This window comes from Jatropha curcas, chromosome 11 (assembly GCF_041381405.1).
Source record: "Jatropha curcas cultivar XTBG-Jc1 chromosome 11, XTBG_Jcur_1.0, whole genome shotgun sequence".
NCBI lineage: Eukaryota > Viridiplantae > Streptophyta > Magnoliopsida > Malpighiales > Euphorbiaceae > Jatropha > Jatropha curcas.
Window position 1 is genome coordinate 2,123,153 of NC_143161.1, and position 116,170 is coordinate 2,239,322.

The 116,170-nt window shown below is 34.5% G+C and overlaps 23 protein-coding genes, 1 non-coding gene and 3 pseudogenes across 42 annotated transcripts; 11 read left to right on the forward strand and 16 right to left on the reverse strand.

Moving 5' to 3' along the window:
- Nucleotides 1-2,848: 2,848 nt before the first annotated feature.
- Nucleotides 2,849-4,613, reverse strand: LOC105650154 (phospholipase A1-IIgamma). Its single transcript, XM_089716406.1, is given in 4 exon segments — nt 2,849-3,688; nt 3,779-4,171; nt 4,173-4,322; nt 4,602-4,613. Coding segments are annotated over 4 exon segments (1,170 nt in total). The 3' UTR covers nt 2,849-3,073.
- LOC105649644 (phospholipase A1-II 1) lies at nt 4,499-6,094 on the reverse strand. The gene is made up of 2 exons (XM_012236353.4): nt 5,482-6,094; nt 4,499-5,374 (listed from the first exon to the last, which is right to left on the reverse strand). Exons 1-2 carry the CDS (start codon nt 6,031-6,033, stop codon nt 4,703-4,705), a joined length of 1,224 nt encoding a protein of 407 aa, XP_012091743.2. The 5' UTR covers nt 6,034-6,094; the 3' UTR covers nt 4,499-4,702.
- Nucleotides 6,095-9,603: 3,509 nt separating this feature from the next.
- On the reverse strand, nt 9,604-11,460 carry LOC149492330 (phospholipase A1-IIgamma-like). The gene is made up of 2 exons (XM_089716040.1): nt 10,541-11,460; nt 9,604-10,450 (listed from the first exon to the last, which is right to left on the reverse strand). The coding sequence occupies exons 1-2, from the start codon at nt 11,195-11,197 to the stop codon at nt 9,836-9,838; spliced, it is 1,272 nt and encodes a 423-aa protein (XP_089572166.1). The 5' UTR covers nt 11,198-11,460; the 3' UTR covers nt 9,604-9,835.
- Nucleotides 11,461-20,476: 9,016 nt separating this feature from the next.
- Nucleotides 20,477-24,264, forward strand: LOC105649646 (Tetratricopeptide repeat (TPR)-like superfamily protein). The gene is made up of 6 exons (XM_012236355.3): nt 20,477-21,893; nt 22,308-22,439; nt 22,548-22,729; nt 22,825-22,936; nt 23,792-23,926; nt 24,017-24,264. The coding sequence occupies exons 1-6, from the start codon at nt 20,763-20,765 to the stop codon at nt 24,140-24,142; spliced, it is 1,818 nt and encodes a 605-aa protein (XP_012091745.1). The 5' UTR covers nt 20,477-20,762; the 3' UTR covers nt 24,143-24,264.
- Nucleotides 24,265-24,858: 594 nt separating this feature from the next.
- Nucleotides 24,859-27,850, forward strand: LOC105649649 (50S ribosomal protein L34). Its single transcript, XM_089716131.1, has 5 exons — nt 24,859-25,201; nt 25,349-25,425; nt 25,944-26,055; nt 26,859-27,024; nt 27,636-27,850. The coding sequence occupies exons 1-4, from the start codon at nt 24,939-24,941 to the stop codon at nt 26,986-26,988; spliced, it is 582 nt and encodes a 193-aa protein (XP_089572257.1). The 5' UTR covers nt 24,859-24,938; the 3' UTR covers nt 26,989-27,024; nt 27,636-27,850.
- A 110-nt stretch (nt 27,851-27,960) lies between these two features.
- TBL38 (TRICHOME BIREFRINGENCE-LIKE 38) lies at nt 27,961-31,273 on the reverse strand. The gene is made up of 5 exons (XM_089716130.1): nt 30,748-31,273; nt 30,406-30,577; nt 28,996-29,171; nt 28,706-28,864; nt 27,961-28,621 (listed from the first exon to the last, which is right to left on the reverse strand). Exons 1-5 carry the CDS (start codon nt 31,050-31,052, stop codon nt 28,330-28,332), a joined length of 1,104 nt encoding a protein of 367 aa, XP_089572256.1. The 5' UTR covers nt 31,053-31,273; the 3' UTR covers nt 27,961-28,329.
- A 5,764-nt stretch (nt 31,274-37,037) lies between these two features.
- On the forward strand, nt 37,038-38,640 carry LOC105649650 (Ribosomal protein L34). Its single transcript, XM_012236358.4, has 2 exons — nt 37,038-37,344; nt 38,167-38,640. The coding sequence occupies exons 1-2, from the start codon at nt 37,122-37,124 to the stop codon at nt 38,415-38,417; spliced, it is 474 nt and encodes a 157-aa protein (XP_012091748.1). The 5' UTR covers nt 37,038-37,121; the 3' UTR covers nt 38,418-38,640.
- Nucleotides 38,641-38,761: 121 nt separating this feature from the next.
- On the reverse strand, nt 38,762-40,489 carry LOC149492332 (senescence-specific cysteine protease SAG39-like). The gene is made up of 2 exons (XM_089716132.1): nt 40,048-40,489; nt 38,762-39,899 (listed from the first exon to the last, which is right to left on the reverse strand). The coding sequence occupies exons 1-2, from the start codon at nt 40,487-40,489 to the stop codon at nt 39,307-39,309; spliced, it is 1,035 nt and encodes a 344-aa protein (XP_089572258.1). The 3' UTR covers nt 38,762-39,306.
- An 892-nt stretch (nt 40,490-41,381) lies between these two features.
- Nucleotides 41,382-43,738, reverse strand: LOC110011074 (senescence-specific cysteine protease SAG39). The gene is made up of 2 exons (XM_089716325.1): nt 42,434-43,738; nt 41,382-42,334 (listed from the first exon to the last, which is right to left on the reverse strand). The coding sequence occupies exons 1-2, from the start codon at nt 42,867-42,869 to the stop codon at nt 41,742-41,744; spliced, it is 1,029 nt and encodes a 342-aa protein (XP_089572451.1). The 5' UTR covers nt 42,870-43,738; the 3' UTR covers nt 41,382-41,741.
- Nucleotides 43,739-43,912: 174 nt separating this feature from the next.
- MEE18 (maternal effect embryo arrest 18) lies at nt 43,913-50,883 on the reverse strand. 6 transcript variants are annotated; one of them, XM_037638902.2, is made up of 14 exons: nt 50,584-50,878; nt 50,361-50,477; nt 50,045-50,177; nt 49,475-49,571; nt 48,943-48,986; nt 47,907-48,063; nt 47,534-47,605; nt 46,937-47,020; nt 46,234-46,335; nt 45,387-45,434; nt 45,075-45,200; nt 44,756-44,848; nt 44,236-44,424; nt 43,913-44,108 (listed from the first exon to the last, which is right to left on the reverse strand). In XM_037638902.2, the coding sequence occupies exons 1-13, from the start codon at nt 50,792-50,794 to the stop codon at nt 44,305-44,307; spliced, it is 1,404 nt and encodes a 467-aa protein (XP_037494830.1). In that variant the 5' UTR covers nt 50,795-50,878; the 3' UTR covers nt 43,913-44,108; nt 44,236-44,304. The 6 variants fall into 6 exon arrangements, with proteins under 6 accessions (XP_037494830.1, XP_037494831.1, XP_037494829.1 ...); XM_037638903.2 differs by having other exon boundaries at nt 43,913-44,099; nt 44,221-44,424; XM_037638901.2 differs by having other exon boundaries at nt 44,221-44,424; nt 50,584-50,877.
- A 473-nt stretch (nt 50,884-51,356) lies between these two features.
- LOC105649657 (uncharacterized) lies at nt 51,357-54,708 on the reverse strand. 2 transcript variants are annotated; one of them, XM_012236368.4, is made up of 5 exons: nt 54,320-54,708; nt 53,487-53,626; nt 52,693-53,134; nt 51,951-52,090; nt 51,357-51,763 (listed from the first exon to the last, which is right to left on the reverse strand). In XM_012236368.4, the coding sequence occupies exons 2-5, from the start codon at nt 53,583-53,585 to the stop codon at nt 51,587-51,589; spliced, it is 858 nt and encodes a 285-aa protein (XP_012091758.1). In that variant the 5' UTR covers nt 53,586-53,626; nt 54,320-54,708; the 3' UTR covers nt 51,357-51,586. The 2 variants fall into 2 exon arrangements, with proteins under 2 accessions (XP_012091758.1, XP_020541191.1); XM_020685532.3 differs by lacking the exon at nt 54,320-54,708 and adding an exon at nt 53,717-54,256.
- A 1,262-nt stretch (nt 54,709-55,970) lies between these two features.
- Nucleotides 55,971-60,600, reverse strand: LOC105649656 (RNA-binding (RRM/RBD/RNP motifs) family protein). 3 transcript variants are annotated; one of them, XM_037638820.2, is made up of 3 exons: nt 59,312-60,600; nt 59,193-59,216; nt 55,971-56,263 (listed from the first exon to the last, which is right to left on the reverse strand). In XM_037638820.2, exon 1 carries the CDS (start codon nt 60,525-60,527, stop codon nt 59,313-59,315), a length of 1,215 nt encoding a protein of 404 aa, XP_037494748.1. In that variant the 5' UTR covers nt 60,528-60,600; the 3' UTR covers nt 55,971-56,263; nt 59,193-59,216; nt 59,312. The 3 variants fall into 3 exon arrangements, with proteins under 3 accessions (XP_037494748.1, XP_012091755.1, XP_012091756.1); XM_012236365.4 differs by having other exon boundaries at nt 55,971-58,438; nt 59,312-60,599; XM_012236366.4 differs by lacking the exon at nt 59,193-59,216 and having other exon boundaries at nt 55,971-58,438.
- Nucleotides 60,601-61,734: 1,134 nt separating this feature from the next.
- On the reverse strand, nt 61,735-64,649 carry LOC105649655 (ARM repeat superfamily protein). Its single transcript, XM_012236364.4, has 2 exons — nt 64,004-64,649; nt 61,735-62,782 (listed from the first exon to the last, which is right to left on the reverse strand). The coding sequence occupies exons 1-2, from the start codon at nt 64,486-64,488 to the stop codon at nt 61,933-61,935; spliced, it is 1,335 nt and encodes a 444-aa protein (XP_012091754.1). The 5' UTR covers nt 64,489-64,649; the 3' UTR covers nt 61,735-61,932.
- Nucleotides 64,650-67,952: 3,303 nt separating this feature from the next.
- On the reverse strand, nt 67,953-68,023 carry TRNAG-GCC (transfer RNA glycine (anticodon GCC)). Its single transcript has one exon. It is a non-coding gene; the product is annotated as a tRNA-Gly (tRNA).
- A 405-nt stretch (nt 68,024-68,428) lies between these two features.
- Nucleotides 68,429-72,739, reverse strand: APG7 (ThiF family protein). Of its 2 annotated transcripts, none has more exons than XM_012236363.4 (14): nt 72,394-72,739; nt 71,980-72,197; nt 71,664-71,855; nt 71,519-71,573; nt 71,322-71,416; nt 70,972-71,161; nt 70,767-70,857; nt 70,539-70,683; nt 70,305-70,463; nt 70,007-70,195; nt 69,702-69,878; nt 69,500-69,615; nt 69,238-69,397; nt 68,429-68,739 (listed from the first exon to the last, which is right to left on the reverse strand). In XM_012236363.4, exons 1-14 carry the CDS (start codon nt 72,533-72,535, stop codon nt 68,569-68,571), a joined length of 2,100 nt encoding a protein of 699 aa, XP_012091753.1. In that variant the 5' UTR covers nt 72,536-72,739; the 3' UTR covers nt 68,429-68,568. The 2 variants fall into 2 exon arrangements, with proteins under 2 accessions (XP_012091753.1, XP_020541184.1); XM_020685525.3 differs by having other exon boundaries at nt 70,767-70,868; nt 70,953-71,161.
- Nucleotides 72,740-73,294: 555 nt separating this feature from the next.
- Nucleotides 73,295-75,151, reverse strand: LOC105649653 (transcription factor bHLH30). Its single transcript, XM_012236362.4, is given in 2 exon segments — nt 73,295-73,960; nt 74,205-75,151. Coding segments are annotated over 2 exon segments (810 nt in total). The 5' UTR covers nt 74,550-75,151; the 3' UTR covers nt 73,295-73,495.
- A 4,591-nt stretch (nt 75,152-79,742) lies between these two features.
- On the forward strand, nt 79,743-83,383 carry LOC105649652 (ketol-acid reductoisomerase, chloroplastic). Its single transcript, XM_089716519.1, has 10 exons — nt 79,743-80,110; nt 80,271-80,363; nt 80,590-80,655; nt 80,949-81,089; nt 81,426-81,653; nt 81,736-81,853; nt 81,943-82,082; nt 82,206-82,373; nt 82,486-82,641; nt 82,778-83,383. Exons 1-10 carry the CDS (start codon nt 79,808-79,810, stop codon nt 83,144-83,146), a joined length of 1,782 nt encoding a protein of 593 aa, XP_089572645.1. The 5' UTR covers nt 79,743-79,807; the 3' UTR covers nt 83,147-83,383.
- A 429-nt stretch (nt 83,384-83,812) lies between these two features.
- On the forward strand, nt 83,813-92,711 carry LOC105649651 (putative disease resistance RPP13-like protein 1). The gene is made up of 5 exons (XM_089716436.1): nt 83,813-88,573; nt 88,676-89,169; nt 89,689-89,824; nt 89,959-90,039; nt 92,460-92,711. The coding sequence occupies exon 1, from the start codon at nt 84,526-84,528 to the stop codon at nt 88,528-88,530; it is 4,005 nt and encodes a 1,334-aa protein (XP_089572562.1). The 5' UTR covers nt 83,813-84,525; the 3' UTR covers nt 88,531-88,573; nt 88,676-89,169; nt 89,689-89,824; nt 89,959-90,039; nt 92,460-92,711.
- On the forward strand, nt 88,776-89,166 carry LOC149492333 (uncharacterized; annotated as a pseudogene).
- On the reverse strand, nt 90,518-92,003 carry LOC119370554 (senescence-specific cysteine protease SAG12-like). The gene is made up of 2 exons (XM_089716437.1): nt 91,525-92,003; nt 90,518-91,288 (listed from the first exon to the last, which is right to left on the reverse strand). The coding sequence occupies exons 1-2, from the start codon at nt 91,967-91,969 to the stop codon at nt 90,696-90,698; spliced, it is 1,038 nt and encodes a 345-aa protein (XP_089572563.1). The 5' UTR covers nt 91,970-92,003; the 3' UTR covers nt 90,518-90,695.
- Nucleotides 92,712-95,297: 2,586 nt separating the features above from the next.
- On the forward strand, nt 95,298-97,070 carry LOC105649660 (putative inactive dual specificity protein phosphatase-like At4g18593). 5 transcript variants are annotated; one of them, XM_089716442.1, is made up of 4 exons: nt 95,298-95,437; nt 95,668-95,739; nt 96,020-96,675; nt 96,767-97,070. In XM_089716442.1, exons 3-4 carry the CDS (start codon nt 96,414-96,416, stop codon nt 96,934-96,936), a joined length of 432 nt encoding a protein of 143 aa, XP_089572568.1. In that variant the 5' UTR covers nt 95,298-95,437; nt 95,668-95,739; nt 96,020-96,413; the 3' UTR covers nt 96,937-97,070. The 5 variants fall into 5 exon arrangements, with proteins under 5 accessions (XP_089572568.1, XP_089572570.1, XP_089572572.1 ...); XM_089716444.1 differs by having other exon boundaries at nt 96,147-96,675; XM_089716446.1 differs by lacking the exon at nt 95,668-95,739 and having other exon boundaries at nt 95,301-95,437; nt 96,334-96,675.
- A 409-nt stretch (nt 97,071-97,479) lies between these two features.
- On the forward strand, nt 97,480-97,857 carry LOC149492334 (uncharacterized; annotated as a pseudogene).
- On the forward strand, nt 97,720-104,646 carry LOC105649659 (plant-specific TFIIB-related protein PTF2). Of its 3 annotated transcripts, none has more exons than XR_016318853.1 (5): nt 97,720-97,860; nt 98,376-98,511; nt 98,631-98,726; nt 100,656-102,398; nt 103,172-104,646. XR_016318853.1 is itself a non-coding variant. In XM_089716438.1 (4 exons), the coding sequence occupies exon 4, from the start codon at nt 100,709-100,711 to the stop codon at nt 102,308-102,310; it is 1,602 nt and encodes a 533-aa protein (XP_089572564.1). In that variant the 5' UTR covers nt 97,720-97,860; nt 98,376-98,511; nt 98,631-98,726; nt 100,656-100,708; the 3' UTR covers nt 102,311-102,586. The 3 variants fall into 3 exon arrangements, 1 of the variants encoding a protein (XP_089572564.1); XR_016318854.1 differs by having other exon boundaries at nt 104,234-104,646; XM_089716438.1 differs by lacking the exon at nt 103,172-104,646 and having other exon boundaries at nt 100,656-102,586.
- On the reverse strand, nt 99,383-100,207 carry LOC119370548 (senescence-specific cysteine protease SAG12-like). Its single transcript, XM_037638885.2, is given in 3 exon segments — nt 99,383-99,774; nt 99,777-99,971; nt 100,195-100,207. Coding segments are annotated over 3 exon segments (600 nt in total).
- On the reverse strand, nt 103,212-103,621 carry LOC149492335 (uncharacterized; annotated as a pseudogene).
- On the forward strand, nt 104,240-107,540 carry LOC105649661 (heavy metal-associated isoprenylated plant protein 28). Of its 3 annotated transcripts, none has more exons than XM_089716441.1 (3): nt 104,240-104,347; nt 106,740-106,815; nt 106,917-107,540. In XM_089716441.1, exons 2-3 carry the CDS (start codon nt 106,749-106,751, stop codon nt 107,282-107,284), a joined length of 435 nt encoding a protein of 144 aa, XP_089572567.1. In that variant the 5' UTR covers nt 104,240-104,347; nt 106,740-106,748; the 3' UTR covers nt 107,285-107,540. The 3 variants fall into 3 exon arrangements, with proteins under 3 accessions (XP_089572567.1, XP_089572566.1, XP_089572565.1); XM_089716440.1 differs by lacking the exon at nt 104,240-104,347 and adding an exon at nt 106,483-106,629; XM_089716439.1 differs by lacking the exon at nt 104,240-104,347 and having other exon boundaries at nt 106,636-106,815.
- Nucleotides 107,541-108,174: 634 nt separating this feature from the next.
- LOC105649662 (Hydrolase-like protein family) lies at nt 108,175-115,510 on the forward strand. 2 transcript variants are annotated; one of them, XR_016318900.1, is made up of 11 exons: nt 108,175-108,822; nt 109,917-110,064; nt 110,601-110,668; nt 111,053-111,123; nt 111,267-111,533; nt 112,794-112,957; nt 113,052-113,107; nt 113,217-113,269; nt 114,874-115,042; nt 115,114-115,222; nt 115,305-115,323. XR_016318900.1 is itself a non-coding variant. In XM_089716564.1 (11 exons), exons 1-11 carry the CDS (start codon nt 108,660-108,662, stop codon nt 115,407-115,409), a joined length of 1,362 nt encoding a protein of 453 aa, XP_089572690.1. In that variant the 5' UTR covers nt 108,177-108,659; the 3' UTR covers nt 115,410-115,510. The 2 variants fall into 2 exon arrangements, 1 of the variants encoding a protein (XP_089572690.1); XM_089716564.1 differs by having other exon boundaries at nt 108,177-108,822; nt 115,125-115,222; nt 115,305-115,510.
- Nucleotides 115,511-116,170: the final 660 nt, after the last annotated feature.

Sequence of the window (116,170 nt, forward strand, 5' to 3'; positions counted from 1 at the left end):
CATAAGCGTGGCTATGGACGCGGTCTAGACAAATAATTTCTTTATTTTTTTCATTTTTTTTTACTTATTTTCTACGTGGCACCATTAATTTGTGTCTAATAAGCAATTATCATAATGTATTATAGATTTGTGTTGTTATTTCCACGAGTCATGTTGTTACAAAATAATAGATCGAAAAATTTGTAGTGGTTCTGACACTAATTTTAAAAAAAATTCCATTCAAACACTAAAATATAAAGATTTTGAACAATTGAGATACTAAATTTATAATTATCCAAATTTTTTTATGTTAAAAAAGAAACTCTTAAGGTACAGCGTGGGAAATTATGTTGCAATTTGTGAAGCTAAGTCTTGAGACCTATGGTTACATTTAACTCAAATTCATAAATGGGTTTCTTATTTACCAAAAAAAAATATATATATATATACTAAATGAGTTTCCTTATTAACCTGAATAATCGAACAAAAAATTATTTGGTCAAAAAATAATATCGATGAAATCAACTAAGTATGGTATAATTAGTCTTCTCAATAATGTGAAGACCAAAAGATTTTTAATTCGAATTGGATCACGGGAATTTTCATCAATTTAATAAATTAAAGTGGATAACTACCTCGTAATTGTGGCCATTTATTATATGCATTGGGCTCATTTTTGAATTTGGCATAAATGAAATAAAATTTGTAGTTTAATCTCCAATAAGTGCCAAGCGTTTGATTAAAATATTTATTCCCACCATTTCTAGATATAAACGTGATTATACACAATAAATAATAAAAAGATTTATTTAGTCATTAAGAATAATCAACTTTTAAAATTCGCCTTCTATACCCAAAAAAAAAAAAAAAAGTAATTAACGTTAAATCTCATTGATAACTTCAGCTTTGTTTTCAATGGTTAAGGAACTCTTTTTTTTCTGGGACGATACACTTGTAAGTTTGAATTTTAATTAAATTACTTTCTCCCTTCCATAATTTTTATCTTGCATATAAATTTAAAAAATTTAACTAATATAGTTAAATTATATTATAATTTTTATTTTATTTTATTTTTAATATCTCTTTGTGGTAATGTTATATTAATATTAAATTATCCATATTAAATTTTTTAAAAATTAATCAAATATTTGATTAAATACAGTTTTCTTGAAAGATTAAAAGTTATAATTTGATTTTGTTTGTTTCGATATTTAATTAATGATTTAATTAAAGGAGTAGTTATATTTCTCAATAAAAGAAGCATATTAAATAAGGAGAATAGTAAACTTTAAATATTAATTATTTTTAAAAAGGAAACAAAAGTGAATAAAAAAAGTATGACAAGAATTATGGTCCGGAGGGGGCATTTTTTTTTTATGCATTAAACAGTGAAAAATTATTCTAGTAGATTATAAAAGATAAAGTATATTTGGATCTCCAAATTATTATAATATTTTTAACGTTAGCTTAAAGTGACTATTAGATCCTTTCATTTAAAAAATCATTATTTTGTGTTTAAAAAATCAGCATATTTAAGGAAAAAAAAGAGCATATTGCACAAAAAAAATATTTTTAGCTAATGATAAAATACTGACTCTTAAGATGAAATAATAACCAAATTGTTCATTATGATATAGTTTAGCAATTATTTTACTCTTAATTGAAAAAAAAAAGAAAAAGAGCTGAGGGTGACTTGACTTTGGTACGTCACAAACAGGCTTCCAAAGAAGTAAAGGTTCTTTAATACATTATTGTTGGTGGAATGGAAAGGAAAAAGATACTGAAGCAGAAATTTTCACCATTGGTCCATTTTCATGAGCCACAAACCCAAACAATAAGAGAGGGAAAAGATAAGATAAGGGCAAAAATTGGTATACCTTGGAGAGATTATTTGAGTAGAAACAAATTTAAATATTTTATGTAATTGATATATTCCTTTATTTATTTAAAAACCAGAAGCAAAACCCCGCATTTCTTCTAGAAAATCTCTCAAAATTTTATAATTTTTGGAATTAATAAATTTTATTATAATCTCAATTTTCATATTTTGATGGAATTTTTCAATTTTTTTTATTTTTTTAATGATAAAAATTAACTATTTAATTTCATTCAGAAATACGACAAAATAATAGAATAATTGAACAAAAAATATAAGGATAAAGCAATTAATTTTTATATAATATAAAAATACATTTACAATTTTTCTATATATATATATATATATATATATTAAAAAAAGAGATTTTATTCCGAAACTATTATCAAATCATACCTTTCATTTTATCTTGCATACCAACTTTTCTTTTCACAAAGTGTCGTGCAATTAAACATTTGCTGTCAAATCAGCATTCACGGTGTTCCATCTCCAAACAAAAATAGTCTTCGTGTTTGTAAAATCGAATTGTGCTCTTTAAGAAATATGATACAATAAACAGGCATTTCCATGTAAAATATTCTACATAAAACGGTAAATCAACAGGATATAAATAAATATGCACGTGGATCCCATAATTTTTTTATTTTTTTTTTTTTATTTTTTTGTCATCTAGAGTTACTTCTCTTGAATTTTAAAAACTGTATTTATATATTTATTTGGTAAATATATTTAAAGTTGGTCTTACAATTATTTAACTATTATTAATTTGCTCTTCCACGTAAACATCCTACGTGAAATTACCGTTTTCCCATATCCTTGACGTTACTAAAAAAGTTTATTGATATTCAAAGCTTAGTGGATACAATGAGAAAAAAAAGAGAAATGAAGAAATATTTAAGGATCTAGAATAAATAATTTGGATTAGAGAGAAATGTTCTCTAAATTGGTGAACTAGTTTCATCCATCGTTCATCAACTTTCATTAACACACGTATTAAAAGCAATAATTATTTAATTAACATGTAAAAATTAAAAACACTTACATAGGCAGGGTAGATCTCCACATACTTACATATTTTAACATAACTACAATTTATTATTTTAATTAATATTTTAATACTAACATCATATAAAGAAAAATAATTAGTTAATTAATATTCAAATTCCCTTTTTTTTTTTTCACTCAACTAAATCAGCTTAACCGAATGAAATTAATTAATTATATATCTTCTGCAACATCTTCTTCATGATCCATCAATTTCCAGGAACCATCTGATTGCTGCACCATACCCTTGTTCTTTTGAATCCACCATGAAGGTGGTACAAGATACTCATCCTTTAAACCATCTAAAGATTTGTTTACTAAAGCAATATCACGATTAATTTCTAACTTAAATCCTCCTTTAGAGCCTTGCGTTCCTGCTACTCCATGCAAGTAACCTTCCAAGTTATGCCAACTGGAAACGTTTCCTGGACTCTTTAGGTAATTCGATTTTGTAGTATCAATTACAAGTTCTTCTCCAACTTCTGCGTATCCTATCAATGGATAATTAGGAACAATGTCAAGATTGTTGTGAATCCTTAATGCCCGAAGCTCTTTATACCCTGAAAACACTTTCTTGAACCCTGAGTCACCGACTCTAGGGCTAGCAAAGACTATTGCTGTGACTGGACAAGCTTTGTTTGGAAACGTTTTTGACTTGTTAAACCCATTTGCAATTATATCAACTGCATTTAATGTTGCTAGTGCAGCTCCTAAACTGTGCCCACATACTGTAATGCTTATTTCTTCGTTCTTGTATTTCTCGACTAGTCTTCTTACCTCATTAAGAACCTAAATCATAAAAATTATTAATTAACATGCTGGAAAGTAATACTAATTAACCAACTCTAATTCAATAATACAGGAAAACTAATTAATTACCTGATCTCTTGCGCTGCTCTTATTAAAAGGCGAAAGGGGATCATCAGAAGTATAAACGGAATGCCAACCTTGATGTACCTTAGGATCATTACCGGACTCGCCCAGTAAATCTGAAGCTGAGACTAAAACAAATTCAAGACCATCAACCCATTCTAATGTCCGCACTGTACCTCTCCAAGCAATTACAATATCTCTCCTTCCTAAAACAGCAGTCCCTTCATCGGTGGCCACTGCTATATACCCCATCCAATTGGACTCCTTACTCCAAGCTTCTCTTGACAAAGACTTAACAATAAATGCCTCAGGAAGCTGAATTTGTGATGTTGCATAAAAAAACTTGGTTACTGTGTACTTGTAGGGATTGCCTTTATCTAAACCAACTTTGGAGAAAAAAACCATTCTTTGCATATAAGCTGCTTCCTGCAAATTTTGATGCTTTCTGGGAATTGAAAGCACCATAGGTAGCTTGAGCCATTTCACCATAATGAATAATAAATCGCCGGAGATCAATGTCAAGAGGGTCTAATAAGTTCGTAATGTGAAACTGCAAAAGAACCAACAAAGCCTTAAAGAAACTGAAGCCCAGCTCAGCGAAGGGTAATTTTTGTTTATCACTAATATCATAATTAATTATGTTTATATGGAGCTAGCATATATATGATTCAATAAATTAATTTTTATTGAATTTTTGGTGCTGGAAAGGGATGAATTTAGAGCAAGTAGATGAACTGATCATCTTTTATTAGAAACACAAAACGAGATACAATACATATATATTGCAAGCACAAGCAAATCAGACTAGATCAACAAGCACAAGACCAACCATCCACCGCATAGCAGATCATGCAGATAGGAGGAGTTTATTTCTCACACACTTCTTATTTATTAGCCACTGTCACATTACAATGACATATGATTCATATATTAGTTGGTTCCATTCTCTGTAGCAGCAGTAGCAGCATCGTCATCAGTTGGAGGATCAGGCACATAGTCATTAAGCTTCCAGGTTCCATCATCCAATTGAATCATACCTTGTCTAAACACATTACTCCACCATTTAGGAGGCACACCACAGCTATCTTGCAAAAGATCGTTATATTTGTTCAAAAGGGCAAAATCAAGATTAATAACCAACTTGAAATCCTCGTTCCCTTGATAACCTGCAACTCCATGCATGTAAAGGTTCAGATCATGTGCTTCTGGAATACTCTCGCCTTTTATGTTCGGTGACTTGGTTGTGTCAAGGTAAAGCTCCACACCAACGTCTTCATAGATAAAGTCAAAAATTTTTGGCGGAAGCTCAGGAACAATATCCTTATGGTTTCTAATCCGTAAGAGATGAAGAGTACCAGCATCTTGCAGTCCGTTGAACACATCTTGAAACTCCTTGTTTCCAACTCGCGGACTCGCAAAAACAAAGGCGGTAACTGGGTATCCAGTGTCGGATCCGCTTGGCTTATTGTACCCATTGAAAGCTATGTCCATTGCGTTTAGGGTTGCTAGGGCTGAACCCAAACTGTGTCCAGTTATGGTGATGCTCACATCCTCCTTCAGTGCTGCATACTTGTCCACATTTCTCCTGACTGCTGCTAGAACCTGGATTTGGGAATATTAACATCAATTGCAGCAGCATTTATTAGAGCCCTAAAGGTTTAAAACTAATAAATATAAATAGTACAATGCTAGCTTAAATCAAGATTCACCTGCTCTCTAGCACTCCTCTTATTGTAAGTTGAATCTGATTTAGAGGTAGTGTAGACACTGTGGAAACCCTTGTGCACTTTAGCATCGGTGTCAGGAAACAAATCTGAACCAGAGGTGAAAGTAGCGTCAAAATCCTCAAACCATTCGATCGTAAAGGTGGTTCCTCTCCAACAAACCACAATGTCTCTTCTCCCTGTAACGATCTTCCCTTCATCTGTGGTAACAGCAACGAACCCAAAATAAGCAGATTGGCCTGCTATCATCCAATCTCGAAAGTCAATTTCTGATCTCCCGTAAAAGAAGTCAGTCACTTGGTATTTGAAAGGATTGCCTTTTTCTATACCAACTTCAGAAAAGTAATTCTCAGGTGGATATCGAGACAATGCATATCCAGGGGATTTCTTGACGCCATTTAAAGCAGCCGGAGCAGCTGCAGTCAAAAAACCATAGTTAATAAGATAATGACGAAGATTATCATCAATGGGATCTAAAAGACCATCCCAATTGTTCTCGCCGCTAAGAACCTTCCAGTTTGATGCTATGCCCGCCATTATCTCTTTGTTTTTCTATCTCACAAGGTTTTTAGTGTTTTTGAGTAGTGTGAGTTCCAAAGCATGGCTTGCATGGTTTATATAGAGTGTCTGCTCCTTCTTCTTCACCATTTTCAATATCACTAACCCTAATCGCCATGTGCATTGCGTGAATCTTTCTTTTAGCTAAAGCACTTTTTTATTTTGGTTGGCTAATGAGTCAGTGACCACCTTACTTTTACCCCCACACTTTTCAAGTTTGAAGCTTCAAATGATGGAGAGCTTTCATACATGGACGTTGATAAAAAATGGCTTCCATATTTCAGAACTTTAACTTACATATTGCAGAATTATATCTTTAATTTGGAATGCTGTACGCAAATTAATTCGTGACTGAAGAAATTATATATCTTCAGCACTTTTACAAATGATAGAATATATATTACTCAAGAGTTCTGAAAATGGAAAGGTTTTACTGTCTCATTTATGCTTATTTAATGATTTTGATATCAATTAACAAAAACAAAAACGGACAACCATCCATGCTCGGTTTAAAGAATTTGCAAATAAAAAAAAAAATCTTATTTATACTCTAACTTCAAAAATTGATTGTTTTTATAATAGCACAAGAGACAGTGGATTTGTGTTCTAGCAATTAGCAATCTCTTCTCCTTCAAAAATTTTAGATTCATTATTCTAAAAAAAATGATTCATAAAATGATCACTAAAATATTAATAAGATTAGCGATTCAAAATCTAAAATGGGCTCGTGTTAGTATTAAAAAAGCTTTTGTGAATATTACCAAGCCTAAATGAAAAAACACAAGTGCAAACAACTTACAGATTGAATCAATTGGCAACGCAGACTAGGCGTATGGAAAGAGCTCTCCGGTGCGATCCCTACTAAACGTAACTGCAGGGAGAGATGAAGAATCTTAATTGTGACTAAACTCTAAGCCGGATTAAACAGTTCCTAATGACAGGTTCGGATGCCAGTGGTTTACAAAAAAACACATGTGCAAACAACTTACGGATTGAATCAATTGGCAACGCAGACTAGGCGTATGGAAAGAGCTCTCCGGTGCGATCTCTACTAAACGTAACTGCAGTGAGGGATGAAGAATCTTAATTATGACTAAACTCTAAGCCAGATTAAACAGTTCCTAATGACAGGTTCGGATGACAGTGGTTTACAAAAAAACACATGTGCAAAAAAAAAAAAAAAAAGCATAATAAGATCGTAATATAAATGAAGATAAAAGATATTAATTTTCAGGAAATAAAATGGACATTTCCTTTTCTCTCCCTTATCTTTTGCTCTTTTATGTATTATAATTTGTCAAGGGACTGTTCAATTCAACATGAGAGGAGTCTACTGCAGTACGTAAACGGGAACATGTGAAATTAATCGAATAATACAATAGGCAAGACATTATGATCAATCTCCTACATCTCGTGTATCAAAATAATGTTCTTTTCCTTAACTCCTCGTCATCTCTGATTCATCCAAAAATATCTCTGCAGCGATTTAGGGATCAGAACCTCGAACAAAATGTCAGTATTTTAGAAATTCGAAATTTAATGGTGTTCCTCAAATACTAGTAAGTACAAATAATCATTTCAATTAACTTGGAGTGAGGAAATTCAAAAGGGAAAAAAGTGGAGACAAAAGGAGTACAAATATCACCAAACATATAGAAGTTTTTATAAGGTTTCTTATTAAAATGAGAGTATTTTTGACTATACACCGAGTAAAAAAGATAAAGTTGAAACACTTTTTAAAAAATTTTTATTGGTGTTGGCTTGGTCCATAAGCGTGGCTATGAATCCGGTTTAGGCAAGTAATTTCTTTATTTTTTTCATTTTTTTTACTTATTTCCTACATGGCACCATTAATTTGTGTCTGATAATTAAGCAATTATCATAATGTATTATAGATTTATGTTGTTATTTCCGCGAGTCATGTAGTTACGAAACAATAGATTGAAATTTTTTAGTGGTTCTGACACTAAAATGTAAAGATTTTGAAATTTTTGAGATGTTAAATTTATAATTATTCTTCTAATAATGTGGAGGTCAAGAGATTTTTAATTCAAATTAGACCACGAAAATTTTCACCAATTTAATAAATTAAGTGGATAATTACCTGGTAATTGCAGCCATTTATTATATGCATTGTGCTCATTTTTTAATTTTGCATAAATGAAATAAAATTTATAGTTTAATCTCCAATAAGTGCCAAGCCGTTGGATTAAAAAATTTATTCCCACCATTTCTAGATGTAAACGTGATTATACACAATAAATAATAAAAAATGTATTTAGTCATTAAGAATAATCAATCTTTAAATTCGCCTTCTATACCAAAATAATAATAATAATAATAATAATGAACTTTAAATCTCATCGATAAACTTCAGCTTTGTTTTCAATGGTTAAGGAACTTCTATTTTTTCTGGGACGATACACTTGTGAGTTTGAATTTTAATTAAATTACTTTCTCCCTTCCATAATTTTTATCTTGCATATAAATTAAAAAATTTTAATTAATATAATTAAATTATAATTTTTATTTTATTTTATTTTTAATATATCTTTGTGATAATCTTATATTAATATTAAATGATCCATATTAAATTTTTTTAAATTAATCAAATATTTGATTTAATACAGTTTTCTGAAAGATTAAAATTTGTATTCTGATTTTGTTTGTATCAATATTTAATTAATAAATTTAATTAAAGGAGTAGTTATATTTCTTAACAAAAGCAGCATATTAAATAAGGAGAATAGTAAATATTATTTATTTCTAAAAAGGAAACAAAAGTGAATAAAAAAAAGTATGACAAGAATTATTATGATATTTTATGCATTAAAAACTGAAAAATTATTCTAGTAAATTAAAAAAGATAAAATACATTTGGATCTCTAAATTATTATGATATTTTTAACATTTGCTTAAAGTGAGTATTAGGTCATTTCATCTAAAAAATTATTACTTTCCATTTAAAAAATTAGCATATTTAAAAAAAAAAAAAAAAGAGCATATAGCTCATGAAAAAATACTGACTTTTAAGATGAAATAATAAATTTAAGCAAAATTTAGGGATGTTATAATAATTTTTTAAAAAATAATGAACCAAAATGTTCATTATGATATAGTTTAGCAATTATTTTACTCTTTATTAAAAAAAAAAAAGAGCTGACGGTGACCTGACTTTGGCACGTCACAAACGGGCTTCTAAAGAAGTAAAGGTTCTTTAATACATTATTGTTGGTGGAAAGAGGAAAGAGACTGGAGCAGAAATTTGCACCATTGGTCTATGTTCATGAGCCACAAGCCCAGACAGTATGAGAGGGAAAAGATAAGATAAGGGCAAAAATTGGTATACTTTTTGGAGAGATTATTTGAGTAGAAACAAATTTAAATATTTTATGTAATTGATATATTCCTTTATTTATTTGAAAAACCAGAAGCAAAACCCAGCATTTCTTCTAGAAAATCTCTCAAAATTTTATAATTTTCGGAATTAATAAATTTTATTATAACACACATTCATCCATCGTTCATCAACTTTCATTAACACTCGTATTAAAAGCAATAATTATTTAATTAACATGTAAAAATTAAAAACACTTACATAGGCAGGGTAGATCTCCACATACTTACATATTTTAACATAACTACAATTTATTATTTTAATTAATATTTTAATACTAACATCATACAAAGAAAAATAATTAGTTAATTAATATTCAAATTCCCTTTTTTTTTTTTTTTTTTTTACTCAACTAAATCAGCTTAACCGAATGAAATTAATTAATTATATATCTTCTGCAACATCTTCTTCATGATCCATCAATTTCCAGGAACCATCTGATTGCTGCACCATACCCTTGTTCTTTTGAATCCGCCATGAAGGTGGTACAAGATACTCATCCTTTAAACCATCTAAAGATTTGTTTACTAAAGCAATATCACGATTAATTTCTAACTTAAACCCTCCTTTAGAGCCTTGCGTTCCTGCTACTCCATGCAAGTAACCTTCCAAGTTATGCCAACTGGAAACGTTTCCTGGACTCTTTAGGTAATTCGATTTTGTAGTATCAATTACCAGTTCTTCTCCAACATCTGCGTATCCTATCAATGGATAATTAGGAACAATGTCAAGATTGTTGTGAATCCTTAATGCCCGAAGCTCTTTATACCCTGAAAACACTTTCTTGAACCCTGAGTCACCGACTCTAGGGCTAGCAAAGACTATTGCTGTGACTGGACAAGCTTTGTTTGGAAACGTTTTTGACTTGTTAAACCCATTTGCAATTATATCAACTGCATTTAATGTTGCTAGTGCAGCTCCTAAACTGTGCCCACATACTGTAATGCTTATTTCTTCGTTCTTGTATTTCTCGACTAGTCTTCTTACCTCATTAAGAACCTAAATCATAAAAATTATTAATTAACATGCTGGAAAGTAATACTAATTAACCAACTCTAATTCAATAATACAGGAAAACTAATTAATTACCTGATCTCTTGCGCTGCTCTTATTAAAAGGCGAAAGGGGATCATCAGAAGTATAAACGGAATGCCAACCTTGATGTACCTTAGGATCATTACCGGACTCGCCCAGTAAATCTGAAGCTGAGACTAAGACAAATTCAAGATCATCAACCCATTCTAATGTCCGCACTGTACCTCTCCAAGCAATTACAATATCTCTCCTTCCTAAAACAGCAGTCCCTTCATCGGTCGCCACTGCTATATACCCCATCCAATTGGACTCCTTACTCCAAGCTTCTCTTGACAAAGACTTAACAATAAATGCCTCAGGAAGCTGAATTTGTGATGTTGCATAAAAAAATTTGGTTACTGTGTACTTGTAGGGATTGCCTTTATCTAAACCAACTTTGGAGAAAAAACCATTCTTTGCATATAAGCTGCTTCCTGCAAATTTTGATGCTTTCTGGGAATTGAAAGCATCATAGGTAGCTTGAGCCATTTCACCATAATGAATAATAAATCGCCGGAGATCAATGTCAAGAGGCTCTAATAAGTTCTTCCAATTATTTTCACCACTTAAATGTTTCCATCGTTTTGCTATGCTTCCTGCTACCATTTTGATCTTCTTCTTCTTAATCCCACACCACCTTCTAATGATAGCTTGTTTCTGCATGGTTTTCATGTTTTTTACGCTTGAGAAATCTTTGAATTTATAGACATCATCAGTTTTTGGATTGACTTAAATTTTTACCCATTTGAGAAATACAAATCTTTACTTAGATAAGTAGTATGTTGTTTTTGGACTTACTGTAGCTATTTGAAAACTTCAAGAAATTGATAAGTCCATATTGTATGATTTATTTCACTCAACATTCCTCAGATTTATTATCTTACCTAAAAGAGTTGGCGAAATGACGTACTACTCGATCCAATCAAATTCAAATGGTAATGAGTATAACAAAAGTTCATGCTTGCAAATAATTAATCAACATCTCTGCTAAACTACAGTTATATTTTAATAATTTAATCAGTATTTAATTATATATGACTGATCGTTTGTCAATACAGATAGAATTAATACAGCTCACGCAAAGAGATTTGCGAATATTTATGTTAATGCTTATAAGGATCATTTATGTTTCATTTTTTTTATTATTAAATTTAATCATTTGGAGGTCAGTGTTCAGATTTCCCGTATGGTTCTTTCCTTGAGATAAGGATCTTTCTCATGTGTTTTTACCTCTTTTAGAACAAAGTAAAGAAATAAACTAAATACATAACCATTCAATTTGCTTTTTCTTCTTCAGGAATTACTAATTGACCTATTTATATAGCTGCATTTTTAATTTACAGTTGAGGACGGTAATTTTGTTTTTCTTTTAAATTTATGGTTGTAAGTAGTAAGTCTTTGCTTTAAAGTAATGTAAGAGAAATGGAATGGGGAGTGGTTGAAGATGCTTTCAAATTCAAGAAGGCAAGTCTTGCAAATTAGATACTTTGCCGATGCTTTCAATTTGGATGTTGTTTTGGGAAAAATCAGCAGACTGTGTATATATATATTCCTTACCTCTTATTCTTAGCTTTTCACTGAGAAAATTGAAAAGGAAACCATTAATGCTTTTGTTGAAGAGTCCTTTTTGTCTGGAGAAGATACGTGCATGAAAAGAGTTTTCACAAAGGAGATGTCTTTGAGCCTCCGCCTTCTCATGGCCCAAATCCAAAACATCAGTGGGCCGATCAAAACCCACGGTCAGTTTATCTCCAAATTAAACTTAGCTTGAAAATGGGCAGGTTTATATATAACATAAGAAGAACCCATTTGCAAGAAGCAGCAAACTTTATGGGTTTGGGCAAATTGTTTTCAGACAGAAAGTTAGAAAGCTACTGTGGAAGTTTTACCCATTGAAATGACCCCATATTATCAGTTTCCATGTCAAGCCAAATTGTATTATATTAAAATTAAAAGAAGAAATATATATATATATATATATATATATATACGCACCTAAATGACAGTGCATGTGAGATTGTATGTCGTATCTCATAGTCCAATCAAGCACTGTAACCACCGTATGGTTCAAGCAGATCAAATTAAGACTGGTTGGGAGAAAAATTAAGAATTGGTCACGGTCTTAACTAAGACAATAACATCACAAGATTGCCTGAAACATCCGTTGCCATCCTCCACAAAACCATCGACCCCATTTATAACTCTTGTCTCTAATTGCCAATTAAGTAATTATTCATATATACATATTTCGAAACAGTAAAACTTCTGTATATATATATAAAAAAAAACTTAATACAACCAATAGCTAGAAATTAATAATATATGATCTTATTAATGACCTCCTTGATGGGTTTGCTGTTCATCTTGGAAAAGTCGCAGAGCTCGAATCTAGTATTTTTATGCAAAGATTTGCGATGTCCCCTGGAAGAGATATTGTTGCAGCGAGCAAAGATTTCCATGGCCCTATATAAACAAGGCACGTCAAATGTACAGAATAGGGACAAACTTACTAGATTCGAGAAAAAGTAGAGTGGCCTATTTGTGATGTCTTGTTGTTTTTCTTCAGGTTGCCTTATTCTTTTCATTTAAATATTCAGCATCATCTTGGATTCTCTATTTTCGAATCAATCAATCAATCCTCGAGCATTTCATTTATAAGAAATTTATTATTGATCATCGTGCGTTTTCCTCAACTGTATGTAAGTCTGTAACTAAGTATTTAGCTTTTTTTTGAATAATAAGTATTTAGCTTTAAATTTTTTTTTTTTTTTTTTTGAAAGAGAGGAAATATCATATATTATCTCAAGGAAAAATAATCCATCAAACAGTCAGGCACTGAGTTCCAAACATGAACACGAGTAAAACGATAGGACGCTCTAGCTAGACAATGAGCACCTATATTATCGTGTCTTCTAATCCAACGAACTTTGACTAGTGGAATGGAGGCTAATAACAAAATACAATCAGAAATAACAATACCCAACTCACTCATATCTCTAGTCTTAGAAAAAAGAGCATGAAAAATACTTTGAGAATCTATGAGGATAGTACCCGCACTCTGAATATGCCGAGTTATAAACTGTAAGGTGAAACGCAGAGCCAAACCTTCTGCCATAAGTGGAGAGGGTTGACCTTCATAGAAGCTGGAAAGAGCACGCAAAAAATGTCCTTCATTGTCTTCAAAAACAGCTCCTAGACCCGCCGATCGTATATTAGAAAAAATAGCTGCATCCACATGGCAAGTCCACTCTCCCAGATCGGTAATAGCAGGTGTTACGTGCAAAATTTGTACCTGGGGTATTTGCGGCTTCACCAAGGCATTCTTGAAGTCTTGAAAAAGAATAGAAGCAGTAGCACTAACATTCAAGGGAGTCCAATTCATGTGTTGCCAAAGAAATTTATTCCGAGCATCCCACACACTCCATGCGACATAAGAGATAAAAGCTAACTTTTCGTTATTGTTTTGCTTCAAGACCTGCAAATAAAGAGATTTAAAAGAAAGGTTAGTAAAAGCTTCCTCCACCCTACACTCCCTCCAAACCTCCAACACCTTTGTGCACAATAATAATGCATGATTAATATCCTCCTCCAAATCACAATAAGGGCATGTAGTGTCCACATTCACACCCCGACTGCTCAATCTCCGTCGAGTAGGCAATAAGTTACGCAAGGTTCTCCAAATGAAATCTCTAACTTTTGGGGCAACATTCAACTTCCAGATACTCCCCCACCCCTCACCTTCAATGCTCTCACCACCCCTTCCCAACACCCTCAAGGCAAGATAATAACAAGATTTAACACTAAAATTACCCTTCTTATCGTAATGCCAAATCAGCTCATCCTCCAAATCTCTTACACTAAGGGGAATGTCAAGAATAGTGTGGATATCCCGCAGAGAAAAAAGATTAATAATCTTTGCCACATCCCATTGCCTCTCCCCCTCCACCAAAAGATCTTTCACCAGGAGATTATTATCAATAAAGAGACTATCATCCTCCACATAAAAAGCTCCATCAATGGGTAACCAAGGGTCCTTCACAACAGAAATACGCCTACCATTGCCTACCCTCCACCTAACTCCATGTTTCAAGACCATGTTAGAAGACATTATACCCCTCCAAACAAAACTAGGGTGATGACCCGTTTTTGCATCAAGCAACCTCCCATCACGGAAATATTTAGATTTGAAGACTCTATAAAGGAGAGTATTAGGCGAAGTCAGAAGACGCCACCCCTGTTTCGCTAACATAGCCATATTGAAACAATGAAGATCCCTAAAACCCATGCCCCCATCCTTTTTACTCCCACACATTCTATTCCAAGCTAACCAATGGAGTTTCTTCTCACAGCCCTTCGAACCCCACCAAAAACTATTCATCATTTTTTCCAACTCATCACAAAGGCATAGAGGCAATTCAAAGACACTCATGCAATAAGCCGGCAATGCTTGAATCACGGACTTAATAAGAATCTCTCGCCCTGCTTTGGAAAGAAATCTGTTAGACCAGCTATTTATATGCTTCCACATTCTGTCTTTGAGAAAACCAAGAACTTGTCTTTTATTCCTGCCAATCAGAGAAGGTAGCCCCAGGTAAGAACCACCCTCAAAGGGGTTAAACACGCCCAGAATTTGGCTGATGTCGGCTTTCACAGTCATGCTAGTATTCGGACTGAACGTAATGCCAGACTTCTGAAAATTAATCGATTGACCAGAAGCTCTCTCATAAGTAGCCAAGATCCCTTTAACAGTAGTGGCTTCAGTATTGGATGCTTTGAAGAAGAAAAGTGAGTCATCTGCAAAAAATAAATGAGAGATTTTGGGACACCCTCGACCAGCTTTACCACCATGAATCTTACCACACCTTTCCGCTTCTGAGAAGAGAAGTGACAAGCCTTCTGCACATACCAAAAATAAGTAGGGCGATATAGGATCCCCTTGCCGTAAACCTCGTCCGGGTACAATAGATCCAACAGTATTCCCATTAACAATAACTGAATATTTTACAGAAGTCATACACATCTTCATCCAATTTACCCACATAGCACAGAACCCCATTTTCTCAAGCATGGCACAAACATACGCCCAACAAACTTTGTCATATGCTTTACTGATGTCAATTTTCAGTGCACAATTTCCACATCTACTTTTACTTGGCTTTTTAAGATGATGCATCATTTCAAAGGAGATTAAAATATTATCAGTGATGAGCCGGCCAGGTATAAAAGCAGACTGATAGCAAGAGATAATATTTGGTAACACAAATTTTAATCGGTTCGCTAGGATTTTAGACACAATCTTGTAGAGCACGTTACACAATGAAATAGGTCTAAAATCAGTTACCAATTCTGGTCTATCTTTCTTAGGGATCAAAACAATTAAGGTATCATTTAGAGAGTCCGGGAAAATACCTTGTTGTAGCCAATGGTTACAGGCAGTTACCACATCCCCACCAATTAAAGGCCAAAATTTCTGATAGAAAGCAGGGTTCAAACCATCCGGGCCGGGTGCTTTATCAGGACCCATTTGAAAAACTGCTGCTTTTGCTTCGTCAAGTGAGATGGGAGCTGTCAACATGCAGTTATCATCATCACTGATTGTACTGCGAACCAATCTCAAAAGGGGTTGAAAATTCGTGTCATTATGCGCAAAGAGATGAGTGAAATAGTCAACAAACAACTGCTGCTTCTCACCTTCCTTTTCAATCCACTGCCCCGCAGCGTTTTGTAGATTATTAATAGAATTCCTGCGTGTTCTTGCGTTGATTTTAGCATGAAAATATTTACTGTTTCTATCACCATGCTGCAGCCAGAATTGTTTACTGAGTTGTCTACGTCTAGCATCCTCCTGCGCTAGAATATTGCCCCACTCTCTAATTAAACCTGTGGTATCGGCAAAAGGATCAATCTCTCGAGCAAAATCTATAGCACGCTTCAAGCTGTTCTTTTTCTTCCAAAATCTCGAATTCCTGTCCATACCCCAACTGTGCAGTGCGGCTATACAAGATTTTTTACGGAGCATTATATCAGACCCCATGGAGGAGGACCAACTGTCTCGAACTATCCCAACCAGATCTTCATCATGAAGCCAAGCATTATCAAAACGAAACCTCCTCTCCTTCCTACAAGGTACCGCACCCTCAACCGTCGAAACTAACAATGGGTCATGGTCCGATGTTGGTGAAACCAATGTAGTCGTAGAAGCTTCCTGGAATAAACAGGACCAGCAATTATTAGCCATAGCCCGGTCAAGTTTCTCACGGGTGATAATTCGGCCAAATCTTTTTAATAACCAAGTAAATTTATAGCCTTTAGCAGGAATATCACATAAATCACTCTCCACTGCCGCCTCCTTAAAACCATTCAACAAGTATCTAGGATATTGGTTTCCACCAATCTTCTCTGAATCAGTCAATAGATTATTAAAATCCCCAACACACAACCAAGGACCAATATGTCTACGGGATAAAGTTCTAATCAAGTCCCAAGACTCCTGCCTTCTACATCTTTCTGGAAACCCATAAAAACCAGTTAGGCGCCAAGAAATACCAGAAGAAAGAACCATAGCATCAATAAAATTATTTGAGTAACAAGATATGGAAACATCAACTTCACTCTTCCAAAACAAACCAAGACCACCACTTCTCCCAATACAATCCACAGAAAAGCAAGAATCAAAACGCAACAAAGAACAAAGGTCATCAAGCTTCATTTTATGAACTAAAGTTTCACAAAGGAACAAAATAACAGGGCGGTAAATTGCAACAAAATCACATAGAGCTTGTACTGTCCGAGGGTTGCCAAGTCCTCGACAGTTCCACGAGAGGAGCTTCATTTCTTCCGGCCATCCTGCTTCACAGGATCGACCGATGTATATTTCTCCGACTGATTGATGGTCGAAGTGGTACCAGATGCAGAATCATTTGGATTAGAAACTACAGCGGTGCTATGAGTTGTAGGAAAAAGTCGTTGTCGTTTTTTAGTCTCATCACTGATACATAAAGCCACATCTTCAACTCCGCCCTCTTCAAAAAAATCAGCTTCCATTTTATCGGAGTTATTGCCTTCGTCAAGATTTGAAGATGTACCATAAAAGGAGTTACGAAAATTTCTCACCACAGTGTTATCTCCTTCCAAAACGGGTGTTGAGTTACTAAGTGTCCAATTTGCTGAAATGTCAGCGACACCAAAGGATCGGATCCAGGAACTCTGTCGTCTCGCTCCACGCCGCACCGGAGCACGAATACTATCATCCCAGGCCAAAATCAGTTCCTCTCTTGGTTTAGATAACCGAAGATCACAGAATGACTCTGTATGACCAATGCGGCCACAGAGAAAGCAAATCGTGAAAACCTTCTCATATTGAAAACGAACATAAGAAACCTCTCCAGACAGAGCAATTAATTTCTTTTTACGTTTGAGAGGCTTCCTAATATCCAGTTTCACTTTGATGCGAAGGTATTCAAAAACAACCTCCATAGATGTCTTAAAATCATATTCCAGATAAGATCCGAGGAAATCACCCAATGCTCTAGCTGTTCCTTCACCCACAATTCCCTTCGGAACATCTCTAATTTGGACCCAAATGTCAGCAAACAATAAAGGGATCTCCAATGGGTTTTCACCACTTTGGATCTGTTGCCAAACGAGAAGATGTTTATTAAAGAACCAAGGACCACCGGAGATAGCCCTGTCCATATCAATCACATTGTAAAAACGGAAGATAAAACGTTTGGCTCCCACTTCCTGAATATCCATTCCGCCTAAAGGATGCCAGAGATCTGCTAGCGTGTGTTTCATAGCCTCAAAGTTGACTCTGCTATAAGTGAGAAACATACCAACCAAACAGAAATTATACGGGTCAACTGGAGGGTGATGAGTTGGAGTAGGAAGGGAAAGCCCAGTCTCCTCCTCCTCAGCGATAGAAAGGTGAGCAAAATTATCTTCCATGGCTGAAACGGGAACAAAGTCAGGCAAGAGGAAAGAGTGATGGTTTCGCTGGGTTGATGGAATAAACAAGATGTGGAAAAGATGGAAGATGGTGATGGTTTCATTGCGACAAAGAACAAGACGTGCACATAGTGGACAGTATCCAAGGCTTGTGAGTGGAAGACAAAGATTCAATGTTTCAAGGCGTGCACATGGCAGACAAGACGTGCACATGGCAGAGAGAAAACTCAGCTTGCGTCTTGGTGGTGAAATCATTTAGCTTTAAATTTTGATCTAGATTACTATCACATTTTATTTTATTTTATTTGATAAAATCATTAATTTAATTCTATTAAAATCATTAAATTTGATCCAGATTAAATAATATTATTAGATAAAATGAAAACAATAAAATATCACAAAGCATTTAATGGGAAAAAAAAAAAGAAAAACAAGAGTCATTATCTTATCCTGTGTGACAAGTTGGCTCTTATGTGCATGGAAAGCAGAAGGTAGCCAAAGCCAATCCTTCGATGACCCCAACCCATATATAGACTGGGTAGAGACAATTGGCAATGCTGATGGTTACTGTTATCGATAAGAAAAAGGAGAGGGAAGTTAAGTTCCATCTCCTGCATTAACCGATGCTTCGTTGGCCATTACAGCCTCCTACATGAAACCAGTAAATTATCCTCTGATTTAAGGGATACATGATCAGTCAAAGGACCACATCTTTTTTTTGTATTGAATTCCTAATTTCTTCCCACTTATTGTAGTATTGTTACATTCCTTTCACACCCACCTAGGTGGCTCCTTTGCTCAACAAAATGTAATTAATCTTAATTAACTCATTCATTCTGCATTAATTACACGACTGCAAAATTAAATACAAGTGAGCAAAAGAGAGGGTCGTTATCGTTCCTGGTCTGCTAATTGTTGATGGGTCACCGTTAGCTGCCCTTGGCAACTTGCAATGAAAGTGTTGTATCATAGAATCATTTAATTGTAACTTCTCAATCTAGTAAAGGACAAATTTGTAAAACTGCCTTTGTGTAATTTATATCTCTTATATTTTGAGACTGAGGAGTACTAAATTTATATAGATTATTTTTAAAAATTTATATTCTTATTTTTATAATCTTATTTATTTGCGCCACAAAATGAATAAATATCGAAGAAAGAGAAAATTACAATATGATTATTTATTTTTTCTGATTTTTTTCCTATATTTAATTTTTTTTTATCTTTTCTATTGAGTGAATAAGAAAAACAAATATTAAAAGAAAGATTAAAATAGTTGTATTTCCCAAACACTCAATTTTATCTTTTTTTTCAAAAGAAAATTGATGTTAGAAAAAAATTTAATAAAACATTTCTGATAAAAGATGAAAAGAAAATAATGCGTGGTCAAAGACCTATTTGACTGGGGTTGGCCTCTTTGAGTCTTGAGAACCCAGGTCAAACATAGTCAATTTCTCGAGAAACTGCCGATAAAATGGCGATTTTAGGAGTTAACGAATTAATTGAGCCGACCGTTAGGAAGGCCTTTCTTATTTCCAAATTTCCCACCGTTTGCATGTTGATTTCAATGCACTCACATTATTTACATCGACTCACCCCAAATCCAGTCCGCTACACCATTCCAACGCGCCCGGATTCACGTGTTCTTCACCGCACATTCCTTTTCTCTTATTTTTCGTTTTTTTTATTTTTATTTTCCCTCTCTTTCAAATAGAAAAGCAAAACAAATGCTAACGATTTATAACAGTTATAAGTTATTGGTTTAACTCTTTTCAATAAAAAAAATTGAATTGTCAAATTATTTTAACTCAGTTAATAATTATTTAATGCACATGTTAACATCTTTATCATTAACGAGAGTCTTCACTGATCACCAGTGTCTTTTTGTGATACAGGCTCGTTAATGCAGACAGTGTTCATTATTTATGCATTTAATACTTAATAATGAGAGTTTACTATTACTATTAGTACTAATCTTCCTGTATTTATTTCATTCTCGTGTCAAAAAATTTTCAAACTGGATCCAATAGATGATGAAGAAGAAGACCGTTCCTCGATGTCCGTGCACAACCCTTTGTGTCCAGTTTAGTTCACAGTAGACTTTTTAACTTGGCTTCCTTCCTTCTCTTACTTTCAAACTCAAAATTTTCTCTCTCTTTCTAGAGTCTTCAGCCCTCACAAATTCCAAGCTTACACCACGGAGACAGCGACATTTTCGTATATGCTTCCCTCTTCCGGATCATAAACAAGAGGAACGTAAAAATTAAACACAACCCCAATATTCACTAAAATGGTTGCTGGGAAAGTGAGGGTGGCAATGGGATTGCAGAAGTCTCCGGCCAATCCTAAAACTGATACGCCGCCAAAACCGCCTGTTCCTTCGCCTAGCTCAGGTAAAAGTTCCTCTCAGAAGGCCGTCTTCTCGCGTTCTTTTGGCGTTTACTTCCCACGATCCTCTGCTCAGGTTCAGCCCCGTCCGCCTGACGTTACTGAACTTTTACGACTGGTGGAAGAGCTCCGGGACAGAGAATCTCGGCTTAAAACTGAGCTTCTCGAGTTTAAGCTTTTGAAAGAGAGCGTTGCAATAGTTCCTGTATTGGAGAATGAGATTTCGACGAAAAATGCGGAGCTTGAAAAGGCAGCGAAAAGGATAGAGTGCTTGGAGAGTGACAACGAGGGACTGAGAACAGAGTTGAGTGAAGCAAAGGTGAAGTTTGAGGAAGAAAAACGGGAAAGTGAAAAGAAAGTTGAGGCATTGGAGGCTGAGATTGTGGAGTTGAAGAAAATGGTGTCGGATAGAGAAGCTGAAGAGCTTTCGTCTTCGCAGAGGTTTCAAGGGTTAATGGACTTCTCAACGAAGTCGAATCTGATCAGGAATTTGAAAAAAGGGGTGAAATGTACAGACATTTTAACTGCAAACCATGACTGTCAAAACCAAAAGTCCGAAATGTTAGATTTGAAGAGGGAAGAGGTAGAAATTGAAAGACCGAGGCACTCGAGGTGCAACTCGGAGGAACTCGCTGAGTCGACTCTTTCTAATCTGAGATCTCGTGTTCCCAGGATTCCTAAACCACCACCAAAACGGTCATCATCGGCTAACTCATTAACATCTTCAACATTATCTAACAGCTCTGATCAATCCGTTTCAGCACCACCGGCACCTCCACCTCCGCCTCCACCCCCTCCACCAGCCGCAGTAAAGCCAGCTGCCCCTCCGCCACCTCCGCCACTTCCTAAAGGGATGAGAATGGGACCAGCAAAGGTCAGGAGAGTGCCAGAGGTGGTGGAGTTCTATCACTCTCTGATGCGGAGGGATTCGCGGAGAGAGTCTGGTGCCGGAACGGCGGATTCATTACCAGCTACGACCAATGCTCGTGACATGATTGGGGAAATCGAAAATAGGTCGGCGCATTTGCTGGCGGTAAGTGCTGTTTTTCCGGTTAGGTACTTTTAAGTTACGTGATATTTACGGAAATTGCCACTGTGATTGTTTTGCAGTGACAACTGACAGGTCTAGTGACTTTATTGCTGCCCCTACTTTCTTTTAGTTCTGGATTTTATTGTTTCTTGTGAGATAAGACAGTGTTTAGATTCGAAATTGGTGTTTCAAATTAAAAAACGCAAAAGGTGTAAACTTTGATGGCAAACTGGACAATTTGCATCCAATATTTGAATAATGTTTTAGTTCATGGCTCGAGGTCAATTAGTCTAACAATTAGCAATTAGGAGCTAATTATATGTTTAATTTTCTTAATTTTTTAAGTTTTGCTTCAATTATATTGTTACATTAATTAAGACATATCATGCTTTCTTAGCATATTTCATCATTTTACAGATAAAAACCGATGTAGAAACTCAGGGTGAGTTTATAAGGTTTTTGATCAAAGAAGTAGAAACTGCTGCATTCACAGACATTGAAGATGTGGTGCCTTTTGTTAAATGGCTCGACGATGAGCTATCTTATCTGGTAAATCTTTGAGTTCCCTTGAAAAACCACAACTTTACAGTAATAATTCAGCAAAATTTTGTGCTACTCTGTTGTTTAGAGGCTAAATCATGTTGCTTTACTGATTAGGTTGATGAAAGAGCTGTGCTTAAGCACTTTGACTGGCCAGAGCAGAAGGCAGATGCGTTGCGTGAGGCTGCATTTGGTTATTGTGATCTCAAGAAGTTAGAATCTGAGGCCTCATCATTTCGTGATGATGCTCGCCAGCCATGCAGTCATGCTCTCAAGAAAATGCAGGCTTTGCTTGAAAAGTAATAACTTTTTTTGCAACCCAATTTGTATTTTCAACTTGATATCATAGGCATTACAGTTAACATTGGTCGTTTTCTTGTGTTTTGTTTCACAGATTAGAGCACGGTGTTTATAATCTATCGAGAATGAGAGAATCAGCAACAAAAAGATACAAAGGGTTTCAAATACCAATGGATTGGATGCTTGAGACAGGAATTGTAAGCCAGGTAATTGGATGCTTGTAATTACCTTTGTTGTCTTTAGCATAAAAGAGACGATACCTGGCCAGCTCTCCACGGAGTCGGACAATAATTGTTCACTCTAGCAATTGACATTTCATGGACATGTAATTACAATAACACCCATCCAAGCAAGCAAATCCCACTTCTTGAAAATCTAGAATTGGCTCAAGTAAGATGGTCCCCTTCAGATGAATCATGGTTCTACATATTGGAGAGGCCAACTAAACTTGCTTTTTACACAATCCACTATGTATTACTATACAAAGAATAGTGGGTTACTATATGACAAAAGAAAGGTTAGATATTGCCTTATTTTTATCTGCCCAAGCCTGCATGCGCACATGTGAATTCCCAGATCTGTAAAATGCGTTTGCTTGTCTGCTTCTTTTTAACTTTGGATTTATTAATAAAGATTCTCCATTTTTGACCCTATAGGCATGCTTTTTCTTGTAATGCTAGGATATGTTGCTAAACCGCATCTGGATTTTAATAAATTAGGATTAACGAAGAACTAAAATTTCTTGTCACTAAATAAAGAAAGATCTAAATGAGGATACAAAACAATTTTCCTGTTTTCACCGGTCAAACAATGCATCTGTCTTATATATTTTTGTTCTATAATAATGTCTTTTTTTTCCTGATTAGTCTCAATGCATGTCTTTTTGAAGCTTAATAATGCCTGATTAATTTCCTAAATGAGGATAGGAACAAATTTCCTGTTTAAGCTGAATTATGCCTGATTATTTGTGATGACCTTAATTTACTGTACCTTGGTTGGCTGATTTAATTTACTGTACCTTGGTTGGCTGCTAGCTAACTAATTACCACATGTAATCGCAGATCAAGTTAGCTTCGGTAAAACTAGCAATGAAGTATATGAAAAGAGTATCTGCAGAGCTTGAAAGTGTTGGTGGTGGACCTGATGAAGAAGAGCTGATAGTTCAAGGCGTTAGATTTGCTTTCCGGGTACATCAGGTAAAAAATCACCGTTAATCATTTATGTTTAACAGCTGTGTTTAATGCATTGTAATGAGAGGTTAATGAATGTGCTTGATATGTTGCCAGTTTGCTGGAGGTTTTGACGTGGAAACAATGAGGGCATTCCAAGAGCTAAGAGATAAAGCAAGATCCTGTCATGTACAATGCCAAAACCAACAACAGAAATTACTATCCAGGTCTACACCTTGCTAATCTGTAGCAAACTCAGCTTCAGAATTTCTGCCATTTTTTTTTGATTGTTGTAAAGATAGAACATCATGTATGTTAATACAATGGCTGCGGCCATCTCGGAATGAAGATTTATCATTCATCAATCCATTCTTTTCTTTTCTCTTCTATAAAACTTGTTTCTTATATTTCTCTTGGAACACTGATTTTGCTGTTGCCATTGGTCTAAACCAAGCAAAATATTTACTTAGACCGGATTTATAATCGATCAAACTAATGAAAATAAAATAATATAATTTGGCTAACAAATCAATTGTGAAAAAAAATAAAAAATTTTACTGATCAAACTAGTTTTTCTTTCCGGAGTCTCGAATTATTTATTAAATTTTATCAAGTGACTGACTTCAACGGTTTACCTGTGTAAAGAGATAAAGTGATATGAGGCGAAGACTTCATTAATTTTGGGTTCAGTGGTTTCAGCCATATTCAAGTTATCTTTGTCTTTTTTGTCCGGTTCGATTCAGTCTTTCAAATTTTATCGATCTTTCTGATAAAAAAAGTATATATTTCTGTCAAATGTATTAAATTTTTCTAAAATATTATATATTTAATTTGTAATTAATCCATGAATAATTTCATTTCGGATCAATTAAGTTGTGAATCGGCAATATTTTTGTCTTTTGTCTATCTTACCGTTGGGCGTTAACGTTGGTTAATTAATAAAAAAAAAAAAATGGGGAAAAAGACGAAGAGCTGACTAGCATGATCTGATGGTACTAACTGCTAACTGCTAATTAATAGAGTAGTGTTGACAGAGAAGATGACGACGTACTCAATCTTAAATTTGCCACTTCCCTTTAACTTCACCGACTATCGATCTCTGAATCGCCATACTTCTATCATTTACCCATTAAATTCGACAAAACCATCTCTCTCCCCCCAAGCTCTTCGAGTTTCGCGCCTTTGCAACTGCAAAGCCACAGCAACGCCCATGGAAGTTACTGCAGTCGATAGCACCGGTAGCGGAAACCCACCCATGAAGCTATTGTTTGTGGAGATGGGCGTTGGCTATGATCAACATGGGTATGATATTTGTTATGTGCCTTTTCTTGATAACTCTATATTGTCGTTCTACCATCAAAGAATTCTTTGTTTGGTTACTCAAATTGGTCCAATTATATGAGAAACTGTGAGTTCATTCTTTTTATTGGTGTAAAATTGTTGTTTTAGGCAAGATATTACAGCAGCAGCTATGCGAGCATGCAGGGATGCCATTTCTTCCAATTCGATTCCTGCATTTCGCAGAGGTATTTCACTTCATCAATTCATTATATACCCGTTCAGTTTGTTTGAATGTGACTGTAATGCTTACTGCAAGAGATTACAAACATTTTTTTGTGATGTGCATAGAGCTCGGATTTGATAAATTGGGCCGATAAGTTACTTTTTTTTTTTTTTTCTTAGCAACTTAAATGCCATATATTCAGGACGCAGAATCGTTCCTAATAAATTCAAGCATAATGTCGTCTAAAAATTTCAGCATTAAATTAATCGACTTTTTGCTACTATACCATACGTTTCCATACTCTTCCGTTATCTTTTTAGTATTTGGTCCTAAAACTTCGTACAAATGTGTAGGTCCAATTATTGAAGGAAAGGCATAGATTTTCACTTTTGAGTGTTTATTAGATATCAAGGGTTGTGCTGCCGTGGTCTTATGAGCCCTATCACAGGGCAGAACCTTGCCAGTTTCTCTGTAGGTTCATCTGATGCACTCTCATAACAGTTGTTTCACTTTCTATAACAAGGATGAAAATTGATGCAGGGTCCATACCCGGGGTTTCATTTGAACAAATGAAGCTGCAAATCAAACTAGGAGTTCCACATTCTCTCCAGCAATCCTTGGATATTGAAAGGGTCAAGTCTGTCTTTCCTTAGTAAGCACCGAACCTAAATGGATGCAAAACTTTATGTTGTTGCCTCTTTGATGTTTAGCATTGCTGGTTTCTGCTCTCTGAGATGAGAATGTTTTCTTTTCGAGGAAAAGAACAAAGTTTTATTATAATTTAACTGCATAGCTTGTAAACATTGTGATCACAAATCAAGTCAATTATTTTGACTGTTAAGATTACTATCATGCCAGCAATAGTAAACTGTGCAGTAGAGTATCCAGGGTGTTTGAAATGAAACTCCTTACTGATGTGATGTCCATTGTTACAAATTTATGGAAAGCATGAAGAGATTTACCATATTTTTGGTGCATCTTGTGATTGATTGAAATCAACCCTTTCTTAGCTTCTAATTACTGATTATTACAATCCCCACTGCAGGGAAAAGGAATTATATAGCAGAATGCGCTAGGGTAACTAAAATGTCTTGTTTTATTAGTGTGATTAGACTTATTTGGAGCAAATACACTTGTGGAGATTGAAATAAGGGGAAATTATTCTTTCTGAAGTCAAGTGTGTCTCTTTTTCATAAGGATGGTATTATGTCCATGTTTGCACAAGACGTAGTTATATCTCCTGCTAGAATTGCTGTCTGAAACAGATCCATGTGAAATTTAAACATTGATATTGATGTTTTCTTGTCTCTGTTAAGACATGCTGCTTTTGCTGCACACAGATATGAGGAAGTGAGAAGTCTTTTTTGATATCTGTGCATGATTTCTATTGCTACATGAGCTTTTAGAATAGTGATTGTGTTCTTATTTTTGTTTTTGCTTCTTTTAACACTGCAGTGGGAAGATTCTAAATGTTGAAGTTGTGGATGGCGGATTAATATGCTCAAGTGGTGTGTGTGTTGAGGAAATGGGAGATAAGAATGAAGATTGTTACATAGTGAATGCTGCAGTATATGTTGGCTACTAGTTTTGTACCCATGTTCTCTTTCCAGTGCTTTGTGAGGTTGGTTTCGGTTCTTACCATGGACTCGCTATTTTTTATTTAATTCATTGAACCCTTCAAATTTAGTGGATGGTCATATACAGTCCATTCAATGATTTTGTTTCTTGTCATATGCCAAAATTTATTTTCCCTTTGATTTTCTACTTGTTTTTTCTGCCCTTGATTTGATAATGTTTTTCAAAAGAATAAAAAATCATATCATAACTCAAGAAATAAAAGGACTAAGACAGACTTTAGTGGCAGAGTATTGGGAAAATTGAAATTGAGAAAATTTTTTGGAATTATATGTGGAGTATAAAGATATCATGTCTTGGTTGACTTTTTGGGGGAACATATACACCAAATCTTAGCTTAGTTGGTTTTTTGGTATATAGTGCTATTGAATTGGGGTACATGACATGTCGGTCTGCTTTTGTTTCTATGGAGTGCTACTCACCAGTATAGTACCGTGCAAAAACTGTGTTGGATCTCCGCATCTTGGCGCAGAAATATTTAGTCAGATGATAAATTCTACAAAAGACAAGTTAGCCATTGTCTAGATTAATGATTCAAATGATTGCACTTACTCTATGAGAAACCGTGACCTGTGGTGCTTGTTCACCTCTTTGCAGATAGCAAAAACTGGTGCTTTTGGCTGAAATGAGGATGGAGTTTGGTGTATTGCAACAGGTGCTATCCTTTACTCCTGCTGCTTTTTGGACAAATGATGTTTTTGATGATACTAATATCTCTATGACTTATCTTGTTTTCTTAAACTAAAATCATAATATCACTTTGGAAGATATTTTTTCCAGAATAACATTGCTATGATATCCGTGTTTTGGCATGTTAAAGACCCTATAATTTTTTTTGGAACCCATTTGTTCAAGTTTCTTTCAGTTTTCTTATGTAGAAACCACTTCAAATAATGAGAGAACATGATGTTACAATGGAAGATTTAAGAATCAGAACGCTTGAGAAATGTCCACTAAGCTGGAATGTGAAAGTATTACAATTGAAAACATATGTAAAGTTTAATGAAACACCAGTACAAATCCAATGATAATTGAATAGACTTAAGTTTAGGCCACAATGAGTATTTACTTCCCCTACATAAATCACTAATTCACAAGAAACCCTTTGAATCCTATCAATTCTTCACTTTTAGAGCAATTATTGTGATCGAGAAAATCAATCACTTTGCAATTGATTTCTGCCGCCTTATTAAACCACCCTACAAGACTATATGAGAAATTCTTTCACCTTCCTAAATATACAATCATGTGAAAAGGTAAAAACTAAACTGTAAGTTTTTAGTCTTGACCTTCACATGATAAGAGCTGCATATAGGAGTTGGTTCCAAATATCAGGTAATCCAGGAAGGCACCAGTGGCTGCAGTCTGTGCCAGAGCCTTCACCACTATAAGTGGAAGGGTGAGCATCTTTTCTTAATTGTGAGAGTGTTGTTATATCTAGTAGATAAATTGGTTTCTTCATTGTACTTATAACCTGGTTTACCACTGCAACTGCCGGTGGTGCACCACCGGGATATGTAGAGCCTGATAATGGCTGTGCTTCTCCATAACAATTCTTCCTTGGTTGATTCCAATCCCTGCCCCTGTTTTTTAGTAGAGAACAGTTAGTTTTATATTTGTTAGTTCTTTTTTCTGTAACATTGCAAGAGTTCATGTCCTTCACTTACTCATAATGGGTGGGAGAAATCCCTTGGAAAAATACTTTGGTTTTGGAAGGATCAACATTGAGATCAACCCATTTAGCCCATGTTGATAACCCTTTATAAAATGCCTCTAGTCGGTTCATATCTTTATACAGCGCAGGTCCATCCCTCATATAGTCCCATCTGCATTTCCCAACCATTAAAAACAGAGGAACAGGAAGTCTTAGAGTATGTTTTGTTATTTTTAAAGTTAATTTGACATGTTTGATCGTAGTAGAAGTTGCAAGTAGAGAGCTGAGCTTAGAAGAACATACGGTTGAGATTTTCCGGTGTGAGTCCACCAGTGCCAGGAGTTGAAGATGAGCATATCCATCCCTTTCCAAGCTTTACCAGCTTCTATAGAGTCAAGCAGTAGTACTCTTCCAGCACTCTCCTTCACTATGTCAACTAAATATGGGGTCCTATACATGAACAGAGTTACTCCATAGTCCTGCACGCAACAAATACACTTACTAATTAAGCCTCCAAGATTTCGATTATTGAGTGCTTAATTGTCTCATAATCACTCACAAGCTTCATAGTAGCCATTCACTTTTCTTAGTAGTGGGGACTTCAGTATTTAAGTACTCACGTGAAAATAAAATATACAAGAGCCTAATTAAATTGATTAAGCTTTTTCCTTTTTTAGGAAGAATAATACATAAATTGAAGATTGAAGAAGGCAACCAAAATCTATCTAGGGCTTAGGGCTGTATTATCATTGTTTTTGAACTAGGTATTGTCCGTGGGTTTGGCATGCTAATGCTATATCTAATTATGAGATTCGATTAAAATAAAAAATTAATAACATTAATGGGAATTAATTAATTAATTAAGTAATTATGCACAGCCGCATATCCAAAATCACAGGCTGGCAGCCTTTTATCACAGTTGTCAATTCGCATTGTTGATGGGTTGACTCATTTTGTCTTGGGACCTAGGTGGCAGGTGAGGTGCCACCTAAACTTTTTTTTTTAAAAAAAAAAATACACAATATTGTATATTTGCCTGCTTTAAAAATTGATTTTTTTATAGTCAATAATATATAGTTGCATCCATCTCAATAATTTTGACTTGTTTGATCCCTTATTAATAAAAATAAAAATAAAAATAAAAACTTATCTTCTTAATGCAAACTCCTATTTTTCTCTCTCTTTTTTTTTTTTTTTGTAATTTTTTGGATATGGAATTAGAAGAAAGGAACAGCACTATTTGAATCTCCTGCCTCCTTTTACTTTGCTTTTTTTTTTTTTATTATTATTTTTTTTATCTTTTTGGCTTTTTCTTTTTTGTTACTGGAATAAAACAGTGAACTTTTTCAGCCTCTAAACTGCGGTCAATTATTTTACCTGAGTTAAGCTCTCTCCATGCAGAAAATATGTTCTAAAAATGCTATCATACTTAAAAAAGAAAAAGAAATTCTAATGTTAAAATTCTCTCATTGCCATAATTATAAAAGTGTTATATAATAATGCGTAAAAGCAAAAATATTTGAAAATATGAATACATCTTTTCTCAAAAGTATAACAAACGAATAATTGAACAATAAAAATATTAAATGAAATTAAAATTTAAAAAAAAAAAGTAAAGTAAAAGACAAAAGATGCAAACTTAATTATTGTGTAAAATAAAAACCAATAAAACAAGAAGAGCCAAAAATAAAGATAAAGATCTGATAAACTCACCTCAAAGGTTACAGAATGGAGTGAATCTTGGTTCACTCTACTGGTCTTGGCATTTGGCACCGACGCATGAATCATGCAGGATAGCGATTCCCACATATTCAGACTCAGTGAGTCACCCACGAACATTATCTGCTTCCCACTCCACCTCCTCAAAAAATCCACACCGTCGAACCTATTTAATTAAAAACACACCCAAATTTCTGTAAAGAAAGCAAATCAACAAATAGGAAAAATTTTGTCTTTTTTTCTTTTTCTTATTTCTTTATAACCAAATAAAGAAAAAAGAGTCATATGAATACAATAAATGCTGGGGAAATTAAAAAGAAAAAGAAAAGAAAATACCTGGGTAAGTTGCAAGAATCGGGTTGCCAAGAGTACTTAAGATATTGAGTATCGGGTCTGCCATATTTTTGGCAATCGAACTCAGCGTCAATGAAAGGACAAGCTGAAGAATCATAAAAAGGATAAGATGAATCAACTACCCATTTCCCTTGGAACAAATTGCAACCACTCACTTGCTTTCTCCCTCTCAGTAATCTGGTCACATTGTACACTTGCTGCTCTGTTCTTGCTTCTTTAAAAAATGCAGCTAAAACCAGAATTACTTGAAACAGAACAGAACTCAGAACCTTGCACCTATAACCCATTTCTTGGAATTGAGAGAAGTTCACTGTGAATTGGGTTTATATATAAGTAGGAGGAGAGAGAGAGGTGGGGACTATGGCTAGGGTGGGTTCACATGATTGTGTGAAAGAGAAGCGCTGGTTTTTTTTTAAAGAAAAAAAAATTATATTTTGTGGTTTTTGATTTTTCAGAAATTATCTGACATGAGTCGGGGAACTCCTGGAAGTATTACTGAGAAAGAGTAACGTGGAAGGTGTTGGCGTTGAAATTCTAACAAGAAATGTTCTTTTGAAATCCACTGGTCTGCATGTCACGGGCATACTAATCATCTACTCGTGAAACTGCACATGGTTAAACCCATGTGTTTGTGTTTTAATATTATTTTAATTTAAAATAATACCACCATTATTTAATCTTAATTTTAATTTTCTTCTTTTTTTTTCTTTCTAAAAAAAAAAAAAAAAAAAACATATATGGCCAAGCCAACCATATTTTGCTAGCTTTACACATGATTGGATTTAATGTATTTCTATTGCCAACATGCTTTACTCTCCCTTATTGATAATAAAATCCTATTTTATTTACTTGCAATAAATATATTTATATGTAAGGAATATATCAAAATTTTGCCTTAATTTTTATTCGTCGGGAGGTTTAATAGATTGAAATAACATTGCGAGCTACAACATGGTAGATCTCTTCCAAACTCACTAAATTAATAAAAAGTTTATGTCACACTTAATTGATATAAATTTGTTCTGAATCACTACTTCAATTTAAGCAAAATCAATATAATTTGAAATACATTATTTCAAATTTTACACAAGGAAAATAGAAATTATAAATTTATAGAAATGGAAAGAGAGAGTTTGAATCTAAGACAACATCAACATTGTTGTTGTAACTAGGCATGGTCTGCATGAGATGTGCAAATTGGCATTAAAAGAAACCAATCAACAAGCTATTAAGACAAATATTTAGCGCAAAGCATAAGTTGACGTTTCACAGAAGCTACAAATGCAATATTAAATACGACATGACCGGTGGATGATAAACTGTTTGGCACTAAGCACAATTTTAACAAATTAAGAAAAATAATGGAGATTTTGTTGAATGGCTATTATTTAGACAAGTAGGTCATTTCACAAATATTAACAATAAAGTTTCTTATTTCTATATATATTCCATTTAACTGATAAGCTGAAAGTGGTGATCCATCAAATCTTTAACAAATCCAACTGAAATTTTTTTTAAAAATAACACATCAAAATATAGTAACCAGCAATTACGTACACAGTTCGAGAATAAATTTAAGTTAGAATCTCTTTTTTCTTGATATTCAATAAATGTATAAACGACTTGACAATAAATCCAAATTTAAATTTCTTTTTTCTCAATATTCAAAAAAAGTATACCTTTCAAAAAAAAAAAAAAAAATGAAGAATGCAATTGACACAAGCTAACTGATCATACATCAAAAGTGTTCAGAAGATGAAACAATAATTTAAAATAAAAATCTTGCAGACACAGGACCCACATTTTTAATTTTGCATGTTTTCTGTGAGGAGATTAATTAATGTATAATATACTTAATCAATCTATAATCATTAATCTCATTAATAATTCTATTTTGATTGGTTATATTAATTTTTAATTTAAATCTAAATTCTATTCAAATAAAATAAAAAATTATATATTATATATTCTGTAAAGTATATATATTAAATATTATAATATTGTTCGATTCCAACTTTCTTATAATTGGAACCGATACTTTTTATTAATATAATATTAAATGATGTATAATGTATGTATTAAATATGGCAATACTATTTGATGGATACTAAATAAGATATATATTAAATGTGGTAAGAATTAATTTTAACATGTTGAAAAGAATTCTTTTTCCTAAAAAAAAATAACTTTCAAAATTAATTATATGTTCATAGAAAAAAGTAAAATGAAAAAAATATTAAAATTAAAAATAATGTTCTAAAACAATGATTATATATTAATTATTATAACAGTTATTTACTTATAATATAATTTCTATAATATAAATTAAAAATATAAGAAGTCAAGTTAAAGTAATTCTTACTTTGAGAAAATTTATAATTTATTATTTTTAAAGGAGAAAAATAAATACAAAAATTGATAAAGACAATGAGAATTACTTTTTAAATTAGTCATTCAATTATTATTTTAAATATATATATTTGTTTCTACTCGCCGTAAAGCGCAAAACAAGGGACCTGTTGAACTCTCTTACCGAAGTTCCATTCTAATCCATTGAAGTTGAACTCTTGAAATTTTCAATTTGATTGCAATAAACTAATGAACTCAGATATATTGTTTTTTATAACTTAATTAAGGATATAGTCCCATTAATTTGATTTGCACTGTATTATTTAATTATTCTATTAAATTCACCATTAATCACAAGGATAAATAGTATAACAGAGATTGAAAAGGGAATTGTGATTAGTTTATATATATGAGGCACATAGAATCTTGAAACCAGAATACCGAATATGGGATGAATAAAGGAAGCAGAAAATATTTTTGTCAGCAGAAAAAGACAGCCCGTGAGATATAAATACTGCATATTATGGGGCACCAAAAGCAGAGTTTCAGTTGCATAAGGAGACTCCGTGAGAACGAGCCATCCTCACTTTTTTTTTGTTGGCTCGTCTTTGGATTTTAGCAAAAAGTTTTAACTCTGGAAGCGGTCAAGCTCTGGCACTGGGCCTAACGACATTCTCTTGTAAGGTCACTAGGTCCCACTGCTATGAGACCTGTGTCTTTTCTTTTTCAACCATTTGTCATCACCGGTTATGCTAGTCGGCCATATATGAAATCAAGATGTGCTCTTTTACGTGTGCTGAAAGTAGGGTATTTTATCTTTTCAAACAAACAGAAAAAAAAAAAAAAGTTTTATGTCAATTAGATGTATTTTAATTAATTTTTTTATTAATATAAAGAGCGAAATATCTCGAAAATTGAATTTCTAATCATATGAAAATTGTTTTGAATTTACATGAATAAAGCCGAATGAGCGAGGACCATATTTTATAATATTTTCTTTTACAAAACTATGATTTTTTTTTTTTCAATTCTAATAAGACGAGTCTTCTTCAAGTAATCATATGCCATATATATATATATATATATATATATATATATATATATATATATATAATAGAATCAACTTGCAATAAATTGCTAAAGCATATATATATACGCTAAAAAGAGGAGGAATCTTAAAGCTCAAATCAAATAATTATATAAATAATAACAACTTGATGTAACATTTGAAAATTTTGAACAGTCCAATTTTCTTTCCCAAAAATTATTACGTGCTTTGCTTTCTTTCTTTGTTAGTATTCACTGATTGAATATTATTTTACAATATTAACAATTAATTTTAATAATTCCTCTTTTCAATGCTTCAATAACATGTGCAGTCTAAGATTAAAAACTTGTAGTTATATTAATGGAAGACTATAGTTTTATTTGAAAGTTTTAGGGATGAAAATCGTATTTTTATCAAAATATCTTGATTTTTTTTTTTTTTTTTTTTTGAGTCGAGACATTTTTTATTCAATGGTTTAAAGAATTGTTTCTTAATATGAATAAAAAATTTAATAGGCAATAGCTTTCCAAATAAGACATAAACCTATTTTGGTTTAGCTGTAGTTGGGATTTGATAGAGAGAGAGTAGGCCAAAATTGTGATGGAAAAATCAACATGACTTGTTACTTTCACCAACCCAATGAATGCTCGGAACCACTCTTAGTGCTGTTTCTAAAATCAGTGAAGATCACTCTCAGTGCGTTGCAAGTAACCCCTCCCAAAAACCAACCAAACATGGTGGGTTCCTTCATGAGACATTACAAGATAACAAGAAACCCAAAAAAATTATTAAGAAATTGGATTTTCTATTCTTCAATGTTCCAATCTTCCTTCAACCGTAAACCAGCTCATTTCTTTATGTTTTGTTTAGTGCCATAACGGTCTTCTATTGCGGCTTCTATTAAAAAAAAAAAAAAGGATAAAGAGCACATATAGTGTTATCTTTTGCTAAAATATTTTCTCTCAGAAATTGTTAATTAAAGGGAAAAAAATTGCTAGGGTTTGAATCATAGTTGCTTAGCTTTTAATAATCTGGTGATGCGATAGGCTAAGTGTAAATGGCAAGATTCTTCCCAGCAAATTCCTCCCCTAAATCATTAAAAAAAAAAAAAACCTCTCTTTATATTATTATTAATGGAATATTAATTGATTGCTTAAACCTAACTCTGTTTAAGCATAATTAGTGTTTGGTACCCCTGATGGCATCTTTTCGATAACGGTATTGCAAATTGCATTACCATAATAATAATCTAGTATAATTGGCAATGACCCAATTCCCTTCCTCAGTCTATGAAGGCTGCGATGCTGAAAATGACATCGGAATGGGATTGTTTTAGTATATGGGAAATTTCAAAGAATCAAAATTTTTATATTCGCAGCAAGAGAATATAGAAAATTTTAAAACGTACTTTTCTTCTGAAGTTGAAAGTTCAATCTTCATGTAACAGAGCAAATGCCTATTGAGATTGCTTTACCTTTAACCGGACATGAATAGCATTTAGTTAATACTAAAAAATGAAAAAAAAAAAACTTTTCTTTATAAATTAACTCTTTACAACCAACATATCTAATTTTTTTAATTATAAATCAGATGAGAATACCTAAAATCTCTATCCATGTATGATCTTGATATGTCTTTTTGTTCTGGATCAACCTAACCCATCCAATAACTTGGATGAAAAAGAATCTTTATGGTTATTGAATAACAACATAACATCCACTTGCACTACCCTCCCTCATTTTGAGCAACAATATAGTAGTTAGCGGTGGTGGGGCCGGAGGTAATATTAACAAGGAAGATGGAAAAGTCAAAATTTTTTCCCGGGGTCAAACCACCTTCAAATTAAGATGGAGCCTAAGATGGGCTACAGTGGGCTTTCCTCTGATGGCTTGATCACAAGTTGCGTATTGCGTGAGCCTGACATCATAAATCACATCAGTTTTGCACCTTTCAAAAAGAATAAAAACCGGTCCGACTTGGTTGATTCTAAATTGATAAGGTAGGAACTAGTATGGACGCACAAGTGAACCGCTGGTTTTGGTTAAGAATTGGACCGGTTCTACTCCGGTTTTGGATCAGAACCCATGGCCATCCTTACCTTCTCGTGTGTTTATCCGTCCTTTCAATCATCATATATGCCTTCATTTAATTGGAGAACAAATAAATACACGGGCAATCTACATCTTGTCCCTATAGGAAAATTAAAGAGGCATTCTATTATTGTGGAGAACGAATGATCTCCAGTTTAACTTTTCTGATAATAAGAAGAAAGGGAAGATAACCTTTAGACCTATTGAACTTCCAAAATATAGAAAAAACAAAAAACCGTGAATTAATGATATTGGTGTAAATATAAAAATATTATCCTATTTTTGGTTATTTTAGATAAAGTGAACTTAATTTCAAAGTTTAACTACTCATCATTTTAATATTAGTTCTTTTCTCGTGGAGTTGGTAAGAGGAGGGTCTCTGAGACTTACTGTACCAACCAAATTTCATATCTTTGCTGTGTAAGCAGACAGATAACTTTGATCCCTTCATTGTTGTTGTTTGAATTTGCACTTGATAATCTGCGTAATTGGCATTTGGATTTTCAGATTCCACCTTCTACCAAATGATATATGATTAGCGGTAGTAGTTTCCGTTGGTTTGGTTTGACTAACTGTCAATCATTTTCAAAACTTTACCGTTTCCTTTTAGTTTCCAGTAAATGGTAGTGTATATAAGGACAAAAATCATTTATAATGCAAAAATGGACTGAAATTGTGTCTAGAATGGGCCTTTCGTAAGGGGATCCTACGAGTATCAAAATAGGCCCATTTGTCTTGACAACTTGGTCCCAGACACAAATGTCAATTGCCTTTTTCTTTTCGGTACTAGTCTGATTTGTGAGGTTAAACCGGATAAGACCAGTCTCTTTATCCAAAGCCTTGCGACTTGCGAAGAAAAAAATAAAAAAATGGCAGCTTCGTTATCTGCGTTTTCATGTTCATCGCCACCATGGATGTCGACGCGAATCGTACAAGCTCCTCGTGGTGCATCAGCCTCTTTGTCTCTGTTCACTGGTTCAAGACCAAGAACTAATTTCTCAATGAATGTAATCAGCAACTCCGCTGCTCGCTCTGGACTGCTTCACTGCTCTTTTCTGTCTTCTTCTCTCTCATCACCTTCTTCCTTCTCAGGTAATTGCAATGAACTCAAATTATGCTCTGGTTATTGTTGTTTTTGTTATCTTCTGTTCCGGACATCTTTCGTTGATATTTGGGGTTTGAATTACTTTGATTGTGTGATATTCTAGAGCTTTAAGGTGAAAGATTTTCAAGGGTATCTCTTTTTGGTACTTTTTTAGGAGATAAAATGCACATTTGAATTTGTCAAATTGAGAAGTTAAAATGTCGATAGGAAATGTCTCGAACAACGTTTCGGAATTCTTTGGTTTACCAAATTTTTAAATAATATTTTCTAGGAATATAATTAAAGTAAATTTTGTTTCTTTGAGCTAGAAAATTACTTTGTAAATGCTAAAGAAGCAATTTTGGATAGGTAAATGTTGATAGACGTTGGGACAATTAATAAAAACTCCTGTTTAAAAATTAAGCTTAAAATGTTAAAGCAGCATTGATACTTTGGATAATTATCCCATTATTTTCCTTCTTTTAGTATATACAGGTTAAAGTTTGTAGCAATAATATACACCTTAAACAGTTAGGTAGCACATCAAATGAGTTAACGTGTAAGTCAGCTTTAATGAGAGAACAAGGACATGTTGAATAATGTAAACTGAAGATACAATTTTACTTGTTGCTAGAGTTTTAAGTTTCTTCTTGTTTGAGGGAAGGTACTCAAATCAAATCTCAGTTGGATTTAGTGCAGAACAGTAATAGAAATATGATGTATATTCACATTGTCAGAGCTTGATGTGCCATGTTCAATACTGGCAGAAGCATTGCAGTGAAAAACTTGAGGAGTTAAAAAAGTATCATTGCATGGAATTAAATTTGCAGGTTTATCCTTGGGATTGGATTTAAATTCTAATGCTGAGGTAAGAAAGCAGAGAGGCTATGGCCTAGTGGTGAGAGCTGGCAAAGCTGCTCTTTGTCAAACTAAGAGGAACAGGTCCCGGAAGTCTCTGGCCCGGACTCATGGTTTTCGTCGACGGATGAGCACCACTAGTGGGAGGGCAGTGTTGAAACGTCGACGTGCCAAGGGACGTCGGGTCCTTTGCACCAAGTCCCACCCCAATTCAGGAAAGTGACTGTTCCTCCATTCAATAGAGTAGGTGCATATGATGAAATTTAATGGTTCCATCTGATTGTTTTGTACACTTGATAACTTTGCAAGCCTGTGTTTAATGATGCCGTTCTATTCTTATTTTTCTGTTTGTACAACATTATGTAGATCAATTCTGGCTGTCTCTGTTTTTTTCTGTTGTCCATGGTTGCAACTTAATGTTTAGAATCTGATTTTTTTTACTGGAATAGAGGATATTCATAGTCGATGCCATTCTTTACATATTATCTGATATTTATCTCTAGGTCAGCTAATTGTCATCGAGTGATTTGATGTTTACACTTCATTTTATTTTTCTCCCCCCCCCCCCCCCCCCGGTAGATTACCGTCTGCAGTTAGGACAAGATATTCTTGGATAATTCTGAGAACATCATCCATTTAGGAACTCTTCTTACGATGCATTTTTTTTTTTTTTTAAGTAGAAGTGAAGAATGAAGATGCAAAGCTTAGGCAATCTTCCTGTAAAGTAGGATCTTAGGCCTTTTCATAGGTTGTATTTGGTAAACTATTAGTCGAGGCCATATTATTATAAAGCGCCGAGATGGGGGATGCTGCCTGCACAGCAAACCAAGCAACATATCAAAATTTCAGATTTTATTATTTTGTGTTACTGTTTGGTGCTTTGATGTATAATAGCAAAGAAGTTACCAACATCCATTCCATGATTCCATTTCCAAATCAAACTAAAACCTTCATATCTAGATAAATTGTAGTACAAAGTCCACAGAAATGGAGCTAACTAAAAACATACACAGCAAAGGGGAATCCTAGATGAAGGTTCACCCATCATTCCTTTTCTTTTCTTTTCTTTTCTTTTTTGTCTATTTCTTTTAATAGAAAGATTCATCCATCATTTATGCAGTTGGATAGGAAGGCTGCATGGCAATTCCACATAGGCCTTCTTTAGCATCAATGTCTCTTTGCATTCTAATGTATCCATCCTCACCCCAGCTGGTTCCCCATGAGTTCTTTACTAACCAATACTTAGTCCCATCATCACTTGTCCCATAACCGACTACAGTGACACCGTGGTCTAATTCAGTTCCACAATCTCCAGTAAATATTCCACTCGAGTAGTGTTGGAAGGCAGATTCACCAGCATCAATGGCAACAGAAACTGGTTGGTTTGCCACTGCCATGCGTAAGGCCTCCTCATTGTTTTCTGGCACATCTTCATAACTTGTGATTGTGGCAGCATGATTTGCTGCTTTCTCGGTGTTGCAAGTTCCATCCTCTGCCTGGTAAGGATAATTTGCTTCAGTCGTAAGGCCATTATTTTGAATAATGAATTCAAAGGCATCATCCATAAGACCACCCTCACAGCCTTGGTCTATTCCACTTGTATCACAGTCAATCAATTCTTGCTCAGAAAGGGAGATCAATTTCTCAGTTGAGAGTTTTGTGATCCCTTCCATAGCTGCCACCGCAGAGAATGCCCAACAACATCCTGCATTTTTGCATGCAATTCATATAATGTTAAGAGGTTTCTTTCTTTTTTCCTTTTCCTATTTTTTTCTTTTATCACAATTCTTAAAGGGATGGACTATCAGGATTTTGAAACCCTGACTTGTTTACATGAAGTCCAAGTTACTTACCACATTGACCTTGGTCTTTGATGGGTGTAACGACTCCTTTGCTTCTCCAATCCAAGCTAGATGGAATTGTAGTGACATTTTCATATTTGAATGAGTTTGTTCCTGATGAGCTTGAATAAGAAGACCTCTTGTATCCATTTCGCGATGCACGAAATTCCTTATTAGTGAGGTCTGTAAATGCATTAATCCCTAGCTTATAAGACTTATTCCCAGCCTTGTTGAAAGATTCAATGAATTTCACATTCTCCCTGAATATCTGAAAGCGCATCTCCTTTTCTGTCGCGTCTTTATAAACACGTTCATGTTGGGCCATCCAAATTTCATGCCTCTCCTCCAACGAAGCTTCATAGAGGGAACGTGACCAGCCTTGGCAAGCACACAACCCCATCACTAACACTGCAACAAAGATTAGTTTGTTTTCAAGTAGTACTACTACAGCCATTGCACCAACTGTGTAAATAAAACAGTGACAATGTGATTTTTATGTAGATAAAGGATTAAAGTTGATTGTGCACATTTTCTCTCTGAGACTACAGGTATTTATAGTTTTGTTTGAAACTGTGTTACACATGATTATTATAATTATTAGTAGTAGTAGCTGGTGGAACTGGCAAGTAGTATCTGATAAGGACGGGTGAAATTATGTCCGTAGAAGATGCGTTACTTCAGTTTTCATTGTTCTAAGGAGCTGTTTTTTCGTTTTATTTCAAACTTTATTTAACTAATTATTAATTTCTTATTCATAATTTCAAAAAAATGGATTTGGTTTACATTAGACAATTTAAGAGCAAACGGACCTGTAGGGGGAGTATATTGTTTTGGATTTGTCTGTTGTGCTATCCTCAGCTTCTTGTTCATGTCTTTGCTTCACCTCAAATTTATTGAAAATCCATTATTATTATCAGAAAGATTTGAAGAAGATGTCAAGAGTTACCACCACACCATTGGCATCAATATGTCAAAGGACTCGGCTTAGCTTAGTATTACCAAATGAAAATTTATATTACGTGTGAGAAGTTCTAAAAACGTCCTTCTAAAAAAAAATTCGGAGACTTTCTTATAACCTATTGCTATTGCTAATTCTAACACAGGTTTCAAGGTTGGGCAGTTCGATCTTAATTTTATGTCCTCTGGCGGGATAAATTTTCCTCTTCCGTAAGATAAAAAAAATAATATATAAATATATTCAAGAAAAACTATAAATAAATACATATTTCTTAACTTTGATAAATTAAATGAAATTGATTTTTAAAAGGGAAAATCATATTTGATATTGCTTAAATATTTATATCTTTTCATATTAATTTATTGATATTTTTTACAGTTAATTTCTCTAGTTTCGAATGTACCAAACACAATGATAGGTACAACATTCCTCGAAGTTATTTTTTAAGGTTATATTTTCAATTGACTAAACATAAAGGGACACTCCATCTGCTAACCTATCAGCAAATTTTATAGTTGAGATTTTATCATTTGCCTTAAAATTTGGTGCTTGGAGTACAAGTGAGAAAGAGCCATACATGATATATATATACCATTTCATTACCAAGGTAAACCTTTACACATAAAAACTGCATGCAGTACTGAGTTTTACAGAATAAAGTAGTAGCATACTAAATGCTTAAATTTTTGGACAATGTATTTATATTTTAAGATTGACCCATATTTTCTTTTCTGCCACTTAATTTTAATTATGCAGTTGGGTAAGAAGGTTCCATCGCAATTCCACAAAGACCTTCGCTAGCATCAATATTTCTTTCCATTCTAATGTATCCATTTTCACCCCAAGAAGTTCCCCATGAGTTCTTCACTAACCAATACTTGGTTCCATCACTGCTTGTGCCATACCCAACTGCAGTAACTCCATGGTCGAGTTCAGTTCCGCAATCTCCTGTAAATACTCCACCTGAGTAGAACTGGAAAGCAGAGCCACTTGCATCAATGGCTACAGAGACTGGTTGGTTGGCTACTGCCTTCAATAAGGCATCTTCACTATTAGCAGGCACATCTTCATAGCCAGTAAGCTTTGCTGCGTGATCAACTGCCTTTCTTTTATTGCAAGAATCATCAGTTCCTTGGTAAGGGTAATTGGCTTCAGTTGTTAGTCCTCCATTTTTTTTTATGAATTCAAATGCATCATCCATAAGACCCCCTTCGCAGCCTTGATCTTCTCCACTTGTGTCACAATCAACAAGTTCTTGCTCAGAAAGAGAAATCAATTTTCCTGTTGAGAGCTTTGTAATTCCTTCCATGGCAGCCACAGCAGAAAATGCCCAGCAACATCCTACATTTGTGTGTTCCAAAAGGGAAATACATATATTAGATTAATTTTACTATAGCTAGTACATAGTAGAAGAAAAATAAGAAACATTGTGTTCCTTACCGCATTGGCCTTGGTCCTTGATGGGAGTAACAGCTCCTTTGTTCCTCCAGTCCATGGAAGTTGGGACAGCGGTGACATTTTCATACTTAAACGACAGCGTCTCAGATGACTTAGCAATAGAAGATCTTTTATATCCATTTCTAGAGGCCTTAAACTCTTCATTACTTAAGTCTGCAAATCCATTGATATCTAGCTTGTAAAGCTTATTCCCATCCTTATTAAAAGATTCAATGAACTCCACATTATTCTTGAATATGTTAAAGCGTTTCTCCTTCTCTGCACTGTCTTTATAAACACGTCCATATTTAGCCATCCACATTTCATGCCTCTCCTTCATGGTTTCATTTTGTAGAGGACGTGCAAAGGCTTGAGATGCAAAGAGCCCCAGCACCAACACTGTCACAAAAACCAGTTTGTTTTCAAGAATTGAAGCCATTCTTCTTGGTGGAGGAGGAAGTAAAGACTAGAGAGTATATAATGTAGGATATGTGTATTTTTGGCACACTAGTCCTTAAAGAGCTGTCATGTATTTATAGAACATATAAATTGGCTTCCTTACAAGAGATGTCTGAAATTGCAGTCTTATGTTGAGTTAATCCCGTTAGTTGTGTATGATATGGACAACCAAAATTCAGTTTCTTGACGCTGTTTCCTTCTACAAGCTTTTACGTTCCATTGTTATCTACTATTTGTCTTGTTATGAGAAGAAATGTATTTTGTCTTGAGGACCCTTCTTTTGGAAGTGGATTTGGTTCACAAAGAGATGGCTAACGGTCCATAAGATATAAGAAAGAAATACAAATAAAAATAAAGTTAATAACCAAAAATGAGTACTGGAAATTTACAACTAGTTAAATAAACCGTATCCTGTAATTCTACAAGAGAAGAACACTCAAAAAGTGGTATAGCGAAATAGATTTCCTTTGATTGCTCAGTATGAAGTAATGTAAAAAATAACATTGTGGATATTTTAAAAGATAGGTTTCAATTTTTTTAAAAAAATTTGAAATGTAAAAATAAATTTTATTAATTAAAAATATTAAATTTGTTTTTATTATATTGTTGAATATGAGAAGCCTTTTTTTTTTTCCGTAAAAAAATTTGAGCACATTTGATTTTTAAACTATGAAATTGTTCCTAGCTCTAATGGGTTTTTTACCCGGTCGTCTTTGAAAAGACAGTACTCGATTATTCTTTTAGCCAGTCGTCTAACGACAGGTCGTCGGTTCTTCCCAGCTTTCACGCAGTCGTAGAACGAGAAGACCTTCCTTTTGCAAATATGTAAAATTTCATCTCAACTCCCATCTCTTATCATCCGTTGAATTGCTTTTGCGAACTGTAAATATTGATCCCTAAGCTTTGCATTGGAAAGACTAGCACTTTGCGGTGGTTCAATTTTTTATAAACGGTAATATCAATTATGAGAAAGACGGTTAGCAGAGGATGAGAATTGATTCTAGTCCAACCACACTGGAAGAGTTGGAAATCAACAAGATAAAAACGTAGTCGTTAATGCTCGTTAACTATCTAAGATAAAGATTAGAAACAAATTGAAATCTATGGTCATTTTAGATACTATACTGTTGGATTTCCAACTCCATTCAATGAGAATCAAAATGCTGCCATGCAACCGAATTAGGTCTTCTGCTGATGTTGAACAATATCCCTATTTGTCCTTCAATCAATTGACAAATGAGTTCAAATCAGAAGTAGGAAAAATTTACCAGCAAATCACAAAATACTTTCAAATATAACCATGAATTAACAAGGTACTGCTGATATCTGACCTGTCGAACTTGTACCTTAGAAGAGACATATCCCAGCACAATGACTTTGCTTGCTGAATTCCGTTGCTTTTGTCAAATCATTTGTTAACTCTGTATAGTATTTGAGCTTATGTATCTGCCTACCAAATTGGCTAGGGCATTGATTAATGACTTTGGGTTAAATATTATACCGGCTTTTGGATCACGAATAGAGTCGACAAAGATCTGCAAAATAAAATAAATTAAAAAAAAAAATTGTAAGTAACCTCATGAAGTACGGTAGATGAACTATTTAAAGCAATGTGTCTGCTTATATTGCCCATCCCTAGTAATAATCAAGGCAAGATCAGAATCCTTAAATAGAAAGCACTTGATAATCCAAAGTAAATTTCAAATCATTTTCAGAGTTTTACACTTGAAATAAAGAGTACCTACTCTTGTCAAACTTATTTTCAAATAGATCACAAACACTTCAAAAACATATTGGACTTAGAAGATGATATGAAGGAAACATGTTTGAAAATACTATTCAAAGAAGCGGTAGCAGGCAACATACCACATTAAAGATTCCATGGGAATTCAAGCAATGAACATCTATGGGAATTTCACCTTCTTTGGGAACTAAAAGTGTATTGATATACTGATTTGGCTGCACAGAAACATCAATAGCAATAAATAACATGTCCCTTCACTTATATTTGTTTGTGATTGTTATTTGAGATTTTTCCACATTAAACATTTACTTTTTCTTCGCCAAATAATTTAGAAAAACATGAAAAGAATTTCCTACCAAAACAAGCACCTCCTACAGACAAGAATGTAACAGCCATTGAGTATGAGGCATTTTAAACAGTGATTCCATAAAATCCACTTACAGAGTTTTCTAGACAATTATGAGGATCTCCATATTTCCGATTTAGAGCATCTGCAATGGCAGTAACAAAGCAAGAAGCAGTGAAGCCACTTGTCTCTCGGTCATGCGTGCCATTCAGCAAAAGTACCTAAAAATAGGAAAGAAGTAAAAGAATAGCTTAAATCTTACAACTATATGTTCAACATTAAATCTAGATAGCAATCATGGTTTTTTTTGGAACTTCTGTTAGATTCCAATTTCATGCAAACAATCTAGCAAGAAAATACCCTCTTGAATCAATTCCAAGAAGTGCAGTAGCTCGATGGACAAGTACCTTGGGGCAGGTTCTTGAAGAGATAATTTCCCCAATGCCACGTAATACCTAAATATAAACTATTGAAATTGTTAATGCATAAACAAATCTCACATTTCAATCAACAATATGTCTTACAAATAATAGAAGATAAAAGCAAAAACATCAACCGTTTGATGGATGTTAAGTGGACAAAAAAATCTAAATAATTTGTTGGGAGAACATATTGATAGAAAACCAAATTTACTGTAAAGAAACTTCTTCATATTTTTGTATATGAAATCGATCCAAGTTGCAGTTGGTTGCAACCTTTATTGCTGCATTTATTGATTGGCCAAAAGAAATTGTGTCAATACAAGGAAACACGGGGAAGGGAAGCATCATTGCATGCATAACTGATAAGTAGCATACAGTAAAATATGAAACTTTTCAAGGCTTTTTCAGTCTTTTCTATTGGTCTTTTAGGATCAAATAACCAAAATTTCATGGTATAGACAGTTTCAGCATGTTTGTAATTAGAAATATGAAAAAGAAATTTATAAAAAATCAGCTAACTAGCTATAACTTAAGGTGATAGTGAGCACAATATACTTTTCAAAGGCACCCAAAAATGCACACATAATTAGCCGTCATGTTTCTCAGTGTTGCTGCCTGCCAAGAAGGTTACTCCCAATCGATCAATATTCTCGCAAAAAAGAGGTGTGCTTTCATAAATAACTATTATACTATAATGCCAATAAGGAGGCTTGTACAATCGCAACAATTAAAGAGCACTAGGAATAACCCATCTTCTGTAAATTAGCAATTCTTCATCATGCTGTGGAAAGAAAGAAGAAGGGAAGATAATTCTCATGGACAGTCACATTACCAGTGATGGACATATAGAAGTAAATAGGGACCCCATAGCATAAACAATGCAATCCACATTACTCAATTGGTCCAGCACAGATGAGTTAACGGTGGGAAAGACCTAATCAGTCAGAAGAGAAGGCAATTATTACAAGTTCAGAATATCATAAAGTACAAATATGAACAGCTGAAGCACATTTCTAATCCATCAGTATATGTCACACATAAAAACATGCAATGTCAATGGGTACATGGAACCATAACACATACAAGAATATAGAATCACACATCGTATCAAAAACCACATATATAGAAGAGGAAAAAGATCGAACTAAGTATTCCATATATCTGAAGCTCCCCATGTTACAATGTGCAATGCAGAAGATTTAACAAAGTAAGCACATAACAGATAATCCATGTATCTGAAGAAGAAAATCAGCATTTCCAGCTGCGATATCAATAAGTAATGACTAAATAACTGTACACATTGCAAGAGACCAAAATTACAAGTATGAATATTATCAAAGTAACAATGTGAGAATTCAGGCTCTAGCACTATGGATTAAGTATAAAAGAAGCCATGGAACGAATGAGTGACAACGTCAGAAATAAGTATTGGTCAATAGCACAACATAGCATCAACAAGAGACATAAGAAAGGCCAATAAGCAAAGACAAAATCATCTGCTATATAAGAAAGAAACAATGAAAATGTACCATTACCTCATGCAGCGAATTCCCACCCTCACTTGACATGTAGAACACCCTCTTTATTCTTGAAGGAAGCTCTGGAACTGAAGAACATTCCTGTGCATAAAATTTTCTTCCAATAAGTTAGTAATATATTAATCAAGTGCATATTCATATTGAAAATTTTATCATAACTGAAAAACTCAATCCGTATCTCATGTACCAAATTTTCTGCAAATCCACTAACTAAATTGTTATTAACAATATTTCAGCAAATGGTTTCAAATAACTGGGTTTCAAACTTTAAAGCATATTATTAATGATAAAAAAATGAAATGATCCTATTATCATTATAAGAAATAGACTAAAAGGTCTTCAGCCAGAATATCATAGCACCTTCACCACAACAACACCACCATGACCACCACATAGCTGATGCTACCAAGCACAGAAAACAGCTGTCTTTATCACATGAATGGCAACCACGTCGCTACCATCATTACAAATAAGCACAAAGCACTCACAGTTTGAAATCTTTTTATAAATATTCTTCAATAAACACATGATAAGCCAATACAGGAGGAAACTATTAGAATATCGTATTCCAATCATCAAATAACACTGGGATACCTTATCGACAGGTTGCATGGTACCACTGGCGGGATGAGAAATCTCATTCTGACCTCGTATCACAGTCCCATCCTATCACAAATTGCACAATGAATGAAAATGAAATGATCAGAAATTTGATTTCTAGCATTAGTCTTGCAAAATTCATGGCAGAGTTGCAAGAGTTAATGGTGAACCAGTGGGCAATCATGTGAGTAAAAAGGACATGTATTTTACAAGAATTAGTATATAACATCTTCCACAATTGCAAAAATCAACAAAGCAAAATAGATTATATGCAGGAAAAACTTGGGAAAATGTAAAATCATGTACACATAAAGATATGCCAAAAATGTCATCTCATACTCATTGAAACATAAACTGAAAATAATACCCATAATTCACATCCCAACGTAAGCCTATCATTTGTTGAGATCACAGGGAGGACCAAACTTTGTGGTGGAATCTCTGAAACACGTGAAAACAAAAATATTGCAGCATCTAAAGACTGAAAAAATATGCGTGCTCCTGCAAAGAAAAAATTCCCAATGCTGCAAAAGTGATTGATGTCAGTGAGGCCACGAGATGTCAAAAAATTGATTGTGCATTGAAGAGAAAATGCCCATTCATTCTACAATATCTTTGTTATCACCGTACATGCCTTTATAAAGTCCTTTTTACATGTAACTGTGAAGCAAAATTGGAAAAAATGCAAAAAGATTGTAAAATAATATCATTAGAAAGCCTTGACAATAAAAGAAAATTGTCCTTGGTCCTCACATTTTAACTTGCAGCGGAAACTGCAAGAACGTGCCAGACATTCTCAAGATCACAATGAAATCCCACAAATTTCAAGATTTATACCTATCATTTATACTTGCGTCCAAAAAACCAAAACCTTCAAATTGTGTTTCCATAAAAGACTTGAAATAAATCAAAAGGATGTAAAACATCCCCATTGAACAGAACAATCCACAGGCAAAGATTATGCTGTTAGGCTGCCTATGGAGTTCCATGAGATACTAACTAGCTGAGATTCATCCACTAAGGACTACTTTAACCTAGTATTTGTCCATGAAATGTCCAGAGAGGATCAGAAAAAGAAATGTTGGAAGTTCTCAGTATGTCTGCTCAAGCACAAGCATACACATGCATGCATACATTTGTGTGTGTGAGGGGACAGAGAAAGAGAGACAGCAGAATCCATGAAATACGCATTAAATTTTAAAATCCAAAGAGCACAGTGAAAAAACCTAACCACTCATACTAGGCAATAGGAAGCTAATTCCATCATTAAAATTCAAGAACACGGTCATCGAAATTCCAAGTACATAAAGATATTTAAATGATCCAACAAACCAGAAGCCTCCTTTCATTTTTCAGATGATAACACCCTAGTAATATACATACAAATAAAATGGGAAAAGTACCTGCCGTTGCTATAGCAAAATGATTCATTGGGCCGACGCAAGATCTGAGTTCAAAAAACATACAGTAGTTTCATACTTAGCACTACGTCAATAAGTTCTAACTAGTAAAAGGATGTGGAAACAAATAACATGATAATTGCAATAAAATTGAGCACGTTCAAGAATTAAGCATTTCGACTCCGCTCTTCAAAGCCTTTTCACAAATTCTTAACTACTTCATTCTTCAAATACCAGTTCTTGTCAATTGAACAACAAAGCCATGATTGTGTTTCACATGAAAATAATGCAACATAACGGAAAGTAAAACATAAAATCAATCAATGCTACAACAACAATTCAAAAAAAAAAAAAAAAAAAGGCAGAAAAAAATTTTCCTTCTATAATTGGATATGGTTCAATAATATGAGTATGAACCATAGCTCGTCAACAGCAAAGCCAAAGGCATCGAAACAGTATATCTCACATAAAACAAGGAGATTGATTCTCAATAACTATAGGTTGACAATCTGGTAATGCTTCCATATTAGCCTACCTCATTTTGGAAATAAACCAAGAAAGCTAGAATTGTTTCTCTATATGGCCTTGATACACCTGTCCATAAAGAGTGTTCTCCTTCAACGATATTATACCTGTCAAATTCTCAACTCAGCATACTATAAGTCAATACTCCCACCAAAGTTATACCTAGTAAGTACATGAGAGTAGTTCAGGGTATAACCCCAAAAAAGAAAATAACTTTTGTCAATAGATTAAACTTATCCAAAATGACAAGACAGCTGTTATAACATGACATATCAAATTGAATACAAAATTAATTCCAAAATTCCGTGAGACCTTCTGTCAAATTTGGCACACCAACACTTGCTCACACAAAAACAGAGAAAAAGAGGAAAAGTAGTAAAGAAGGAAAAAAAAATACTCAAATTTCTTTGGAATTATATCTAAAACATAATGTCTAAGCGCATGATTAACAAAAAAAAAAAAAAAAAAAAAAAAAAAAAAAAAAAAAAAAAAAAAAAAAAAAAAAAAAAAGCTTTATCAAATGTAAATGAAGTAAAAAAACAAAACAAATGAATTGCAGCAGCATAGTTGGGTTCACTACCATTCTGATTTGGCTCGAGGTGCATCCAGAGGTAATCGATGACCAAGCAACCTTCGGACAGCAAGAGCCTCAGCAGTGCTTTCATCAGACAATCTTAAGCATCTAGACCGGATGTCTCCAACAGCAGGACCACCTAAAATTTAACCAATCAGTTAAATTACATTAAATGAGACAACGTAACGCCAAATTAAACAGGATGTTTCCCAGAAGTAGGAAGGAAAATCAATAAACACAAGAAGAGACGCTTTTCAGTATACACGTTTCACATTTCTGTACAGGCATATCATTAACAGAGACTCATGTCTATGAAATATACCAAGCACACGAACAATCTCGGCAGTGCTGCCTCCATCATCGGAAACAGGCAGCACATGGGCAACACGAGTCGTTAACTTCTTAAGCTCTTCCACAACTCCATTAAATGCAGTACCACCTGCAGCAATGGCAGTATCAATTCAAATAAACAAATTGCAAATCGAGATGCAATTACATTTTCCTTTATTGCGAATACAATGAGATTGCATTGAAAAGATAGAGACCTGAGAAGACGAGCAAGGAAGGTTGGTTGGGCCTAGGGCTGAAGTCCGAAGAGGAGCATGGGCATTGAATGGAAGCAGAAGAAGCGGAAGTAGCCATTGATAGATGTTTGGATTTGGATTTTGAATTGGAAAGGAATGAGAAAGGAAGCCTGGGAATGTGGAGGAGAGGATTCGGTTTGATTGTTGAGGGTCCCAACCATACGTCCGCCATATTCCCGCGAGTTCTGATAGTATCGCCGTGAAAATGAAATTAAAAATTTGTTCCAGTATATGATGTAATGTAATTTATTCAAAATTAAATTTTAAATTGTGTAATCTTGCTGGTCTCCTGTCTCTTATAAAATAAAATGCAGGAAGTGAAAGTTACTAAGTTACTATGGGAGTGAAAGTTTTTGATTTCTCTCTAAAGTTATGATGTTATTCAAAGAAGAAAATTTTTTTTCCCTATATAAAAAAAATTTAAATTGTTATAATATTTTATTTTCATAATTAATTAAATTACAGTAAATTTAAAATATTTAAGCAACTAAATGTTTTATGGTATCTATTTATTATCCATTATACTGTTAAATTTATTCGTTTATTTTAATCGATTATACTTTAAAAAAAATAAAATATTATTTATCATATTACTTTATGTTTTTATTGGAACAATTTTATTCAACTAAGAGCTTTCAATTTATAAAATATTAGTATTATTATTTTAAATGTTTCATTAATTATTTGAATGATCTTGCCCCCATCAAGAAGAGTTATCATTCCAAAAATATGCATGAAAAAAAAAATCAACATCCAGCCGTAGATTATACAAAAAAATTCCTTCCACTGCCAAAAGCAGCAGATTTCCTCAGCCTTATAAGTGTAACGTTCACACTCTCTCTACAGCAATTAGAGCCATGGTGGATCATTTACTCTGAAACAAAATATTGACCTACTTTATTTGCATGTTTGAGATGACAAAAACACTTGGAAGTGCCAAACTCAACAAGCAATAATAAGTTATCTAGATTATTTCCCAATCAGATTCACAAATTTGATGATTTGATGGAGCAATAATAGATGATGCACAACCTTCCTCCTGTTGACAAGATCCTAGGTCTGAACTCCCATACCAAGCATGCCAGTCTTGATCTTTCTTTGATGCCCTCATTTTCTCAGTGAAAGTCTTCTTGAATATTTTCTAAATGAAAAGAAAAAGAAACATCTACTGTTAAATTTCCACACTTCCAGAAATAGAATAGCTCTTTCTAAACTCTAAACGGTAATGCTTTAAATGCAATTTGAAATGGTTGTATACTTCAACAAATTATGAGGAACTAAATTCATCCAAACAACACAGAAGTATAGAGAGAGTGAGAGAGACATGCCTTGTAAGATCCGTGTCTTTCAGCTTCATGAGAAACAGAAGAAAGTTCACTCCTATCTACTAAGATGCAACTTTCATCAAGCTTTAGTTTTTGAGACGATCCCACATTGATGATATCATCAGTGGAATTGTGTGATTTTCCTGTTACAATGTTAAAAAATATAATTACATTCTACTGTCACAAGGGTCAGCTAAATGAAAAATTAAAACAAAATACATAATACAACACCTAAGACAGTGATTATGTTTCATTTAGAATCAGAATCTCTTCTTCCCTCCTAATCTCTCTCTCTCTCTCTCTCTCTCTTCATTAAGAGATTGGAAAGTGAATGACAGTTGGAAAACAAAATTATAAGACATTCAAGTTTCTACTTCAAACACCAAGTAAACTGGTTAAATTCCTACATTTTAGAACTGAGGACAAAATACCTAGTACCCGTACTATTTAAAGTCAAAAATCATCCATCAATTACTACATATTGATAAAACTATAACAAGAAAAAACAAATTGAAATAAACTAAGAAACAAATCAGCAAGAAAAGCCACATTGTGATGTGCATGCTTTAAAGTATGGAATCCAATTGAAACATTCAAATAACCGTTCGTAGGGAGAAACTATGAGTTCAGATTTGGCAAAATTGTTAAAACAGCTCAAACTCATACAGAGAAGGTCAGCCAATGCATTACAGATTAGGAAAAGTAAAATGAATTAGAGATATATCAAAATGGTGAAAACACTTACTGATAGATTCAGCTGAGGCATCGTCAGAGGTAACTTCTATATCCAAGACCTCAACTCCACAGGATGTAACCAAATTATCAGAATCTGAAGATGGCACAACATCAGGAGTTCTATTTGTGAGAGAGTTATTCTCTAGTAGGTCATCTGATTTTGGGCATAATACTTTCTTTTCTGGGGTAACGCCACCAGATATCTCAAGGTCAAGTTGCTTTTCCTCAGAATCATGTAGTGAAACCTTCACAAGTTTCATGCAACATGAGTCGATTTCCTTTTCGAAGTGTTCTACATCAATTTTAACCTTGCCAATCTTTTGCCCTAAAGTAGAGTCATGAGGTGCACCTTCCTCTGTACCCACAGAAGACTGAGGGAGCGGCTCTTGCTCAAGATCAGAGCAAAATTGCTTCACATTATCACCTACTGTCTCCGACTGGTTTTCTATATACTGAATCCAAGTGCAATTAAAATTAATAGAGCAGCGAGAACAAAAACAGAAGCAACATCAACGCATTACAAGAACATAAACTGTTGAAGATAAGTTTAATTGCGAATAGTTTATATGAACTGTTCACTTGTACTGGGCTTTTATTTCCTTTTGACAAAATAAGTTACCTTATTCCTAAAAAATGTAACTCAATCAGAAATCATCCACCAGAACTTCAGAAACAGAAGACAATTCAAGCATTCAACAATAAAAATTCAAACATACATGTTAATTTAATCCAAATTACCAATGCAATAATTTTTTTAAAGAAATTGCATTATAGGACATCTTAAAGTTGTTACAAGTACCATACCTCTCGCATGATATCATCCACCTCTGAGCACATAGCTTCAAACTTGCGGTATATGCTTCCGATCCAGGATATACCTTCAATTGCATTATCCATATCCATCTTTTGGAGGTAGAAATAAGCAGTGGTATTTTCTTCACCTCCTACGGGAAGAAATAAAAACAGCAACAGTCAAACTATTGAGCATATCAGGTCAAGCAGTTAATCTAGTTACAATACAGGACTACAAACACCTGACTGTGTCATCAAAGCATAAATACAAAGCAGATAGAACAGGAGGATTTGAATCAGAAAGATCACAGCTTTGGAATTCTAAATATTGATTGAAACAATTACAGACAAAAATTGCGAGTAATTTAGGGATGTCAATAGCAAGTGCCTCGAGATTACAGTAAATAACAGGGAAAGAAAAAAAAAAGATGATGAACAGATTCTGAATTCATGTAATTATTAAAAAATTCTTCTCTTTTCTACTAACTTTATTAAAAGCACTCAAAAAATACAAATTCAGAAAGAAATTTGTTTTAATAATTAGAGGCCCTTGGGTGGAAAAATTGTAAAACGGAAGAGACAAAGAAACAAGTGATAAAACAAGTAAATCATACAAATAATGCCCTGTCAACAATAACGCATATTCTCCCTAGGTAAAAAGAGAAAGAAGTTCATCATTATTACTACTGTTTGTAACCGAATTTCACTATTTGAAACGAAATTCATATCAATTTGAAAGCTGGAAAATACGGAGTCATATGGTGCAAAAAAAGAAAAAAAAATTGAAAGACTAATGCATCATTAGTGAAGAGCTGAATTTTGAAATTAGACGAGTGATCGCTTACAAACTCTTAGAGTTGATTGCCCAGAAAAGTTTAAAAGCTTGAACGCCACCACAAGCCTTAAATAGACCAAGAAAATATTTTCTAGTTGGAATAGGATTGGATTGGACAAAATAAAAGAATTATATTCCGAAAAGGAAAGGGAAAATAAAAACTTTCGTTTATTTTTTCAAGATGGCTGGTGATGATAAGTGATCCCCATTACCCAGAGAGAGAGAGAGAGAGAGAGAAAAAAGATTTTCAAAGAGAGTGAAAGAGCGCATGCCAGAGACTGAAAGTGAAAGAGAGAGAGAGAGAGAGAGAGAACGGTTTTATTTGGGTGGTGTTTTGCTGTGTTGCTCTAAGGAGGAAGGAAAAGAGTTGCTTTCTATGACCCGTACGTACTTCGCTCTGTTTTTCCTATCACTGCAATTAGGATATTTATATTTTTTTTTTAATGAAAGGATTACTGTAAATCATATAGAAAGATTAATTCAATTTGTCCGAAAATTATTCCAAACGTAAAGGATAATTATTTTGTTTATTTTTTTAAAATTTTTATTTAATAATTAGAAATATTATACATCTTCATGGCATAAATAAATTACTATTTTATTTAAAATTGAATTTTAAATTACTAAATCATTATAATATTTAGATTTCCATGGCCTTACATCTTTATAATACAACTGTTTTTCTTCGCAATACGTGGGAGTTAGGAGTTCGTGGGTCTTTTATAATTTATGTTCGAGCTAAAGAGATAATTTCAAAACATTTTAGGTAATTTCATTACTATTTTATGTGTCTTTTGATTAAAAAAAGCTGTACAGCTTATCAAATTGTTATATGGAAAGATTTCTTTTTATATGAATCAATAAAATAGTTGTCTAATGAATTATAATAAGTTCAAACAAACATTCTCTAGTCCATATTTAGACTTTAGATCATGCATACTTCTAATGGATAATATATTTATATACTGGCTTCATATATTGTTTTACTCTGAATTTTATGTTTTATTGCAATTTCTTTCCGCATTGACTTTTATTGATATAGCAATCTCAATTATAATTAGGAGTTAAATTGCAAATAAAAAAAAAGTTCACTCTTTCACTGTTGACTTTGAATTTAGATTAACTTAATTCATCTGTGTGGGTTAATAGTAAGGATAATTTATGTTATTTTTTTCATATTTTTAGATTATTTTTAGTTGGCCTCTCATTTGTGAAAGAGTGAGAGAAGGAAGGTTATATGTAGCCCGCATTATTTTTTCTATTTTAAAACAAAATTTATATATAATTATTGTTATGATTTGATTTAATAAAAATTTAAAATAGTTATAAAATCTAAAAAGCAAAAGCTAATATGAAATCTAAACTATTATTTCTTGTAACAATGTTTTTTTTGTCAAAATAGAATATAAGATAATAATAATTAATTAGAATTTATAATTGTACAATGAAAAATATATGTTTAAAACAATAATTAAACCTAACGAACACCGGATCCGGTAGAACGAAGTGAACGAATAGTCATATCGGAAGGGAAAATATACAAGTAAAATTGAATTAAGGTAGATTTCATTTTAATGTAACTTTTTAATTTAAGTTTTAATTGCATTTGTTATTGCAATAAAAGATCAAAATTCAGGATGAAATTGCAAGACCATACAAAGTTGAGGATGAAACTATCCATTAAGCCTTTATATATGTACCAAATTGGTTATACTGATTGTTACAATCTAGCGTAAGTTACATCTTGTAGAATACTCGTATTCAGCTTCTCAAATATTCCTCCCAACTGCATACACATTTTCCCAAAACCATGGCAACCTGAATTTTCAAGAATAAAATTCTTTCAAAAAGCAAAAGAATTACATTAGAGGCCATCCTTAATCTTCTCCATGTCCACTGATCGGATGTTGCTGGTGGTTGCCTTCTCCAGAGGTAAAGCAAATTGGAATCCCAACTTCAAAGGGCATATGATTTGTGGTGGGTCATCCCACCACCACAACCCAACAGGAAAAAACAAAACATCGCCAAAATCATTAGTTAGTTCCAGCACCCATTCACAGTTTCTATCAGCAAAAATTAAAACCCTTTAACTACAAAATACAGCCTCACACATCCATTTCTTAGCATTAGAGCACAACCAAAGAGCCCTTGAACGCATCGTCAAAGCAAAGCACAAAAAATAAACTAAAAATAAAAGAATGTTAAATCTTAATTCTCTCAATACTTAATCGTCAAAACTTGCCCCTAAATGACAACTTAATCCATTTAAGCATCAACACCTCTTTTCATTTCACTTCATCACCCAAAACTTCCACCACTTTGAGTTCATTTGCATTTCCAAAACCTCAATGAATCATCAGGGTGTATCTCATACAAAAGTTGGCATAGAATATAGATCATACAATGACAACATTTTCTCAGCAATTTCCACTCCATTGCAATACTTCCCACTTATACAACATTTCCCACAAAGTTAATGCAATCATCACACATTTTTTCTTCCAAAAGCTATCAATTATTTTTGACAAGCATTCAAATAAGAGAATCGAGGAAATGGGATATAATCAGTCTTTTTTCCTTTTTTATATTATTATTTTACGGAATTATGCATTCTTGTTATGTTGACCCTAAACTATGGACCAATATGCTTAAATTAAAACAGTCAGATGTAGATAAATGTTGAATACACTCACGGACTCAGAAACCCTCCATGTTCATGGCACAGGAATAGTATATTAACAATCAAGAGCCAAGATAAAGAACATTAAAGCCTGCTGTGCATTTAGAAGTTCTGGTTTAATCGATTTCAAATTGTTTAAAGCTTTTGACAAAGCTTTGAATTTTGTACAATAAAGAAAAAAAGAAAATCCATTACAGAACATCATCAGCATGATGACACTAGGAACATCTTTTGGCAAGGAGGACAACATACCATGTAGTGCACCTTACCACATATCAAGTAAGAATATCACCATTAAAAACAAGAGCCAATGACTGAACATATACAGTCTCCACTATTATTGAAATACACCATGCTAAAATACGGTGTTCAACACGTGAGGCGAAAACCACTGTGACAAGCTCAAAAAATAATTTAACAGCACAGATTTCAATTGTAATAAGAAGACGGATTGTAAGTCACTAAGACAATAGATGACCAACTGTTACATTTACAGGCAACAAAATGAGAGGAATGATAGAAGCAGACCAATCTAAAGCATCTTTGACGCTCCCTTATCAAATAAGAAGAATAAGAAAAAAGAGTGATCTAAACAAGATCTGCACATTTTTTCATTATTTCCATTGTTAGAGAATTTTATTTATGACTAATTCTTCACCAACAATAACTGAATGCAGATTAAACCAATAACTCAAGTCACAAATAGTCAGTCCACAAGGTCAAAATAAGGAACCACAATGAAATCAACTCTTTTAAGGATACCACCGATTTAATGAATTGATGAGTCAGTAACATTCTTGGATAAACCCATCCACGAAATCCAATAATATAACCCAATCACCCAAATACAAGGAGCTTATGCTTGGGACGTGGGAAACATAAATCAAAGGCTTAAAATTGATTTCTTAGAGAAGAGGGAGGAAAAGAAAAGGTGGAAAGGGGATACTGCAATTGAATGCCGAGTCTAACCATAACACATATGCACATATTTCTCCCATTCCTGGATATAAGCAGGAGAGTATATTCATACAGCAATAAAAATTAAACATACAAAAAAGTGCTCATGCATTTATTTAACATCAAATTTACCAATATGAACTATAAAAGCACTAAAACAATATCAAATATTAGCTTGAGGAAGCAAGAATAGCACAAACACATTCTAATAGGCAGGAAAGAAGGGTTTTTACTAACTAAAGGTAAATATATTCCACCGCAACAAAAAAAAACATTCTACAATCCTTCCAAAAAAAAACACTGATCTAGTCTACACGAACTTCCATAAAATTCAAGTGACATCCATCACAAATCCAACCACAACTCATGGAAGAAGATGAAGTGAAGCAGCAACAAAAGCACAGTAGTCCACATAATTAAACCAAAGATTTCTGCATTGAGCAAATCACGACAACCATTTAAAGCATTTGTGCCCAAGAAGCTCTCATACACCTGAACCAAACACCCATCAGATCACAAACCAGTATTCAATGTCAAACATAAAAAACAAAAACATTGCTATATAAAGCAGAAAATAACAACTCAACAGAAGCAGTGGAAAGCCATGAAACAAATTCCACCATGTCTACAATCTGTTCATCAGTTAAAAGTTGGTAAATTCCAAGCGCATGGATAATAATTGGTTTCAAAAAACATTAATTCAAAGAGAACGATAACATTAAATACAAAATTTAAACTAAAAAGTTTCAAGGAACAAACAACCACCATTAAGAAACAGGCAAAATTAAAACCGTGAAAGGTGTTGCTGTAGAGCATTCTTCAACAAAAAGCCAAGCATGGAAAAAACGATAATTGATAAGCCTAATCTAATCTGTTATGAAACAGCAGCCACCGCAATTATTAAAAAGAACCGCTTGGATCAGCTTGGATTAAGAAGCAAATCAAGAAGCATTCCAAAATTTAATATTACAAGCTAAATTACAAAGGATGGGATATGGGTCCAATAATGCAAAGAAACAAGTCAATCCCCAAAAAAATAAAAAATAAAAAAAACAATTAGTGGACACAACCTCAATGAAAAGAAACCCAAAGAAGTCAATTAAAAAACCGATTAGCAACTAGGAGAAAACAAAATAGGAAAACTACAGCGTTTAGAATCAATGAAGTTTTTGTGAAAAGGCCTTAATAACACAGCACCAAGCACAATCAACACAAATGACATAAAGTTGTGTGACAAGAGAATTACCTCAACCATTGAAGAGAGAGGAACCTACACACAGCCCACATGCAAAACTTTTCAATTTCACCCCAAAGAAAGACAACAAACTACATAAAATAGCAAAAAACTGCAAGTTATCAAATTACCTCAGTAATATGGTGGCATGCCCTGATACATCCCTCCAGGTGGAACTCTAGGAGGCACTGAAGATGGCTGGTGCTGCTGAGACAACCCATACGGCCCACCATCCGGATATCCTCCGGTACCCATTCCAGCCGAACTTGGAGGCATCCTATACATTGAATTCCCTGCGTTGTTCAACCCACCAAACTCACCTGAATTCGGTCCTCCATACTGTGAAACCCCATATTGACCACCATAACTTCCGCCTGGACCACCATAACCTCCTCCAGGCAACGTGGAATTTAATCCATATCCATTACTACCCAATCCAGAAAACCCTCCATATGGTGGTAAATTGCCAGGAACACCGTACTGTCCAGGCATTGAAGACTGTGGTTGTGCCGGTGGCTGCTGAGATCCAGGCATTGAAGATCGTTGTTGAGACGGTGGCTGTGGCTGTGTACTGTCACCGACCACACCACCTTGAGACTTGACCTTCTTGTTATCAGCAGCCATTTTGCAAAGAATTTGATGTCCATCAAGATTCTTCACAGGGTCAGCAATTGCTGCCTTCGCACCCTCCTCAGTCTTGTATATAATAAAAGCAAAACCCTTAGATTTACCCGTGGCCTTATCAAACCCTAGGGGTCCCTCTTCAATCTCTCCATACGCCAAGAAAAACCCTAACAATCTCTCTGAAGGAATATCATACGGTACATTCCCAACATAAATCTTCCTCAACGAAACATCACCACTACCAGCCACCGAACTAGATTGCCCGGCAGAGGCCAGCTGAGTAACAGTCATCCTTCCGTCAATTTTCTTGCTTGGTTCTTTCAACGCAATTAGAGCACCATCCACGTGCTTATACGTAATAAACCCAAATCCCTTCGATTTCCCGGTGTTCTTGTCGAAAATTACAACGGCCTCCTCCAGCTCGCCATAAGAGGAAAACAGAGTACGGATAGTGTCGGTAGTGGTCTCAGAGGAAAGACCCCGGATGAAGAGCTTTCGGAGGGAGATGTCGCCGTCGGCTACGGTGCGAATGGAGTCGAGGACGTCAGAGTGGCGGATTGCGGCTGTTTGGAGGATTTCAAGAAGGTTTTCCTTAGTGAAAGGCTCGATTACCTTGCGGATGTCTTCTGGGGTTAGTGCGGTGGAGACGGCGGTGACGGTTGATGTAGGAGTTATTGCGGTGCCAATCTCATCGGCTTTGCGTTTCTTTGCAATATAGTCCATTACGGTCGAGTGCAGAGAGAAACAGAAGGGAGGCAGATAGGTTACAAGCCAAGGAAGAGGCTTTAGGGCACGTAATTTTATAGCCAAAATCCGAAATCTTGGGCTTCCTTTGGTTCGTATCACGAAACAGAACAATTAAATTTGAGTATAAAAATTTAGCCATATTTATTTATTTATTCATTTTATACGGTACTAATTTTATTGTTATTATTATTATTATTGTTATAAGACATACAACTTCGATTGTTATCATACTTACCTGTTACTTCGGTTTTAGTAACGTGTGAAATTTAAAAAATAATTTATTTCAAAAAATTTATTACATATTTTTATATTTATTTTTTATATGATTATTATTTTAATTTAATAATTTTTAGAGAATTAATATTAAATTAAAATAATAATAATTTATTATAATTTAAATAAATTTAATCATTTTTTAATGAATGTAAAATTTTAAATATAACAAGTATTTATAGAGCAGAAATAATATTAAATTTGATTGAAGAAAATTTTAATTAAGGAGCTAATCAAATATAGTCTGAATTTTCACCAATATAATAAATTAAAAAATTAAATACTTCTATTATATAACCCGTGTGATTATTTCGGCTCTTTGGACTCCGTGAGATAATGAATAAAAAAAATTTTAACTAAAGGCTAAAGCATTTGTATTGTAATATAGGAAGAATTAACAAAATCCAATATACACCTTCATGGGCTTTTGATGGGCTGGTTCAATTGATTAAGAGCCCGCCTCTTCTAATTTCTAATCATGAGACCATGTTTTAAAGGCCCATTTCCTTTTTCCTTTTCCTTTATTCTAACTGGGAAACCTATGTAGTCCTGTCTGAAACGTTGTGCCGTCTGTCTTTTACGAACAAATGCTGTCCTTTCAATAGACGCTGGACTATTCTCTTCATACCAAATTGTCGTATGTTTTTTATCAGCAGCCACTTGGAATTTCGTTACTCCACGAATTGTCGTTCTTTTCATTGCCTGTCGTCTCCCAAGAACATGTCGATTTTGAGTAGGCCACATTTCATTTTCTTTGAAGGAATTGGCCCAAATAACATGGAAGTTTCGGTACAACCATGGAGGTGTTTGTCCTCTTTAATCCATAGCATGTAAAGTTTTTTAGTCTGTTAAAAAAGAAATCAAACTTGTGTTTTCCCTTACAAGGAGAAATCAAACATTTTGATGAATCTTTTAAGAAGAAAAAAGAGAAATCATAGAAATTTTATTTATTGGTTATCATGTACAATTGTCGTAATAGGCTATGCTGCACAAGACATGCATTTTTCTCCTCCACAAATAACAACATTCAAAATAAAATTACAAGAAAAAAAAAATCAAAATTCTAAAAAGAAGCCTGAAAATTGCTGAATGTGTATAATTAAAGTCTTTAATAAGGCAAGCTTTTAGAACTTGTGCTAATAACCAAAGACTTAAGCTTTGAAGAAGACTCTGCTGAAGCATTAGCCCTCCTAGTTATCATTTCCATGTTCTTATATAAGCTTTGCTTTACCAAATTCTTCATCATCTTCTTTCCTTCTTGAGTCTCTCTTGGATTTACAGGTGACCCCATTGTTATCCTTCCTGTTTGAGGTCCAGAATGCGGACCCATTCTTGTTTGCCTTTCATCTTTAAACCATTGCAATAATTTTAATGCTCTCTTTTGAGCTAAAGCACTCCCCAATAATGCAACTTCAAGAAGTACAGGAACAATCCCAGATTTCGCCATTTTTTCCCGCTGAGCTGAGCTTTGATAAGCAAGAATCATCAAAATATAAGCTGCTAATTCTTGGCATTTGGGTTTATCTTCCCAAGTTAGCACCTCTATCAAGCCTTCTGGTACCAATGAATTGTCTTCCATCGCTTTCTTTCCCATTAAGGTCACAACTAAATGCCCTAATGTCGCAAGGGCTTTTTCTGATACTTCTTTCACCGATATTAAACTCAAAAGAGTTTGAATTACTCCATTGGAGATCAAAGGTCCTGCATTTTCCAATGCAGATGAAAGATTGTAGAAAGTACCTAAGCATAACTCTTTTGTTTCAACACTTGAGCTTGATTCAAGAATCCCAACTAGAAATGGTAGAATTTCTGATGAGGTAATATGGAAGTGGGTGTTTGCTAAAGATGACAGTGATAAAATCAATTCTGCAAAATCATGTCGTGCTGATTCTTCTTTAATCTCTGTGTTCTTGGGTAATTTTGAGAAAATTCCTGCGTCCACCATGATAGCTTTGTTCCTGAACAAAAATTAAATAAATTAAACAAAGCATTAATCAGAAAAGTTTAATGCATAATTGAATTAGACTAGTGAGACGGTAGTTGTTTCTTTAGGTATACCCATCAAATTATAAAACACTGTGCATACCAAATTATCAGAGAAAGTCAATGAGATTCGAAAATTTAGATCTGTGTTGAAAGGTGAAGGTCAAAGCAAGGGATTTATTTATTGTTTTAGAGATCATAGGAATCTGATTAGTTATATTAAATCTTATTAATTTATATCTCTTTAAAGACAACAATGTCTGCTTCATTAACATTACTGTCCCTTCTAAGCTTCCCATCACCATAGAATTTAGTGTAAAGTAATTAAGCACTATATGTTTGCTTCAGATTTCCTGATGTAAGATGGAGAATAAATTTTCTTAACGAAAGAAACAATCATGAAATGCCAAATATAGATTCCTGATGAAGAAAGTACAAGCCCCACTTGGAGAAAAATAGCCATTCAACAGCACAACCTTCAGAAATGGAAAGGATAATACTATGCAATAAATAAAACTTTTCTGCAATAAAATAACAGAGTTGATGGTGAAGGACTAAAAAGGCAAATATAGCAGGGAAAAAAAAACTCAATAATCCAATAAAAGCCTAGTGTCCAGAGATAAAGACATATGACCTTTAGCAACTAGGGTCCCCTAGTAATTAAGGAACCTTTTGCATATGATTGAGCATTAGTTTCATAATGAAAGCAGGAATAGTTATACGGAATCTGGGTCCAGCCTCCATAATCTTGGAAGAGCAACCCTGCCCCTCTTTTATTCCCAATTCAAATAGTGCCAATGCCCGAAAAGGGCTCCACTCAAATCAAATTCTTAATGTTTCCCAATTGAAGATTGGAAATTCAAGATTAGACGATTGTATTTTTTATATTTAATTTTCTAAAAATTTTGATTCTGAAATCTTGAAAATTTAATATGGCTAGCTACCTACTTCTTATTGACCTGAAAGCAACTTGGTCATAAAAAAATTTGATTATGCCTGTATATGGTCCCTCTTATCACCCCACCGTAGACCAAAAACACCAAACTCCTAAATTTCAAACTTGGTTTAAGACAATTTAAACTCCTGAATTAGGAAACTAAATGAGTTAATTAAAAATCACTTTCAAGAATATCCTGTGATAAGTCTTGTCAAGAGCTATAATGAATAAAAATAAATAAATAAATAAATAAACTTACCTGTAAGTTCCATTAGCAAGTTCAATCAAGGCCTTGACGGCCAATCGCCGGCGGCCAACGACATCCGATGAAACGAAGTCTACTAGACCCGGAATAACACCGAGCTCAGCCATTAACTTCCTTATCTTGACGTCTTCTTTAGCTAATCTTGCAATTTCCATAGCAGCCATCTCCTTCTCTTCCCAAGTTCCAAAGTGAAATCTCTTTACTGATCTTTGTAAAACCAAAGAATCATCTTGATCAGTTTCTCCATCCATAGCTACTACTTGTACTTGTTCTTTATCACTATTATCGACCAAAACTACTTTGGACGAAGTCGTTCTTTGCTTATTATTATTACTACTATTCTTTTCTGCAGCTTTAGATTGCAAGAACCGTTTAATACGAGTAAAGAATTTAAGTTTTGTGTAAGAGAACAAACAAATAGAAGACGAAGAAGAAGAAGAAGAAGGAGCAGACATGATTGGTTTTTGTGTTTGGGACATAAAATAAATAAAGACAATCAAGAAATCGTTTTTGGTTTAGTCTTTGTTTCCCGGAAAAAGCTGGTAAAAATCTTGACTTCTGAGCTTTGAGAGCGAGAGAGAAGAATATATATGGAGCAGTGAAACCAGAGAAGAAAGAGAATTCAGAGACCGTGTGTGAGCAAAAATTACAGAGAAGATAGCACATGCAAAGGAACAGTGATGTCTCTTTATAATGCCTCATCTGTGAATTAGATAATTGGTAATTAAGTCATAAGAGGCCTCTTAATTAATTTTTTGTATTCACATATGCCTGCAGAGCACATGTTTTAAGGGCTTTTAGTCACTAAGATATGTCATTAGACAAAGGGATTAGTACTTTATTAGTCTAATAAGGCTACAGTTTAAGGTTTAAGTGGGATATTAAGATTTTGTTTCTTACAATTCCATATAATAAAGGAAGTTTCGTAGTGGAAGCTCAATCCGACGGCTCTGTTAACTCTTTTTTTTTTGGCGATTACTGATTATTCTTGATTTTGTTAATGTAATTTATAAATTATTCTTGATTTTGTTACTATAATTTAAAATAATTAATTACTTCTTTAAATCCGTATAAAAGTATTAAAAATCTATATTTTGAAATAAGTGGAATATAATGTAAACAAGGGATTAATTAAGTTGGGATTATAGAGTTAATTAAATTAAAGGATCATATAAATCTTGATTTTATGAGGTTATAGCATGATGCATGTGGGTTTCAGGAAGCATCAGCCTAGATGCTCTCGAAAAACAGAACCACCTAGTTATGGCTCAGTCACACGTGCCATCCTCCACTGAAATTGGGTTGCTAACCCTATCAATTTTAATTCTTATTTTTGAGAGGAAAATCTAAATCTGAACCAGTGTGTGATATTCTCACATGGATAGAATGATTGGCTAATTTTCTATGAGAAGGTAGAAACTAAAAATTTTATAGAATTACTTTGTTTTATGAATCAAAAGAAATAAAGTAATTAATTTGTGTTAATAAATCTTGGAAATTTTTTAAATTAAATGCAGTAACATGAAATTGCCAGCTTATATATGATGTGTCCTCTAGATTTGGGCATGCACGAAAGGGAACCAACCAACACGTATAATTTTTCTGTCTAGGGAGACAATACTGTGGCAATTTCTGCCTCTATTAATTAATTCATTCTAATTATAATATATTTGGGTATTAGGTTTTACATTTGCTAAATTAGCTAGACTAAGAGAACTTGCCATCGAGGTAGATACCGTGACATAAAGTTTTGTGTTTTTTCATAATAAACATAACGATATCTATCGAAATTGATCTATACAGTATTTTGTATTCCCTAAATAAAAGTAAGAAAAGAAATCGTAACTTTATGAAATTGATCTAAACAAGTCGACATGTGGGTTTGACCAAGAACGAAGGACGTAAATCTGGTGTAGAAAGATGATTAGATGAGTAACTTAAACTTCTGGGGATGTCTTCTTATTAAGAGTCAAGAATGTACTCAGCAGAAAGGTTTATTTTAGTGCACCAAAATTGACCTCTCTCTCTCTTCTCTTGTAAGGAAATTTTTGGTGGGTTTGCATTATTGGAGGTGTGATGGTGTGGCATATTTCCATTCCACGTCGGATTCCACTAGGATTTTTACTTTATCCCCTAGTCACGGGGTGGCTCACGAGTCGAACAGGTTCGGAGTATATGGTTTTTGTGGTTGATGGAATTCGGCTAGTGTTTAACTCCCTAATAATAAGAAATGGGTGCACATATGAGGTGTGCCACAAATTTTATCTCTTTGCCTTGAGTGGTTAATGGGATTTTTATTTTTATTTTTATGGAAGGATTGGTTATTTTAAGAAAGAGATAAAACTCCACCTCATTTCAAAAATATAAATTAATAATTTTTTAACAATTGATGTACTTTTTTTTCTTTTATGAAAAAAAGTTTTTATAAGATTTACTATTATTTCAAAATAACGATCAAAATCTTTGGGTACTCAGGTTCTCCATTTTTTTTTCTTTTTTTTTTTGCTTTTTATTAGTTTCTTTTTCCTGATTTATGTATGACATTAATGAAATTGCATCATATATGTTAGTTTTGTTTTTTGAGCTTTGATCTCCTCTCTATATTCAAATAATAATAATAATAATAATAATAAGTTTCTTTGGCCAAACTCCTCTGTAAATCATTCCATTTAAAATATAATTGGGAGGACAATTTTTTAAAGTATGAACTCTTAAAAGCGTGGGGTTTTTTTTAAAAAAACCCTATTATCAAATCAAAATCTTGCATTGCCTATGACAACTACACACATGGCACAAAACCCTATTATCAAAATCCCATGTGGTGCCACATGGCATGCCTCCATGACCAAACAACACGTGAAAAAAAAAATATCAAAATGGGCACTCCACTAATTAATTAAGTAATGCACATAAATAGAAAGAGATTGTAAGTAAGTGATCAGATCAGATGAGGGCTAATGTCCACGAACAACACTAGCATTACCCAAATCCTTAAATCTAATTTTTATTGGATGATTATATCATCCACAGAAGCTACCATTGGCTACGTGGCATTCTAAAAGTGCAAAAGCCCCACTAATCAGTTAGGGCTACACCTTTTATTGCAGGACTTAAAGGTGGCATGACGATGACGATAGAATTGTTGGGTTTTTCTATGTTGTCTGCTCAAACCCTCAAACCAGATGCTTCTCCTCATTTTCTGAGTTAATTTTAAGGTTGACTTCAGCTTTTCAAAGTTTAGATTTAACATGCAGAAATAGTTTTTGAGGTTTAGCTAGGCTGCCAACTTATCGCCTAATAATAGTGGAATTAGCATATCTATTTGTTGCCTAACAAATTTAGGAAGGCTAGTGCCTTCAGATTGCAGTTCAGTTACGTTGCCTTTAATTTCTTGTTAGGTTTTTGAGCATTTACATCTAGTCCTGCACAAAATTCAACAACTAAGAATGGGCAGATTTCCATATTGTCTAATTTCATTAGTTTGCTAATTTGACAAGTGAATATGTTTTATTTTTATTTTTATTTTTTTTTGTGAATCTTTTTTTATTATAAGATGAATATATATTTTGCTTTTAATTAAATAAAAATATATAATTTTTTTTTCATTTATAAATATGTTAATCATATATGCAAATATGATATAGTGTTGTTTTTCTTTTGTAATTGACTGAGTAATGATGCGGTTTTCGTTTACGCAGACTTTGTCAAATTTCAACAGAATCTGCAAACTCCTTTGTATTTGATGATAGCACTCTCCAATTTTATATTACGGTTCAAATTCAAAAGCTGAATAAGAAAAACGCACTGGACTTTGCTCTTCTTTCTTGGCTTATCATCATCAATCTTCAACGACTTCAGTAGTAGATTTCCAGTCTTCCACCTGACACATGAGTCTCACAAGTCAACCCAAAAAAAAAAAAAAAAGTTTAAGTGAAAAAGCAAATGCACCAGCCGGGAATCGAACCCGGGTCTGTACCGTGGCAGGGTACTATTCTACCACTAGACCACTGGTGCTTTGATGTTTGGACAAGCTAATATAAAAATAAGAAATAATATGTAAGCTTTAACAACAGTTAGAAGTCCGACGTCCAGACATTCAACCTGAACAGATTTTAAAATTTTTGGTGTTCCAACTTGCAAACGTAATTAGCTATTTTTGGTTTTCATTAGGCCACTGCTAGTACAATACGATAATCCATATCCATTTGAATCAGGAATCCAGGTCCAGAATTCATCATTATTCTTTTTCTACGGCGCCTTGTGCCTTCACCAACTAAACCCACAAGCTGCCGAGTTCTCAGGAATCATATTCCCTTTAAACTGAAGCAACTGATGTTCTTAGGTGCTATATGGCAAGAAATAAATAGCCTCTCGTCAGTATGGCAATAAGGCTAACGAGTAAAAGTAATAGTGCTAAAGTTGAAAGAACCTTGTATTTTTCATGATTATGGTGATGTTATGCATGTGTTTGAACAAATCAAAGTTGATGAACTGACTTTGATGTATAATATACAATTAACAATGTGCTACTAAGAGTAATTAGGAAACTAAACAGGAGTTTATAATTCAATACAATCATCATCATCATCCGTCTCGTTATCCCAGTCCAGTTTAAAAGCGCTAGCTGACTTCATCAACTCTGTGAGTCCAGTGATATCCTCCAGATAGGTAGGATGATTAATTGCTTGGAGCAGGAAGTCCATTCCATTTTTACGATATTCCGATACCACCTGAGAATTACATTTGATCAGCACAAAAAACGAAAAAAAAAAAAAAAAAAGGCAAACTAGAAAGAGAACTAAAATACGAGTAAAGATACATTCATCATGCAGAAGCCGCTCTGCTTAACACAAAAATTAACAAATACAATGGAAGACAAGAGAAATATGCAAACATCAGTATAAAGTGTCAAACATGGAAGAGTTAGAAAATAAATTTTCGTCATTGCCATAAGCATTAAGTATCAACAAATCAATTATCAATACTAGCTCCTGTGAACCTTAATTTCTGAATTTATAGTCACAGTTAATTGTACAAGTTTTATGCTTCTGACTACATATGTAGACATCTGCTTAAGACATCAAACTTCAGAACCAAATGTATCATTAGCAGCAAAATCAAACATAAAGTTCCACAAGTCTAGGGATTCGCATCAAAGGCATTTCTATCGTGGTCTAAAGCAGGCAAGTGAATGTAACTGCAAAATTCTTATATCCATGAAAACTTACAGTGCTGCAGCAAGCAGTACAACTATTAGAAGCATGGCCTACAAGTGTCATCTGGGAAAACTGATGGAGAGAACCCCGAATCTGATGTGGTAAAATACCAAGAGGTTGCTCAATGTTTTCACTGTTAATGGAGTTTGCAATCTCACCTTCTGCAAATATCCTGTATAAAGATGGGAACCACAAAATGAAGTCAAATAAGAACTTGTGAACTCTTCACCACCACAACCAAAAATTTCCAGTGGCATTTGATCTATGAATTTACCCATTAGGATGATGCAGGATGTTGACAAAAAGTTCAACTGCAAAAGATGAAGCAATAGGAGCAAGCCCTGGACGTGTAACAGTGCATTGCTGGTCCAAAGTGCGATTGGCAGTTGACTGCACACAGAGTACATGAATTATTGCCAAACTTGATGAACACAGAGCGGCTAAAATATCAAATTCATTGCATTCTAGTAAATTACATCCGTCGGTGCAACCACATCATTGCAGAAGTAACAGCCCAATCTATGCCTTTCTCCATCAGGCACAACAAGGTTGTCCATAGCTTCAGTTTTCAAGTCGTGAACTGACCTAAGCGGACCAGGTCCATGCCGCATAACAAGGAAGCTATCAAATCCCAGAGCTGCAGTTATAGCAATCTGTAGAAAGATAAATGAAAAAAAAAAAAAAATAGCATAACATTGTCCAAGCTTGACGAAAGAAAACAGTGCCAAACTTCGCGAGAATGGAATGACATCAACATATTAGAAATTATATTAAGTGTGACCTTATTAGCATTTGCACAGAGGAGAGAAGGAAGCCATCGACTTTCTCTTGTATCAGTCAACAAAAATACTGCATCATGAGAATCAACCAATTCATGCAAATGTCTACAATCTTCAAGCACACTCTCCTCTTCTTGACTGCTAACTGGATGTCCAGGCATTGGTATACCCATCACAACACCTTCTGCTTCCTGAGAAATGAATTATAGAAGAGATGGACATAGGAGAATTTCAACATTTGTTTTGTTATTTTTTTTATGTGAATCATGTGTACTAAATTTTAGCAGCTAAATCAATTACCACAGCAGGAAATATTCGTTTGAGGCTTTTAACAGCTGCCATGGCCTTAAAATCACCTCCATTTAGACAGTCGTCCAATGTATACAGCGACTGCCTTAAGGGGTTAGACATTGCCACCCTTCCCTTGTCAAGTAATGTAATTTTCCGGACGCCCCAAGACTGCAATGTACAAAAATCTTTCAGAATCTAAGACATGTGATACAAAGTCATTGATGTAATCCTTTAAACACTTACCATAAGCATGCGGGCAACCTGGCATCCAAGTGTACCAGCCCCCAGTAGAAGACACTTAATAGAAGATAAATTATCCAAGTTAAGGGAAGGTAAAGCACGCCACCTCATTAGTTTTAAATTCAAATCTGCTGCAGATATGGCCAACCTGTAAAAAAAATATCTCATTAAGCTAAGATAAAATGAAATGATACAGTTGTGGAGTAATGAATGTCTTTGCGAACAAGGTACCTTGTTGGATCCATGGATTTAGCAAGGTTAATAACCCTGGGTCCACCTTTGATAGGCTCCCATCCTACTGCATTAGGTACAGACTGCAGACCTGGAGAGATACTGTTAAAATGCTAGAAATCCAGTATGGAAAGAAAGACTAAAGCTGTTGGAAGTCAAAACCAGCAATCAGAATAGAGCTGTTACCCAATTTCTGCCGCTCTACCTTGTAGAACTCTGATTGAGGCTTCACCAACAAGGGATAGCCCCAGATCTGGAAAACCACGATTCTCTCTATAGCATAAGAAGCGGACAGTTTTGAGCTTCCATCTTGAAGAAATCAGTGCTAGAAAGTTGCGCAAAGGCCAACCAGGATTACTAGGAAGATGGCAAGGGTCATAAAAACCAAATAGCACCTGATAGTAACAAGCATAGTAGCTTTAAGAAAAAGGCATTTGTAACTGTACGTTTTGCTAATTATCCCATAAGTCTATCATACTAAATTTTTAAGGATTGCCCATCTATTGGCACAAACATTCCACTTTCCAAATAACGTGAAGATTTATGAAGACGTACCTTTTGCCCATCACGTTGGCAAGCTTCCCAGTCCTTCAGATGCCTAATAGTAGCATGTGAATCAGAAGCAATACAGACCAGGAAAAATGGCACACCTACAGCAGGTTTTTCAGATTAAGGAATTTAGATTTTCCAATAAAAACAAGGAAGAATGGAGATAGATCATAAGTAAACTGAAATCATAGCAATAAATTTACCAGCAGTTAAGCTTGAGTTACGCCATTCATTACAAGCTGCTGACACAGATTCTGCCTGCACATTTAAAACAATATACTAACATTGATAAAGCAACAGCCATGTAGGAATCTACAAAAGTTGCAACAAACAGTATAATTCAATCACCTCTTCAAAGGTAAACCATTGCGACGCAGGCTTCAAGTCAACAACTGTTGCAGGAGGATCAAGCACAAGAGCAGGGAAAGCAAACCAGTAACGAAAGTTCCAATTTTTCAGGTCTGCAAATGAAATAAGAAGGAACCTTGACAGTACTGCACTGTCCTCAACAGCTTTTCCAGAGCCAATGTCTTCCCAAATCTAAATTATCCACAAAAGATTAACTAACTTCTCAGTGTTTCTATCAACACCAATCAAAACCACATATTTTCTACTAACATTCACAACTTTAATAAATTGGGATCAATTATCTCAAAAGAAACACCTTCTTGGCTTCCTCCTTAAGCAAGATTTTTCTATCCAGGGCGCGGTAGGCCTCCAATGTATTAGTGTTGTAAAGAATGCCAGGAACAGAGCATCTATTCCTGTTACCGCCAGAGACTGCTGGGACAGAAGATTGCGCACTTTCATCACTAGGCAAGGATTCCGCAAGAAGAGTCAAGTGATTCGATACCTGAGAATGCGAACAAGGCGCATAGAAGCCTGCAAGGGCTCATAACAAAATTTAAAAAAAAAAAAAAATGCTATCATGATTCATTGTTCTGAATTAGATCATCAGATGCAAAATCCACTGGATATCAAGTCAATATTGAGGGCTCATGTTCAATATTGACAGTGAATAAATAAATAATTAAATGATCTCACAAACGCAAAATTATGCAGATATTAGAAGGCGTACCGGTGATGGCAACAGGAGAATCGTCAATTCCAAACTTGTTGAGCTTCAAGGAAGACAACCTGTGCCAGAAACCCTCATCGACGAGGCTCTGAAACGGCGCGAATTGGAGAATGGATCTTTCAGTCCCTTCTTGTTTAGCCATTGTTAGCTCCGATTGATGGATTGAATTTGCAGCTTATTGTTGTTCTCCGTCGTCGTCACGCAAGATACAACCTTAACTAATGGCTATTTAATTGTTTATTATTATTTGGCAATGTCTTCTTCTTCTGCTCAGAAGAATTAAGATCGGTAACTTGTTTACGGTAAAGGAGTTCTTGTTTAACTTCAGTTTAGTTTGGATTATCTGCGACTAGAGATTCCCTGCACCGATGTACCTGCTTTGGTGTCTGGATCCTCTGCATATGAGCTTTTTCTGCTCTGGTTGAAATCAGGTCTAATAACTCGCCATGTCAGCAAAACATTGGATTTTCAGTTCACGATAATCATTTAGTTATTCAGGCTTAGTCCAGAATCAGCAATTTTGGGCCAGTTTCGAGATTACTTTTCTCGGGCCAATTGGATTTGGTCAAGAACAGCCCATGGCAATTGCCATGTTACAATTCTTTTAATAAATAATTTTATCCATTCTTTAAAAAAAAAAAAAAAAATCCAATCACAATAATTTTCGATGATAGAGTTTTTTCATTTAAGAGCTAAATCCATAAATGAAGAAGAAAAGAGGACTAGCCAAATTAAACAAAATCATGGGAAGTTAGATTATCAAGTCATATATAGAAATAATTAATTTTTAAAAATAAAAAAAATTAAAAATTAAAAAAATAATAATAATAATTGGCAAGGTAAGAATAGAGAAAACCAAGTCGTGTTGATTGAGATCATGTTGAGGACTTTTTCTATCAGATAGACAACATCTTATTTTATATTATTTCACATAAGACATTGTTTTACAACAACAAAGATGACGCCACCGATATTAATACTTCAGATAGCAACAGCTTTTGTCACATAATTTCTACACATAATCTGTTTATACAAACTAATCAAAAACACCATATATGATTATGCACATCACTATCAACAGCAACAACTAAGATTTTGGCTCTCAAGAACTCAAGCTGGAGGCATCAAAGAAAGTCACCCTCCTCCTCTTGTTCGGAAGTGTTGTTCTTGGTGAGTATTCAGGTGAAATAGATCCTTTCTCCAATACAGAATTCAAGGCCTGGTGGATAGAATTTACAAGAATCTGTTGTGTTTCAGTATCATCAGTGACATTCTTCTTTCTCTTTCTGTAGCTGGTTAGAAAAAGCACATTCTTTAACTGGCCTCCTAAGGTTGATATTTCTACATCCACCATTTTCAATTGAAGAGCATTGACTGCTTGTTTTATGTCATACATAAGCTCAGGTCGATAATCGCAACATATGGATGCTTTGAAACACAAAGTTCCATCTTCTGCTCCATTGTCAAAGGTTTCAACCTTCACTTCATCATCATCCATTGGAATAAGAAGGCCTTTACTGGCGTCTATTGCTTTCTTCTTCAGTTCTTTCACTTGTCAAAGCTAATACTTCCTCCTACCCTGTTATGATTTTCATGCAGTCTAGCAAAATCAACTCAGATTTAATCCTACGCCTTATTCTTAATACAATAAATTGGTATCCGATCTTTAGGTCTTAAACTTTTGCAGATTCTCAGCAGCCAGACCACGTTTATTACAAACATCTTCGAGAATTTGTTAAAAAGAAAAGAAAAACATATGAATGAATAGACATGTTATATCAGCAATCAAACAGGTAAGATAAATTGGTAACACAGAGAAATTGTATTAAGTATTAACCTTTTTCTGTGCAGGGCACAAGACCGCGAAGAGTAGCAAGATGGGCGTTGATTCTCTCTCTTCTCCTCCTCTCTGCCTCGCTATGGCTCTTCAGAGCTGCCAGAGCCTTGGCCTCAGAAGGTACTTTTTTCCCGACTCTCGTCACCGGTGCCTTTACAAGTTCTCCCTTCTCATTATCCAACACTAGGGCCTGCGACACCATCGATCCATCTCGCAAAACCCCATTAAAACCTTGTAAACGGAAGGAAAATGGGTCCAAAGTGTTAAAATAACCGATCCCAGACGAAGAATTGGCGTTATAATTGCAGTAAGAAACCATTGAATGAAAGAAGAAAAACAGAATAGCCTAAAAATGTTGGCCTCTTATGTTTTATGAGCGAAAAGCGGAGCAGATTAGGCCTGGAGGACGAGTGGCAGGGGCGAACCGGAAAGAGAGCTTTTGGAGAGGGAAACTTGGTTGTTTAACAGGTTTGTTAGTGATTCTTGTATCTTTGATCATAACTTCCATAGCGCAAAAGGGATAGGTTTTAGGTTTAAGAGACATATGGAGACAAGTTAGTGAGAAAACATCCACATTTTCTTCTTGATAGTATTGAAGACCATTATTTCTTTGATATGTGTGAGATTCTTTGAAGAGTGTATCTTTAGTTTAAAGAAATGCAGAGTCTTTGAAACTGTGAATATTGTTTCGTGGAATGTCGATGAATCTTGAAGAAGAAAGAGACAAAAGCTCAAAGAAAATGGGATTGACAAGAGAGCTTGGAAAGAGGTTTCTCTTCTTTAGCGGCTTAGCAAGTGTTTGAAAGTTCAAAGCTGAGAATACGAGAACTAACCATTCGCTTCAAAAGAAAATGATAAAATCGAAACAGGCATTTAATAAGTCTATTTCGATGAAATTGCACAAAACATCAAGTTTGGTGGGGTTTGTCTATTTTGCAATTGGATGAGTCATGCAATGCCACTTATGAAAGACAACACAACAAAAATGTGATTACATACTTGTCTGTAGTAGCATTTTATGTACATCTTGTCTAAATATTTCATTATCAAATTCGTAAAAATTTTTATAATTTAAAAGTTTCAAAAAACATGCTCCTTCAAATCAGGCATTTAATAAGTCTATTTCGGTGAAATTGCACAAAACATCAAGTTTGGTGGGGTTTGTCTATTTTGCAATTGGATGAGTCATGCAATGCCACTTATGAAAGACAACACAACAAAAATGTGATTACATACTTGTCTTTAGTAGCATTTTATGTACATCTTGTCTGAATATTTCATTATCAAATTCGTAAAAATTTTTATAATTTAAAAGTTTCAAATAGCTAATAGTAATAACTATTAAAATAATTAATTTTGTTAAACACAATTTAACACCAAAGATAAAACATCACCAAACAAACCCGTAAATTTAAAATTTTGAAATTTTAAAATACACATGCAAACTAAAAAAAAAAGGGTTGTAAACATTTTTTACATTATGAAATCAAATTTCATACGAGCACATACCAACATACGGCATCACGAACTACAAAAGATGATTAAACTCCATATTGTATGAAATATTTTCAAGAGAAAAATCAAAATCTTCAAAGAATGGAGACTCCTTCAACTGATGCAGTCATCAAAACCAAAATGTTTCCACATATCTACTGTCATTAGAGATGTATAGATTACTTCTCCATGCAGGCAGTGAAATTTTTTCTTTTTAAAAATAATATTATTACAACATAAATTTTTTTATTCAAAATAATGTCTAAACCAATCTGTTTTAGAACATTTTGATTAATTTTTTATAAACTAATTTATTTTGTTTTTTATTAAATGATTTTATGAGTTAATTTATGTGCTTTTCAAAAATTAATAATTTAATATTTCATGAGTTAATTTTTTTTTCTTTGCCCCCTAAAATTTTTAGTTTTGGTTCCCCTTAATTTATGATATTTTCCTTTTATTTTTTTTCCTTTTCATATTAATTTGACCCACTAAATTTTATTTTTTTACTCTGCTAACTCAATGATTATTTTTCTTTTTTATTTTTTTCATCTGTAGACCTTCAAATTTCTATGTATTTAAAATAATTATCTTGAAAATTATTTTTATTATCTAGGGTCAATTTTGTGTTAATGAATTGTATATTGAGTTTCTAGAGGGAGGCCAAAGGATCAAAATATTTGGAAGAAGCAAAGGGTTGCTCTCAACAACTTCTCCATTGACATCTGGATTTCAACTATTAATTAAACAATAAAACCGGAAATTTCTCTTTTTATTTTTATTTTTTGTTTTTACAAAATTTCTAATTATTTTTAATGCTAGACCTTGTTTTAGGAGGCTAATGGGTCCTGCCTTTGTCATGATGTGCCTTTGTCGTGATGTACCTTTGATGTGGACATTGTTGTCCTACATAGTGGCATGTTCATTGGTATTAAAAAAAAATAAAGTGAAAATTAGTTTTATTATTATTATTATTAATTAAGGTGCTTGTCTAATGTCTAGATTCAACTTATTTGAGATAAGAGTAAATTAAATTATGACTTGGTAGCTTGGTCATATGTCACCTAATCCTTCTTAAACTCCAATCCTCCTACCATATGTTAGATAATTTCAAAAATAATTATTAATAAACATGTTAATTCTTTTTTTTTTTTTAATATCATAAGATTACAATTATTATACTTTTGATATTCTCCTTTTTCTAAAATATGTTACTATTGTGTATCCCAAAATAGAAATTCAGTATTAATTAAATTTAATAATATGTTATAGATGTTGTTTATTATTTATAGGTCAATGAACATAGCATCCTCTTATGGGCCACTTTGGAATATGACATACTCTTCTAAAAAAATATTTAATTTTGATAAATATATAAATTGATAAAAAAAAATTATCTGTGTTACTTAATAAAAAAAAAATACACTTTAATATTGTATTTTCAGCCTCATGGAATTTGTCAACCTGTAATCAACTATGCATATTAAAATTAAAATGCTGCTATCATTTATTTATTTATAAATAAATGTCACTTTCTTTCATTTCTTAAAATTTATACTTGGCTGGACTTGCATCCACAATAGATGGTGTACAAAAATTTATTTTCTCTCAATCATAAATAAACTTAACCGGACCATATGGATTTTATATTATGACTAATGACTTGTTAATTGTCTAAATAATTAGAGTCAACTTTAATTATTTCTTATAATCTAAAGAAAATAAACAATAAATTTTCGACAACACAGCATTAAAATTAGTATTCCAGTAATAACGTAATCACTGATCAGATTGGTTAGTGTAACGAATATGAAAACAACGTTTGCATCATCTTCTAATATTGTGATTTTCTTTTTTTGGGTGAGCTTCTACAAAACATGCTAATTATTGAAGTATTTCAAAATCCAAAGTCAAACCCTAATCGATTTTAATATTTTTCCTTATAATTTAGAGTTTCTTTGTCAAATAAGAATATATTACCAGAATAAGTAAAAATATTTCCTATAAAATATTTTATTTGAGGATGAATTATAACAAATGGAATTGTATATTCTAGTTTTTTATTTATTTATTTATTTAGAAGTAGATAAAGCAATATAAACAAGTAAGGTTAGTAAATGTTTTTTCTTTTTATCAATTACCAGTTAATCTAGTGAGATGAAGATGCTGGATCTCTTAAGTAATGTTCAGGATCGCCCCCATAATGAGTCTATGTAAAATCGGAATCCATATCAGTCGGCTTTACTAAATACCGGGTAGTTTAACAAAAAAATACTTTTTCTTTTTAATTTTTATATCGATTCTATTATGCCTTAAGTAACAGTTTCATCATATATATATATATATATATATATATATATATTGGACTGATGTAATCTTTCCAAGAAACCAAAAGTCAGCAGCCAGGTGAATTTGCATAATCTTTTGCTTTTTTTTTCTTGGTTCCATGTTATATTGTTTATGTATGGAGTCTCTTACTGTGTTGCTGATAATTCTGTTTTTTTTTTAGTTGGAGAATAAAAGTGGGATTGGGAAGTAGTTTTCTTTTCTTTTCTTCTTCTTCTTCTTCTTTGCTCCATCTCCAGCATAAATAGAAAAGGGAAAGTTATATTACGATATTTGTAGTTTGTCTTTATAGTTTGCTTTCATCAGAATAAAAAATCTTTCAGTCCAATTTTTACATCTTTCCTAATAAATACTTTATGAAACGATGAAAATGCTCCTTTTATTTTTAAAAACACATTGACAGATTAATTATATTTTTCAAACCATGGAGACTGCACTATAATTTTTCTTATACAATATTTTAGTATTTCTCCTTTGACCTCTGTGTTTTATTGTTGACTTAACAACAGAAAATATGCAAAAATTGAATAGAAGGATTTGATAGGGTAAAAGAGAATATAAAGAGAAACTAATATATTTTAAAAAAGATAAAAACAGACTAATTATATTTGGCAAAACACAAAAATCATACTGTAATTTTTTTAATAAAAAATAATTGTGGAGCGCATATTATATTTCGCTCACTTTGTCTCCCAAATCAAATAAAAGAAGAGAGTTTTTCAAAAAAGAAAAAAAAAAAGAAAGAAAGAAAGAAAGAAAGAAAAAGAAAAGAAGAACAAAAGTGAAAGAAAATCCTTCCATTTTACTCTCTTCTCTTTTCCAAACATAGAAAATAAGAGGCCCAGGCCTACAGAGGGCAAATCTTTACTAACCTCCCTAAACTTGAATTTATTTGAAGATTTAAATCTCATATTTCTTAATGTTTATTTAAAGAAAAAAAAAAAAACGAGAGAAAATGAATACCCATTCCTTTTAAATTTACATACAGCAAAATGAAGTTCCATTACTTTTAAATTTACTTGCTAAAAAAAAAATAAATTTCATAATTTTGATTGGTTTTTTTTATTAATTATAATTTTGATGTAATTTGTTATTTAAATTCACTCATATGATCATTAAATGCATGTGAAATGGATGCAATGGATTAACTCATTATCTAAAATGCTAAAAATTTTCAATTTTACTTATAAAACAGTGAAAATTTTCAATTTTGCTCCTCACACTAAAAAAAAAGGATTAACTTATGAATTCAATTACATACTCTAATATTAAATAAAATGATAAATATTTTTCTATAAATAAGTAATTGCTCAATTAGGAATAACTTTAATCTATATAGTCAATGTCTAATTTATCTTCGATCAATTGGAAATTTTTATAAACTAATATTTTATTATAATTATTAAATAAAATTTTAAAATAAAAATTAATAAAAAAATATATAAAAAGTTAAATTACTAATATAATAATGAGTATAAATAAGGTGTAACATAGGTTTGTAAAAATCTAGTCTTCAATAAAAATACTACATCCCCCAAATTTTTTTTAGGGAAGTATCCTCAACTACCAAAATGTAGACAATTAAAACGAGGTAGCCGACGCCGTTTCACGCACATATACTTCCACGTGGCTAAATGTCTAAATCTAACAAACTCCCACCCTTTTTAACTCTCATTTGCCATCTCTGCTGCCTCGCTTCTCTTCAGCAGCACACGCACTCCTCTCAGACTCTCAATAATGGCCGCCGCCGCCGTCGCATTCGCCACCAAGTCAGCACTCTCTAGACCATCAATATCACCACCATCATCATCACTTAAGCCCAACGCCTCAAGATCCACGGTAGGATTTATATCATCGTCTTCACCGACTTTAAAACCTTTGGTTTCTCGTGTTCACACCAAACAAAATGTCCCATCAAGTGGAAGATCGTCGCTCTCGGTTAGAATGGTTTCCGCTCCTTCCATCACTCCTATGACGTCGCTTGATTTCGAGACCTCCGTGTTCAAGAAAGAGAAAATAACTCTTGCTGGCCACGACGAGGTATGTAGCAAACCTCAAGTTCCAATCAGTATTTTAGATTTGTAAATACATTTGTAAATACGTAGAAAGGAAGCTCGTGCCTGAAATTTGAGGAAGTTTTTGATGGTTTTATTTGTTCATTTAAATTTATCTGGTGATTCATTTCCTTGTTGCTTTGCAGTATATTGTTAGAGGAGGGAGAGACTTGTTTCCCTTGTTGCCTGATGCTTTCAAGGGGATTAAGCAGATTGGAGTTATTGGCTGGGGATCCCAGGTTTAGAACTCTAAAATACTGTTCGTAGTTTAATTTTCAAATGGATTATTTTAGTGGATTACTTTTATCGAACTTATTATTGTGCACTCGAATGATTTCGTTTTGTGACACTTTGTTGAAAATGGATAGAGATTATAGCTAAGAGTTTCCTTATTTTTGGGTTTTGACCTTATTATTGTTTTTGTTGTAACCTTCTCTTGCTTATCTGATTTGTGTTACTTGATAGGGGCCAGCCCAAGCACAGAATTTGAGGGATTCTCTTGCTGATGCAAACTCTGACATCGTAGTAAAGGCAAGTTATACTTCCGCCTGTGATGTTACTGCAGCTGTTTATTGGTCATTATCTTCAAAAAACCGTTTGCTATTTATGTGATCGATAAGCACGTTCCATTCTTAACACTATGCTTGGAAGTGATTCATTAATGTGAAGTATGGTAAAGGAAGGTGAAGTGATAATATTAAAACTATAACCCTAATGTTTTTAGAACTGTTTAAAGGAAAAGTAGGAAATTTTTGGGAAAGAAATAATACAGACACACTTGTACTCTGTAGTCCATATTCATCTTAGCCGTTTTGCTATTGCAGATTGGGTTGAGGAAGGGCTCCCGCTCTTTTGCTGAAGCTCGTGCTGCGGGGTTCACTGAAGAGAGTGGAACATTGGGAGACATTTGGGAAACTATTGCTGGCAGTGATCTTGTCTTGTTATTGATTTCTGATGCTGCTCAGGTTAGTGGTCTTGTCTTGTTTTCATGGTTCACTATTGAACAAAATCTTACATTAATGCCATTGCATTGAAAACAGTCTTTTGATAGTCGTAAGTTACTGTTGCTAACTGGTAGTGTTAATTAAAAGTTTTCACAGTTTTTGTTGCCTTTGCATGTCTGCTTTAATTCCTTGTTTATATAAATAGGTTTATACTTCTATAATTGGTGTGATCCTTTTGATTTTTGTCCCCTCATAAGCAAAAACTCTGCAACATTTGAAGTTGGTTTTATATTGATTTCTATTTAATTTTTTGTCCGTATCCTTACTCGTTTTGTTAATCTCCAACTTGTGTTGCAGGCAGATAACTATGAGAAGATATTCTCTCATATGAAACCAAACAGCATCCTTGGCCTTTCCCATGGTTTTCTTCTTGGACATTTGCAATCACTGGGGCTTGATTTTCCTAAGAACATAAGTGTTATTGCTGTTTGTCCCAAGGGAATGGGGCCTTCTGTTCGTAGGCTCTATGTTCAGGGCAAAGAAATAAATGGTGCAGGAATTAATTCAAGTTTTGCTGTCCACCAGGTTGCTTTCTCTCTGCTGTTGACATTGCAATTAATGCACGTGGTTTTAAAAAAAAAAAATACTGAAATTTGATTTTGAGCAGGATGTTGATGGTAGAGCTGCAGATGTTGCCTTGGGATGGTCTGTTGCTTTGGGCTCTCCTTTTACATTTGCCACCACATTGGAGCAGGAGTACAAGAGTGACATTTTCGGGGAACGTGGTGAGTTAAAGTACACTATGCTGATGATATCAATCATGTGCGTGAAAGTTACACATTGCCTCTCATCATTGACCTTTGGACTGTCTTAGGCATACTACTTGGCGCTGTCCATGGGGTTGTGGAATGCTTGTTCAGAAGGTACACTGAGAATGGAATGAATGAAGATGTGGCTTACAAGAATACCGTTGAGAGCATAACAGGAATAATATCAAAAACTATCTCAACAAAGGTTGATGTTATCCCTGTCTCTTGGCTCTTTGATTTACTAATTAGGAATATTTCATTAACTTTAACTGGGACATTTACTAACTCTTGTACTCTCTTTGTTTGTTGGTTATATGGTTTTTGATAGGGCATGTTGGCTGTTTATAACTCATTATCCGATGAGGGAAAAAGGGACTTTGAGACTGCATACAGTGCAGCGTATTATCCCTGTATGGACATTCTATATGAGTGTTATGAAGATGTTGCTAGTGGTAGTGAGATTCGAAGTGTTGTGTTGGCTGGGCGTCGATTCTATGTATGTTGAGACCAAATGTTGGCACCCTTGTGATTGTTGCATTGTCTTTTTCTGAAGATTTAGAATTTCATTTTTTCTGAATTACTCTTGGTGGGCTTTTAATTGTTAATAGGAAAAGGAGGGCCTACCAGCTTTCCCAATGGGTAAGATAGATCAAACGCGAATGTGGAAAGTGGGTGAACGTGTTCGAGCAACACGACCTAAGGATGACTTGGGTCCTTTATATCCTTTCACTGCTGGAGTATTTGTAGCATTGATGATGGCTCAGGTAATAGATCCTATTATTATTGCCAGATAAATGTTTTGGCATATTTCCCAATTCCTAAAATTTGCCTGCTGTGTCCTTTTTCACCAGTAATTGCATTAATTAAGTAGTTTTCTATCTGAAATATGTTACTTATCAGATCGAGGTGTTGCGGAAGAAGGGACACTCGTACTCTGAAATCATAAATGAGAGTTTGATTGAAGCTGTGGATTCACTAAATCCATTCATGCATGCCCGAGGTGTCTCATTCATGGTTGATAATTGTTCGACAACTGCTCGATTAGGATCAAGGAAGTGGGCACCTCGTTTTGATTACATCCTTACCCAGCAGGCCTTCGTCGCTGTGGATGCAGGCAGTCCTCTCAACCATGACCTTATAAGCAACTTCATGTCAGACCCCGTTCATGGGGCTATTGAAGTGTGTGCCAGGTTGAGACCAACTGTTGACATTTCAGTGCCTCCAGATGCAGATTTTGTTCGCCCAGAATTGCGCCAGTCTGGCAATTAGAAATGAAGAAATTCAGCCTTACTGCTATGCATTTCAGTAAGATATGGAAGAGTGGAAGATTTTGTAGGAGTGGAGTAGAATGTGATCTAGTAAAGCTCTGTCTTCCTGTCAGGATAGTTGATTCAGTAATGTGTTTCTGTTGAGCGTTTGTAAGAACATTATATTCCCCTGAATTTGGATGCTTTGTTTCCCCTACTCTTGTAAGAGTTATCAGTCCCTATTTCTATCTTTGTGCTATTTCCCCTGAATTGCTTGTGAATGCCTAAGAAACGGTCTTACTAGTAAGTCCAAGTCGGTCTAATTTCCGGCAACAACATTCACAGATCCAAGAATCGTTAATATTGCCATATTTTGACGAAGAAATAATGTTCAAAACGGCCATGATCGGGGGCAGAGGTTATGGTTCTTTTTCGGGCAGTAGGCAGAGGTGGAACTAGACTTTTAAGTACGATGGGGCAATTTTTTATTTTTCAAAAAAAGAAAACAAAGGAAAATGAAAAGCAAAATTTGGCGCAATATGGATATTTTGTGAAAAAATATATTAAATTTAGGGAGATTTTAAATTTTCAAAATTTTTTGTAAGAGATGGACATTTTAAAAATATATATAAATTTTAAGGAAAATTTTTAAATCTTTAAAAAATTTGATAGGGCAAATGTAAATATTTTTTAAAAATATGTATAAAATTCCGGGGAAAAAAAAATTTGAATCGTTCTGGAATCAGACATTCTAGTCTAGCTCATATCTGTGAAGAATTTACTGTGAGAACGTGAACATCCGCCTCCCGCCTATCAGTATTTCCAAAACTACAATCCACTGGTTCAATGTCTTTCCGTAGCGTATCAATCGAAGAATGGACAATTTCTGAACAGAGCCGCTTGAACTAAACTACGACAGTATCTAGATCCGGAATCCCACTCCGTGCCGTGTGGGCTCTGCCTTTCCACTGCTAAAATAAGTGCAAATTTTTTCTAATCCAAATGGATATATGCGTGCTTTAGTTGCCATTCGTTGCAAGCTCTCTGGGAGGTGGACCAGAAACCTATTTGCTCCTATTTATTTTTTATTACAGAATTTCTTCTAGAGCTAAAATGACGATGAATGAGGCAGCAAGTGGAAGACGGGTATGTCAATGACCCAGCGCAATGTACAAACCGGGATTTTTTTTTTTTTTTTTTTTTGTAAGTCAAACGCGCAAACAAGCTATCGCCCATCGTCAGTTGTAGAACGATTCAAGCAATGCGACTTTTTGTATTTTCTTTCTTTGTCGACTACCGCAAACCAAAATACCACCATTCAATTGCAGGTTCTTCAACTTTTCATTTAAAGTTCATATCCTATTATTCTTTTTCTTGATCACTTAGCAAAAGTGGGAAACAATGGCTGCAGCGTTGGTGGGAGGATCGGTTGTCTCTGCTTTTCTTCAGGTTTTGTTCGATAGGATGGCTTCTCACGAGGTTTTAGACTTCCTTAAAGGCCGAAAACTGAATGATGGATTGCTTATGAAGCTAAAGACGACAATGATATCTGTCAATGGACTGCTTGATGATGCAGAGGAGAAGCAGGTATCTAAACCAGCTGTGAAAGAGTGGCTTGATGAGCTTAAAGATGCTCTGTACGAGGCTGATGACTTGTTGGGTGACATTGCTTATGAAGCTCAAAAATCCAAGTTTGAAGCTGGATCTCAGTTTATCACTAATCAGGTGCGGAACTTTTTCTCTTTTCGTGATCCTTTTGGAAAGGAAATGGAAACCAATTTAGAAAAGATACTTGATAGACTTGAATATTTAGTAAAACAAAAGGATGCTCTTGGTTTGAATTTGAAAGAGGGTATAGGCAATGAAAAACATTCACTGCAGAGAACTCCTACGACTTCTGTAGTGGATGAATATGGTTTCTATGCTAGGGATGGTGACAAGAACTCCTTAATAGACTTGCTACTATCTGATGATGCAAATGGCAATGGCTTGGGTGTGATTCCAATAGTGGGCATGGGTGGGATCGGTAAAACCACTCTTGCTCAGCATATCTACAATGATAATAGAGTAAAAGAATGGTTTGATCTTAAAGCATGGGTTTGTGTTTCGGAAGAATTCAATATTTTTAAAATGACTAAAGATATTTTTGAAGAGGTTTCTTCAAAGACTTGTGACGCCAGCACTTTAAATAAGCTTCAACTTGAGCTAAAAACTAGATTGAAAGGGAAAAAGTTTTTGCTTATTTTAGATGATGTTTGGAATGATAAGTATGACGATTGGGAAATTTTACAGAGACCTTTGAAAGCTGGGGCACAGGGAAGCAAGATAGTTGTCACAACGCGTAACCAAAGTGTTGCATCAGTTATGTGCACAGTTCCAACTCACCATCTAAAGGAATTAACCGATGAGGATTGTTGGTTCTTGTTTGCCAAACATGCTTTTGTTGATGGAAATTCCAACTCGCATTCAGACTTGGAAGTAATTGGCAGAGAAATAGTAAGAAAATGCAAAGGTCTACCTTTAGCTGCAAAAGCAATGGGGGGCCTTTTACGCTCCAAAAGAAATGTCAAGGAATGGGAGAAAGTGTTAGCGAGTAGCATGTGGGATTTGACAAATGACAACATTCTTCCAGCTCTAAGATTGAGTTATCATTACCTTCCATCCCATCTAAAGCGCTGTTTTGCTTATTGTGCAATATTGCCAAAGGATTATCACATTCTAAAGGATCAATTAATCTTTTTATGGATGGCAGAAGGTTATTTGGACCAACCCAAAGGAAATAAAGAGGCTATTGATTTAGGTGAGGAGTACTTTCATGATCTTATGTCTAGGTCATTTTTTCAACAATCAAGTCCTATGTCCACACATTTTGTTATGCATGATCTTGTAAATGATTTGGCTAAACTTGTATCTGGAGAATTTTTTGTTAGATTGGATGATGATAATGCTTGCAAGATTACCAAGAAAACTCGTCATTTGTCATATCTGAGGATGAGCTACGACGACTTGGAAAGATTTGAGCCGATATATGATGCCAAGTTGCTGAGAACATTCTTACCAGTTAGTTTGTTACATTATTGGATCTATGAAGAGATCGATAGTAAGGTACTGCATGATTTATTGCCAACACTAACACAGCTACGTGTGCTGTCTTTGTCGCACTATGATAATATAGCCACATTACCTGATTCAATCAGCAAATTAAGACATTTACGTTACTTAAGTCTTGCTGGAACACCTATTAAAAGATTACCTGAATCTGTGATTAGTTTGTACAATTTACAATCTTTGATCTTGAGAAAGTGTACAGAATTAGTTGAGTTGCCAATCAATATGGTGAAGTTAATTAACTTGTATCATCTTGAAATTACCAACACGAGTTTGAAAGAGATGCCACATCAAATGGGGAAGCTAACAAAACTAAGAAGGTTAACTGATTTTGTTTTGGGAAGTCAAAGTGGGTCTAGCATCGAACAGTTAGGAGAGCTTCAACATCTTGGGGGAAGGCTTTGGGTTTGGAATCTTCAAAATGTGGTGGATGCTAAAGATGCTACGCAAGCTCATTTGAAGGGTAAGAAGCACCTAAAGGAGCTGCAGTTGAGATGGGACAGTGACACTGATGATTCATTTCATGACAGAGATGTTCTTGAGCAATTAGAGCCTCATAGCAATGTAGAGAATCTTCTAATTGTTGGTTATGGGGGTACAAGATTTCCACATTGGGTTGGAGATTCATCTTTTTCAAATGTGGTATTCATGGAGCTGAGTGGATGTAAATATTGCCACTTCTTACCACCACTTGGGCAGTTGTTGTCTCTAAAAGTTCTTTCTATCAAAGCGTTCAATGGAGTAGTCTCTATAGGTCCTGAGTTCTATGGTAATTGCACAAGCATGAAAAATCCATTTGGATCCCTTGAAATTTTAAGGTTTGAAAGGATGCCACAATGGCGTGAATGGATTTTGTATGGTGATGGAGCTTTCCCTCTTCTTCAAAAGCTTTCTATCAAAAAATGTCCCAACTTAACCAATACCTTACCCAGTAATCTCCCTTCATTGACAACACTTGAGATTGAGGGATGCCAACAGCTTGAGGCTTCACTCCCGAGGTCTCCAGTCTTTCTTTCAATCAAATTCGCGGATGACTCTCGCAATTTATGGTTCGGAAAAATGTCTTCTGGCCTGCAACGTCTCAAAATTGAACGATTCCAATTACACCCTCTCGATTCTTTGCTGGTGCAAATGGGGAGTCTTGCCACTCATTTACATGAAATTGAAATCAGAAATTGCCATTCCTTGAAGTGCTTCCATTTGGAGTTGTTCCCTAATCTAAAGACACTTAGCATCAATGAATGTCGAAATCTTGAATTCATTTGCGGATTTGGAGGATGTCTCAGCTCCTTGGTAATCTCTAACTGCCCCACTTTAGTATCTTTCTCCAGAGGAGGAATAGCAGCCCCCAATTTGACATTCCTTGAGCTAAGGGATTGCTTAAATTTGAAAGCCCTGCCAGACTGTATGCATTCCCAACTGCCTTCTCTTGTAGATTTGAGATTGTATCATTGTGCAGAACTTATGTCCTTCCCGGAAGGAGGTTTGCCATTGAAGTTGCAATCCCTTCAGATCCATCATTGCAACAAATTGTTTGCTGGACGCTTGCACTGGGAATTACAAAGGCTTCCGTCTCTGTCACAGTTTCTTATTGGCACAATTGAAGATGTGGAATCCTTCCCACAAGACACATTGCTGCCTTCAACTATTACTTCTCTTACAATCTCAAGCTATAAGAATCTGAAATCCTTGGACTGCAATGGGCTTCAATACCTTGCATCTTTGAGAGAATTGACTATCAGTAACTGTCCAGCTTTGACAGAGCTGCCTGGACGTATGCACTCCATCCTCCCTTCCCTGGTGAAATTGGTGATCTTCAACTGTCATGAACTTGAGTCGTTCCCAGCAGGGGGTCTTCCCTCCAAATTAGAATCACTTGTGGTCCAACGTTGCAAGAAACTCATTGCTGGTCGGATGCAATGGGACTTAAAGAAGCTTCACTCTCTTGCAAACTTAACTATTGGCAAGGATAAAGATGTTGAATCCTTCCCGGAGGAGATGCTGCTGCCTCACACACTTTCCTCTCTTAAAATCAAGGATTTTCAAAATCTAAAGTCTTTAAACTACAAGGGGCTTCAACACCTATCTTCTCTCAGAGAATTGAAGATCTGGAAATGCCGTAAGCTCCAGTCGTTGCCAGTAGAAGGTCTGCCTTTGTCCCTTAATTCTCTAATTATCTCTGGTTGTTCTATGCTGAAAGAAAGGTGTGAACGGGAAAATGGTGAAGATTGGCCCAAGATTTCTCACATTCCATCTATAGAAATTGATGGTGTTACCATCACTGAGATAAAATACTAGATGGATTCTCTCGTTTTACATTCATCTAATCTAGAAAGATAAGGTATGTTTCTTTTCTTCCCTCTATCTTCTCTTTAAAGTTTCTACACCAAAGGCAAAACTACAGCGGCCATTATTTACTTTGAAACATTGAAATGCGCGGCAGGTGGCAATTTATTAGATAGACACGGAAGCCAACCAGCTTAAATTGCAAATGCAGCTCTTGAAGCACCGAACCAGAGCATTTTGTCACCGTAAAAAAACCGATGATGGCTGATTCCCAAAACCCCGATACATCTCAAAACCTTCCTCCTCCTCCTCCTCCTCCTCCTAATTCTAAAATTCCTTCAGAAATCAGAAACGGTAACTCCAACTCAAGCACTAACGCCAATTTCTCTGGCCAAAAGGCCCACTACCGAACCCACCCGATGCGACCAACCCGGACCCGGCGACGCTGAGGGAGCAGTGGAGGTTCGCAATCAAGCAGTACAGCAGATGGTACTCCCACGCTTGGGGCACATCAATTCTCGCGTGTCTCTCGTTCTTCGCTCTGGGTTGGATTATCAGGGCCCGAACCCTCTGCCCTCCTTCAGGAAGGAGAATTCTTCTTCTGAATCCTCTCCTTCAACTAATGATGCCAATGAAGCTCGCCAGTAATATGTGAGTGATATTATCTGTGGTTTTTTTCACTCTGTGGTTTTGATTCGTGGTTTGGGTTTTTTGTGGGTTTAATTTGAAATCTTGGGTTTTTTGAGTTTAATAACGTCATAACTCTTTTCAACAATAAAAGTTATATAATATATTATTATTCTATTTTTTAAAGCGTATCATTAGTTGATTCTGATTATGATTCTTCAGAAAAAATATGAATAATGCAATCTAGAGGCCGTTGTTGTTGGATTTATGATAAGCTAAGTTGCTTTTGTCTAATATTTGCTTTGGAAGTTCTATGTTTTTTTTTATTCATTGTGAATTTCTAGAAGCATTCTAATCAAAATTTTTAATCATATTTGATGGTGAAACAAATAAGTTTGACTTGTGCATTTTGGATGTTAACACATATATGGTGAAACAAATCAGTTTTGACTTGTTAACAATATTGTCAAGTGTCTATCTAAAACTTACAATTTTGCGCAATCACGTAGATTTTAATCGTATATGTGGTGGTTTCTCTTGCAGTTGTTGAGGATGGCCGTAAATGGATCCTTCTATTGCATATTTGTGAGTTTGTTGTGAGCTCAGAATTTGATCACCTGTGGTTTCTCGGTGCATGGCATTCAACATTCACCAAGGACACTGGAGCCAGTTTGTTCTGGTAACTGCATTATATTCATTATTACAATTGCTCTTTTAATGCCATACTAGATCATATCTAATTTATCAATTCTTGCATTGTTTTTTCTTTTTGCTTTTATTTTTCCTTTGTCTTAACAATCTAACTAACACCAGCTGAAGAAAAATAACAAAACTAGTGCAGCAGTTGGGATATGGTTTTGCAAGAGATACATGCATAAAAAAAGAGCAAAGGGGGTAAGACTTGAATTTGTCTGATTTGTTTTATTTCAGTTTATATTTATGTAATTAAGTTGTTTCTTTGGGCATGTGTTTATATTCCACTTTTAATAGTGGGATTCTAGTGGGAATGCAGTTGTGGGAAAGTGGCTAGTTAGCTTGTTTTTATGTGACTGAATGTCTGTTTATTATGAAATGAACAACACGGAATATCAAGCAGTAGTCATTTTCGTCAAAGTTCTTGTTTTGTTTAATGAGGTCAAAAGGTTCTTATCTAACTGGTCCTTGAACTAGCAACCATTGTTGAAAGGCAGAAACAGTAACAAATTCAGAGTTCATCTAATATAGTCTTATTTTTGTGTTAATCAGTGTCTAACCAGATCTCAAATGCATGACAATAATGCCTTTCTTTTTGTGCTCAATGTTCCCTGAAAAAATTTAAAAGTCTTATCAAATTTTGATAGCAATTTAGTTGCTTACACTACAAGATTGGTACTTGATAGCTAAAATAAATGAACCTTTATACATGGATATTAAACACATATTGCTGAAATTATACAACTGCATGAAAGATAGAATGAGCACAGATAGCAGAACATTTTACAGCCTATAAATTTCCTGATACTAACATATCAAATAGGATTTATTGCCATTATGCTTCTCCTTGTTCAATTTCAAGCAGTTGGATACGAAGCTTTCATGGCAATGCCACAGAGGCCTTCGTTTGCACTAATTTCCCTTTGCATCCTTATATACCCATTCTCACCCCAGCCGGTGCCCCATGAATTCTTTAGCAACCAATACTTAGTACCATCACTGCTACTACCATACCCAATTACAGTAACAGCATGGTTTAGATCAGTAGTACAGTCCCCTTTAAAGACACCAGAAGAGTAAAATCTGAAGTCATACCCACTAGCATCAATAGCAACAGAAACTGGTTGGTTTGCCACAGCTTGCAAGAGAGCCTTTTCACTGTTAGATGGCACATCTTCATATCCAGTTATTTTAGCCATAGAAGTTGCTGTCTTCTTCTTGCTGCAGATGCCATCTTCTCCTTGGTAGGGGTAATTAGCCTCACTCGTGAGACCTCCATTTTTTAGGATATATTGGAAAGCAGTATCTATGAAACCTCCGTCACAACCATAATCCTCACCTGCTATGTCACAATCTACGAGCTCTTGCTCTGATAAAGATATTAACTTGCCAGTTTTAAGTTTTGTGATTCCTTCCATTGCTGCCACTGCTGAGAATGCCCAGCAACATCCTATGCATTAAACATTAAAAAATGATTTATTAGAAATGAATTTTCATTTCTGGTACGGGGATTGCTCTTTTCTGTTATGCATCAATAGCATGATTTTTAAGATCAAAATCATTGTTTTTATGTGTATTTATTTAGCAATAGGACAATGGTTGAGTCTGTCTCATAGTATGACAAGTTAAGGTTCTAAATCCTAGGTCTACTTCTGCCTTATATATTAAGATTATATCAGCACTTACCGCAGGAGCCTTGATCTTTGACAAGGGTCACAGCACCAGCCTTTCTCCAATCTATAGTAGTTGGCACGGAAGTTACATTTCTGTACCTAAAGGATCTGGACTTTGAAGTGGCCATTAATTTGGAGGGTAGGCTCTTGTAACCAAGGTGCATAGCCCGAAATTCCTCATCTGTTAAGTCTGCAAATTTGTTGAGTCCTAGCTTGTATCCACGGTCCACACCATTGTTAAAGGATTCAATACGTTCAAGGTTGTCCTTAAAAACCAGGTATTTTTTCTGTTTCTCTGCTGTGTCTTTGTAGACACGACCATGTTGGGCTCTCCATTCTTCATGCCTCTTTAACATGTATTCTTCGTTAAGAGGACGACAAACCGTATGTGTAGCCCATATGGTTAATATGTTCAACACAAATACCAGAAATATGGATTTGCTTTGTTTTTTAGTCATAGTATCAAGAGAGTATCTATAACTATAAAGAAGGAATCTTTGAATGGGTGTAGCTATTTTAAAATGGGTATCTGGGACTTTATAGATCAACCTGTCCCTCTCTCGGTGTAGTCAGCTATAGTGACTGTGACTTGTACCTTTCAACGTTGCTTACAAGATTTAACAAATTAAAAGAGTTGTTTATATTATTTTGAATAATAAAACTAAAAACTGAAAGAGATGATGTTAGATTTCTCTTGAGAATGATCTTGGAAAAAAAAAAAAATCTCATAGAAAGAATTATATACTTACCATTTATAAATAATCATGGGATTCGGTTCAATCAAAAAAAAAAAAAAAAGTACTCTACATTACTAATCAAAAACATCTATTATACTTTTGATAATTTAGAGTGTTGTTATGAAATTAAGATTCCATGATTTCATCAATTCAAAATTTTGATTCAAATTAACTTTAACTTTGGCATGATTGATTCTTTGATGTGAAACAGGTTTTCTTCATATATGAAATGACAAAGACCCCGAAGGAAGACACTGTAGGACTAATATAGCACGGAAGGTAAACCTTGATGGAGAAATACCTTCCTTAACGACTAATATCAAGTTCAATATTTGCATATTATTTGTTCCTATCTTAGCTTATCACTAGACAAAGACTTGGCTTGAGAAAATTTTCATTTGAATTTGTTTTGATGAATTTAATAAGCTGAGTTCGAACTTGCTTATCAAACTTATTTAACAAAGGACCTGTACTTTTGTTTTGCAACTGAGTTCGAAAGGTGGCTTAGTGGCGAGACTATAGTTTGCGAACTAACTCGATAATAGTATATTCTCTCTGTAATGCATATTCATTATTGGTAATTTCTAAAGAACTAACTAAACCAGTGAACAGTTTTAGACAATTATTGCTTAGAAATTTTAAGACTCGCGACGTGACAACATTATTTCAAACAACATTATACGTTGTATCAGCGTAAGAATATAGTTGTACGTTATTAGTTGTACAATGGAATTTGTATTTTGATTCTTTAACAAGACATCCACATCGTTGAGATACCATCAAGTACAATATAATTTGTGTGGCTGAAATTAAAGATTCCATGCTGCTCTGCAAGCTTGGAATGATAGCCGTGCAAGTTTATATCCAGTTAACGTATTATTTTATTTTAATTATTCCTAAAGCAAAGCTTGTCGTATGAACAGTTTTTACGTCCCTACTTAATTGCAGCTTTCCATCTGATTGGAACTTCTTTATTATTGGTTAGAATGAACAATGTGATCGACAGGAAAATACATTTTATGGTTTGGTTTAGTTAAATTTTTTAAAAACTGTCGATTTGATCTAATTATTACAATTCAAACGAAACTCTGCAAACTAAATTCTGACTTCCTAACAACTATTTTATTTTTAAAACTCATTTTTTAATATATACAATCACTAAAATTCATAGCTTGAATTTTGAGAGCATAAAACAAACCTCCAAGAGAGAGAGAACGCAGGGTAGGAGTTAGGTTTGCAATTTTGAGTTCATTAGGCTTTTGAGCCCTCTAAAGCATATCAGCTAAAACCCATTAATGGCCATGTCAAATGTGGAATTGGAACTTCAATATGTTTGAGCTTTTGTCATATCTAGGCCTATCCAGTGTAATCCACAGTTGATTAGGCTCTTTTTTTCTCTTTCTTTTTTTTTAAAAAAAAATTATCAAATTTTCTCTACTTTTAATTGATTGGATGATAAAAGTTATTGGCCACATGTGCAATCAGAATGAAAAAATTCAATTTTTAAAGGATTAACTTAATCAGCTTGTAAGTTTTTGAACAAATTGAGATTAGTGACTCGGGTAATAAACATGTATTATTATGATTAAATTAAATGAAATGATTCGCCAACCCCCACAGCAATATGAATGCTCAACTGACACAATACCTATGCTTGAGTACGAAACTGTTTCATAACGGCCACAAAAAAACAGTTCTGCCGTAAACAATTCGTTTCTCTTATTCATAAATGATTAGTTCATCATCTCTCTTAATAAAATAATCCACCTAATTTTCTTTAATCTTACAAATAAAATTTGATCTTCACTTAAAATCAGAAGGTACTCGAGGAAACCGGTTGATCTTCACCGATTCATCGGCTCTACTCTTCATTTCTTAAATAGCTTCTTTGTTATAATTTGCACCGGCATTTGCTAAAGCCGACGTATTTATCGACCGCGGACGATTTATTCGGATGTTTACCCTAATCGCTGATGTGTTAAAAGATCATGTAGACAAGTGGTAGATAGTGAATGATGTGGATTCATTCTGGTAATGTGTCATCAAATCCAATGACGTGTCAAAACAGTTGTGGCAGAATGTAAACACCTGGCACCAACGGATGATGTGTGTATATTACATGGCAAGCTAAGACACTTGGCAGTGATTGATGGCATGGAGACAATGCGATGTGTACAAATATTGATGTGGCAAGTTTGTACAGCTAACTTATTAGAAGACATGGTCGATAACCGCTGATCTGTTACACCATGGCATGGCGTTAACGTACACCTAGCACAATTAGGTGAAGTTCTCGTGTTGACATGACAATATCAAACTGATGGCATGTCTATATGATGTGGCAACGCAGAACACTTAGCACTGACTGATGACAAGACAGTACACGATGACGTGTCTAGAAGTTGAAGTAGAGAAATTTATACAGCTGGCCAACATAAGATGATATGTCGATTTAAAACTAAATGAGTAGGTGTCAATTGATGACGTGTATGAGGTGATGTGGCACAACTATACACTTGGCACCATTGAATGACGTGGCTATTGTGTACGTCTGCACCCTTACGACGCATCATTTTATTTTCGCAGCATCATGTGAACAGCTTAGACCTTTTGATGACATGTCGATATATGTTGAATGACGTGTAAATTGTGACATGGCAGATCAAGACACCTGGCATTATTTGATGGCGTGTATTTCCGTTGACGTGGTCATATTTGTACTCCTGGCAACATTTGACCTATAACCACTGATAACCTGTCGCACAACTATTTCTTTGATGTGGCACACTTTGGACGCCTGGCTACATTTGATGACGTGTTTCAGAATTAATTTTTACGTTGTAAGATTTGTACACTTGGGACCATGTGACCCACTGACGGCGTGTCGCACAGCTATTACTTGACGTGGCATACGCGGACACCTGGCGCCATTTGATGACGTGGGATCCGTTGCACATCTTGGATCATAGATGGCGTGTCTGCGTTGACTTATGTGGGTGAGGGTTTATGACATGTCATAGAACTGAAGAAGCAAAATTTGCACGCCCGACGTCATTTGATGACGTGTTTGAGACTTGGATTGCAGATAGTAAGTTTAAACTATGGCGTTGTTGCCTCTGTAACAAATTACCTAAAATAGTGCAGAAGAAAAACCCTAGCAATTGGACCAGTGAAGGAGCTCCGATCAAGGTAAACTTTCTCTATTCCTCATTTTAATTTTTTTTGTCTTTTGTTTTGATCCGATTATTGTTGCATCTTCAGTAACCGTAATCGCATAGCCCTAGAATTAACCTCAGACTTTAATGTAAAACCAGCTCTCAAGTTCTCCTTCTTCCGTGCCTAGGGTTTCCTTTTCTTGCGATATTGTGTTTGTTCATAAATTATTTTGGTTTATCTACTAAAGCAATTAATTTTAACAGAATACTATTGTGCACTCATCTTTCAACTTAAGGCTTGAGAGGCAAACAATGGTAAACGCGCAGCAAACAATGGTAAATGCGCAGTGAACTGTGGGGATATATATAGGGAGAGACGAGAGAGAAATTTATTTAATTTTTTTTTTCCAAATTTTACAGCAAAATAGGGATTATGCAAAGTTTATTTATCTTTCAGTTTTGAGAAAAATAAAAGTCTCCCTTACTTTCACCGTTTTGATGCTTTATCTATATTTTTGTTCTTTTTCATATTTGAGTTCTGGAAATTATTATAAGTTTTGGGGCTGGTCTGAATTTCTGGAAGATCTCTAGCCTATTAACATCAACTTCCTTACAGATTTTTATGTTGTACTTCATGTGTTGAAGAGCTTTGAATTCTGAAAATTGTATATTGCTTCACTTCCTAAAGCAATACAGAGAAAAGTAGTTTGATATTTATAAGAGATCAATTTTCCGCATGACAGAATGTTGGAATTATTTTTGGTGGAAAAGGTTTGGGTTTCAAGCACTGAATGAGAGAAGAAAACGTACTTCTAAAGTTGATGGTTTCTATGATAAATCTAATAGGGAGTAAAACAATGCAGGGTTAAGTTCTTAATAATTACTCAACTTCGAAAAGGATGAGTAATTGCAAATTTATGATTCTGTTAGGTTTCCTATTATAGCTTTGTTTATCTCTCGTTTGGTTCTTGATTAAATGAGCAATGAGTCTGATTGAGCAACTGTGAGCAATGACAACAATGGATAACTCTGTTTCAAGGCCTGAGATAGGAGTCAGTAACTCTCATTTGGACTCTGTCCCAAAACCTCAAGTTATTTACCGCTGTAAAAAATGTCGAAGAATTGTTGCGTCAGAAGAGAACATAGTTCCCCATGAGCGTGGAAAGGGAGAGCAATGCTTCAAATGGAAAAAGAGAAGTGGTGACCCCCAGGAGAAGGAAACCACTGAATGCTCCTCCATATTTGTAGAGCCCATGAAGTGGATGCAAACAGGTGACCATAAACTGTAACTATCCTACTATACATTGCAAATGGTATTGTTTTTATTTATAACACTAATTAAATTGATTTTTGTATTGATTAGTACAAGAAGGGTTTGTTGGAGAAGGCCTTGTAGGAGAGAAACTTCAGTGCATGGGCTGTAAAGCACGCTTGGGTTCCTTCAACTGGGCGGGCATGCAATGCAACTGTGGAACATGGGTTAATCCTGCATTTCAACTGCATAAAAGCAGATTAGATGAATGCTTCATATAGAGTCGTATTGTATTTGGTGCAACAGAAAGCAGTGAAATCCTTGGAATTATAGGTGGATAGAAATGCCAAGTTGACTGAACATTGGCTGTCATTATAAGTTCTAAATTTCTTTTTATTATTCTCTTTTGGCAAAATTACCTCTGCATTGCACGAAACAGCTGTAAATAAAATAAAATAAATCAATACTCAGCATCTAAGCTGTGAATGAACATGAAAGGTAATAGATTTTAACAGCTATAGGATATTGCAGCGTAATAGTAATAGTTTTGATGTAACCAAGAAGTCTCATGGTTGAGGCTACAAAAGAAAGCTCCTGAGCATAATCCTATTTCCTGTAGTCCAAACGAGAAATAATTAATTACTGTTAATCCTATTTAATTACAGTATTAAAATAATTAAATAATAAATATATCAACAAACAAGTAGATCTTCATAATTTGGAGTTGGAAAAGAGTGCATCGGTGAGGGTATGGGTATTATTGTACTTTTAGATGAAACTGTTAAATCTTACCAGAGCATTTTGTCACTGTTAAAAAACCGATAATGGCTGATTCCCAAAACCCCAGTACATCTCAAAACCTTCCTCCTCCTTCCCTAATTCTAAAATTCCTTCAGAAATCAGAAACGGTAACTCCAACTCAAACACTAACGCCAATTTCTCTGGCCAGAAGGCCCACTACCGAACCCATCCGATGCGACCAACCCGGACCCGGCGACGCTAAGGGAGCAGTGGAGGTTCGCAATCAAGCAGTACAGCAGATGGTACTCCCACGCTTGGGACACATCAATTCTGGCCGGTCTCTCGTTCTTCGCTCTGGGTTGAATTATCAGGGCCCGAACCTTCAGCCCTCTTTCAGGAAATAGAATTCTTCTTCTGAATCCTCTCCTTCAACTAATGATGCCAATGAAGCTCGCCAGTAATATGTGAGTGCTATTATCTGTGGTTTTTTTTACTCTGGTTTTGATTCGTGATTTGGGTTCTTTGTGGGTTTAATTTGAAATCTTGGGTTTTTCGAGTTTAACAACATCATAACTCTTTTCAACAATAAAAGTTATATAATATATTATTATTCTATTTTCTTAAAGCTTATCATTAGTTGATTCTGATTATGATTCTTCAGAAAAATATGAATAATGCAATCTAGACGCCGTTGCTGTTGGATTTATGATAAACAAAGTTGCTTTTGTCTAATATTTGCTTTGGAAGTTCTCTGTTTTTTTTATTCATTGTGAATTTCTAGAAGCATTCTAATCAAAATTTTTAATCATATTTGATGGTTGAACAAATAAGTTTGACTTGTGCATATTGGATGTTAACACATATATGGTGAAACAAATCAGTTTTGACTTGTTACAATATTGTCAAGTGTCTATCTAAAACTTACAGTTTTGCTCAATCACATAGATTTTAATCATATATGTGGTGGTTTCTCTTGCAGTTGTTGAGGATGGCCGTAAATGGATCCTTCTATTGCATATTTGTGGGTTTGTTGTGAGCTCAGAATTTGATCACCTGTGGTTTCTCTGTGCAAGGCATTCAACCTTCACCAAGGATACTGGAGCCAGTTTGTTCTGGTAACTGCATTATACTCATTATTACAATTGCTCTTTTAATGCCATACTAGATCATATCTAATTTATCAATTCTTGCATTGTTTTTTCTTTTTTCTTTTATTTTTCCTATGTCTTAACAGTCTAACACCAGCTGAAGGAAAATAACAAAACTAGTGCAGCAGCTGGGATATGGGTTTGCAAGAGATACATGCATAAAAAAAGGAAGAGCAAAGGGGGTAAGACTTGAATTTGTCTGATTTGTTTTATTTCAGTTTATATTTATGTAATTAAGTTGTTTCTTTAGGCATGTGTTTATATTCCACTTTTAATAGTGGGTTTCTAGTGGGAATGCAGTTGTGGGAGAGTGGCTAGTTAGCTTGTTTTTGTGTGACTGAATGTCTATTTATTATGAAATGAACAACACGGAATATCAAGCAGTATTCATTTTCGTCAAAGTTCTTGTTTTGTTTAATGACGTCAAAAGGTTCTTATCTAACTAGTCCTTGAACTAGCAACCATTGTTGAAAGGCAGAAACAATAACAAATTCAGAGTTCATCTAATATAGAGTCTTATTTTTGTGTTAATCAGTGTCTAACCAGATCTCAAACACATGACAATAATGCCTTTCTTTTTCTGCTCAATGTGCCCTGAAAAAATAGAAAAGTCATATCAAATTTTGATAGCAATTTATTGCTTACACTACAAGATTGGTATTTGATAGCTAAAATAAATGAACCTTTATACGTGGATATTAAACACATATTGCTGAAATTATACAACTGCATGAAAGATAGAATGAGCACAGATAGCAGAACATTTTGCAGCCTATAAATTTCCTGATACTAACACATCAAATAGGATTTATTGCCATTATGCTTCTCCTGTTCAATTTCAAGCAGTTGGATACGAAGCTTTCATGGCAATGCCACAGAGGCCTTCATTTGCACTAATTTCCCTTTGCATCCTCATATACCCATTCTCACCCCAGCCGGTGCCCCATGAATTCTTTAGCAACCAATACTTAGTACCATAACTGCTACTACCATACCCAATTACAGTAACAGCATGGTTTAGATAGGTAGTACAGTCCCCTTGAAAGACACCAGAAGAGTAAAATCTGAAGTCATACCCACTAGCATCAATAGCAACAGAAACTGGTTGGTTTGCCACAGCTTGCAAGAGAGCCTTTTCACTGTTAGATGGCACATCTTCATATCCAGTTATCTTAGCCGTAGAAGTTGCTGTCTTCTTCTTGCTGCAGATGCCATCTTCTCCTTGGTAGAATTAGCCTCACTCGTGAGACCTCCATTTTTTAGGATATATTGGAAAGCAGTGTCTATGAAACCTCCGTCACAACCATAATCCTCACCTGCTATGTCACAATCTACGAGCTCTTGCTCTGATAAAGATATTAACTTGCCAGTTTTGAGTTTTGTGATTCCTTCCATTGCTGCCACTGCTGAGAATGCCCAGCAACATCCTATGCATTAAACAGCTAATGTGGAACATGGGTTAATCCTGCATTTCAACTGCATAAAAGCAGATTAGATGAATGCTTCATATAGAGTTGTATTGTATTTGGTGCAACAGAAAGCAGTGAAATCCTTGGAATTATTGGTGGATAGAAATGCCAAGTTGACTGAACATTGGCTGTCATTATAAGTTCTAAATTTCTTTTTATTATTCTCTTTCGGCAAATTTACCTCTGCATTGCATGAAACAGCTGTAAAATAAAATAAAATAAATCAATACTCAGCATCTAAGCTGTGAATGAACATGAAAGTTAATAGATTTTAACAGCTATAGGATATTGCAGCGTAATAGTAATAGTTTTGATGTAACCAAGAAGTCTCATGGTTGAGGCTACAAAAGAAAGCTCCTGAGCATAATCCTATTTCCTGTAGTCCAAACGAGAAATAATTAATTACTGTTAATCCTATTTAATTACAGTATTAAAATAATTAAATAATCAATATGTCAACAAACAAGTAGATCTTCATAATTTGGAGTTGGAAAAGAGTGCATCGGTGAGGGTATGGGTATTATTGTAATTTTAGATGAAACTGTTAAATCTTCCCAGTCATTCGTTATTTATTCTCTCGATTTCAATTTCATCTGGATTGTCCTTCTTTTGTATTGAACTCCATTCCACTCTCTCTCTCAGGTTGGCAAACTTTTGCGGAAACTACAAATTTTCTTGGTAACCAAACACAATAAATGCACACCTCTCTCGTCATGCCCTGTATAAGTTGCGGACACAGATCCCTAATCCGCGACGACAGCACTGGCAACCTGGTATGCGAATCATGTGGCACCGTCCAAGAATACGATAACTATGAGGCTCGCACCGGCGGCATCAATGGTCCAGAAGGTGTGTTAATTCGTCTGGGAACTTCAGGTACTGGTAGTGTCTTAAATTACCGAGACAAAAAACTTTACGAGGCAAATAAGCTTATTGATGAAATAACCTTCAGATTGGATTTAGTAGGCAAAAAAGTTAGCGAAATTAAGTCCATGATCGATAAAGTTACCGAAAGTGAGTTTGGGCAAGGTGATTGGTTTCCAGTTTTGATAGGTGCATGTGCTTATATCGTAGTGAGAAGTGATAATAAGTCTTTGTCTGTTGCAGAAATTGGTAATGTGATTGGTTGTGATGTTTATGAATTAGGTAGAATGATAAGGCGTGTTGTTGATCATTTGAATATAAAGCTGCCTGAGTTTGATATAGTAACATCATTTGAGAAGGCAGTGAGGAATTTGTTGGATACAGGGAGGGTTGACAGTGATAAAGTTGAAAGAATGCGGGAACAAGGGGTGTTTTTGATACAATGTGGGATTAAGTGGTTTTTAACCACAGGGAGAAGGCCCTTGCCTATTGTGGCAGCGGTGCTGGTGTTGGTGGCAGAGTTGAATGGGGTTGAGTGTGTGAAAATTGAGGAGGTGGCTAGGGATATGCATGCAGCAGTGTCTACATGTAGATTGAGGTATAAGGAGTTGTTAGAGGCACTTGTGAAAGTTGCACAGGCATTGCCATGGGGGAAGGATGTGACCTTGAAGAATATTGTGAAGAACGCACCATTTGTGATTCGGTATATGGAGATCAAGTCGATGGCAAAGTCTGATGGACAGGGGGACGGTTTGGGTTATATTGGATTTGATTTTGGGGAGGTGATTATTCAGTGTTTGAGGAAGGATGTTGAGTACGGGGTTGAGGATGATAGCACAGAATGTGATGATTCTCGGTATTTTGAGGTGAGAAATAGACAAGGCTTGAATAACATGGGAGACAATGATGTGGATAAGCTTCAGCTTTCACATGAGTGCTTGTCCTTGGCTTATGACAAGTTCTTACATGAGGGTGGAAGAGATAAATATGCTGGAAATGTTGAAAGAGTTAATAGTACGAAAAGGAATAGAGTGTATGATCTTCATCCAACTGAATGGTGGGATGGGAAATCAGATTTAAGCAAGAAGCTTTTGCTGAAACGAATATTAGAAAAAGATGTGGGATTAAATCCTATGCCTCCTTCTTTTGTTAATGGCCATATGGCAGTTGAGAGGAGAAGAGCAAAGATAAATGCTGCAAAGCTTCGTATTGAAAGGATTATGCATCCACGGAATGCTGATTCAGGTGTTGGTAGTGACTTTTGCTTTCTGGAAGCTCGGAAGAGAAAACGAAAAGCAAGGGCAAAAGGACTTGATTGGGAAGATTTTGTCATTGAGACCCTCCTTCTTCATCAGGTGAAAGAGGATGAAATTGAGAAGGGGCACTACAATACTTTGCTCGACTTGCATGTTTTCAATTCTGGAATGGTGTGAGAGGTTCCAGCAAGGAGGCTGAACATTTTCAATATTCTTATTTGAACCTTTATTGTTGAAGAGAAAATTTTGGAGAACACTCGTAAAGGTACAGGGAAAATTTAACTTCTTTTTCTTGAGCAAGATACTTTGTTTATATTTTTACAGGAACAAAAACATCAATTTCCTTCTTTTTTGTTTTTTTTTTTTTTTTTTTGTACATCTTACAACTATTTAAGAGTTCAATGACAATTTGACATGTTCATTGTCATATTTAATATTTAAATATATTCTATATACACACTCTTGTTATTCTGGTAAGTTGCAGCTTACCCGTATGTTCAAGTTCTAATTTTACCTTTCATCTTGAGGTATTGTTCTCTGTTTGATTGTTTCATGGAATCTCTCTCTACATGCTTGAATTTTGCCATTTACTTTCTCAAAATCACTTATTCTATGAACTTTGTACTTTTATCAGCATTACTTTATAGCTTATCCGTTTTCCTTGATCCACTAGTCTTCATTCCTTATTTCTCTATAAAAGGCGTACTAAGCAAATTAGCTATGGAATTAGAAGAATTACCACGCTCAAAATCTTTTTATCAATAATCAATCAAATCCTTTTGTATTCAGAGAGGGAGAGTTTTGCATGGGTAAGATTAATGATCTTGTCCACTTTAGCCAGTACAATTGAGATGAAGTTGCCTAACAATATTATGTGATAAAAACATCATATCTTGAATTTTATTGTCTTTCTTTCTAAACACTGGTTTGATTGGTCAACAACTCCTTGATGAGGGAATTGCAAAATGATGGATGGAAATATAATGCAGCAAATGGACAACTACATTTAAGATGTAAAAGCACTTAAAACTTTTGCAGGTGCCTGATGGACCCTTCAACAACAATCACTTGTTGTGTCTTATTGGCCAGCAGCAAATGCCTCAACTGGGAAAGTTTTGGTGATGCCGGCAAGGCTCTTGAAGTGAATTTTACCAGTGGGCGGGTTATCAACAATTATCTCGCCAACGGGAGGCCAAAGCATGAGCTCCTTAGCCTTTACTCCCTTGAGTTTCTTGATCAACTTCTTGCTGACATAACCAGTTATTTCACTATCATAGCTGACAAGCTTGCTGATCATCTTGAAGTTGCGCTCGACCTTCTTTTTTTGCAGGATCCACATTTATCCCGTATCCCTAACAAAACCAACCTCGATCACATCTTCTAGTGGTAGAAGTCCCAAAGGAAGTCCAAACTCCTCAAGAAGAGAAGTTGCCAGTTTGAGCCCTCTTCATGACCCTTCTTGACAATTCCTCCTTCCTTCTCTGCCATGGTTGATGTGTTTCTAGTTTCTCACTTTCTTTTTAATCACTCACTTTGAAGTTAATTTGTGCGATTGAAATTACTGAGATAATGCCTTTATTTATACCAAGTAATCATCTCAGTAAGACAAATTTAAAAGGAGAAACCAAAGTGACTAGCATTGTATTAACCTCCAGAATTGGTTTGCTTTAAACTGGCCTCTATCCTGGTTTAAATGTTTAATGCAATTAGTAAATGTTTTTTTTTGCTGATGACTTGGAAAACAAGTCTGCACATTATCTGCATTCGCTATGATGCTGTTTCTCATCAGAACACACAGTTCTGCTTGTGGTAATATTAGTAAGTTTAATGAAAACTATGAGAAAGTTTACTGTATGTAATATTATCAAAAATTCCATATAGAATCAGAAATAGATCAAGAAGCTACTAGTGGTAGGCTGGTGGCCTGTTCATGGTGGCAATTTCAGGCTGTCTATACAAGAATTGTTTCTAATCTCTTGTGATTGATTTGTATTTACCTGTTTTGACTGCTTGTATTTTGTTCTATTGTCTGAGGTACGCATCTGGTTATCAGTAAGCATTATTTTGTCCCAGACTGCATTGAGCCATTTGTGACTGCAGAAAAATATTCTACTCGGGCACCTGTGTGAAAAGGAGAAAGACAGGAGAAGGGGTGATGACACTACTGGCGTTTGGATCCAAAAAGTAAACTGGGCTCTAATTCAATCTCTACAGGTATGCTTGATTGTTGAACTGCCAGATATAGGTAACAAACAGAGTTAACTACTTGTTTTGCTCATTTCGCTGCATGAGAGTACTTTTGGCCCCTACAATTCAGTATCTCATATGAATATATGCTGATTGTGGGGTTTCTGTGATGGGACAAATTCTGAAGCTAAACAAAGTTGTAGTCTAAGTTTAAGTTTTCACTTATGTTTCTACACATATAAAACATAAGCATCTAATATAGATGTACCAAACGTTTTATATTGAACTAATCAAGCAAAACTGAAACACCTAAGCTTTTTGTTTCATGTGTTGTGTAAATCGGATCTTGAATGCCTGGTCATTGCAAATTTGCAATATTCATACATTTATATGAAAAAAAACATGTAATATTGATGATTTACCCCCTCATGTTAATCTTTTATTTTTCAGCTCTAAACCATGGAACTTAATTAATCAATAATTTATTTTTAGATGACATTGCCATTTGATCAATAGATTCTCCAAAATGATAGTCAGCCTCAAACCTAATACCATTGGAAATAATTAAACAATTCAATAAACAATACTGCTTTGAGATTACTTTAGGTCAACCAAAATCATTATTAACGACTTGAAGTCATTTTAAAATCATCAAATATGTTCAATCTTCTGCTTAATTTTATAGCATAAAAATATTTTAATTTTCTTCGTCAAAACTTTGATTGCTACTTATGACAATGGACTGGACAATTAATTGATTGGTTTACCAGAAAAATCCAAGAAGAGAGCCAGTTGAGGAGTTTAACTTCCAGCCCCCGTTTTTCTAGTACGGTTCCTGTACTTGCTGAAATTCAAGTTCTCAATCAGAGGGAGCTAAAGAAAGTTTTCAAAAATCAAGAGAGGCTACTCTTATGGCTCTATCGAGCCATTGCCTCTAACTTCTTTAAAATTTTATTTTTACATATATGTTTTCAGAAATACTTTTATTGATTTCCAAAATGTTTGAAATTTTAATTTTTGTCATTTTTTTAAATAAAAAGAAAGGAACGCAAATTACATCAGTATGTGTCTAATCTGCACAAACATTGGCTTCTCTATAACTTTTGTCATTTGAATTTAATATGTTTTTAGAAATATCCATATTGCACCCTTTGTTTTCAGTTTTTCTTTTTTAATTGTTGCTCTCTTTAATACTTAAAATTTAATTTCATCCCTGCTTCGACGATCAGTCTCACTCCCTTTGGCACTATATATAAACTACTGAAACTATAAATACCCTCTTTGAAATTGTAGTCGTATCAAATTCAAAAACATTAATTAAAGGTCAAAGAACAAGAACTTTCTTCATTACAAGTGCCAAGAAATTAAGCAATCTAAGATTGAAATAGGATGGATATCAATTTCATTTCATGTTGCTTTTTCCGTTCATTTTCTGGTACCATCATCAATATATATAGCCATTAATTTCTAGTAAGGTCATATTCGAGTAATTTACCTTGCAATACACCACTTTCAACCTCCCTATATATACATTCGAATTAATTAATTGTTGGGTTTGTTAAGTTTTTTTATTATTCTCTTGTTGTTACGCGTTAAGTAATCGAATTATACATAATGCATCTCTCGTCAGTCAGACCACGTCCCTACGCGGTTGCCAAAACCACATGTAATAGAGTTCCAAGCAAGCAAAAACAAATAAAGAATAGTACACAACGAATATTATTTGTCTATGAGCATTTTTAGAAATTAAAAAAGTAAAAATTTCTAATTCAATTTTAATTAAATAAATTTTTAGCATTCAGGAGTTGGGAAAAAAGTTAACTAAAAATATCTTTCATTTTTTGAAATTTTCATCATTACATACATTAAAAGAGATAACCACGTCCAAAATCATAGGTAAACAATTCCCAAATTTAGATTCAACAGCAGAAAGTGAAACGAAAGGACACTACTTTTTCTTGTAAGGGTAGACATTGATGATGAGCTCATGGAAGGTAAGGTACCACCTCTAATAATCTGACTTGCAAGCAGCTGCTATGCACTTTCTGTCGAATCTTTGGCCCAAGTTTTGTCGCTTAGAAGCAAGTTGAATATAAAAGGGGAAAAGCAAAAAAGTCAGTGGGGACTATCTTCTATTTTATTCTTTCTTATCCCTCTTTTCTCTTTTGCCTTACCTCCCAAGATATATATATATATATATATATATATATATATCTCCATATGTATACATACACCCTTATTTTCGTAACAAACACATATCTAAGAGACCAAAACTTAAAGATTTCTCATAAACTTCCAACAATATGACGGTTAGTTCTCTCTGTCTCCGGTCATCTGCTAGCTACTGCGTGTTTTCTTCATTGCTTGTGTCCATTGCAAATGCAAAATAAATATGAAGCTTATATTCCTTATGTTGCAGATCACAGAAATGAGAGTGCATATGGATTGTCCTGGCTGCGAGACCAAAATCAAGAAGGCTCTTCAGAAAGTAGATGGTGTGTATATTGATTTCTTTTTCTTTCTCTTCTTTTAAGAGAAGGGTTTAAACTTTAATTAATTTATGGCAACTAAATTTATATATTTGTTGTTTGTACAGGAATTGATGATATAGACATAGACATGGCCATGCAAAAGGTGACAGTAATGGGTTGGGCAGACCAGAAGAAGGTTCTTAAAGCAGTAAGGAAGACAGGAAGAAGAGCAGAGCTATGGCCGTACCCTTATAATCCTGAATACTATAACTTCAACCAACAGTATTACTATCTGCAGAAACAAGAAACCCAACCAGCTGCACTCACCTATTATGAAACTCAGTACTCCACTTCCTCTTACAACTACCGCAAGCATGGATACAGTAATGAGGACTATGGCTATTACCAAACGCCACCGTATTCAATTGCTGTTGATGAACAGGCTAGTGCCATGTTCAGTGATGAAAATCCTCATGCTTGCTCTATAATGTGATGATTTCTCAGGACACAGTTTCTCCATATATTTTAGAGTTTGATTTTGAGTTCAAGAGTTCTTGTAATAAATATTGTTGTTTCTGTGAGGGAAAATTAACCTCGTACGCATTAAGGAAGTGCAAGATATTAGTAAGGTGTGGCGTATATATAAATATGATTTATTAATCATGAATAGCTATATATACTTAATTGCACGATCACAGGATTAGCTAAATTTAATGTTTGAGAAGTGAGATACATTTTCTTTTTTTATATATTTTAATCCACCTGTTCATTTTCATGAATATTATTTTAAATAACTATATATATAAAATGATAAAAAAAAATATCAATTTGAAAATTTTATTTGTAGATTTTTTTTTTTTAGAGAATGGAATCCAAATATAATATTATTCAAATCAGTCAACTCCGAAAAAAGCTCAGACGTAATTATGAAATTAGCAGCATTTTGAGATTTTTATTAGCTATCAACGATTAATTATAAAACTTATTAAATAGCTCCAACTTGCATGAATTAGTTGAGATTTTTATCACCTATCCGTTGGATACATTGGATTTGATACATTGGATACATTGGATTTGATACATTTTTCCCGAATTTTATAATATATATAACAAAATAAATTGATATTTGCTGATATTCTTATGGAAGGAAAAGTTTCCTGTTGTCTATATATTGAACACCTGTGAATTAGCATTTACAAAAATCCATGAAATCCAGCTTTATTTCATTTTAGGTTACAGTTGCAATTGCTATTGACCTGGGCTGCTGTAACAGTTCACAGCCATTTTGGCGCGACTCGACCACTGACCAGTATAACCACTAACCACACTAACTACTAAACCTAACATAAACAAAACAAAAAGAAAAAAAAAAAAAGATTAAAACTTTTTTCTCTGGTTGGCTAAAATACCCATAAACCACTTACTCGTTGACTCTTTCCAGTTTTATTTACAATCCTCAATTCCCATTGGTTGATGACCCCAAACCCAATCCCAATTCGTCTCGTAGCTTCCCTTCCGTTTCTCTCATCTTCTGTGTCTCTGCTCTCATTGACACTTGTCCCTTTACAATCCAGTTTGAGAAATTTATACTTATATGCATTTGCGTAAAATTCAAAGCTTTTTATTATTTCTTTGCAATAAAATTGGGGGGTTAGGAAGTGACTCATTGATGATGTGCAATCATACACAGCTTTATTTGATTAGGAATGGGCTTCTATAATTATAATCCCATCAACGGAAGATAGCCGAAATGTTATGGGTAACGATGCTGACATTATCATAGCATCGAAAACCGAAATTTTGGGAATTTCGTGTCTATCTTACTCTATCTCGGTTGCTTTATAATTTTTTTTATTATAAATAAATAGATGGCAACGGCTTCATTAATACATGCTCCATGTGGGTATTCACGGAAATTTAGTTATAACTTGAGAAATGGAGTTTATGGAGGAGCTGCAGGTTCCACCTCATATTCACCGTCCTCTTCTTCCTGTTCTTGTTGTTCTTCTCAAGGACTAAACTTCTCTTCCGGTAATTAATTCAGTTTCTTCTTTGGAATTATTAATTTGTTCTTGGCATTGTAGTTTGTTCTTTTTTAAAAAAAAAATTTTGGAGAGAATTTTGTGAACAAGAAGGATTTTCTTTTCTTTTTCTTTGTTTTGTTTTTAATTTTTAAATTACGTGATGGGAATCCGAAAGTCTGTAAATTTTGATACCTTTGTAGCTTTGGAATCAGAGTTACGTTTATGTCTAATTTTATAGTGCATTTTTTCTGGAAATTTTTGAAAATTATAATTCTTCTTTAGGCGAGTTTTTGTATAGGGGGAAATTTGGTTAAAGGAGGATAAATGTCTATCGTCTTCATTGCTAATTGTTCTGGCAACGTAACTCAGGTGTAGGAAACAGTGAAATCCAGGATTCTCAATCCTCACTTGAGAGATAGTTGGCAAACTTCCCTAGGGAATACCTTCACTTTAGATTTTGAGTCCCCTTGTAGAGTGATATCCTCATTGGTTGGGCTTGTATTGTTCAGGCTGGATTAATTTTGGCTGCAATAGTTTACAAAACAAGAGCTAGCTATGTTGTGCTATTCATAGTGAATAGATATTATGTGCAAAATTCTTGAAAGAATATTCTCTACTAGGCAAATGTAGATTTCATGACATGCAAGCCAACATCAATGGCGGAGCCAGACTCCGAAGAAAAATTTCCAAAAGTTAGTGGGCCCATATCAAAAAAAGAAAAATCACTATTTTATAAAGCAAAATTCAAAAAAATTTTGGAGCTAGGGGGCAGGTCCCCCTCCCCCCGCCATTGGCCAAAGCTGTCTTGATATCTAAAATTGTTGGCCAAGTGTTTTACAATCCACATGTTAATGTGTTATAAAGGATCTTTGTTATGATGCCCTGGTTTCAGCAACTCTTGTTTTTCCTTGCACAAAAATGATTTGTTACATGAAGCTACATTATTTTATCTCTTTATTCATGCTTTTGCTGTATGATGTTTGATAGTTTGCCAAGTTCATATCTCTCCTTTTTTTACCCTTTTTTGGGATTCTTATCTCCATATAATATACAGCGTATATATCTCAATTCTGCTTGGAGTCATTAGAAAATCTATTGCAGGTGTAAAGAGTAATTGCAAAGGTCAAGGCCTCAGAGCTCAAGCTATGAACACTACAATCCAAGGAAATTTTGCATCACCAAAGGCGATCGTGAATAGTAATACTGAGCCTGATCATCTTCTTGTCCTTGTTCATGGCATCTTGGCTAGGTACACATTAAACAAATACAATTAACAGAGTGATGCACCCTTGAATTACAAACTAGGAAATGATGAAATGATCATTTAAGCCCAAAGGTTAGCTAAGTCACCACGTGGGTTTGCTTTCCACCTTGTTGTTTATGGTTTTGAATCTTGAGGTTGGTCCACAAGGGAGCCATTTTCCTCCTTTGCAACTGGTCTTGGCACGGGAAGTCTTTTGATTGACCAATGAGATAGACTAATACCAACATACCTCCAAACCAATACAAAGAACACAAAATAAAATGGGCATTTCCATTGTATACCATGCACTAGAGGTGCAGTTTCGCATAAGATCAATTAATCACAATCCACATGTATTAAATGTACATCAATATCAAGGAAAATCAAAAATCAATTGATCCAGCAATTCCATTGATGGATCTCATTCGGAACACACTTGAATTTGGAGTTTGGAAAAAGATATTAATAAAGAGTATCATTTCTTTCTGCTTCTATAGTTTTATTCCAAACTGATCATGAATTGATATTTCTGCATGATGCAGCCCGAGTGACTGGACATATGTAGAAGCAGAGTTGAAAAGGCGGCTCGGGAGAAACTTTCTAATTTATGGTATGTTCATCTCTTTAACCGGCCTTGTGCTCCATTATCTCTTACCTAAGCAGTGATTTTTGTACCTACTTTTTCCCCAAATGTATTGTAGAACAAATCTGCAAATTAAAAAAAATAAATTTGAACTTGGCATAAGTTGGTACATAATAGAAGTTACCTGATTGAGGTGCAGCAAAATAAAGCAACAGAAGTGCTGATTACAAATAATTGGTTAATGTCGACTAGTACATGATAGAATGGCCAAAAGGATGAGGAAGGAGTCATTCTGAATAGTTGATCTCTTGGTGGCAGTTGTATCTTTATTAGTGGCAAACTAATTTCAGGGGGCTTGTACCCAGTAAGAAATTTCTCACTTTGTTTTTTTTTTTTTTTTAACATTTCCAGCAAGTGCGTCTAATACCTACACTAAAACCTTTTCTGGGGTTGATGGAGCTGGAAAGCGACTGGCAGATGAAGTGAGTCTTCAAAATCTCACATGCACATGTTTAGTTTTAATCTGTGGTGGTTTGATGTATTTCTTGTATGTCCTTGGATGGACTATGGGAAAGTCAATGATGTCTCTCCTCCTTGTGCTTTCTTGCGTGAATTTTGTGAACAGGTTATGCAAGTTGTAAAGAAGAAAGATAGTTTGAAAAGGATTTCCTTTTTAGCCCATTCTCTCGGTGGATTGTTTGCAAGATATGCTATTGCTGTGCTTTATTCAGAGGCTGCCTTAAGTACTGGCCAATCTAGTGATACTACTGATTCTACACTGCCTAGTTCACAAGCAGTGCGAGCTGCAAGACGAGGTACAATTGCTGGGTTGGACCCAATCAACTTTATTACCCTGGCAACTCCACATCTTGGAGTGAGAGGAAGAAAGCAGGTTTGTCTTGGAGGGTAGTTATATTTTCATTAGTTGTAGTCATCCCTCAATAATTCTCCAACTTGTTATTGATTATGAACCTATTAAGGCACCTTCTACTTGAAGCTTCCTCTGAACAGTTACAGTTATTGTAAACAGTGATGCAATAATGACTTTAACATTAAAAATAGACATGCATGCAATGATAGGACAGAGGAGTGATCTAAAAAGAGCGTAATCAGAAAGCTGTAAATGCTGTTGATGATATCCATACAGCTGTAATTCTGGATAAATGCATCCAATTGAATGCTGCATTTCACTGAAAGCAGTTATTTCTATTTATAGTTATGACAAAACTTTGGCAAGTGGTAACTTCTAGTTTATGAGTCATTTCACTGTCAATGCATAGTTCATCTGGAATGAGCAAAAGTATATGATCCAATGGTCTTCATCACCTCTTTCTACATGTTGTATAAAATGTGTGCATGGGGAAGGCTTGGTCAGTATTTTCAAGATCCATCGAAAGGAATGATGGATTATGAGGATCGTCTTTTAGTTTGGAGCAAGAAAGATAGAGAGAGATTTGACTTTTGAGGATTCTCTTGTGGACAGTGGAATTCATCTACTGAATTATGCTTGATTCATTTCTTTGTGAAAAATATGTAGTTAGAAAAAGCAGTATTTACAATGCATACTATTGGATTCAGTGTTCTGAGGATCAATAGTTAGCATCGACTTTCAATTGTAAACAGTCTGGCTCTGCTGCTTTAGAGGCAGGGAGACCCATAGAACCAAAATAGTATGTAATCGCCCATTTAAGCATTGTGATTTAGTTTCTGATTCACTTTTTGGCGCATAAGGTTGAAAATTTTGATGTCAAGTTATGCTTGAATTGTTTTGAGATGCTGAAGTACTGTGCTAACAAGCAGATAAGATGAGATCATTGAGATGATGGCAATGCATGTCTAACTGCTTTATTGTGATAGCTAGCATTTTCTGGCAGAAAAAACTTTAAATGAGGTACTAAATGATCAAGAGAAGATTCATTAAGCATGATTATATATGTTTTATTTCAATTGCTCTGCATGGTTAACGTTTGTTGACCATGATGCCATGAGGTCTCTGGCATCTTTGCATCACCTTATGATTTGGTTAATCTACACATGATGTTTTTTCAGAAGTGTTGGACCTATCACATAATAGCTGAAAGATGCATATGGCATCTGACCTTCGTACAGTTTAAATATTTAACGGATGATGTTCTTTCTTTTAATTTTCCAGCTTCCATTTCTCCTGGGAATTCCCATTTTAGAGAAACTTGCTCCACCAATTGCTCCGATTTTTACTGGTCGAACTGGTAGTCAACTTTTCCTGACTGATGGTAAACCTAACAAACCACCTCTTCTGTTAAGAATGGCATCAGACTGTGAAGATGGAAAATTTATGTAAGTCAACATATTTGTATGGTTACATGAGCCAATAACATTTTTAGGACATAGCCCGTCCTTTTGCCTTCTCTAATTCTCTTATTGGTTTCAGATCTGCCCTTGGTGCATTTGGATGTCGCATCCTGTATGCAAATGTATCTTATGATCGTATCCCACTGCAAGCCATCTTTTTGTCTTCAGTCTTAGCTAACTATTTAATTTTCCCTGCACTATTATTTTCTGACTATGTTTATTCAGTTTCCTTAAAATTAACTAGATATGGTTGGTTGGCGTACATCCTCCATAAGAAGAGAGAAGGAACTTGTCAAGGTGAGATTAGCAATTTCTTGTATTGCAGTGCATTTTATTCTGATTAACAATCATTGGGTGAATGAGTGCCGATGAGAAAAATATTGTCATCAAACTGAATATCATTCCTCTTAATACTTTTCCCTTTGCATCCAGCTATCAAATTTTGAAACTTTAATCCCTTTGGGTCGATGTATAAAATTTTGAACCTCAGGGGTGATATGACTGATTCTTTGTACATCTCTAGATGTGAGTTGCCATGCATTTTTGTTACAGTATTTATGAGCCTTAATATATTTAACACTGCAAATGGCTGGTTGCTTGATCTTTGGTATTAAGGTGTGTCCTGTTTTCTTGTGAATGGCTATAAACAGAAGTTGAGGCCAGAAATTTCAGTTTAGTTTGGCAGTTTGGTGACATATTGATATAACTATCAACTGTACCTTTTCCCATTTCTATAGTTGTTTGACTTGCAATTTGTATCCTTACCTAGTTATCTGGTGAATGCGGCACAGACATTCGCATATACCTCGATTATATAGAGAGATCTTATCATATTTTACTGTTTAATGTTCTGGAAATTCTTATAAAAATCTTGTACTGCTTTAGCTACCTAGTTGGTATTCAATTCATTCCACTGTAAGACCTCGACTTTGGGCCTAGCAATCACACTCCAAAATGTTAGATCAATAGTATAAGATGGTAAAAATGCCAGGGTTAATGGTCTGGGTGTTTTCAAGCCCGATTGCTGTGAGCTTTATAGGGGTTTTGATAGGTATAAGATTTTATGGGCTTGTGAAGTAAGCTGGCTGTATTAATCAGTATTAATCAATATGGCGAATCTTCTTAGAATTAAGGAATCTGGGGATTCATTATCCAAAGTATGTTCTTCGCTCTTCAAGTTTTCAGCTGCATTGCTCCTTGGGTTGATGTGGAGAATCTGAGTTGGTTAAGAGATTGAGCAAGTTTGTGAGACCTCATAGAGATGTTAAGTCATTATCATTGCTCCAAGTAAAAATTGGCGTTAATCATTCTTAGAACTTTGAGATAGGACGAAGAGAACTTATTCTCTCACCTCTCCCCCCTTTCTCTTGTTTCCACTGCAAATCTTTACCTTTTAGGCATTTGTCAACCCAGGATTGTAACTGATCTTCTTTTCTATCCTCGTGTGCGAGAAAAATTGAATTCTGATAAATCATTAGCTTAGTAATATTTGAAGTGTAGGACAAAAAGAAAACCTAATGACATCCATAGTAAAAGGGAAGGTTTTTATGGTAGCCGTAACAGCCAAAAAAATAGTTCAGCGTTGCAGTGTAAGAACACATGTGCTGGTGCAAAGAGCAATAATGTTACGTTTTATAACTTTCCATTTCATCCATGCAAGTCATTGATTGAACCACTGGAATTAGTTTCTTTTATAGCAATTAGCAATTATTTTCTTTTGCATAATTCATTTGATAGTATCTGGAAAGATTTGGGAGGTGGAATAGTAAAGATTGATTGTGAGATTTTGTTCCTTATTTGAAGAAAGCACTTTTCTAAGTGAAAATACTGAAGACTACCCTTGATTTGTAAAACATATTATGCTGACATTTTTTGCCCCATTGATATTTCTTGAGATGCAGCCACCTCGGCGTTCTTTAGACGGTTACAAGCATGTTGTAGATGTTGAGTATTGTCCACCACTCTCTTCCGAAGGCCCTCAATTTCCTCCAGAAGCTGTCAAAGCTAAGGAGGCAGCGCAAAAAGAACCCAATACGCGAAACACAGTGGAGTATCATGAAATCATGGAAGGTAAGATTATATGTGAATAAGAGTCATGCTTTGATGATCATAGAATTAACAAAGAGTAATGACCATTACAGTTTGTTAACAGAGGAAATGATACATGGATTACAGCAGCTGGGATGGAAAAAGGTCGACGTTAGCTTCCATTCAGCATTTTGGCCCTTCTTTGCCCATAATAACATACATGTATTGGCTCTATATATTTGATTTTCATATTTAGATATATTTCTCTTTTCATTTCTTAGTTCGACTTTTGTTTTGAATTCAGGTGAAAAATGAATGGCTTCACAATGCTGGTGCTGGAGTAATTGCTCATGTTGCAGACAGCCTGAAGCAGCAGGAAACCTCTTCACTAATTATTGCTAGCTTGTAGCTATTGAGCAGTAATGCTAGTACTATTATAGTTGGAAAAATGATAAAATTATTTGCAAAATGTAGATTTATAAGAAGGGAAATTTTTATTCCTGTTCGCCATGCCCATGTTGATTTTTCTTTTTTTTGTTTTTAAAACATTGTGCATGCTCAGAAAGCAATATCCAGGTATTGATGATTGATCTATACTAAAGGATGGTGTTAGACTTGCTTGGATATCCAGAAACTTGTTTTCTGATGAAGGAATTAATATTTTTATCTCCTACCAAAATTCAAGAATTTCAGTTAAAAAGAAAATTAAGAAATAGCATCAGACTAATATACCAAAATACCTGAACGTCACGGATATTTACAATTTTTCATTTTATTTTGGCCTTTTTATCAATTTTCCTTCATTTTAAAAAATCTGCATTGTTTGGAGTATTTGGATATATTAGTTGAATAGCACCCCAAAAGCCACGGATAGAAGGGTAAATGATCCTAAAGAAAAACAGAATTATCTAACTGGTAAAGCAAATGATCATCATCGGCTTCGAAATTCAAAAAGGATCAATTTTTTTTTATTATTATTAGGGGATAATTTTTTAAATTATCTGTTGTAATATTGAAAATTAATTGAAAAAATATATTAAAAATTCAAATTAATAGGCTGTAAAAATACGTACATGGGAATATATTTTGTTTAATTCATTGTTAAATAAAAAATCATAAAAAATTATTATTTGTGATAATTGTGGAAGACTAATAGTCATCAATAATTAA

What these genes read in the sequence shown, in the direction of transcription:
- LOC105649644 (XM_012236353.4), bottom strand. Translation starts at nt 6,033, where the DNA reads ATGGCGGGCATAGCATCAAACTGGAAGGTTCTTAGCGGCGAGAACAAT. An exon ending in AGAGGAGTGCTAGAGAGCAG is followed by an intron (nt 5,375 to 5,481) that starts GTGAATCTTGAT and finishes TCCCAAATCCAG; the next exon opens with GTTCTAGCAGCAGTCAGGAG.
- LOC149492330 (XM_089716040.1), bottom strand. Translation starts at nt 11,197, where the DNA reads ATGAAAACCATGCAGAAACAAGCTATCATTAGAAGGTGGTGTGGGATT. An exon ending in AGAGCAGCGCAAGAGATCAG is followed by an intron (nt 10,451 to 10,540) that starts GTAATTAATTAG and finishes TTTATGATTTAG; the next exon opens with GTTCTTAATGAGGTAAGAAG.
- LOC105649646 (XM_012236355.3), top strand. Translation starts at nt 20,763, where the DNA reads ATGGTTGCTGGGAAAGTGAGGGTGGCAATGGGATTGCAGAAGTCTCCG. An exon ending in GGTCGGCGCATTTGCTGGCG is followed by an intron (nt 21,894 to 22,307) that starts GTAAGTGCTGTT and finishes ATCATTTTACAG; the next exon opens with ATAAAAACCGATGTAGAAAC. An exon ending in TTGCTTTCCGGGTACATCAG is followed by an intron (nt 23,927 to 24,016) that starts GTAAAAAATCAC and finishes ATATGTTGCCAG; the next exon opens with TTTGCTGGAGGTTTTGACGT.
- LOC105649649 (XM_089716131.1), top strand. Translation starts at nt 24,939, where the DNA reads ATGACGACGTACTCAATCTTAAATTTGCCACTTCCCTTTAACTTCACC. An exon ending in GATTCCTGCATTTCGCAGAG is followed by an intron (nt 25,426 to 25,943) that starts GTATTTCACTTC and finishes AAATTGATGCAG; the next exon opens with GGTCCATACCCGGGGTTTCA. An exon ending in GTCAAGTCTGTCTTTCCTTA is followed by an intron (nt 26,056 to 26,858) that starts GTAAGCACCGAA and finishes TTAACACTGCAG; the next exon opens with TGGGAAGATTCTAAATGTTG.
- TBL38 (XM_089716130.1), bottom strand. Translation starts at nt 31,052, where the DNA reads ATGGGTTATAGGTGCAAGGTTCTGAGTTCTGTTCTGTTTCAAGTAATT. An exon ending in TCCATTCTGTAACCTTTGAG is followed by an intron (nt 29,172 to 30,405) that starts GTGAGTTTATCA and finishes TGTTGCGTGCAG; the next exon opens with GACTATGGAGTAACTCTGTT. An exon ending in CACACCGGAAAATCTCAACC is followed by an intron (nt 28,865 to 28,995) that starts GTATGTTCTTCT and finishes TGGGAAATGCAG; the next exon opens with ATGGGACTATATGAGGGATG.
- LOC105649650 (XM_012236358.4), top strand. Translation starts at nt 37,122, where the DNA reads ATGGCAGCTTCGTTATCTGCGTTTTCATGTTCATCGCCACCATGGATG. An exon ending in ATCACCTTCTTCCTTCTCAG is followed by an intron (nt 37,345 to 38,166) that starts GTAATTGCAATG and finishes TTAAATTTGCAG; the next exon opens with GTTTATCCTTGGGATTGGAT.
- LOC149492332 (XM_089716132.1), bottom strand. Translation starts at nt 40,489, where the DNA reads ATGGCTGTAGTAGTACTACTTGAAAACAAACTAATCTTTGTTGCAGTG. An exon ending in CAAAGACCAAGGTCAATGTG is followed by an intron (nt 39,900 to 40,047) that starts GTAAGTAACTTG and finishes GCAAAAATGCAG; the next exon opens with GATGTTGTTGGGCATTCTCT.
- LOC110011074 (XM_089716325.1), bottom strand. Translation starts at nt 42,869, where the DNA reads ATGGCTTCAATTCTTGAAAACAAACTGGTTTTTGTGACAGTGTTGGTG. An exon ending in CAAGGACCAAGGCCAATGCG is followed by an intron (nt 42,335 to 42,433) that starts GTAAGGAACACA and finishes ACACAAATGTAG; the next exon opens with GATGTTGCTGGGCATTTTCT.
- MEE18 (XM_037638902.2), bottom strand. Translation starts at nt 50,794, where the DNA reads ATGGCGGACGTATGGTTGGGACCCTCAACAATCAAACCGAATCCTCTC. An exon ending in CGAGATTGTTCGTGTGCTTG is followed by an intron (nt 50,178 to 50,360) that starts GTATATTTCATA and finishes GTTAAATTTTAG; the next exon opens with GTGGTCCTGCTGTTGGAGAC. An exon ending in CTTCTATATGTCCATCACTG is followed by an intron (nt 45,435 to 46,233) that starts GTAATGTGACTG and finishes GTTTATATTTAG; the next exon opens with GTATTACGTGGCATTGGGGA.
- LOC105649657 (XM_020685532.3), bottom strand. An exon ending in TGCCTCAGCTGAATCTATCA is followed by an intron (nt 52,091 to 52,692) that starts GTAAGTGTTTTC and finishes ACATTGTAACAG; the next exon opens with GAAAATCACACAATTCCACT. An exon ending in AAAGACACGGATCTTACAAG is followed by an intron (nt 51,764 to 51,950) that starts GCATGTCTCTCT and finishes CTTTTCATTTAG; the next exon opens with AAAATATTCAAGAAGACTTT.
- LOC105649656 (XM_012236366.4), bottom strand. Translation starts at nt 60,527, where the DNA reads ATGGACTATATTGCAAAGAAACGCAAAGCCGATGAGATTGGCACCGCA.
- LOC105649655 (XM_012236364.4), bottom strand. Translation starts at nt 64,488, where the DNA reads ATGTCCCAAACACAAAAACCAATCATGTCTGCTCCTTCTTCTTCTTCT. An exon ending in CTTGCTAATGGAACTTACAG is followed by an intron (nt 62,783 to 64,003) that starts GTAAGTTTATTT and finishes ATTTTTGTTCAG; the next exon opens with GAACAAAGCTATCATGGTGG.
- APG7 (XM_020685525.3), bottom strand. Translation starts at nt 72,535, where the DNA reads ATGGCTAAACAAGAAGGGACTGAAAGATCCATTCTCCAATTCGCGCCG. An exon ending in TTCTCCTGTTGCCATCACCG is followed by an intron (nt 72,198 to 72,393) that starts GTACGCCTTCTA and finishes GAGCCCTTGCAG; the next exon opens with GCTTCTATGCGCCTTGTTCG. An exon ending in TTAAGGAGGAAGCCAAGAAG is followed by an intron (nt 71,856 to 71,979) that starts GTGTTTCTTTTG and finishes TGGATAATTTAG; the next exon opens with ATTTGGGAAGACATTGGCTC.
- LOC105649652 (XM_089716519.1), top strand. Translation starts at nt 79,808, where the DNA reads ATGGCCGCCGCCGCCGTCGCATTCGCCACCAAGTCAGCACTCTCTAGA. An exon ending in ACTCTGACATCGTAGTAAAG is followed by an intron (nt 80,656 to 80,948) that starts GCAAGTTATACT and finishes TTGCTATTGCAG; the next exon opens with ATTGGGTTGAGGAAGGGCTC. An exon ending in TAGCATTGATGATGGCTCAG is followed by an intron (nt 82,642 to 82,777) that starts GTAATAGATCCT and finishes GTTACTTATCAG; the next exon opens with ATCGAGGTGTTGCGGAAGAA.
- LOC105649651 (XM_089716436.1), top strand. Translation starts at nt 84,526, where the DNA reads ATGGCTGCAGCGTTGGTGGGAGGATCGGTTGTCTCTGCTTTTCTTCAG.
- LOC119370554 (XM_089716437.1), bottom strand. Translation starts at nt 91,969, where the DNA reads ATGACTAAAAAACAAAGCAAATCCATATTTCTGGTATTTGTGTTGAAC. An exon ending in CAAAGATCAAGGCTCCTGCG is followed by an intron (nt 91,289 to 91,524) that starts GTAAGTGCTGAT and finishes TTTAATGCATAG; the next exon opens with GATGTTGCTGGGCATTCTCA.
- LOC105649660 (XM_089716442.1), top strand. Translation starts at nt 96,414, where the DNA reads ATGACAACAATGGATAACTCTGTTTCAAGGCCTGAGATAGGAGTCAGT. An exon ending in CATGAAGTGGATGCAAACAG is followed by an intron (nt 96,676 to 96,766) that starts GTGACCATAAAC and finishes TGTATTGATTAG; the next exon opens with TACAAGAAGGGTTTGTTGGA.
- LOC105649659 (XM_089716438.1), top strand. Translation starts at nt 100,709, where the DNA reads ATGCACACCTCTCTCGTCATGCCCTGTATAAGTTGCGGACACAGATCC.
- LOC105649661 (XM_089716439.1), top strand. Translation starts at nt 106,713, where the DNA reads ATGAAGCTTATATTCCTTATGTTGCAGATCACAGAAATGAGAGTGCAT. An exon ending in GGCTCTTCAGAAAGTAGATG is followed by an intron (nt 106,816 to 106,916) that starts GTGTGTATATTG and finishes TTGTTTGTACAG; the next exon opens with GAATTGATGATATAGACATA.
- LOC105649662 (XM_089716564.1), top strand. Translation starts at nt 108,660, where the DNA reads ATGGCAACGGCTTCATTAATACATGCTCCATGTGGGTATTCACGGAAA. An exon ending in GAAAGCGACTGGCAGATGAA is followed by an intron (nt 111,124 to 111,266) that starts GTGAGTCTTCAA and finishes TTTTGTGAACAG; the next exon opens with GTTATGCAAGTTGTAAAGAA. An exon ending in GTATCATGAAATCATGGAAG is followed by an intron (nt 115,043 to 115,124) that starts GTAAGATTATAT and finishes GTTTGTTAACAG; the next exon opens with AGGAAATGATACATGGATTA.